Raw genomic sequence first — 132,379 nt, 5'->3', positions numbered from 1 at the left:
TTTGATGCAAACGGCACCCATTATAAGAGATCAATTCCTTTTTTTGGATGTTCATGGGACACAAAGACAGATTAGATATTTTGTTTTGAAAGCATAATTTGGCTTTCTGAAATTACATTTCTATCCTCAAGCATCATTATATTATTCACTAGTATTTTGTCTGTGTACTCGGGTGTTGCTGCGTGATTGTGTGTCGAAGGATGATCACATTTCAAAGTTTACGTGTCTTTGTCGAGTGCGATAACTGACACAGATGTGTGTGAGAAACTGATAACGGATTATATTTAATTACAGCTCAGATGGGATTTAAAGTTTCAGCGTACGAGTATACCGGGGCTCTGACGTTTGCCGTGCAATTCATTTGCAATTCATTCACTTTGTGGTCCTCTTAACTCCCTCTTTAACAACAACAATAATAATAATAATAATAAAAACGCAACACAAAACACTTTAACATAACTTTTACAGACGTTCGCCAAATGGAGAGTGACAATCAACGCGAGTGAATGACATCATCGTCCTATGACGATATAGGTTTTTAGTGCTTTACGAAAAAATCCTTATGTGAAATATTAAAGTATATTATTTATTTTGCTATAAGACTCATCTTTAAAGTGTATATTTTGCCTTGGATGTGATGCACAAGAAATATTAGCAATTCTTTTTCATGTGGGGGAAGACAGATTATACTATGTATATTTTGTATGTTACTGTCCATGTAAATACAAGCAGATACTATGTGTGGGTGTGTATAGATTTTTGCACTGTGAAACACACTGACAGCTTCTTTTTGTCTCTCTCATGTTTGTCTCCTTCTCAGCTTGGACTGGCCACATTTCAAAACAGTGTTTTTGTAAAAAAAAACAACAACAAAAAACAACAAGATACCTCACGTGTGTGTTTTTTAACCCATCTATCTCGAGAATGAACACAAATAGCGGTCAGAGGAACAATGGCAACATTCAAAGAACAACGCAATCCCATCTCAACATCAACAACAACAGCAAATTCGACATTTTAATGCCACGCTGAATGAATCATGGAGTGAAATACTGGTTCTCATCAGTACAACAGTGCATTAAAAAGACGGTTGAAAAATAAATGCTTAAAATACAGTATTAAATACTTAAAAAACAAACATTCCGACAAACTTGCAGAGTCCCTAAAGTGCTTATTTTACGTGTGTCTGTCTGGTACGTCTTTCAGGAAGGCATCATAATAAGGTAGAATCCCTCATTATATAGCACACATTTGCAAATGACGCGACGAACGAAGGGCCTCATTATTTGCGTCGGACTTGCTGGAGATGGAACGCAGCACATACCTGGTGTGGCTAATGGAGCGTTACCAGTGACATTTGATGGCATTTATTAGAATTGTGGGTGTGTCAAGAGCGTTGTCCAAAGAGTGCAGAGAAGAGGAGATCGCTGTCTTGCACAAACAGGGGAAAATGGCAAACTATTATAGCGAAGGCACTGAACGTTCCCTTGGAAAACGCTGGCTTCACAACCTGGACGAAGCAGAAAGCGGAAAGTATCAATGGCCGCAACTCCATTTCTGAGGCGACAGGTGGCCAAAAAACCTGCAGCGAGACTTGGAGACAACAGTGAAGACACATATTAAATCCTCAGACCCCGCCCCAAGATGTACACCGCTCCACGGCTGTCCCTGTGGAGCGATTAAACACATGTGGAATTATTTGGGGGGGGCCTATGGATGAGTGGTTAGTCTGGAGGAGAAAGAATGAAAAAGCAGAGCCCACCGACAGTGAAGCACGGCAGCGGCTCTGTGATGCTCTGGGGCCTGCTTTGTTAGTTCTGGCGCTGGAAACCTGCAGGGTTTTCAGGGGCAAGTTCACATCAGGAAATTCTAGGAGAAAAGATCACGTCGCCTGGACCTCGAAATCTACCGAGGCTTGATTTGTGAAAGAAATCTTCGAGGGTTTTAGAGTGACCATCATATTCTCCCCGCCTTAATCCCCAGAGAAGATTTCTGGTGGGATTTGGAGAAGGTTGTTGCAGTGCCAGCACGCTAAAGCCCAAGAATATTAGTGAGCTAGTGAGGACATTGCCTATGAGGAAGATTCCTCTGGAACACTGTCAGAAGCTGGTGTAAATGTGACTTTCAGAATTATGAGAATGTGCTTTTCATTCCGTGGTTTCTAGAATATTTAATCAAATAAATACAATGAGCGTGCTGGAAAAAAACATTTGGTTTCTTGCTCTGTGATCGCTCCATTTTCAAATCACATCAGCGGCCCCCTCATGTGTGCGACAGGGCAGAATCGACTGACACAGTTCGTCTTTATGATAGACGTCTGCTCAGACGCAAAGGTTCTTATTGCACTAACGAGGCCGAGGCACTCTGATGTATATGAATATTTTAGCCCGTCTATAGGCAAACACTGCATAATACACAATTTCAGGCTCCGCTGGGTCGTAATGGTAAGCAAAAAAAGAAAAAGAAAAAAGGAGGTGTCGTCCCAGTGCATATTCACAGCCCTACTGAGTCTGAGATAGTAATCACTCAATGATGAGGTAAATGTGTTAGGCACTGTTACCCCCGCACTGTAAATTATCAAAAGGAAGATTTAAATTAAAATATCCAGTACAAAATCTGAAGGTGTGTGCAGAACGTATCGCCTATCAAGGCAGAGATGGAGAATGCAATGTACTTTTCTGCAAGTCAGTTCAATGCAACGATAAATAAGGAAGTTAGAAAAGCACATAAACCTCCGTCTTGCGAGCGCGTTGGTAAACTAAAGGGAAAAGTTCCTGATGGCAACGATCTCAGTATGGATGGACATGGATCAACGACCAGCATCTGAATCTTCATCTGGGCATCAAAGATGCTTCAACATGTGGACAGGCAGTAACACGCTGAGCATCAATGTGTGCTGAACCGTTCGACCAGAGGCTCGGAGCACTTTGCACTAGGAAGAAGAATAAATAAATGAAAGGACAAACATTTTTAACTCTGCTAAATCTTTTCTTTTGTCTCATGGTCTGGTCTCACATTAGATAACACCTCTGTCCGTTTTATTTATTCAGGTGTGATTGCGGCTCATCTGGCGTTTTACTTGGATACAGTGAAGACAGAGCATGTCACTGCAGCCCTGCAGCCCTGCAGCTCTGCAGCTCAGTCACGGCTCATGAGCACTGAGAAAGCAAATATAACACCAATTATTGTCACAGTGTGGCAATAGATTCCTGTGTTGCCACACGAAAGCTCTTTTAGTGTCAGGAAGAGGAAACAGAATACATGTACATAATAAATAGTGCTTTATTATGACAGTATTGTGGCCAAACTGAAAAGAAAAAAAAGATTTCTTCTTTCGAGAATGAAGTCGTAATATTATGAGGAAAAAGTCATTATTAATCAAGCAAAGATGATCAGCTGCAACCTGCGCCAAGATGAGAAACTAAAATTTAATTAAATGATACAAAATCTTGTAATATGACTTTATCCTTGAAAAATATTGCGACTTTATTCTCGAAAAATCACGACTCTATTCTCGTAAAATATTGAGACTATTCACATTAAATATTACGATTTTATTCTCATATTATTATGACTTTATTTTCATAATATTACAACTTTAATCTCATAATATATTATGACTTTATTTTGGAAAGATTTGATTTTTTGATTGAGTTTCATTTGTTTAAATGATGTCAAATCATTTAAACAAATGACAAAAAATAAATAAATAAATAAATAAATAATGGAGTATAACAGCTGCATAAAAATGAATCAATCACTTCAAGGCCAAACTATAGGTTCCTAATCTATTTTTGTATCATGTATCTGCTACTGTTATATGACACAAATGAAAGATTAATGCTAAACTAAACTAACAGCAGCTTTGCAGGAACTAAGAGTCGTCGTGCGCAGATTCACTGACATATACTGTATTGCCCTCGCGTCCTTTAAGGAATCAGCTTGTCTGTTTTGATGTGTAGCAGCATAGTAAGACACAAACGACAGATAAAAGGTAGATCAAGTGAATTCAATTACACAGAAAGTCTCTAAACAAGAACGACGAAAGGAATTTGATAAATAAAAGTCAAAATAATCCCCCTGTGACTCATCAGTGAGGTTGAAATGTAATCCTTTCTGGCAGCTGAATCAAATGTGTGTGTGTGTGTGTGTTTGAGGTTGTGTATATGCATGTGCTAATGTATTCCTGCACACAGTGTGTGAGCCAGTGATATACACAGCATAATGTGAAGGAAACCCCTACTGTGTTCAATGCCACAGCCTCAAAGACAAGAAATCAAACCATCACTTCCTCTCACTCTGGGACTAATCTGCACCATCATCTGCTCATGGGAGAGAGGACTTTTCAGTCGTGATGGGATTGAGCAGGAGTGTTCCTACAGTGGTGCAGTGTGGTCGAGTGATGAATAGAACGGGGGGAGGAGGAATAAAATGATGATTATTATTCACTGGGAAAGATGAGTTTGAGGCTCATTAGTTCATGACTGGCTCAGAAGTATGAAGTCATTTCAGAGACTATCTTTCGACACGATGCAACTAACTGCACTATTTCACACTTCAAAAAGGTCGGGTCAATTTATTCACAAAGCCCAGAACAATTACGATTTATATTGGATTTCTAAATTGTACTTGATGGTGTTTGTCTCTTTGGTGCACGCCCCTCCCTCCCCAAAGTCCATGTAGACAGAGTAGAGTAAAACATTATCCAATGAAAGAGCTTCTCCTTCAGAATCACAATGCAAAAAACTCATAAATGATGAGCCTTTGAAGTATTATTGGAAGACAATGCTCGCGCCGCATGATAATGATCTAAAACCTTCTTGCTTTAAACCCGTTACTATTAAGAACATAAGTGCCAAAACAATGGCCCGCAGCTTGTCGCTGATCCACTTGTGTGTCAGTATTTATTGGCCACATTCATCTCCGCGTCATATATTGTGGCGCAGCGTGATAATGAGAGACCCGAGGCGCTGTGGAAGCCGTGATGATTTGCACAAATGAGAAAGATACAGAGGAAGAGAGAGACAGACAGAGAGGAAAAAAGTGTATTTTTCTAACTTCCAGGGATGAGAGTGCAGCACTAACACAGGATTTATCTGTCACTCATCATGCTGCTACTGACCCCACTACACAAGTAAAGCTACATCTGTAATATAGCGAGTTAGTGTGATGTGAAGACTTCATAGACATGAGCTCTGCGTACGATATGTTCAAATCATACAGCTATATACTGTGCTAACAAAGTTTAACGATTAAACTGTATTTTTTGTTATAATTATTCCTCTTTTTCATCATCTTTTTCTCTTCTTCTTACAGTTTGAGCACATTTTTTAGGATCTTGTCACAAACTTCGCATGGACATCAGGACGAGCGCTCCCTCGTGGTCAAAAGTTATGTTTGCACTAATAGCACACAGGCGTATGAAACTCGGTAGGAAGGTGGGTCTCATCAAGCATTTAGCTTCTTAATTGTGAATATATTCTTGGTTTCTTTGCTCCATATAACAAACAAATCATTCAAAGTGAATCATTTTGGTTTGTGGACAAAACAAGACATTTGAGAACATCTTCATCTCCAGGTTTGACAAACACTGATTGACGTTTTCTTACATTTGATGGACCAAGCGATTACTCGGTTATGAAAATAATGGTGAGTTGCAGCTCTAAACAAGCGGCACAAGAAAAAGGGAGCATTTGGCTACGCACAACAGGAAGTCCGCCATTTTTTCAAAATGTAAATGTATCGCACAGTTTTGAGAATTGTTCAACAAAGATATATCACACGCAAAGTGCAGTACGAGGAGGATTATTTGGGAATTATTTTTCTGAAGGTGGGAACACAAAATGTATATTATATATTATAATTCTTGCTAAATTGATTAGATCAGCCTCAAACTCTGTCGTTCAGTCCAACATGAAGCTCATGATTTGGTTAAAAACTACTGGTAAATCAAAATGTATAAATGGGATTTTTTAACTGTAATTCCTTCAAAATTCACTGGATCACCATCAGTCCAGACAACATGGGACACCTACTGGCAAAAGGAAGTACGCCTTCAGTGACAAACCTTGCTTTATTTATGTAAGGCTTGCAGGCCTATTTTTATTTTATTTATGAATTATTCTTATTCTTATATACAAAACAGCTATCATGCAAATTCCAGCATTTTTTGCATGACAACGCAAAGACTCAGCGATTCAACTTGTGGCCGTTAGCCATTAATATTTTGAGTGAACCTTACTTTTTATGACTTGGAATACGTTTAGAGTGAAAGAGGCTTCATTTCTATAAAGTAGAAAACATTTTCTTAATAAGACACACAAAGACAAGGTGAAACTAAAAGTGTTACCAGCGCTTAATGTACACACCTTATATAGTCTTTATAGTTTCCACCTGCTACTAAAAAAAAGGGGACAGCAGAGTTTCCAATATTTTATTTTTGATTTAAGTGCTTCAAAACTAAATGTAGCAGATGTGATAAGATTCCAAACTCAAACACCAGTACTGTGGATGTGGAATGAGTCACGCTGTCTAAAATAATAAAGCCCGATGAGAAGTAATGGATTTCTGTTCATTCACAGCAGCGTCACAACACAAACTGGCAGTGTAAAGTATAATTACACACACACACACACACACACACACACTATTGTCCAACACCTATGAAGGCAGAACGCATGCACTGATGCTGCTCCGTGTCCTGATATATCTGCATATCTCTGTCTTCAAATTTTTCTTAAAACGCAGGAGGCGACACTCGAGAGAAAGAAAATGTCAAGTTGGTATTTAAATGCTAGAACGGCAGTCAGTGAAAGTTTTCCATGGATTCATCCAGTGTTCCCCCCAATCCTGGTCCTCGGGGGGCCCTGCGTGTTCTAGCTGCTGCCCTGCTCCAACGCACCTGATTCAAATCAACGGGTAATTATCAGGCTTCTGCAGAGCTCGGTGATGAGCCGACGATTGGAATCAGGTGCGTCGGAGTGAGAAACACTGGATTAAGATAACGGATGTAAAATCCAACTGAAAGATGTCGTTCAGTGGATCCACACTTCCTGTTGAGTGCGTACAAAAAGTCCCCTTCCTTTAAGACACTGCTGTCGGCCAAATCATGTCAAAATTCACACACATTCTACAACCAAACACTGAATATCGTCGCAGGAAAAGAATTGAAAGAGTTTTTCAATAGCGCTCCGATAAAGTTAAACATCCAACACCCCTGAGATTTCAATTTCAACACGTACTCTGCAAATATATGAACACGCTCCAGTGTTGTCGTTCCCTGACATACAGGGGATTATGGTGACACAGCCAAAAAAAACCCCAAAGCCCTTAAAGTTAAGGGCCCACAGAGCCTTGTTAAACACCAGGTTAACAGCCAATGTTTCCTTTTGGTCCAGAGACTGCACGTACACGCTCACATTTTCCACTCTTTTCAAAAGCATTTTACGAGCGGTTACGGCGCAGCAGGCGAAGCACTAACTTATTTCTATTTTACTGTCCCTGCTGTGTGTGGATTTAAGTGAGGTTTTGAAGACGTACGGCCTTCACAGGCGTCGGGACGGGAGACTGGCGAGCTTATGGCGCAGCGCAAATACACGTGAAACGAGAAAATCCCCTCCCCAAAATTAACTTAATACACTCAATATTATCTGCTGTTTTTTCTGCATTTTCTTTTTCCTCACTAGATAAGATAACATTATAATGCTGCGCCAAGAAAGAAATTATACAGAGAAAGCCAAGACAAAGAAAGTGATTATTCAAAAGAATAAAGTCGAAACTCTAATCTGAGCAGCTGGGTTCAAGAGTATGTGTGAGGACAGTGGACAGTACCTGCTTTTCCCGTGTTCTGTCCTCTCCTCACGTCACATCACGTCCTTTCTTGTCATCTCCTCCCCTCCTTTCTCTCCTTCGTTTTTGATGAATTGAAGCAGTCTTTTGTTTATTTCCACTCTGAGTCTGAGAAGAAAGTGTCGATGGATATTGATTTTTAAATGTTGTACCTGAATATCTGTCAATATCTCATTTCATCAAACACTTTAGCCCTTTTTTTGCATAAAAAGAAAGCAAAATATTTCACCTTTTTCTTTGCTGAAAACTAAATCTCTGGAACGATAGATGTTACAAACACAGGGTTGTTGTTTGTGTGTGATGAGCTGCAGGTGTGCAAACTTGATTGAAAGACATGTGTGTGTGAGTGTTAAGGCGGATCCCAGGAGATGATTGCTCCAGCAGAGGCCAGAACCACTTGCAGCAGTCATACTGCGCGTGTCTCGTGTGTTGCTTCTCGGCCTGCATGGATGTAACAATTGAGGGGCTCACCTGTGAAGGATCTGGGATCTGTTTATGCCCCAAGCAGGCCAGGGAGGAGCTCATCCATGCTTTAGACTCTAGACTCGACTATTATAGTCTTCTGACAAAAAGAGCATGAAACAGCTGCCGCTCCCTCAGAACGCTGCAGTTTTAGAGTCTGGTTGACAAATCACTAAATGATTTAGCTCGAAAAAAACAATAATGACATATTAAAAGAATATAGACCTCATAGGGCTCTGAGATCTACTGACTCAGGTCGGATAGTCGAGCCCAGAGTGCAAACCAAATATGGTGAAGCAGCGCCTAGTTGTTATACTGCAAAACAAGAGGAACAAACTACCAGTGGAATATTTTTAAATCCTGTTTTTCTCTTAATTTAATTTAATTTAATTTAATTTAATTTAATTTAATTTAATTTAATTTAATTTAATTTAATTTAATTTAATCATGTTAGAGTAAATGATTGTTTAATTTCTTATTCACCACTTTTTAGTGCTGTATTTTTATTTTATATCTTTTGTAACAACAATGTTTTTTCACTCTGTCAACCCACAAATGAGATTCTCAGACACTTCACTCCCTCAGGTGATCTTTGTTGTGTTCCCCATGTCAAAGAAAAGAGATAATTGAGTCGAGCATAAACTCAAACGCTAAACTAATTTTATATATATATATGTATATATATATATATATATATATGTAGTCTTAATGTCAGGTTTGTAACTAACCTAAGAAGAAACTTATAGGGGAATGGTCTTTGAGCGTTGTGTTTTAGTAGGAATTTGGGGTATCAAGTTGATTATTTTGACTGACTGACTTTAACAAATTCACGTGAGATTTGGGTCCCCTTGTCCTTTTTGCACCACACAAATTAACCCCAAGTAACTAAGTAACTTTTACTCTGAGTGAATTTTAAACAAACTACTTTTTTGCTTTAACTTGAGTGCATTTTTATTCCAGTACTTTCACTCTTTCCACCTCTGTCTAAATCCATAAGGATGATGGTTTCCAATGGTTGAGTTTGTCCCGGTTCAATCCTCCATGTAGCAGCGGTCGCACATATTAGGATTCATTGTGGTGTGTGTGCACCATACAGCAAACACGATTATGTTATTTATTACTATTACAGAACACACCACACATATATGCTACATGTATTCCCCTCTCTGTGTTAAACCACTGAACACACACACACTTACACGCTGTCTATATGCATGACAAGTAGACGCGCTGGTGTAATTGCCAGTGAAAAAAGCCGCTGTCACAGTGTGAGGTTAGCTCAGGTCCTGTTAAACCTACATTTGCCATCGCCTTGACACTGGCTTCTTTCAACTCTCTGATCTATAGGCCACAGCTTTTTCCTCTGAGTGATGAGAAACAGGGGAAAGCCAAAGAAGAGCATATTGGGGCTTTATGGGATTGAAATGGAAGGTACAGTACACAGATTATCTCACTAAAAGCAATGTGAAGGAGCCTTTGACAAATTGGTGTGTGAAATATTGATCTATATGGTAATGATGGCGGTGACACATTTTTCACAGAAGACAGAGCACGCGGGCAGGTCTACTTTCCCTTGCGTGACGTATTGCTTTGATTATTTTTCACCTTTCAATTGAAATTGAAATACTGGGCTGCCTTTTTTGCTGTAAGTAAGGAAAAATCTGAACAAATGCTGTGCTACATCATCATGTGCAGTCATAATTCTGGTCGTATCTTCCACTTTCGGATCAAAAGGTACAATGTTCGTTCGAATCCAATTTGAACAATGGCGAGTCTGGCCGTCCTTAAGGTCAAACGTGTCTTTTAATCACACCGAGCAGATTGCTTGTCTGCGTCAGGATGAACAGGGTCAGGCCTGCAGAATGTTAATATTGTTAAATACTGACCCGTAACTGTGGGTCAATTCTCCTCACGACACGACCGTACGAGGTAATCCGAGGACATTTGGTCAGTGGTTAATTCAAGAGGCCTTTATCGCACTCCAAATCTAATTATGTATCTGTGTGTGTATCTTACCAAAGATACTTGCATATTGTGAGGTCGTGAATAACCTGCAAACACAACTTGATCGGTGAGATATTGTCATTTGTCTTGTGAAAGGGACGACACGCGAGAGGCCGAAACACATGAAATAACGTGGGATAATCTGTTTGTTTAACAGTATTAATATTCTGCCTCTTAGTGTTCCTCACACTCTCCTGTTATATGTATGTCTCTGCATCTGATTTACACCATGATGCGTGGCGTTGCCTATATGCGGAAAACATTAAAATCCAAATGAATAATCCGTGATGTGTTATTTTCAACAAATGCACAATGTGTGTGTACAATGTCAAAGTTATTAGAAACATAGACTTTCTGCAGGAACTCATGAATTCAAGGTTATACCTGCAGTTTTGTTTAAGCCATACTACCTCAGGGGCTCAGAGGGTTGCCAGGTCTGTGTGCCAGGACTTGAATTGCCATTTACTGTTGGCTCCAGCTCCCTCCATGTCCATCAACGAAAAATAATATGGATGGATCCTTTAAAAGTGACAAAAGGATAGACTTGATTTTGTTGAACTGCATTCATTTAAAAGGGCCAAAAAAAAAATCACCTCAAAGTAAAATTGTGCTTTATTTGAATGTGTTTTCAAAGATAAACAGCACATGCTGGTGATAAAATTAGGTGGACAAGATGTGAACAGGAATTAAAATGACACATATCACAGACAGTAATTCTCTATTCATATTTTAATTAAAACCAATTTTACTACCAACTGCACTTTGAATTTGTCGCCTTCAGCAGCCTCTAACTTGATCTCTTTGATATAAACTAAGCCTAACTAACCCTCCCGCCCCGCTCACGTTCACAACCAAACACGGCATTTGTTGCCGCCCGTAGTTAAGTCAAGCAAGAAATTAGCAGCGGCTGGTGGACCAAGATCCTCAGAGGATCATCGTGAAAGTTATGTGGAGTCTGACATTCAATTAGTGGCTTCAGCCTATAATACCTGTCAATAAAAGAGGAACCACTGGCATTAAGTGTGTTAAATACTGCAGAATCACAATGATTATTGGACAGACGTCGTATTGTTTTGGAGGCTGCCAATATTACTTGTAAAATTTCAGTTAAAAACCAGAACAAAATGGAAATGTCTGACATTTCATTAAGACGCATTACATTTCATTAAACGCACATTATTCTCACCTTTTTTTTTTTGCTTGTTTTGTGTTGGTCCGAAATCAGCAAGATGGTGAATTCACTGGGCTTTCATTATGAGAGCGACCGGCTTTGTCTGAACCGATGCACATACAAACCTTAGAACACAGAGCATTTAGGCTGCTTTTTTCCATTACAATGTTAAAATGTATAAACAGAGACTATAAGAATGTGCAATACAGTGTCTTATATCTTTTTTTCCAGCACAACCTATAGGCAATCTGATGAAATGAGATGTTTTTTTTCCATTTTTACCAACTATGTTAACACACCTGGCTTGTTTTTATGAACAAACATAAGACAAAAACTGTCAATTTTGTGACTTCTGCGCAATTACCACTCGCAATTACAATAACTTTGACTAAGAAACACACAAAAAAAATTGGTAAAGCCTGAAGATGTGATCTATAAACACACAGCCCAGGATGTCCATATAAGGAGTTGTTTTACTCCCATGGCAACTTTTGAGAGAGCTCTTGCTGCAATGATGTGTACCTCGTGAGCACTAAGGGTTAACTTAAATATTATTAGTTAATTAATTCATCCATATATTGAGCCCCTAAAATTAAGTAAAGATGAATAAGTCTGACTTGTTTTGTTTGTATATTACAAGTGATTACTGTTTTTGAAGGTCCAGTGTGTAAAATTGAGTTGAAATGATTTTCATTTAGCAGAAAATGAATTATATTTATTATTTTTTCATTAGTATACAATCGCCCGACGGTATGAATTGTTGTTTTTCATTAGCCCGGAATGAGCCTTGTATAATTATGATGATAAATGAGCCCATTTTGGACCACCGTGTTTTAGCCACACCAAACTTAGAAGAGAAGGGTGAGGTGTGGGATATTCACCTGCAACTTCATCAACACATTTTTATTTTGAGCGTAATATGCAACAGTGCCGTCTCCCATTCCCTTCAAAAACAAAGGTCAACCTGTGTGCATGTATTTAAAGGAAGCACAATAAAAAGGAGGTGCACTGAATAAGGAAATCTGAGCAAAAACAACAGCAAAGAAACAAGAAATGTTTCAGTTTGTATTAGTGTTGTTGCGCCAGATATGTCAGGGCAAGTTACAGCTGTGACCTAATGTGGATATTCAGCAAACTGTCAAGGGTCATTCTCTCTTTTTTTCCTCCAGATTAAAGCAGTAATCAACCAAAGCATCTGGAAAACCACGTTTGTCGAGACAGACAACCGAATTCCTCCTTCATAAAGCGTCCAATCAACTGTCATTGTTCAAGTTTGAATTGAAATGACCCTTGAAAAGACCCTTGATTAATAATTGAGCATCCTACACCAAACCGTCTCTGAGGTAAAGGCCTTAAAAGAGCATCCATCTACACATCTCTTCACGGAAGAGAATCGTCTCTCGTTACCACCTCCACACACCTCCTCAGTCAAACCTCCTGCTATGAATCATCATGCAAAGTACACAGTGTGAACAGTCTGTGCCAGCCATTGTTCTTAGTTAAATATGTATGAACAGGGGAGACAAGAATGAAGGCTGAGTGAATGCACATTAGCAGCGAGAGAGACAGCGTAGGTCAGTGATAGTGATTTCTGTGGACTTGGCTGATGAAATTTTGGCAGAGGATCAGACCCGCGGGAGCAGAGAGCCCCTGCACAGCCTTTTATCCGAGAGGGTCACAGGACTGCAACAGCACAGAAGATGGGGGGGTGGAGACACCTGAGCGTGTGAGAATCTGTAACATGAGACATAAAAGGATCTTTTAAAACACAATTCCATATCTAACCCACTGTAATGTCATAAGAAGTAACACTTACCAGCTTTTTACTGTCAACAAAACTTTTTGTTTTCAAAGTTATAATGAGCGCCTCACATTTCTGTGCGTTCAGTAGACTCCTCCTCCTTCACGGGGAGACCGAGGGCCTGCGACCACAGGAAGCCACATTCATTAGTTTGACAGCTTCCCACCGAGTTAGGCATCATTAGGACGGACAGCGACACTCCTGAACGCTAACACTTCACATTTGAAACAGCAAACTTGCTGCAGCGCTAAGATTCTAACTGTTTACACAAAGACATAGTGAAAGCTTCATGGTTCACTGTTAGCATGTTTATTCTGGCAGAATCATGTTTTTCCGATATTCTTCTAACACTGATTACTGATTTCCACTAGTGCACTGCATTTAGACAATGTTTAAATATTTGTAATTTGCCGATTAGATAGTGAGAGGTGATGAAAATGATCATATACATATCTAAAAGAAAGGAAAAAAGAAAGAAAGAAGTGAAACAAGAAATAATAAATACACATTGTTCACATTTACAGTATTTGTTTTGGAATAAGTTGCACACAAAATATACAGTACATGAAGCCGTATCAAAATGTTCTTTTTGTTTTTCTTCCTCCTGTGACATCGAACGTCAATCTGCGACGACTGGCAGGTGAAGACTAAGTTAAAGTCTAATCTGCTAGTTGACACCGGTCAACCACTAACTCATCATAAACCAGCGCCTGACTCTTCTAACCAGCTAAATGGCTAAAAATCACTGACATTTCAACGTGAAGCGCGAAGGCCCGAGGCTCACGTCGAGGAGAAGCACCTTCACAAAGACGGACTGACTTCAGGACAATAAAATAATACATGAAAGAGAGCAAATAAATACACACACGGCAAAAGATTTAATCTATAACTAAGGCAATTAATAATATTGTCAGGTCCATAATTATATTAGATTTATGTGATTCATTGATAACATAAAACATCCAGTCAGACATAACTAATACCCTCAATTATACAGTAAACCCCACAGGGCTGGATTCATTTAAAACTCATGAATGAAGTCAATAATAACCCAGATTTACTGTACTGTATCTTCTGCATTCAGATAGCAGAGGGGCACAATCAATAAAATATTCTCTTGAGCGACATTTAGCACAACGATTGACAACATTGCGCGACAATCTAATTTAGACACTCGTTGTTTTCATTTTTTTTTCTCGATGCAGGAGCTGTGAAAACCAAACAGAAGAAGACGGAACTCCACAAATGACCACGTGTTAATGCCTCACTTCACAATTACTACTCAGATTCTGATTTCTTTTTAAAAAAAGTGAATCTGGAAAACAAAAAGTCAGGATCTGTTGGTCTACGGTTCTAGAGAAAGATCAGAAACAACATGTTTGTTAAGTAATGAGGTGTTATGGTACATCTACGCAGAGAATAAATGCAGCATGCTTGAGTGTGAATTCAACAGGTGAACAGTATAAAGAGTTGTGACTAACATAGAACCTAAGAAATGGTCGTGTACACTACTGCACATGCTGTAGAGCTCACTGAGCGCACATCAACATCGATTAGTATGTTGTTGTTAAAAAAAAAAACTGAAGACATTCGACTCGGGGCTCCGCAGTGGGGAGTCCCTCTGTTGTTTCCGTGTGGTGTCAATGATACATTGGGATTTGCTATGCATCAGTCTATCGCTTGGGTCTGTCAATGTCATCGATGGCCGCCAGCAGTTTCTGTCGAGCTCTCTTGTTTATGTGTGAGCCCAGGCACACGTTGACCAAGTTGGCGAGCTGCTTCATGGAATACTCCTGTCAAAAACACACACGGAAACGTCAGTCAAAGCAAAGCAGAAGCTGCGTCAAGTGCATCTCGGTTGTTTATGCAGGGGATGTGTCCGGTGCTGAGCTGCTGTGGAGATTCTTTCATACACTCCAGATTAGGGATGGGAGTTGGTATCGGTCACTATTGGTATTGGTGCAATTCTTGCTTCAGCCAAAGCATTTTAGCTGACTGATGGATGGATGTTTGAGCTGTTTATTTCTTCATTTTGTTTTGGGAGAACGATATTTGTTACACAATTGGTGAATCGCGTCTTTGAAATGACTCAAGACTCGGACTAATATCGGTATTGGTAAATACTCAAGTTTGTGATATTGGTATCGGACACAAAAAAATGGTATCGTCCTATCCCTACTCCTGAGACTACATGCTGATGTGTCTGGGAGCAAGACACTGAACCCCAAGTTGCTCTTAATGTATGTGAACAATATGAAAGATAGATAATAGAATAATGCTGTGTGAATGCGTGAGTGAATAGGTGTGAACAGCTATATAGCAAAACTAGAAAAGCGCTATATAAGTATGCTGCGCTTCCACCGAGTGAAATGGTTTGGTTTGGTACAGTATGTCGTTTTTTTGCATTTCCGAAACGCAAGCCTGACTGAGGGCTTTACCGTTCCGTAACGTACCACGCTGTACCAAACTGAACTGTACCGTGATGGAAACTATAGGTTATACGGTCTATTCTCCCCTTTGCTGCGACGTGTGTGGGGAAAAATGTGCGAAATGTGCAGTCTTCATCAGTTCACATGTGAGATGAAATGAAAAGCAAGACGTTCCCCATTGCAGACACGACACACGCATGTAAGCAGTATGAACCTGGCTGTTTCACACGGGATATGTGAGTGGCGCCTTACGGCTGTTTGGCACGTCTTTCTTTTCATTTCACACGTGTTTACTAACGCGGAACCTGCCTCTGCCGTCTGGGACTTTTAGTGTAACAATCAATCTTCTAACGGCCTCTTTCACCGTCTCACCCTGTGATTCTTGATGAACTGCTCCATGTCGTTCTCCGTCAGGTAATAAGCCTTGATGTAGGTCTCCACAAACTCTTTATCGGGGATGGGCCGCAGGTCGGTCAGCTTCTCCAGCTTCATGAGGAACTGCTGGAAGTCCAGCTGCATCAGGGCCCGGCCCTCATTGCTACATTTCTTCACATTGGCGTAGCTGCAGAAGAGCACACAGCAGGGGGTTAGCATCTTTATGTGTCAGTGCACGACGACTAGGAAAGCAAGTCAGTTTTTCATTTTGATTCACGACTGTGAGGCGGGAGAATTCTCTTAAGCTCTGACCTGAGCTTTGCCGTCAAGTCACACGTCACCCTTTCTGACCCTGATTGCAAAATGAACTGAAAATGAAGCACTGAGCCGAAGATATTTCAATGTAATAATAACAATAACGTGAAAATAATGCAATAATGTCCTTGAGCAAGACATTGACTGAACAACTCCTGATGGTGCTGAGTCATCTGTGTGTGTGTGTGTGTATGTACACCTGTTTTTGTCACATCCTTATAACCTTTTCTGGTATTAACACTGACTTTTTCAGGACCAGGAGTTCTCATGGGGGCCAAAACCTGGTCCTAATAAGGCGTAATGTAAATAAGGCATCACGTAAATTACTACAGGTGAGTGTGTGTGTGACTAAAAGCCACATAAAAGCAGTCCATTTACCCATCTGTAGTTCACTCTGAATTACTGAATTCATTCAACGTCGTCTGTGTGCCGCGTTTGAGTTTGTCATACGTCAATGTTTATTAAAGTTTAGGAGGAAGTATAAATGCACGGGAGAATGCCAAACCTGTCAAAACGTTGTACTAATGGAAGCAGAAAGGGAACAGGTCACGAGTGGCTCCCATAACTAAATCTTTATTTTACAACACAGTAGAACGGACGAGATAGACTTTGCGGTTTATCTTGCTTGCCCCTGGTTCATACATTATGATAAAAATGTATTTTATTTTTCATTTGACATTTATAAAACTTGATTTGTAAATGAATATGAATATGTATGTCATATTTTTTTTGATAGCGAATTGGAAAAAAATGGTTTGAACATTTAATTTTTTTTGCACAACAGTCATTTTATATTACCGTTGTACCAATATTTCATTCATTTGTTCACTTATTGTGGACCCGATTCCAGGCTACGTGACTATTTGTGTAAAAATGCTGTGACAGATTGTCCAACAGAGCTGATTTTGATTGTGTTTATCGATCAAATATGTGTCAGAACATCAGTTTGATAAACGTAAATGCCTTTTATCCAATATTCAGTCAGGTTGTTCCACTGCTGTGTGTCTGTGTGTGTGTGTGTGTGTGTGTGTCGGTTGACTACTGGCATCTCCACTACATCACAGTCAGGTCTGCTCTCTGCACACTCTGTGTCTCACATTTCAAACTTTGTCTTTCTTCTGCTTCCATTTTGTGCCTCACTCTCGCTCTCCGTCTGTTCAGGCCTTGCCAGAGTTTGACACAGAGAGTGTCTGAGCTTTGCCTATTAATTCTCAGGCCGCCATATTGCCGTGTCTCTTAGAGGACACGAGCACTGGACACAGAAATTGCTACTGCAGCAACAGAGGTTTAATTTTGCCAAACACTGCAGTCGTTTTTAACCTTTTTTTTTCTCTCCCCATTGGAAGAGGTTAAAACTTTCTCTTATGTAGGGGAAGAAAAATACTCGTAAACAGTGCAGAGCTGTAAACTCATCCATCTTCCCCTGTGGGTGAAGACAAGCCTTCCACCTTTGCTTTATAAAGTTCAATGTCCAATGTTCTCCTTTTAACACACGGGAGAGAAATCAACCACATAAAAAAAAGCAAGTTTCTAACTGAAAGTGCTGCCAGCGTCACCTTTACAATGAGCAGCAGGAAGACTTTTGTGTCGGCATCAAGAGTTTCTTCTTCCCAATGAAGTGTGTGTAACCTCATGATAACCGTCAGCCTCTCACTATGTCACCATCCATCCAGCCTTTCTCAGTGCTGTTGTACACAGTCTGATGTCAGTCTGACAACCTACTTCACACGTTGACTTAACTGTGAGAAAGAAAACAGTGGGGGGTTTAATAGAAATGCTGAGGGGAGGGGAAAAACATGCTGTGATCTTCTGTCACCTATCCTCACCCATCTCTGTTGCTTATAAGGCAGAAAGTGGGAAGGTTGTGATACAGTGGGGCAGAAATGAACCTGGAAACCGGAGTCCTCAGGTTTCTTATGTGCTTTATGCAATTTCCATGATTCCTTCACCGTGCTTGATGCGTGCTTTGGAAAGACTTTTGCATTTTAAATTTATGGCGTGCAGATGTTCAAACTGTGGCCTAAACTGAAAAAATTAAAATGAAGGACGTAAAGAGTGAATAAAAAACCCTGTTTCTCTTTGGTCTGTGGGCTTTCTTACACATGGTAGACTTGGTCGATGGCGGGTTTTTAAATCTCTTTGATGACATAAATCACGTGTATTGTTTGGTATCTGTTCATGACACAAGCTTAGGGACTGTAACCTGAGAGTATAGTATTTGTAATCTGCCCCATGGCTCTTAAAACCACAATTTTACAGGTCTTCACTGCATTTAGGGCTCTTGTGAGCAATTCATGCATTTCTTTTGGGTACGTCCTTGTTCCCCTCAATGCAGTGTAATTGGGTATCAACTCCAATAACCTTCAGTGACTGCTGGGGTATCCTATATAAATATTTCATGCACAAAAGCTTACCCAAATGCTGACTTAAAAAAAAAAGTTCTCCATTCATGAATAAATGCATCTAAATACGTATGGCAACAGGTATAATTCCCACAGTTGAAGAATACATGGGTGGAAATAATAATTCAAACAACGTTTACAGTGCATCTGACCTTGAGGGCTTTCATTTATTAACAGCCAGCCTACATTATATGCGTGTATGTATAGATATAAAGACACACAGTGTTTCTTGTGTGTGAAAGCTTTGCAAAGAGCAGCCCACGTTTCGAGTACTCCAAGCAAGAATAACCCAGAGAAGTTAAGAGAGGTTCACCAGGTTCAGTTGCACTTACAGACCTGCAGTGAAACTTGTCTCAACCCCTGCAGCCCCATCATCTATAACTTTAACAGGTTTCTAAAGACTCTCACCGATATCAGACTATGATATACTATGTGAAAATCAGTGATCAGTGTATCACATTAATAAGGCACAGCATTGCCTTTATCACGCCTTTAATGGAAGAGTTTGAACATAAGAACAATATATAAAACATTTAGAAATGTGTAATATTATATACAGTATATATACACAAAATGACCGTCATATGTCATCGGAAACATGTTCAATTGAAATACTGGCTTCTGCTTTGGTTTGGTGTTCTGGTCTGTTGAGCCACCCCGCACTATCACGCAAGCTTGTAGCATTGGAAGTAGTATTGGAAATGCTGCTTGATACCACTCTCAAAAACTTCTCAACCAGAGGAGAATAAGAATGAGGATCATGTTTAAATATAGACTGTTGAAAGTCGAGAGAAAGTTGACAACAAACTTCAGCCAAGGTTAGCTAACACTCTACCTCCCCTTCTCTCTCTCTTTTACTTTTTCGGTGGATATTTGACGCATCTAATGTGACTACAGTTAGTTATTGTTGCTCTGCTGGTCTCAAGCTTTCACTTACGATCTCTGTTGGCTGCAGATGTGTGAAAATTAAGCAAATATTTAGGACAGTTATGTACGTGGATGTGAATAAGCACAGTGTGTACGTGTAGCATTTTAGTAGAGCTAAAGGTCACTGTTATTTTACATACACGTATATAACCTTTAAAAGGGGCAACATTTCACACACGCAGTTTTTAGCAATAATTTACACAGAAGGTGATCATTTTCTGGCCATGATTTCATAAGAGTGACGTCAGGCTGCACAGAAGCCCTTGAAGCTGAAGAGGTGTTTTATGACTCTCTTACCCCTCGACAAGCGTCCTGTTGGCCAGACGGATGCAGTGCTCCCACAAGACGTTGGACACAGGCAGCGGAATGCGCACATGTCTGGAAACATCACCCAGCCTCTTGTTGAATTGCTCAAACTCCTGAGTAGATGGAGGAGAAATCCAAAGTCAATTCACCCAAAAGAGAATTTGAACATTATGAAATGCAGGATGAAATAAACGATGCCGAAAATTTAGACAGACGGACATTTAGGGCATATTAGGTACATTTAACAAACACAAACCTGTGTGCGAGGCAGGGGATTTACTGTATGAACTACAGCCTCAGACACGGACAGAAAACAGAAAACACACAGTCATCTTCGGCTTCCCAAATGGAAGACATGACAAAATAAAAGTCTGAGCACCACAGGGTTCTTGGATAAGCCAAACTCCAGCTCTGCCAGTCTTAACTTGTAAAACCACACAGGGTTATAAATCAGCCTCATGCTGTGAAAAGCACTTTTCAGTTATTTACAGCCTGTGAAGAATAAACAGCATTAAGGGTTGCTGTTAATCTCTCTCTCTCTCTCTCTTTTTTTTTAATAAATAATAAATGGTGGCATAAGTAAATCAGATCAATGAAAGATATATTTTTCCTTCAGGATAAGAAGGCTACAGCAGTCTGGGTCAGGACTGACTGAGCTTTTTCTTTTATGATTCTGTGGTCTGGACTGAGGGAAACAAAACATCCCAAAGTGCTGAAAAGACGAAAGCAGGAAGTATGAATCTACCATGGCCTGAAACAGGCATTAACAAATTATTTGTGAGCTGGTGAATGCTTTTCTCTGGTTTGGAGACACTCCAAATGGACTCACATGTTTGAGTTTTTGACGTGAATGAAACCATTTACATATTAGTCCTGCTTTTCCACTTACCATTCCCTCCGAAAGGTTTAATTATGGATTAACGTACAATTCATGATCTGATTTGCCGCTGTATATCAGGAAGAAACTGCAGAACATAAGGACTGTAGTCGTTAATGTGATGGATGTGTCCCAGGTAGGGTGTCTGATTTTCCCGCACGCACCGACAAGCGTACACCTGATGCCTTGCGTCATATTTGATGAAAGTGAACCTGAATTTTAAGGCATATGTGCCCATTAATTTTGCATCTAGGAATGATGGGTTATTCATTCACAAACAACCATCCTGAACAGCAGACTTGATATTTTGTCAATGAAGTCTGCGGCTGCTGCATTTGCTGCCACTTTATATGCAAATCATTGCCATTGTTGAGTACCAGTGATCAACCTGAATTCATGAATAAAATATTCTCCTTTGTGCTGTACAACAAAATGTAGCACACCCTTTTCAATCAGTGTACACAGCGCCTTCCACATGTACTGTGGGTGTCTGACAAGTTGGCAGAGAAGCCTATTAGCGCTCGATGGGGAATGTACATGCTAGCCCTGACACACGGCGTGTCAGTCCATGTGCTGGATCACTTTGACACCATACAAATTTAAAGCAGCCACTGAGACAGACATTTGCTTTCAGGTAATTTTTGCTCAGAACCAAATTAGGTGAGAAAGATCCATGAGCCATTCAAAGCCATTTAGCTGGTGACTTTCAACTCTGAATATCTTAATTAATTAATTTTAAAGGGATTTTAGCAAAATCTCCGATTTCATAAAAAAAAAAGAAAAAGATTTCTAAGCCAAGCTGGTGCACATTGTAAATAAGCATTTGTTTTTCAGTTTGGTGCCAGTCTGTTAAGGATTTCACACCACAGTGAGCCCTTCAGACCTTTTTAGTCTGCGAGTGTAAGGGCCTGGGAAACCCAGGCCAAGTGTCCTTCTACACCATGCAGCATTTATGAAGGGATAAGTAGTCAGTATGCATAAAGACATTTCCAATTCTTAAAAAGAACTTCAGGGACAGGTGAGCTCAAACATCTTTAAACAATGCTAAAACTTGCGGGGAGCACTAAACTATTCACCCCATCCCAAATAATTGATATTAAAAGTCTGTGAATAAATTCCTACTTGTGAGAACCAACCAGGAACTAAAGAGTTGGAATTTAAACACTATACATAGTCGAAATTCACTGTCAATGTATGCTGAAGTAAAGCCAGTCACTTCAACAAAAACCTGGGTGCTGTGAATCCCAGTGAGAGCGGCTCCAAACAAACACAACCAGAAACACAACTAAAGTAAAGTTCCCCTGTGTAATGGGAACAGAAACAACCAAAACAAACCGGCTAGCAGCCATGCTGTGTGGTAAAATGGATGTGTCTCCGCGAGTTAGTGCTCAATTCATGGAGCATTTGCAAAACAAACACTGCAGTCATTAAATATTTGTTTTGAAAACTTAGCGAGGCCATTCTTAGCTGCCCTTCACTGTGGCTAGCACCTAGTTAACATGACAAGCATTGTATAAGAAGAAGGTGTAGCCAAGATGTCTCTTGTTTAACAGCCCTGTGGTGGGCAAGTGAAATTCCCTAGAACTTTAAAAAGTCAGCGTGTAAGATTTAGGAGGGTTTGCATAAGTGTAAAATTGCTTTTAAATGATAATACTTCGGTTTTTGGCCTTAGAATAAGTCTTTTATATGTACTTTAGAGAAGACCACCGTAGCTCTCCGATATGCTTGGAAAAGGGAGGGGTGAGTGGAGGAGTCTGCCCTTTGTTGCAATCTGTAGTCTCACTATTAGATGTCAGTAATTCCTACACACTGGACCTTTAAAAAGTGTTCTGTTCCCGTAAAAAAAAAAAAAAATCTTCTTGTGTCTATTTACTGCACCAACCCGCAGTAATATATTACATTAGCAGTCATCGGAATTTCAAATGAAAGGTTACCTTTAAAAGGACGTCCACATACACATTGTGCTGTGACATTATCTCCCTGATGTCCCATTTCACTCCAGCCATCATGAGTAACATTTGCTCGTAGTCGATGGCTTTGGCGGCCACTATCCAGTATATGGGTTTCCGCAGTTCACTGGCTGTAGAAACCGTCTGAGGGTAGAAAAACAAGGGCCGAGCCCATGTTGTCATTGTGTCTCTGAACATGATGTAAGCAGGAAACGGGGGCAGACATGAAGTCAAAAGTCCCTTCAGAGAGACGTGTTTTCCTGACACATTTCCAAGCAGAAAAATCACAAGACATGACATTCATTTGATGTTAGCGGGAAAACAGCCATCGCTGTACACTTGCACATTTCAAATGTCAAATGAACCTGAGCAACATACAACTTCTTGTTTGCTCAGAGTACAGGGGGTGTACGCCGGGCTGCAGTGCTACTGTACATATTGATTTCTGTTGAGGGAGAAATCAAGGACAACTCAAAGGCATTATCAAGTGAACGAGAGATACTATATATTATTTACTGTATGAATTGAATTAATAACTGACGGTTTTTTTTATCTTAACGTCCCATTTAGCAGTCCTACAATAACCATTTAACCATTACATTTTAGGTGGAAGTGTGCAATGTCTACAATACCTGAGAATAAAACTGTTGCAGGAAAGGCTTCTTGGCTGCAGGCATCATTGTGTCTAGGTGGGACTGGAGGGACTCAAACTGTTCTGCCAAAAACACACTGTGAAGAAAACAAAGTTGTCAGAAACAGATAAAGCTCGGCACAGCAGAGGCATCATAATGTGTTGAAGAATGTTTGTAACATAAAAGAAGACAAATGCTCTCCTGATGTTTCTTTTTTCTTTCTTTTTTTTCCAGGAGCGATACAACTCCTACGAGTTATGTCTGACAGAATCCTGGTTTGAGGAGAGTTTGTTTTCGAGGGCTGCGACTAACAGTTTCTCTCATAATCAGTTAAACTACAGAAATAATTATCTTGATTGATCGAATAGTTGTTTGTTCCATAAAATGTAATTAAATGCTGAAAATGTTGATGTTTCTCACACCTCAAATGATGAGATTCTCAAATGTCTTGTTTGAGTACTTAAGTGTTCATAAAAACACTAACAATAATAATAATAATAATAATAACAATGCAATGATCAATTATCAATTATCAAAGTAATAACAATTAATTTAGTAATGGATTCATTGTTGCAGCCCTAGACGTTCCAGTGTAGTTGTGCTGGAGCTCGATCTCACTGATGTAGGGTGTCGGGACCCGTCGTCCACAAAAATCAATTCTTTGTACGATGCAATGTGTCTGTCTAGGATGGATCTGGGATGCCTTACAACTACCTGACAAACTCTGGCATGTTTTCTTTCTTACAACTTGTTTCATCGCGTGAGTGATGTTGACCAATGAGATCACAAAAGGCTCTGCATGTGCAGAAGGAACAAACAGGCAAAATGGCGAAGAGCAGGAGGGCTGATGAAACACGAGGATTGATGAAATTACTGCCAGATAGAACTAGGATACAGGAGCTGTGGAAAAAGCATCCCGTGTCATCGAGGGAATATCGAACCCCCCCAGAATCCTTAAAACCGACAAAGCTTCATTCTGAACTATCGCAACAGCACAAATTACAGAAACCCAAGGTATTTTTTTCTGTTAAAATTCCGATACTAAATCCGGCATTCATGTTCACAAATGTCCATCTCCACTGATGCTCACTTCACTTGCCCCAAGTGTTTTCTGTAAACTGCAAATGCTGCAGTGTTCTTGAAACGTTCTTTCAGTATAATGATTTGTCCTTTTATGTCCTTTTCACACAGCTATGTTGTTCACTGCAGACACAGACGTCTATTTCCGCAAAGTACCGCGCGTGTCAAACAAATAAAGCAGTAGTAAAGCAGTAATGATATTGAGATTCCAATTATGCTTGAAAAATACTGAGACCGAGCGAAAGCAGCGAAGACACAAAATACAGGGAGAGAGAAAAAAATCAATAAGGACAGACCTAATAGCCCAGTTCCTCTGTGAGTCCAGTCCCGACTAAATAAAGACCTCCCAACTCAGGCTGAATGATGTCTCTGACAGGCTACCGTACACTTAATGAAAACTGAGGAAGCAGATTTGAGCGGGCTGAAGTTCACTGCTGAGTTTAACAAGGATGAGTGCTTCAGCAACGGCGCGCCTCACAGAGTAATCTCTTTCCTAGTCAAATGCAGCATGTATGATGGGACAGTCCAATCTGGGGGGGGAGGGGGGGGGCACCAGTTAAGATAAACAACATTTGTCAATTTATCAATATTTGAGAGTGAAAATCTAATCATGAGTTATGAGTCCAGAGTACATACCATTCATTTTTCTTGGGACCAATTAATTAGTTATTTTCCCATCTAGCAGCCATGTTCAAACCACAAATGGACATGTGCAGTACGTACACTCGTATTAAAATGAGTTGTTGTCTATTATAGTGTTATTCAGAGGGTGTTGAACAACTTGAACTAAGGTAATTTACACCCAGAACCCACCTAAGTCCAGCACAGTGTCCCTTTCTGCTGTGTTACACATTTGGACCTCATTTATTCCATCTGCTTTTACACCATGTGTTGAATTCATACGTAATGTATAGAGCCCTTAATCTGAAAAGCACTATACTGTATAAACACAGCCAGCCCCAACGACTAAGCCCTGTGCACCGCTGTTCCTTTCACGGAACAGAGAAAATCACATTAAGGTTAGCGGGCACAAATTGTGTTAACATCAGCAACACATTGCAGTTCAGAGGAAAAACGCAGGCCCTGCAGTTCACACTTATCTGATCACACACGTGTGGATACTGCACTTGAACAACAGCTGGAAGGACAACCATCAGACTGGACTAATCTTTGATTTTTGCTCTGGGCTCAGTTCTTTCTTTTCAAGTTGATGCTTGAAATGGCACCTGCTGGAGGTTCTCACAAAACACGTCAAGATTATCTGGCCCATTTTTTTTTTTAATGATACTGTTACTGACACACAAACGTTCATGCAGTTCTGCCGTCAATAAAGTCAGTGTCCTGTCTGCAAAGAGCAACGCCGTACCTGCTGGACTTAAGCTCTTTGATTTTCTGTATTTTTTTTGGTTGTTTGTTTGTTTGTTTTTTTTAAACAAACAAATAATGCTGTGTGACATGCTGCAAGCCTATTCACCATTTTTACACCTGGTTTACAGACTTACAGACTGCGGTACTACTATATACCGCAGACCTCTCAGGATCCGAGAGTTTTGTCAGCACTCATGACAGTTGAACCTAATTAATTAATCAGGGGGCTTCTGTGCACCGTGCAGTTGTGCTAGTCAAGAAAAAAAAAAGCGAGACTTATTATAAGAGATCATTCCAAATTCACATTTTTAGGAAGAACGCTATGAATTCTCTTTGAAGATGATAAAATAAGCCATTGCAGCTACCCTATTACTTCAATAACGTTTTCATTCACTCATTTTCTACCGCTTTATCCTCCATATGCTGGAGCCAATGCCAGCTGACTGAAGGTGAAAGGCAGAGTACACACCGGACAGGTTGCCAGTCCATCGCAGGGCCAACATACGGAGACAAAACAACCGTTCACTTTCACACTCTTCACGTTCAATTAACCTCTACATGGTTTTGGACTATGTGAGCCTAAAGAGAATCCACATGCACACAGGGACATGCAACACCTCACAAAGAAAGGCCACTGGTTGAACATCGGTGATCCAAACCGGTGACCTTCTTGCTGTGAGGCCTTGTTAATTCATGAAGCTTTATTGATGTGAATGATGAATGCAGTGTGACACACCCACAGCAGATATAGCATACCTTTGATGGAGAAGCTACAAGACTGACTGCTGAAATGATGATCACCTTAAAGAATCAGAATCTTAATTTGATTAGAGGAAACACTTGTAGAGTGTTGAAGAACTTGAAGAACTTCATTACACAGTATGCGTGACACAGGCCGGAAGTAAACAACGCTGACATGAAACAAGCACTGCCTTCATTCTCTTCGCAACCGCTGTTGTATTACTGAAGTGCAGAGTACTTACAGAGACTCAGTGGCCACCACTCTCTGAGCTAACCCATAAAGAGTTCCACTGTTAGTGAGGACCACCAGCTGGCTGAGATGTGGGCTGGGCACCTTCTCCTTCCTGTCCTCCGCTGGGCCGTGGACACCTGCGTTCTCCCCCAGTGCTTCCTGGGACACACACACAAGAGGTACATGGTAAAGTTAGCAAGAAAAACCATATATGTACATATTAGACCCAGTTAACATGTAGGGACATGGTGAGGTTTTGCAAATTAATGTTCACAGACGTCAACTACAACCAGGCTCATATTGGACGATACCAGTTCTCAATCACACTGGTGTCCACTGTCCATTATGTGCTCTATTTTATCATCCATTCCACTGAATAGATACCTAACTGACAACATGAGCTATTGAAGAAGACCTAAAACAAGTGACTGAGACCATTAACTCCTGTGGAAAATGTTTACTGATATTGACTACCACAGACTTCCATTTAAACGAAGTTCAAACCAGTTATTTTTGCAACTTCTGCATTGGCTTCTTGTTGAAAACCAGAGGACTACGTCCACCTACTGTATGGTCTATATTCAATACCTTGAGTGTTAATAACAGTGTGGTTGTCTTACAGTCCCCACTGCTGTTAATACAACAAAAAACCTTTCACTTGCAATACAGAGACAAAATGTAGATGCACGGTGTGCTGATGATGGACAGCGAATTCTGCTGACCAAACTGGCTGACTTCCAGAATTAATTTTCCTTTTGATATATTCAACTACGCTCCTTCATCCAGCAAAGCTTTTATCCCTTCATTACAAAAACAATTGAAAAAGAAAAAGACAGCCTTCAGCCTAAATCCCTTTCACAACCACAGGGAACTGTATCTGCATACAAAGCACATACGATTCCATACAGTAGGGTATTTCCTATGAAGCATGTGTGGATGATATGATGCATCACACTGGCACAGAAAGCTCTGCACTATGCAGCTGCAAAGGCCCCTAAATGCAGCCTCTGGCAGATCAATAGCAATGCCGCGAGGTAATGATTGGTGCTTTTTATGCTGAAGCAAATCATCCACTTACAAACCCAACTTCGCCCACATTGTTTCTTCAATGTAACCATTTTAGATGAAGTAAGCACTTAAAAACAAATGGCTACACACACACACCAAGGTCTTATTCATCCAAATGAAGTGACAGTAAGAATTCATAAATCCTCAAAGCTTTTGTCACAACAGGTTCAACAAGTCACTGCGTCATCAACACTCCAAACCAGAAAAAGTTAGTTTGTGGGACAATACAAAACAGTTGTAAGTTAGGCCGAGACGCACATACACACTTATAAGATAACATCTTACTTTCCTCCAGCAACCATCTATTCACTAAAATGAGGTATATAATCAGCCCAGAGAGCAGAACAAAAAAAAGAATCACAGTATGCAACCCTTTGGACAATTTATGGTTCAGACCTGATGGAACGACACCGTCGGCTCCATTCTGAAAAGTGCAACCTTTATCAAACCTCGAACGTATCTTGCTGCGTTCAGTCAAACCTTCAGCGCTGTTGAACCCATTAACAGTCTCAAATAAAAGCATATCCCTTTCACAAGATTAACATTTGAATGATATAACCGTGTACAGCGGTAATGGATTTTCTACAGATGGCGCAATATATCTCACCCAAGAGAAACTCTGTGTTAATTTATTACTCGACACGGCAGAAACATTTATAAAATAAGACATTTAATGTAATGAAACAGTCCCTTTTCACAGTAACATTGAACATCACAATTTTAAAATAAAATAAATGATGAACAATTAACTCAGAACATGACAAGGACATTTTTTTTTTAAAAATTCAAACACGTCTCATACCCAACCACCACGTAAAAGAAGAGGACAGAAATCATGCCCTACACTTTTTTTTTTTAATCCACTGCAGACTTTCTCTTTCTTGTTGGGAAGAGGCTACAGAGCGTTCACAGCAGATGCTGTGCTTCGGCACTGTTGCCATCACACCTTGAACTGCGTGCAGATGAACTTACTGAAAGCACAGTTATTCTTAACTCGGGCCAAAGGGGAATAGAAGTGTGGCAACAAATTGCAAATGAACTCTGTTTCGTCAGCCTGTTCAATTAATCACAGAACTTGTCTGTGATTTTTTTTAGGATTCAAATTACGCAGTCACGCACTGAGCTTCTGTGATGCAAAACCTCTTGAAAAACTGTTACGGTTGTGATTGTTAGAAAGAAACACAATGCATTCTTGTTAACTGTTAGCAGCCATGCCCCAACTGTCTTAGGGCAGAGAATGTCGCTGAATATTACATGATTTAAAACCTCGTTTTTAAACACTACTTACTAACACATTTTCCTGTGTGGTGACAAAGTCAGAAGTGATATTTTCTATCACTTTACAGGGACGTTAAAACCTAACTATTGGTTTCGCGAAGCCATAACTCATCTCTCGGAGCTGTAAAATGGCTCGCATGACTTGTTGATCTCCTCCTGCGGAGAACACTGTGTTTGCAGAGGTAATAAAACATGTGCCCAGGAGATTTTCATCTGTACACCAGCCTCTGAGCTCATCGCAACATGCACAGTTATACTGGGTGATTTCCTTGAAAGTAGGGCTGGGTATTGCTACTGATTTAATGTTGCAAATTGTAAATAATTTGAATCTCTCTCATCTGGCAATGATAAAATTTACCCCAGAGTATATACATGAATGCACTTTTTATTTAATAAACTCTAAAGTAAAGGCCTGTACATACTCCACAAAAACAAAGGGCTGCAAGAAAAGAATGATGTCATTCTCTATGAGGACTTCCCACTTAATCCAGCCCTTAAAAAAAAACATCGAGTTCAAAATATACAGCCTAGAAGTGCACCAGACAGTTTGATGTAATTAACTGTGCAGCAGAGGGTGCTGTGAGTGCAGCTCTCCCTGCCCTCTTTGCTCATGAGAAGACGACAACAGTGGTGTTAAGGTGTTTTGCAGTGATATTGTAGAACAGGAATAAACTACTGTTTGAACTCTGAACGGACAATCACAACAATAAGCATCTGCTCCACCATAAATGGCAGTAACAAAAAAAATGAAATGACATATATTAAAACAGGAGTTAAAGAGGATATTAGGAATCAATATTGTACCTTACTCATGAAGATCATAGGTAACGTTTGAAAATTTCATAATAGGAAACAACCACCAAGAAAATGCCTCATGTGGCCAACATGGTTACTCAGTATCTTTGCTTTCTAACACTATTACACTGTGTTCGTTTTACATTCGGCCGCATTACACTAAGTTCTATCATTGGGTTGCTATATGAAAGTCATCCGATCGTGGCTCTCCTCTAAATGAATCAAATCAATTCTGCTCCAGCTTCATTAGTTTGATGTTGCAGCAAAGTCTGGTTGGGTCTATTTTTATTCACTCCACAGGAGGCGTGACCTTTCATTGACTGTGCCCCTGCAGCGTCAACACTCCATGAAGAAAAAAAAAAAAAAAGGGACTTCTAAAAGACTGTTGGGAGAAACGTCATGATGAATTTTTTAGCTGAATATGTCCACAGAAATCTTTAGGTAAGAGCCGACAAATAACATCCATGACATTCAAAAATGTGTATGCCTATTTTTTATAATTCTAAGGCAAAAAAAAAACAAAAAACTTTGACCACAAAAAGCGACCTCAAATGAGTGTTTCATTTCTTTGCCTGTTTGGGGGTGACATGCACAGTAAAAATGATTCTGCATCAGCCCTGAGTGCCAACTTCATGTTTATTAGTTTATTAGATGCTTGAGCTGCCGCCATTGTATCCCAACAATGGCGAACATGATTTGATGGAATGAAATTAGCATAATTTCACAGCAGTGTTGCCCTTTGGTGCGCCTGAATATTTTAGTGATGTTTTGCTGATTAAACAGACAAATCATATTTGATTCTTTGGAAGATGCATGTTAATATAAAGGATGCAAATTCCAATAATTGTGCCTGCTTTAATCGGCAGAGACATGCAACGAGGATGAGATTAGGAATCTTATTCCTTCTTGTAGATTAATTGCAGCAAATTAGACATTAAATTTATCTGCGTCCTGGTCCTGCAGCAATGATGACTTCATCAGTGCAACACTGGGTAAAAAATTAATACAAAGTTAAAATATACATACAAAATTAAAATATATGTAGTCAATTGACTAAATTGTACTTTACTTTTCCATAGTTTACTGATTAAGAGGCTTCTGGTTTCAATCACTTAACACTTCCACCTTTGCATTTTGAGGCACAGTAAAAAGAATACATTGCAGCTGCTGAAATACTAAGATTTATCACCAGGAATTGGTAAAAATGGAACAAAAACAACAAAACCAGCTCTATATCTAAAGACACAAACTCTTCCATCATCATTAGGGAACCTGTGATCCATTGTGGTGTAAATTGTTTGCTATTTTTTTTCTTCATATTCTCAAAGCTATGACTGCAGAAGCAATTAAGATTGCGTTTATAACGACACTTCATCAAAATGACAAATGAGCGCACCGAGATAAAGGTAAACCAACACCATGCGTCGAGTGCGTCGCCAACTGCACACAAAGGAATTCAATACTAGACAAATTCAACGCCAGAGACAGATTTTTTCAATGTAGTATGAGGGGTTGAAATGCGGAGGATGAAGCAGACCTTTCCATATAGCATGACTTGTAGTGAAGAGGTCATACTTCATTTGATTTACATCCTGCAGCTGCTGAAGATATTTAGGAACTGGATTTCTCTGCTGTCTCACTGTGATAAATGATAATAATAATGATAAAAAAAAAATCTTTTCCATAACGGAGTAAATTTGTTATACAGACAATGACTGAACATTAATGATCAATGGTGACTTTTAATGGTTGCTGTAAGATGATTAATGCCAGAATTACTACTGAACCATGCTGATAAACTTCTGCCATGCTGAAGATTTCAAAATGTATGTGTGTGTGTGTGTATCCATCTGTGGCGATAATGTGTAATAAAGTCACTTTTCTCCTCTTAATGAAAACAATGCAGCCAAATCATCAAGTAATAATAATCATTTCCCCGGGCAAAGAATGTATTCAACCTTCTCAAACGAGAGCATTCAATTGTTTGTTTTTATCAGTGTAAACGTAATAAACAAAATACTTGAAGTCATAATGGGTATTTTTCCCTATACTTTTCATTTACGGTCACATTTTGGTCATTACAATGCAACAGGGTAAAGTTAATTCATTATTAATTGTTTACCGATGAAAGAAAAAATGACAAATGTACATGATTCTTGTATTATTGGTTGCAAGAATATTCATTGAGTGCATGATCGTAATTGTCCATGAATATAGAACTAACTTCCTTTGCAGAGAAGCGTTCTTTCCGATTCCTGCCACTATAGAGCAACGTGTAAGCACAGCTGGCTTTTACTGGGAGATAGAACTCATATAAAGAGTTAATTGCATAAGTAGCAAACTACGCCTACAATGTGGTCAAATGTGCTTTAGAACATGTACTCAGATAGTCAGAACGAGGGCCACCGCGTGCATCCAAGCATGAAAAAAGCAATTTTACAATTAAGCAATTCTGCCAGAATCAGACACTCAGGACAGGACATGAGAAGGTAAATATATGAAAGGGACTTGTTTCCATCCCTCATTTTGATTACAGGCGGCATAGAGTGATGCAAGAAATTAAAACAAAATGAAATAATTAAACCACAAGCAGTGTATTATTTGCCATGGCAAACAATGAGAGGGATTACTGTATGGAGAGTAAGAATAGAGGTTTGTTTAAATTCTTCTTTATTGCTCATGAATAAATAGATTTAACACAGGTATTTTTGAAATCTTTGCGTTAAAATATCATCGAACAGCTGGTGATGTTTTCTTTATTCTGTAGCCCAATTACTCTAAGTATGATTAGAACCAACAATCTAAATGCAGAGATCATACAATCATTGAAGCAATGCTTTGGCAAAATCAAACTGACTTAAATAAAAGATGACAAAGTCCATTTACAGTCTCTGTTTTCAACTTTGAAAGGCCAGTTTCTCTAGAGACCAACAGCCACATGAGCACAGGCCGCCAAAAATAAATTTCGAGCCCCTCAGGCAATAAATAAAGCCACTGCAGGGCAAGATTAATTCAATAGCGGCACAGAGGAACAGAAATAAGTCCGCTGATAAAAGATCCTGAATTACAATAGTGAATAAAAAAACCAAGAGGTCAACCGGAGCCTGCTGCAAGTAAGTAGTGCTTGACACATTTTTTTTACTTTACTAAACATGGAGGATATTCATTTAAATGGCAAATGCCACTGAATCCAAACTGTTTTCATACAAAGCCCTTCAGCATGATTTTTTTCAAACTGCAGGAGACTACTGTTACTAAACAAACCCTTGTTTTTCCATCTAACAAAGATTTTCAAAGTTCTGAGACTGAGACATCACAATACCTTGAGGTTCTGAGGTCATGATTATTGTGCTTGATCCCACATATTGAATTTCTCTACTGTGAACTGTGTGCTAATACAAACAGACATAATCTCTGTTTGCATTCAAGTCTGTGCTGATAGCTGTCCACTTGTGATTGGATGGCTTGAGGTGGACATTAACACCAGGTCCCTAGATCTCTTTATAAAAACCAATTAAATTATCTTTTCAAACTGTCCTGAAGCTTTTAGGGGGTGCCCCGCCTACTTTGAAAACCTCTCTGATTGAACAAACTGCGGTGAATCCACGCAGTTATGTAAAGTCTTTAATTAGGGCAGTGGCAGCAGGAGGTCTTCACTGATAACACAATAATTAAGATAATTCTCTCCCCCCTCACCTCATTTAAATTGTTTATTTCTGAGACAAGAGTTATATTAGTGAGCTGACAGAGATAAAGACATCAGTATTATAAAAGGAAAACATCTCAATCACTGATTTATTAAATCTAGTTGCACAAAATAAAACACAAGACTATTACAAAAATATGATAATTTCATGTCACATTCACTTTGAAAGTGATGATTGTCTGGGATAATGATGCGATTCATAAAATATGTAGATTTTTGTGGCGGTAGCCTATGTGTTATAATTAAGGACTCAATTAAAACAGTAGTTTGTCAGTTTGCTGATAAAGCTAAAATCATTTTAAAGAAGTACACCAGGCTAGTAACGGATAGAAAGAAAAACACTGGGTGGCAAAGATGTAAGCTATTTATCATTCCAGTATTCAAATGACACTAAACCTGTCTAATCAGACTTATAAGCGTATAAGTGACCAGGTGAATAAATGAAGCTATCCAGGTATCTTGAAAACATTTGCATCCTTTGCTGACGTCAAAATAGACAAGAGTTTCCAGAATCATTTCACTGGACTATGAATACTTGCTAATATAAAACACAATGTTCACCAGTGAGGTTTAGAAAGTTAAACTTGCTTCTCTCTGACAGAATTAGTCAAATAAAAATGCATGCGACGTGTGAAACCATACTCTCATCTGAATTACAGGAACACAACTGAGGCCAAGAAAAAGGCCTTGAGGGAGTAAATGATTCCTATTTTGGGAGAGCACAGTGTGTTAATTATCCGTCGGGCACTGGGGCTCAGACAAAGGTGGCTGTTGAATATAATGAATCACTTAAACACCTTTTTTTGCTAAACCATGACTACAAATGTGGCGAAGAGCAAATCTGTGAACAATAATTTTCCGACAATTTTTTAACGACAATTTCTGAAAACGCACATTTCTGAATAGATAAACCAAAATTGTACAGGAGATACAGTGTTCGTTTGATAAGGGAAGTGAAAAACTGTATTAGAGCATAACCTAGTGTCTCTGTTTTACAATCAATCTAATCTCTGATGTTCTCTTATCACTAAAAACGTCTTCCCTTCAGTAAAATAAAGGTTGAATCACTCTCTGTCAGTGTTGTTCCCTTGTCATCTTTAGGTTTGTGGTGCAGATACTGCAGCCGGTGGAAGTAATGATAAATTCAACAAAAGTGTTGATATAAGAAGATAGTTCTTGTGTTTGCAGAGAGTAACCATGCACAGTATATTTTCCGAGATAAAAACTGCATAGAAATGACAAAGAAATTGATAGAAAAGATTTGCAACTCCTGCTATATAAACTTGAATTCTAATAGGATTGAAGCATTATCAGGTGATGTGACAAACTGACAAACACCCTATATAAAGGTGTGCACAATGAATAGGCAGACAAAATAATTACCTCAGACAAAATTGGACAACAAAGAAAGACTTAACAGACTCTAAAAAGTCAAAAATCATCAATTATAGCACTGATAAAATAGGTAAGCTATTGAGGCGTGATCACTGAACAATCAACCGCAAATACACAACAGGGTCGCAAGAAATGTGTGGTTAAAGGTGAATTAAACGGGAAGCTACCAGGAACCTCCAGTGCCGTCGTATTCCAGTAATGCAATCTACCTGAAGTGTTCAGTGCTCAAAACACGACCACCAATGAACAAGACTCACAAGTTGAAATGTCAAGACTGGGCCAAGAAACATCCGAAGACAGATTTTTCAAAGGTTTTATGGACAGATGAAATGAGAGTGACTCTTGACGGACCAGATGAATGAGCCTGTGGCTGGATCACTAATGGACACAGAGCTCCACTTCGAGTCAGAAGCCAGCACAGTGTAGGTGAGGTACTGGCATGGGCTGCTATTATTAAGGAAGAACTACTTGGAAGGCCATGGTTTTTATGCAGGACAATGCTCCATCACATGCATCCAAGTACTCCATTGTGTGTCTCGCCAGCAAAAGCCTTAAAGATGACAGAATAATGAAACGGCCCCTTCCTCACCTGACCTAAACCCTATAGAGAACATGTGGGCTCCTTCTTAAGAATTGGATTTACATTGCGGGAAGACAATACTCCTCTTTGAACAACATTTGGGAGCCTGTGTTTGCTGCTGTATGAAGAGTTGATCGTCAACAGATCAAGAAACTAACAGACTCCTTGGATGGAAGGCTCATGGCTCAATTATTGAAAAGAAGGGTGGCTATATTGGTAAAAGTCAGAACTGTTTATTAGTAGATTTTGAGGTATTTATTTCTTACACTCACTCTAATAAATGAAAATAAACAGGTGAGATGGGAAAATGTTAGTTTTTCATTTAGTTGAATAATAATACTTGTGCACACATATATATTCTCCTAAGAAAACTTTTTCTTTTGTTAAATATTCAGGTTTGAGGATTATTTACATTTTGGACTGACTGAAAGCACTGTAATTGTTCAACAATAAAATGTATCGTCAGGAATACAACTTGCCTAATAATTGTGCCGACAGTGTAAAGCAATTGGACGTTTTTTTTTTTCCTTTTTTGTCAGCCGTACCATCATCCAACAGTTAAGGAAGAACAAGTTACCCAAACATCAAGCTTGAGGCCCAAAGGAATTCTCTTTCTCTCCGCAAGATATTAATGCTAAAATGGTTTCCCAATGTGGCCCAACAACACTGTTAAATATAAAGACATCAAGCATCAAAGCCAGAGAGCTTAACTGCCCGTGTGTCATGATTAGAAATTAAGCCCTGGAATTCCCAAAGACAAGAAAAAAAACAAATGTCCAGTGAGGATTTAAAAACAGACCAGAGCAAGCTTTGAATACGAAAAAATGAAAAACAGAGATACTGCAGAGGTTTGTTGTGAGTTAGTATGTATTGTTTTTCATCAAATACATTAAAAAAAAGGAATTCTTAAAGGGCATAGGTGGTTAAAATAGTTAGATGTGTATACTGGGATTTAAATACAATGAGTTTCTACTATGCCGTATAGCATCCTTCAATGCCTTTGGGAGAAGTGACTCTAAAGCTTCATAACGCTTGGGATGAGCATTTCTAGGAACAGCAATGCAGGTACACAGGGAAAATCCTACCAGCTCATCTATCATTTGTCTGCCATTTCAGATTTTGTGGAGTACATTCTGCCTCATCCAACTCAAAAACCTCCAGGACGTTTTTTTTGTTGAATGAGCTTGGTTCTAGCGGTTTCCAAATAATTCAACATACAGTGCAATATTTGATCTACGGCTTGGGAAACTAGAGCTATTGTCTTGCTCCTTTTTTGCCTAAAGCAGCCACAGTCTAGTCTAAAATATCTGTTTCACTTTAATTTTGAATGCTCAGCTCTGCTGGGGCATCTATTATTAGGATTTCCTTGCACATTCATGGTGTGATGATCTGTTTTGAACAGCTCAATTTTGAGTAACAGCTGGGGGGCAGTTATGAGGTGGATATAGGACGCCCTAACCTTCAGCAGCACAATCTGAGGAAAAACAGCAGCACACTTTTAGTATTGACTCCACTGGTCATTTGTAATTTGAACAGTGTGATGTAATGTTAGAGATTGTTTTGTATACCTGCAGGTATATAGGAGGGACAGGGAATAGTCCTCAGCATTAACAGCTGGTGTATGAAAAGAATGTTTTTGTCTAACCTATCCAATTTAAAACAGTGGTGGTCATTTTAGATTATCACTGGGGTTTTTTTTCCCCACAGGCAGGCTTTGATTAAGCTCTGCACTGAGCGAAGTACTGGAGCTTAACAAAATCAAAATAAAATAAAAAAGTTAAATTGAAACTTAAAGTTGTTGTTGGCAAAGTTGACAGGCAAAATGTAAAAAGTACGATAACTTTGAATGTAATTTCTCTCCCAAATAAATAATTCTAGGAGCGTGATAATTCTGTAATCACCCTTGTCATAAAAGAAGATTCCAGCTGGGAGTTGAAAAGTGATCTCTTACTTGAAGGGTCTCAATCTACCGTGATTGACTGCTTAGTCCTCTCCAATCCATTCCATAGAGATTTATGGACAAGTCGAGTAGATAGGCTGCCAGGCAATTACTGTCAAGTGGATCCTATTGCACCTCTTTGTCACTCTAATACTTGAAATTTGGTTCTCATTAGATGAATGTCAAATGGAATTAGGGCCTTCATTTATTTTGTGCGACACTGCACGGCCCCTCTGGGCCTATCTTTGGCACCTTCCTTTCCCACCAGTGGCTGCTGCCTGTTTTCTGGATGATAAAACAGCCAAGAGGGAAAGGGAAAATATCTTGCTTCAAAGACTTGAACCAAAACAGCTGAAGATGAATGGACCAGACCAGAAAAGAAAAGAGAAATGCACAAAACAAATGAAGGGGTTTAAGTTAAAGTTTATGTAAACTATTGCTCACTGCGGAGTCCATTACAGTGGGCGATGGGATGAGTCATTGGCAGAAGCTGCAGACAGTAAACAGTTTCTGAACTCAGGGGGATCAACTGTCATCGGATCCAACTGCTGTTCGTGACCTGCTGCTGGGCCTATCAATGAAGTGAGCGTGTGTGTTCCACAGAAACACCAACCAGATGTCAATACTTGTGATATACAGACAAACAATGGCAGTGTAAAGAGTCACACCATGGATCTAAATTCTGATCAATTATCTCTGTCAAATGGTGTTCCCCATTAGCATATTGCATCACTCAGAGAGAGCTACAGCCAGCCAGCACAAGGACACCAGCTCGGCCAGTGATGTGCCCTCATTGGAGACAAGGAACTAATGACTGGGTTCAGCATGTAGTGTGTGAGTGTGAGAAAGACAATGTGGCTTGTGTTTATGTGTGTGTTTATTTGCGCGCGTGTGTGTGTGAGAGAGACATGAGCCAGTGCCAATCATGAAGGACAGCGCACCAGCGTGTGTCTGCTGTGCCAAGCCAGTGTAGCGAACCACAGTCGGCTTAGGGATTATCACCCTACTGCTGTGACAGACAGGAAGAGGGTGAAATGTGTGTTGGACTGAGAGCGTTATATGTAGACATTTCCCATGCGTGGAGCAGGACGACAAACGTTGGAGTGCGTCAGTTTGTTTATTAATGAAAATTCTTTGTATATATGTTTTTTCCGTCCGTCGGTGTGTACGTTTGTGTGTTAATATATGCAAGCACCCTCGCCGCCAGGTAACTGGTGCCAGGACAGAAACTGCTCCTCATTCCTGCTTCATTGCCAAGCCTGAAAAAGCCTGACCCCACGCAAAAGCTAAGCACTCACAAACAGGCACACGCATGCGCAGATGCACACTAAAAAACTCATCCCTTTGGGGATTGACTTGAGCACTTTTAAGACAAAATAAAATAACAATTTCCTAGCACATGTCCGTTAACACTTATACAAACACACCATCATAAATAATGTAGCAGTTATTTGTGCTGAAAGTTGAGAGGCATCATAAAGAGAGCAAGGAAACAGAATAAACAGAAAAGATGGAGGGAGGAAAGACGAATGACAGTGTGTTAATGACAAGTGAGACAAACGGACAAACTGATTGAAAAAGTAGGCCTTTATTGGAAACGTTAGTCTGTCAGCTTCCTTCACAGCATTGCCTGGAGCAAAGACTCAACAGCTGAACTTTCTGGCAAGGACAATAATGCCACAGATGGGGGATATGGCATGGTTCTGATATGGCACTGTCACCAAAGTTGGGTCACCTAAAGTTTTTGTTTTCCATGCAAAGATCACCAGAAAACCCTTTCACATGACAGCATATTCTTTGCCAGTAAAACAATACACACCTTCACTTGGACATGGAGTATGTGGCAGTGGCATGCGATCAAACATTGAGTGAAAAGTGTACAACCTTGAGTATCTGAACAAGTTTATCTGAACAAAACTCCCAACGCTCTAAATGAAAACAACATCAGAAGTGAGTGAACTCAATCCCATGCAGGTGATATGGTTTCAAACGGTAATCAATGATATGGGAGGTGGAGAAATGAAACAAAAAAAGGGGGTGGGGGGATAATCTTTTACTTTTTCCCAGTGGAGCTCCCAGTATACGCTGAAGGGACTGTGAATCTGAGATGCGGTGGAATCTCGCTGCAGCTCATATGGGAGTATGACTCATTACCACCACACTGGTTTTGGAATCAAGAAGTTGTGACGGCAAATCAGGGGAACAAAACCGCAAGGGTTTCGGCAGCTCAATTGAAATGCAGTGTGCAATTAACTTTATAATCTGTTTACAAATGAGGTCTAGCCTGCCGCAATCTCTGGAGCGTGTGGGTGTTTGTATTTGTATGCAGGAGGAGTGCATTTGTGTATTCTATGTGAATATATTCAAATTTCCACTTCTAAGCCGCATATTAAAACAGAGAGAGGAAATTATAATCCATGCCTCACATCCAAAAAAACCATGGAAACAGTGAAAGGACTGATATATGACTTATGGTAAATGTGCAAAATGGGCAAAATGATAATGCCTGGTTGAAAAGTTAATGGCTTATGTAATACATTAGCATAAGCATGATGTATTTATGTAAACATTCAGTCTTTTATCTTTTTGCTTCTCCCCTTCACTCTGTGCTCACATAGACACAGATTTTAATTCCCAATAAAGCTACTCTCATTTACATGTTTGTTTTTTTTATTTCAGTAATCAGACTTAACATGTAAAAAATAGTGAATCATATTAAGAAGACATGTTAATCACCGGAGACTTTGAAGCCATTTACAAGCTGTGGCTATGCTGAAATCCAGATTCTATTATCGTGATGTTATCTGAAAGGATGCCCATACACATAAGACAACGGCTGTTTACAGCTACTATGATCCCTCAAAGAGAAAATTAAAAGCTCAAGAACATCTTTATCGGCAGCTGGTAGGGTCAGTTGACTGGGGTGTCGAGAGACGCGCCTGCTGAGAAATACACAACAATCATGTGCTTGGATGAGTGGAGAATCTCCTCCACAAGCAAAAAGTCACTGCATGGGTCTGAAAAGTGCGTTTACATACATGTTAACGCAATAATTCATAGTTTTCTTAATGTCATGTAAACACGTTAGTCCGACTAAAGTTGAGCTGGATTAGTCTAACATACCTAGATAACACGACTCATAGTCAGACTACTGCACGTATACGCTTCGTTGGGGGTGGGGTGGCTCAGTGGTTAAGACCCTACCTTGTGTACCAAAGACATCATGGTCGCAAGTTCGATTCCACCCCTGGCTAATTGTACTTGATTCCATTGTAAGTCGCTTTGGATAAAAGCGTCTGCTAAATGACATGTAATGTAATGTAATGTAATGTTGGACTGGAGTCAGACTGACCCGGAAGGAGAAGGAGAAGTAAAACCGCAGTAATGTTCAGTCCCATGCTCCATCTAATTGTATCATGATTAACATGTACAGCAGGTACGAAACATGCAGAACCACAGCACGATCCATCTCACCGTCAATCTCACCGTTTGTTTTTCTGTCACGTAAAAGGTCAACAGGAAACGACACTAGCTTATTTAGCAAGTTGCCCGATTGCCTATCTTAGTCAGACTATGGCCTTAGCTTGATTAAACTGTGCATGTAAACAAATCGAGTGATTCTATTGCCAAAGGGAACCAATTAATGCTGCCTCTGTTCACATAACAGAAATCAAGTGATTTTGTAACAGAAGGAGGCTCAAACAGCTGGTTGACCAATGCTATGTTATCGGCCAGACATGCAGTCACAGACATTTGCATTTAAAGGGCTGCCCACACTGAAAAGGTTCAGTCAATAATAAATATATTGGCTCTGGATAGAAGAGTGAACTTTGCAGATATATGTAATTGCTGTGTATTCATTATTTTAATGGATGTGTGTGTGTAGTTCATGATGTGAAATGCAGAAGAGCAGAAGGAGAGTAAGAAAAAAATAAATAAATAAGGAGTGCCATGTTAGTTTGGAAAATAAAAAGGGAAACTGAATGATTCATTTAGATGGGCAAAATAGTTTTGCATATGGTGGGACAGACGGACTAAAAGCATTTGCAAATAATGAACAAAGAGGATGAGTGTAGTTTAGAAACCCAACGCCGTGGCTTATCTCTGTGGTGGTTTTAAATAGCTTTTAATCAGCCAACCTACGGTGGCCACACTGGGATATGATAATACTCATCTGTGTGTGTGTGCCTATATGCAGTTTAAGTACAGCAAAGTCGAAATGAAGCATCAGCACAGTGCATCACACACTTCTCTCCTACTGTACCACAGTCTTTCCATTCACCTGTCATCATCATTATCCGTCTCATCAGTTGAACACTTGATAAACATATTCCAGTTGGCTCACTTGCCATCTGTCCAATTACCAGAGTTTTATCTGAGCAATGTTCTCCTCCAGCATAATCCCACTGGTTACACACCAACAGTAATAACCTGTTAACAACAAAGGCTGCTGCCACGGATGAAAACGAAACAATGAGGCGATGTGTGTGTCAGAGGAAAAGCAGCAGATATTGTCAAAAGTCACAGTCATCTATGGTGAAGTTGTAAAAACATCACAAATCTTAACTCAACAAACTTAAGTCAGGTAAACTAGAGATGATTACAAACAATGTCGTGGTTGAGCTGTATTGAATTATACAGTGAGGTATTTCTGTAATTTTTTACCAATGATGTAAATAGGACCCCAAGGTGTTCGGAGACTTGATGTCGCTACAAAATTCATACTCTTTTCTCCTCAGCTGATCACCAAGCTTGTCACCCACAGTCTCTCTGATATTTGAAAATGGCTGTTATAGTGCACCCAGAGGGGAAAGAGTATGTTGCTGCATTACACTGCTAAACACAATTCAGCAGTGTAACTTCTGATAATTTATTATTGTTTTATGGGTGTTCTGACTCTGATCCATTGTCTTCCCTCCGCATTCCTGCTCCATTTTGCCTCTTGCTTTATCTTGTCCTCGGGCCAACTCTGAACTGATGTGATAAGATGAAAACCAACTAATGTCCCCATAGGGAAATCTGCTCAAGACTCTGTCCTGCAATTCCACAGAATATAAAATTGCACATCATACTCATCAAAACAGATAAGAGATAACTATAACAGCCATTACACTGCAAAGTCAAATGAACGCTTTACTTTCAATGGGTACTTTGGATCCTGGACTACCTTGTTTTATATTTAAATGTGAAATAAATTAGGGATGAGATTGTCAGTGACGGTTGCTATGACGGCTTGTTATTAGGTTGCCATTGGGAGTAACAGCAAACAACTCATCATAATGAATGCATACCAAAAACTTAGACCTCAGCACTGCCCGGTGATCGAGTTATTAAAGTTGCAAAATTGAATCAAAAGCCAAAGAAGAGACAACAAAATTAGAGGTTTCAACAAGGTGTTCCTGGTGTGATGTGAATGTACATCTTAAATTAAACAGTGGGGAGAGTAGATAAAAAAATGAAATAACCTTCAAGATCTAACAATATAAAAAAAAAAAAATACAATTGCTTTTTCATTTTTCAGAGCAGGTGGAGTATTGCAAGTCACAGACGCGTGATACAAATCTAATTTAATAATGCAAAAGCAATACTGTTCTCTTTATTTTTCCAATGCGACTGTTCTGGCCTTTCTATTGGTATGAAATAAGTCATCTGATCTTACAACTTCAGAGCTGGACACTTCTAAAAGTGATAGAACAGACACGTGTAAATAACTGATTACAATTTCAATCAATGCAAGAATTGGATGATTATCATTTTCATTAGAATTCAAGGCACAATGACTAAAACAGCGACATGAGAGCAGTGAGCCAGTCACACTTCTGCCTTAATTCCTCACTTAAAACAATACTTAAAAAAAAAAAGAAAAAGAAAAACTCTTTTATATCCACAACCAGAGGCGTAAAACTTCAGTGACATTGCAGATGAATATCAGATTACAGTTTGGTTCTGTGGCTTATCTGAACACCGCCAAAGATGGCTGCGGGATATGGTGATGAATGAGCGATGGCACTGGCAACCATCGTATCACAAAGAGGTGACAGGTAAAAAAAAAAAAGAAGATACATTATCAGACTAAAAAATGTGCAGAGAGCGTGGACTGCACCAGACTAATTGTCACAATGCTGTACTGCAGTGCAGAGTGGTGATTGAAAGCCCTAATGGAATAACACTTACATCTGGCGGGGACGGGTGTGTGAGAATGTGTCAGTGACCACAGGCCAGATAATGACGACCCATAATGCATTTTGCGGTGACATGTGCTGTGAGCTCTCTCAACACTAAGACCACACATGAGGTCGGGATGGATGGAGCGGACGGACAGGAAAAATAAGAGGAGTGGCATAAAGAGGAGAAAGGTACATAAGGACGGGGGTGAGCGTAATGGTGGTATGGAGGGATGGAGGGATGGAAGGCGGTGAGGTGAGGTGAGGTGAGGTGAGGTGAGGTGGGGTGGGAGGCAGACCGCAGAGAGCAGGTTTATGCCCGAAAAATGAGAAGGCCAACGAGATAACGAGTGGTGAAAAAGAAAGACAGAGAAGTGAGTGAGACAGGAAGATAGCGTTTCAGTCTTACCACGTCTATGAGGCTCTCCTGGATCCGGTTCAGTGTGGTTCTTAATCGGCTGCTGATAAGGCCTAGACCCGATGACTCGTACTGTAGAATACACACAAACAACACACACATTATTTACTATCTGCACATTGAAGAAACACCGCAGCGAGAACACACACTGTGTTCATACACACACATACTGTACACACAGCAACATCTGCTTTCCTCTCCCTCAGTGGGTCATAAGAGAATGTTTTTAGTTTCTGCTTCTGGCTGACTCTATCAAGGAGAGGGAGGAAGAGACAGGGAGGAAGAGACATCAGTATCAGACAGTCACACTGGCTACAATAGATGACAGATGAGCATTAAGGGAGTGGGAGAGGGTAACAGCACAGCAAGCTAACATCTAAATGCCTCTGATACACTCATCTATCTGGTGTCACTCAAGGAAGGAAAGCACACACAGTTAAAGAACTTCAAATCAACCAGTGGTGATTAGTAGTTCAAACTCTCAAGGCAGTTACGACCCTGTGTACTAGTCACATTCGAGGAGGGGAGGGGAGTCAGCTCTTACCAAGCAAGCAGGGCCCACCACCCTGGCAGTGCCCGCCTCTCTGCCACCGTGAGTTGGCAAAGAAGGGCTTGGGACAGGCTATGGATGATGAACGGGCAGCAGCCAGGCAAAACGAGAAAGCAGGAAGAAAGAATTGCATTACAGAAAGTAATGGGTGGGATTCCTCCAGTAGACATTTGCATTCTTCTTCCCTCACATTTCTATTCGAAATGACCTGTCACACATTCTGCTTTCTAAATGTGATCCGTAACCTTCAGGGAGACATCATAGAGCAAGCAGAACGTCAAACCAACGGTTTATTCCAACGATTATCACACAACTCAAGAAGCAAAGAGAACTTTATTTTTGTACGTTGCACTGTGGTAACGGTCCATTTTTACAGTGTTTTAGGTTTTACATTTTGATGTCCTTTGTGTTTTTAGGGTATATGCAATACTCATTTTTGTATCCTGTTATATAAAACCTATGAATTTATGCCCTTCCTGCGTATTGTATTCTGCAGCTGTTGCAGCACTTTTTGCCCAAGAGAAATGTCCCTGTGAGAACAAAAAAACATATATATAGTCACAGCAGTAATGCTCTGTTGTGTTGATCAGCCAGGTGTGGTAACTCACCAGCTCCCTTATCAAATCTCTGTATATCATGGAAGAGATCTCACAGAAGGAAAACAGCAGGAGAAACGCCAGATATTCTACAGCAAGCGACTAGTGTTTTGAATCCTGCACGTTCAAGCCGGGCAGATCCCCCATCTGGATAATCGCTCACTGTGATCATCATATGTAAACAGGAAAACTCTGGATAATACCCCAATCGAATCAACATATTCTGGGGGTCATGTCTGGAAATGCCTTTGTTTTACTATACTGAACATGTGTAGATCAAACTAGGGAAAATTAACATCTAACCTGCTAAAATACATGCATTTTGCGACTTCATTTGATTTATTTTTGTTTGGTTTGGTTTCTATACATCTGATTCTTCAACTCTGCAATCCAGTACGAGGACCTGTCTGTGGTAAGTCTGGAGTCGAGAATTTATTGCATTATTTTTCATTTTTCAGAGAAGCCATCAAGTCAAGTGCCAGATCCTCTCCCGATCTGTTCTGTTTCTTCCCTCTCTGTCTCAGCACCTGTTTTGCTTTTTCATTGTTTTTATAGCCAGCCTCTTTCCTCCCCTCTTCCTGGCATTGTATTTTCAAACAGACTCACATGCTCCTCCATCTTTATCTTGTCAGTATCCTTTCATTCATATCTCTATCTCTATCATGTCTTGCCCTCTTTTCTCTCAACTATACCCTTTATCTGTCAATTCCTTAAACAGACGCCCGAGTGATATATTCACAGTTTTTCCACAGCGAGGAGCTTTCCATCACTTTAAAACATTAATCAGAGTGTGTTTTCTCCCAGTCCCAGCACTTCAAAGCCTGATTACCAGTGGTGATGGAAAATCTGTGAGTACATAATGCATCTTTAGCATATGTTTGACAGAGTCAATAGTGCAGCTTGACTTAACAGGGCTAATATACACAGATAATGGGCATATTTACCCTCTTGAATATTAATGACGGCCATTACTCTGCAAATGAAGAGGTCAAACAGTCTATCTTGATTCCAGTGGTGTATAGACAGTGAAGCCTAGGTCAGAATACCAGTGTACGTGTGGTTTAAAGATTCATGGGGACATTAGCATTTTACTGTAGGTGCCTCTTTGAGTGAGACCATTAATGAAATGGGTGGGTTCATGAAATGACACTTAATGAGGGCCAGAGGTACAGAGGGAAAAACGAGAAAATGAGAAATGTAGACGGAACGAGAAAGAGCAAGAGAGATTGAGCGAGAGAGTGCGTGAGAAAGACAGAGCTCGAGCGGAAGAGAGACAGAGAGAGTGGAACAGACCATGGCACAAAATGAAAAAGAAGTGAAGGAGCAGGTATATGGTGTGGAGCCCCCAAAAACACGACAAAATAAGACTATTTGTTCAGGTCCTTAACAACGCTATTAATGACACACCAGGTAAGAGGAAAATAAGGTGCAATTTGCAGCATTAGTTCTGTGAAAATCTCTTTCGTAACCAAGCAAAATTGGAATGGAAAAGTAAATCTCTGAACCGCATCAGTTCACATACTTTTAAGAGAGTGCCAGTGGTCAGAGTGAGGCTCAATGGGAAAAGAAACATCCTGACAAGATATCAGCTCACACAGCTACTGTGTTCCCTGTCCTGCATTTCTACATGAGACACATACAAACCCACACACACTTCACCAATAATCTGTATTGGAGCAGCCCCTGCAGAGCATTCATCCTCTTTATCTCTTCCACCTCGATGGGACGGAAGTCATTTTGTTGCTATCATTACCACTTCCCCAAGGGCGACAAGTGACAAAGGCGCTGTTTTCTTTCTTTGTGAGGCACAGTGTAAATTACAGTACATGAGAGTCTTCAGACGGAGTAGAGGAAACTGGGCTCCCCAAGTGTAACCTATTGTTTCAACTGGGTATTACACTGTGAGGCAGACAGTGATAGGAGAGGATGGAAGATGTGGTTATCCCCCATCACACCAAATATCACCAAATGTTCAAAAGAAAAAAAAAAAAAGAAGCAGCAGAAGTCTTGTAAGCAGCTTCTGCAATAGTCTCATCAAAAAAAACTCACTCACACTGTGACACAGCTGATAGATATGTCACAATAGAAATTTAAAAAATAGGAGAATGTGGATATCCAATCTAATATTGGGCATACATAATCAATAAAGTGGGTGCGATCAAACAATTGTATTAGTTCAGAGATTCTATACCATGTCATTGCGTCCAAAGAAGGTGTATACAGCGTATAGGTAGTAGTCAAAGAGCTGAGACACACAGTGGATGACATCGAAGGCGATCGGCTTCAGAATGCTCATCATCTGCATGTACTTTCCTGCACACAGAGAGAAAACACACACACACACACACATCGTCACAAGACATAACGGGGTGTTCCAGATTGTGAACCACAACGTGACACATAGAGTGGGGCTTTTTTTACTTCTCACACTCCACTCACTTTACATCGAAAGTAATGTCCTTAAGTAAATATGGTAGGAGATTAAAAGTGTAAGTAAAACTACTGTAAATTAATCACAGTGGAACCACATTCTTCAGTAGGAGAATGACTGCATTTGCATACACTTGAGGGCAAGGATTTAAATTTAACAGGAGGGTAATAAAAGCAATAAGTGTAGAGAAACAGGGGTGTAACAAGGTTACCATTGACTGTGAACTGATGAATGGAGGGGAAAAAGAAGAAATAAACTCAATCTTGTTGGCACTGCCACTGAGGCAGCACTATTTCTTTAACAGTCTCATTTTTCACACTCTTATATTTTGCACAGAGAACTCAGACAGCAATCTAACAAATTTCCATCACAGAGCTGCACAGACTGAATTAGAAATGATTGCCTGAAATCAAACTTTGGCTGTTTCTTATTTTAAGTTTTCCACACGACTCCAGTTGAGTGAAAAAAAATATATATTTTTCTTTCTCCTCTTTTCAAAGTGGGAATAAAAAAAGAAGGAAACATTTTTTACTGAAAACCTCTTCGTAATTGGGAATCGTGTGATTTGTAAGCTGGCATCGCCCATTCTAATCATTTAATGCAGTTTTAGTCAGCCGTAGGAGCACACAGGTAAGATAAGTGCCAACTCTTATTCATTTTCACACATGGAAATGACAGGGTCACCTCACAAAAGAGCACACTTTCCCAAGGATGAGAACTGCTGTCTCCACAGCCACATCACAAAGCCGTGAAAGCGCCTCAAATGTCAGAACTCAGGGCGAAGGCTAATCATTATTAGTGCAGCTCAGTCACACCTAAGCAAGTGGGCAGCGGTGAGCTCATGGCTTAATTGGCAAATAAATGGACATCTTAGCAGCCTGGTGAGGACACTCACTGCAACCGAGTCTGGGCTGCTCTCGAGGAGAAGTAAGTGGTAGTGTGAGTTTCTGTGTGTGTGTGTGTGTGTGTGTGTGTGTACATGTATGTTACCTCTTAAGGAACTTTTCTGGCACTAACACTAGCCTTTTCAAGACCAGTAGTCCCTCAGACCATAACCTGGTCCTAATGAGGAAGAAACTCACTTCTGAGGAAGTTTGAATTGGACATTTTGAATTGTGGTTAGGTTAAGGTTAGGCATTAACTGGTTCTGGTTAACCCCTTATTTATTTAGATTTTATGGCTGTAGAATTGTCCAAAAAAACCTTCAATGAGTGAGTGGTTCTGCCCCTTTTGTCCAAGATAACTTTCACTTCCGATAGCAGCGAGAAGCTGACGTCACAAACGTGTGGCGCGCTGGTGAATCTTGTCTGCAATTGGACGGTCGTTACCCGGACGTTCTGAGGGCTACCGTAATGACAAGTACATGGGCACATAAATCTATTTCTCTGCTTTTTGGTATCCATCCATCCATCCATCTTCTACTGCTTTATCCTCCACATGAGGGTCGCACGGGGGGTGCTGAGCCAATCTCAGCTGACATAGGGCGAAAAGCAGGGTCACACCCTGGACACATCGCCAGTCCATAGTTTTGGAATTTTCTAGATATCACAAATGATGTAGGAGTTACGGTAATGAGAAGTAGGCGTGCCAAATCCTGTCAGTGACGACAGGACGGTAACAGGAGGGTTAAGGGACAAGGCTTCTAAGGCTATCCACATGAATGGAAGTGAGTGCAGTGTCCTAAGAAGGACAGCAGTGCAAACGTGCATGTGTGTATAAGTGTAAGACTCACCAACAAGCCGGATGACGTTGAGAGTGGTGTTGGTGAGGATCGGTGCGTTGATTTTATTTAGGTTGTAGTCAGACTTTTTCTTGCTTCTTATGGTCTCTCGGGAAACGCTGATGAGACAGAGAGTAGAGCGAAGCCATGAGAATAGAAAAAGACGTAAATACACGTTAAAGTCATTAATCTGCTGAAATGATTAGAAAGGTTCAAAACATTAGTGTAGGTCAAACTCCTATAATTGATCAATCAGAACCCATTACACAATGCAGAAGACACTGAAGGACCCTGGGTAGTAAAGTCTTTGAACTGCTGATCCTGGAGTAGCAGACCTGTGACACTCGTCATGGAGTCATATTAGCCAGCGATAATTACATGGGCTGTGTCATTTCTGGATGTGATCGCGCGACCCGTGCAATAATTAACAAGAAGCGATGTCTGCTGATAAATATAGGAAATTAGCATTTCAGTGGTTTTAGGCTAACGACAGGTCAATGTGCCTGGGAAAGGTGAGCAGTTTAAGCAGTTCAGACATGCGAAAGAATAAAGGCACTGACAAATGTCTCCAGCAATAACATCTAAGTGTCAGAGTAAATGAAATAACATAGGATTGTCATTATTACATTGCATCGGTAAAAAAAAGAAAAAAAAGGAGCTGTGGAATGCAAGTCATGGCATTGTGTTACTAAAACAGTGACAAAAATCTATTCTTCCTTAGTCTGTCCACAACGCAACATAAAGCACAGTAGATTTATTAAACCTAGAGTTGCTGTGAAGTGTATTATTACTATTATAAATAAAATGCCACAACTCCTCATGCGTCATCAAAAGCATTCAAACGTGTGCGGTTGTTAATGTCGAAAATACAGGTCCATAAAAATTAAACACTGGAATTAAAACAGACCAATTACTTAAGTTTTATTACATCCAATATCTCATTCAAATGAAAATGAGTCCTTTTACAAGTAGAGCAGAGGAGCACATAATTGTCCTCCACTGTTATTAAACAGCTACTAATCATTCAATAGCCACCAATCACACATGAGAAGAGGTGGGGAAAAGGGTGCACTTTTTTATGGGTAGACAAAAAGCTTTTCACAAGCTTTCTGCTTATTTAGGAGGGTTAAGCAGGAGTGAGCCAAATTTATTATAAAGCAGGGTGACGCATGACTCACGATGCTTTTAGAACCTTCTTATAAAGATCCAAGGAAACATCTTTTTAGTTTGAGTGCGTGAATAATGTGTTATTTTCACTCTCTTTTATCCATTTGAGAGGGAGTGGAAGTGATGGACACCCGACTGCAATATGTAACTTCAGTTGTCTTCCTGGGAGCTGAGTCTTTTCAGTGCGGTGTAAAATTGGAACCTGACCTCTTGAGAGGGGCGTCGCCCGTCTGCTCATCCACGTAGTCCTGCTTGAGCTCCTCGGGGACATCACTGTCGCTGTCGTATTCCTGATACACGCTCTTCTCCAGCTCGTCTGACTCATACTGGAGAAATAGAGGAAAAGATCAGACTTGAGGTTCTGAAAAAAATGTCACAAGTGCCAGTGAAAAGCGGAGAGGCGGGTCAGATAAAACTGTCACACTATTTTTCAGCTAACTGAAGACCCACAAAGAATTTAGAAACAACGCAAAATAGCCCAGATAGTTTGCTGACTATGAAACACCGAATTGCAGAAAATTAATTTACCTCTTCAAGAAAAAAAAAAAAAGAGTTAAGGTAAAGCTCTCAAATAAGAAAATGTTTTCCTTGTCCTTAAAGGCGAGCTCAGCCAACACAACAGTCATATAGAAAGGATTAAAAGCTTAAGATTAAGCCAAGATGAGGCCTTAGAAAGCCTCATAAGTTGGCCGGTGCAATATTGGTTTTGATGTTGAGAGTGAGAGGAAATAAGTACATAAAGAAAAAAAGGGTGCAAGTCTAAAGGTGTTGGTGCATCATTCTGGGTGCAGACTTTCCTCGAGGATGACTGACTTACAACTGTAATCCCGACACTATGCAACGTTCCAGTCCTGCGCACTGAAGCCAACGTCAAGCAGAGCTGGACTTCGATGATGCAGCTACGCAGAGCAAACCACTCTTCTCTGTCATTTAGGTCTCGTGCCAAAGGGGAATGTTTGAAACCTTTCTTTTTTTTTCTCTCAATGCAAAGTGCTGCCTATCTTAAATTTAACACAATGCGCAGACTGTCAAATGTGCTACTAAAAACATTAAAAAGATTTCCAGTAGCGGAGTGCTCAATGCTAATAAACTGCCTGTTACGCACTGAAATACCAATCCAGAGAGTATTGGTTTGCTGCATTGCATTGGCCTTGAGATGCTTTACTGTTAACTGCTTCACGACCAAATGTGATTACACGTTCCTGTAAAACTACACGCAAACTGTTGATTTCTAACCGATTACACAAGCGCCAACTAGAAGCCACTGTCTTTTCTTCGCCACATACTCCATTAGACGCCAGCACGTCCTCTGTCTCCTCCTCTTTCTGCTCAATGTGCATCTCAAACGGGTTTCCCTCCTGAAGGAACTGATGGAACAGACACAGCTCCTCCTGGGCCGGGGAGTTCGACGACATGGCCTGTCTGTTCGGGGACACGGACGGAGAGCGACACTGGCCCATGAACTTGAACTCCTGGATTGGAGAAGATGGGACAGAGAGACACTTTGAAGGACAAGAGATGTAGGTTTGTGTTTGGTGACGATGAGATAGACAAGACAGGAGACAGAGAAAGGATTTGCATTTAATTGTTTAAAAGTAAATTATTAACAAAAATGTAATCAGTTTGAGACTCAACCATAACTTTTGTATGGCAGGTTGTACTCAATTCCCTTGCAAGTCGCTTTGGATAAAAGCGTCTGCTAAATGACATGTAATGAAATGTATGGTATATGTCAAATTTAAAACAAAATGTTCTGTCCCTCAGATGTTGTGTTCACAAGACCAAAATAGCCAAAAATGCACATGGTATACAGTATGCAGTACACCGGTTCCCATAATATAATGCAGACAAGCAACATTTCCATTCCATTTATTCTAATATTCATTTGCATGTGTATTTGTTGCAGTGTAACCATGCAAGGCAGATATGAAGGGGGGAAAACAAGGGGTTGGAAAATGAGGAAATTGTTTGAAGAAACTCTATTCATCTTCCTGACACTTCTGTATATAAAAGCAGCTGAAAATGTTGGTTGTGTTACAAATATGTCACACACCTATGTCATCTTTGGTCATAGTTCTACATAATTCCTCTTTGGACTTCGAGGTGTGTGATTTTTTTTTTGTTTTTTAATGTTGTGCAACACACATTATATGTTTTATCTTTATAGCTTGTTATATAATGCATTGCTCTCATTTGGACAGCTTAAACAATCACTTATCGCTAATATTAACCACAACCAGCTGATGCCGAACCCTAACACCTTAACCTAACCACAATTCACAGCTGAGCCTTAAACTTAAACAGAGCCTCAGAAATGAGGTTCTGCCTCATTAGGACCGGGTTTTGCTCCCCATAAGGATTACTGGTCCGGATGAGGTCAAGGTTCACACACACACACACACACACACTCACACACACACAGATTAAGCAGAACCCTGTGGTGTGGGTGTGAGGTGGCAGACAATGTGGAATAAATGAGTACAAGCATGCTTCACTTTGCCGCTTCAGTGATATGATTCTTACTCACATGGAGCTGGGCGATGTTAAAATTAGACTTGACAGGACAAAGTTCCCACGTCTCATTTTCCAGAAACATCCTCAGTTCTTCCAGACGTGCCCTGAGGAGTGGAGGAAATTCACAGGGAAAAACACAAATATTCAACAAAAAGTATTCACCTTGTGCCATTTCATAAACGCTTGCAAACCTCCCATTCAGACCAAGCTTTCAGACATAAACACAGCCAGCAAAGGTCACTGATGCCCAGTAAAAAGGCCGATACACTGCATGTGCGGTTGTGTTTGTGTGGTAGGTCACTCTCGGGTATTTCTGAGTGAAATGTCAGAGCTGTGTTGACTTCAAACACCGCAGCGCCACTTGTCACCTTTCCTCAACTTGTGTGAAGTGTGCCCCCGTAAAAGAATGTGGAGCAGGACAAGGAGATTGCAAAAACATACTGCGCAATATTAAACGAACTTTATTCAAGCAAGCTCATTCTTTACTCAGCGGCCGTACTTCCCTACAGCTATGTTCCTCCAATAGTACCGTATTGATAATTAAAGGACATCAAAACAAAACATCACTCAGAGAAAATGAGTTAGGCAAACACAAGAAATTACCAGTGGGCAAAGCTGTTTATCATGTCTCAGCCCCGACAAGCCCTGTCATTCTGTACTTTGCACCCGCAGACAAACAACACAACTGGCCTGATGACTGAGAGTGCTTCTGCCAGCAGCTGACAGACAAACGCAGGCATCAGCGAGTCAAAGTTCACTGATGGGTAATCTCTCTGAAAATGACACCCTGCTGGAAAATGAATCAAACCTAATGTGAAAATGATGCACACAGGGAGCCTCCTGGCCAGCATTGCAGATGCGTGTGAGTGTGAGTGGAGGGTGTGCCACCTTCACTCCTTGCCCTTTTTTCCCCGAGCTCTGTTTACAATGTCACAGTGACATCACCTCCATCTCATGCCTCTCGTGTCTTGCTCCTTTTGCCATTTTTGTATCATATTAATGACGCATATTAGCTTCCGGATATTCAAGCACCTAATCAATGATTCCGGACAGGTATTCACAATCAATGATCAATGCAAATCACCTCTGATGATGCGGCTCTGTCTTGTGTGAAAGCATACATATTCATGCGGTTGGCAGGTAGGGGGTAAGTAATCAAGATGTAAATGTGATTCCAGCCCAGTAAGTGTTATCATGTAATTACACATCTTTTCCAAAGAGGGCTACGCTCAGAATAGCACACATTGGAGACAGGCAGTGGTCGTGATTATGTGTAAAAGTTTCTGTCAGGCAATGACAGCCTGCTGTTCAAAAATCTGTTCCACTCTCAATCACCTAGCAACTTTCTGTCAGGGAGGCTGCACATGTCAGATCAATGCCCTATGTGTGTCTAATTTTCCCACACATAATTTATACGATCAGCTCAGTGAACACAAAGAAATGCCTTTCTGTTGTCACGCGAACGACGAGACGCAGCGGAAACGTCTCACCTGTGATAGTTTTTAAAGTAGTTGACACTCTGGCGTTTGATCGACTCCTGCAGGACCTCAGACTTGCTGCCACAGAACTCCTCGCCCACCTGCATCAACCTGAAAGAGAAGGTGCGAGGGAAAAAAGGTTGACAGCGACAATGCTAACAAAAAGAAGATACAAAGGTATATATAAACAACTAATACACTATAAAAACAAACACCCAGGTGTAAGATTCAGCTGTCATGTATTGGGGTTTTTTTCCACAGCTATTTTTATTTTTTATATGCGAGACATTTCTTATTTGTAACATGAGCAGCCTTGAAACTAAGAGTCTTAAATACAATACAATACATTTTCTTACACCCCCTACTGGTAGGTTTGTCCACTGTCCAACTTACATCAGACAAATTATTGCTGCAACAGTCTGGTGGCTAGACCTTCATTAGGGAAATCTTTAAATAATAATAACAAAACAAATAAAAAATTCTGCAAGATCTTTTTGTTTGTTGCTTTGAGTCCTGTAGCTGTGGGAGCATCTAATTAATTCCGTCTGTTTTCAAAGTACTTGAGGCCGGGTCATACTTTCCGCATCTGTGTGCCCGCAGAGGTCCGTGTGATGTAAATTAAGTCATTTAGCCATTTCAGTGTTGGTCCACACGGACCCTTCAGACGAATCCATGCACCACCTCCAGTGCTACTGTACATGATGGCGTGCTTTTGGTCAAAAGAGACAACGGGGCCTTGAAGAAGACGGTAACCATGGAAACATGCCTGAGTTTACGTGAGGAACTGAACCAAAGTGGCTCTCCACGGATGCAGAACAAGGTAGGTATGACTCAGCCCTTAGATGCAGTCGTCGAACAGTGACAATTTAATCCTTAACAACTTTATTTGGGTTCTACATTTTACTCAGATATTTAATATATCGCACACTTGACATGTGTCACTGCCGAGTTATAGTTTGAACCAGAGTGAATGTCCACATGGAGCACCACTGAGGTGAGTAACGCACAGCTTTAACACCAGTCTACACAAGAGTTTAGAGTAGGACATTGCTATGACCAGTTAATATAGCAGCAGTGCAAGCAAAGAGTGGGAATACATGCGATTGTGTGCAACTGTTTGAATAAAATGAGTCAGTTCATGAGCAAGTGGCTGAGGAAAAAACTAGTATTGTACGCAGAGAGAAAGCAAAAGAGAAAGAAGGCATGTGTATACCTGCTGATGACATCCAGCACCACTATAAAATCATCATATTTGAAGTTGGACATGTCCGTCCCCAAGATGTAGGCCTTCACTTTCAACTGGACATCCTGAAGAGAGAAATGAGGTAAACAGGGTAAATTATGGAAGAAAATAAAGACGGCAAACATACATTCAGATCATGAAAACGGTTAAGAGAGACAGACGGAGAGCTGACTCTTCCATACACACCTGCCAGATCCGCGTCAGTCCATGCTCCAATTTCTTCTTTACATAACTGCGGTCCACAACCAACTCATCAGAATCTGCTGCTGCTGCTGCATCATCTAAAAAAGATTCACACAACAGACAGATTTAGAGGACACCGACTGCTTAACACTGTCATTTATGCATCGTTATGTAGCACTTTAGTGGACAAAAGAATGGACGCAAATGTAGAGTGGACCTACAGTCTACAAAAGTCAGCACTTGACATAAGAGTGAGTAATATAAACAGGGAAATAAGTCAAAATCAATGTTCAGATTGCAATCGGAAGACTGACCAAGAACCAAGAAATTGCTGTTCAAAGCAGTTTTGGGGTCCTGACAGAGAATGAAATCAACATCTTTAGTGAACACGGTTCCTCCTCTATCACCCGCTCAAAATCCTTTTATTTGTGTGTGTGTGTGTGTGTGTGTCCCCTTTTTGATTGAGTTGCATGAGGTGCACATATTGCAGAGGCTATAGTGTCATAGCAGCTGCAATACTTTCCTTTAGTTGAAAATTGCTTCAATCAATCTCAAACACCTAGCCCGGCTTAAAATGGATTTCTAGGAAAGCCAGAAACGTCAAAGCCTGCAAGTCAACAAACAGGTGATTGTCAACCCCACATTTAATGTGTTTAATGTGCTGGGAATACAAATAAATTCAAGTTTGTATGGTTTGTGTGTCTTCTTTACTACTCTTTACATATAGTCACAGACAATGCCAAAATGTTTTTGTTTGTTTGTGTTCAAGATCCTGTTGAAATTTACTGGACTGAAAATGTCAGGGGGAAAAAAAACAGGTGCAGCAAAATAAGGTCTGCCCATTCAATTTTGTGTCCTTTTAAAAAAATTATAGGTATGTTTGTTTCACAAAATGGCCACTCTCCTGTCTCAGACATGATTTATTGAAAACCTGCTTCCAGACATTCGGACCTCAATCATGGGTTCCTTGCGCACAAAACTGCAGCTTCCTGATAACCAACTCGGTGGTTAATGGATAACACTAAGGACACTCTAATGGCAAACAAGCCACAAATAAATAATCAGTAGATGTCTCTAAGGAAGATTTTAATAAGGCCACGTCTTTACAGGAAAACCAAATGACATGTTAAATCCATCTCCATAAACTGCAGTTGCTGGAGGGGCTACAGAGTATTGATGAGAAAGACATTCAAGATACAGGGACTTCCAAGACTTCAGATGTAAATCATCAGTGTAAGAGGGAAAACCAACAGAAGACGTGTATGTGTGTTCAAGATTACCCTGCCCTTTGTTAACTATACACTAACTATATACTTCTGTAGCTGTGAAATGGCCATTCAACCTAAAGCTGTCACAATGCAAACATATTATTAGTAACTCTGCTGGACTTTAAAACGTTTCCAGGCTTTCTTCAAAACAGACCCGCTGCACACCCCCCGACCTGCTGCGAGAGGCATTTGTCAGCGCGGGATAAATATGTCGTGCCATTCTGTGGCAGTGGGGGAGTTTTCATAATGACACACTGGGACAAAAAGTATATCATTAAAAAAAAAAGTACACACATGAATATTACACCCACACAGTGTCTCTCTAATCATATCAATATGATCACAGGATGTCAGCAAGAAAAGCAGAGCAGAAACTGCTAAGGAGAGGCTTCAAATGTTAGATGTTGTGAGGGCAGAGTGTTAAACACGGGAACAAAAAAAAAAGAAAAACACCATCAAAACAAGCACCACAGGAAGATACAACTAAAGTTACAAGAAATACTGAGAACATTTTAAACATCCGACTTTAAGTCTGTCCGTGGGTCTTGGGGAGTACTACAGGAAGTGTGATATAAAACCATTCATGGCTCTAGAGGGCGCTGTGCAGAGCAATGTCACCCGAGGCAGAAGTGGGTTTGAAGACTATCTGTTTAAACATTTAAGATCCTGGTGTGAAGTAATAAAGGAGTCAGCCTTACAGACCTCTGTATCCCAGTCTGTGCTGTTTGACACTAGCAGGCTGCGGCTAAATTAGCTGCTACAAGCACAACAACATCCAAATCTGAACCAAACTGTCTACCTCCTGGTTATATGTGGGTACTGTGGGGATCAAGGTGAGGCGTAGAATTAAACAGATCATTTCCATTAACGGTTGAAGTCCAATTCTAAACTAGTGGCATACTATTTTCATCCCTCAGCAACTAATCATCAACATCTCGGTAAGGGATTACCTCTAAAAGGAAAAAATAGGAAAAGGTCTTGCAAGGTTTACACAGGACGGAATAGCCCTGTGTAAACCTTGCAAGGCTTACCTACTCCATTACCCCTTTTTATCAGTCTACAAGCATACTAGCACTTTACCCACTGGACATTTGTTGAAGCATACAATTAACTGCACAAAGGATCTACTCAGCCTTACTATAGATTCTTACAAAAGGCCCAATACACCAAAGGAGAGAACAATCCTCAAAAGGAATTGATGTCAAGTTGCAGTAGACTGGACCAATGGGTTTTCCTTGAACAATATTAATGGGTCTTGTCATGCCGTAGATTGTTTCACAAAGACGCCTGATGAATGCTAATTGAAGCGTTTAACTCCAAACACACATTTTATGAAAGCAATTGAAGAAAGAAAAAAATACAGCCGTTAGAGCATCCGCCCGACTGTTTGCATCCCTCTGTTTATGATTTTTTATGAAGTTAGGATAAAGATCGTATGATTAAAAATACATTTGCAAACAGTGAAACATTTCATTGATCTGAGGTAAAGCGTTAAAAAAAAAAAGATGTGTTGCATCTCTAAATGTGTTGGTTAAGTAAATATATATATGTATATATATATATATATATATATACATATATACTGTATATATATTACTTTTCAAGAAAATCACATTACAATACGTATTGTTTTTGGGTTCTTGCGCAGCTCTACTCACTATATCCAACAGTAAACCAATTATACTAAAAAACCTTGTTGCATCAAGCCACAAAAGAAACTAAATTAGCTTCACACACTTGAGATCTTGAGATGAAAAATGCAGTCTTTTTGGAGCACTCGTTGTGTAAAATCATTGGGTGAGCAGATGTCATAACATTCAGTAGAGAAAATTTAAACTTAGCAAACGCCACAACTAATCCTGATTTGAATGACAACACTGCTGGGTCACTGTTTGATCAAAACATGTGTGGGGAATTTTAATGATCATTTTCAACCGTTACTTGCTATCATGGCGGGTGTAATTTGAGTCATTAATAGGCAAAAAGTGTCAGTCACTAAAAGACAAACGTAGAGATGGTTTAGTAGAGATCAAGACGTCACGACATAACATTATTTGATGAGCACAGGTGCAGAGGTTGTGAAATTAAAGCCCTGACATTGGTGAGGGACCAGAAACTGATTATTTTAACTTAAAAAGTTAAATGAACTCTTCCCAAATCTATTGGGATTTTATTTGCAGTGGACAGTGGCGATAAGAACATCGTTGGAAAGTGTGCATTAACTTCTGTCGCAGCTAAAACTTTTCATATCTTTGCTCCACAGTCAGATTTAAATACATTTAAATAATATAAAAATGCATTCATGATTTGAATTTCCCAACACGTTCATGACTAGCCTGTGCTCCAGTGATTTAAAAATCATCCCTCGAAACAAAGAGAGTGTATGCCGTCCGTCACCACCGACATGGTGAGAGTGTAAACACCACCCCAGCTTAGCTTCTTAAAAGGCTTTAATAACAGTGATTAAAAAAGTGTCACTAGAGGGAGGGAGACAAACGAAAGGAAAAGCCAACCTTTGCGAGCCTGTAGGTGGTAACCAGTGTTCGACCTTAGGTTGCATTGTGGGTAACAGAGTTCCCGATGACTCACACGACTAACACCTACAGGGGCCTTAGCTCCCCACTGATTTTAGACGATGACTCATAACCCAGCAGCCTGTGCATGACTTAGCATAAATCTGTAAAAGTTAACAAGACCAAAGTCGGAACGAAACATGTGGTTTATGAATATTGTAACGACCTGATCTAAATGGAAGCAGCGGGACTGCTCTCACACTGTATTAGCCTGGCATTACATTCATCACTGTAAATGAGACAAAGTATGTTCTGCTCTTCCCACAAAATTTACGAGAAAATCAAAGGATGACACCGACTGGTTATACATTGCCGTAAAGTTAGGTGCCGCCGGCCTGTGGCACTGCACCACTTGAGGGTCTAGTGTGTAGGATTTGAGGGGATCTATGGAAAGAAGCTGAATACAATATGTATCATTATGTTGTCATTCACTTTTTATCACTTAAGAACGGTCGTGATTCTCGCTGCCTTACAATGAGCTCTTTTTATTACTTAGAAAGCAGCTGCTCATCCACAGGGTCTGCCAAGTTACAACACCGTATTTGTACAGTATCTCAGAATGGAGGGACTTTTCATGTTTTTATACTACGTGTAAGTCGCCATAGTTTCTCATGTATATACTTAGATAAGGTGTAGGAGTATGAGGTGACGGCTAATTGGCTGGTTAAAACATGCAACTTCACCTCAGATGCCACTAAATCTTTAACACAGGACTATGTGCCATTACACTTGACATGTTATATGAGTGCTAAGATTCAGAGAAGATAAAGTGTTATCCAAGCATGTGAATTTAGTTGGGTTTTTTTCATTCATATACATGGTGCAAAAGCCTTTGGCCACCATTAGATTTGTCGTTTTAGTAATGCTATAATGACAATGCAATATAATTAAAGGGCTGTTTCGCCCATTTGTTTTCCCAGTTGGTCAAATGAAGGATAAACTTATAATCATTATGATGCTGCTGTGTTTGTTTGTTTCATTTGAACAGTTTTGTTTTATTATTTATACTATATAAATCATTTTATTATATTTACTATTTATTTATTGAATATCTTTTTACTTGTAAAAGTCGACAGAATATCAACAGTATAGAGCAGTGCAGGGCTTTTATTTTCATTGAAAGAAGTGACTGATGAATAAAATTGACTTTTTGTCAATTTTATACAGTCACTTCTGTATATTCAATTCCAACGTCCTCTGTTGTTGTGGGAATGAGAGATTTATCTCAGATCCACTGTCTGATTTTTCTCTGGAAATTAGTCAAAAAAAACTGTATAATTTCTGGGTGAAGTGGCCCTTTGATTCTCAACCCCTTCATTAGAACTGAAGTGAAACCCTAATTAAAATTAGTGGTAAAACCTGTATTTGTCCTACTACTTCATGTCGAAAAATGCTATGAAAAAGGTCTATTAAGCCTGGTTTGAGACCAACTTTCAGTCACATCATTCCAATCCAAATGTAAATGATTACAGAATATGACACACATTAAAGCTGGTGATGCCCTGAAGCTCTGTATATGTATATAACGCATGATTTTGGTCAAATGTTTGGTCACTATACAGGACAGTACATCTTCGTTTTCACCTTGGAAATGGATCTATCTTAAATTTAAAAAAAAGTACTCTGGAAATTAACAAAAAAAAGAAAAGAAAAGGTAATTTCACATAACATAGCCCTAGTTTAGTTTATTGTATGGAACATTAATGAAGAGTGAAGGCCAATTCTCAACCCGAGTGCTTTTCTTTATCATAGTGGAGCAGACAGCCTCCATACATTCCAATATAATTCCGCCTGGTTCATGCCTCTTACTCTGTATGAACATGTTACTGATACACAAACTGGTCACGGTTATTTACGCTCACAAAGTGTTCCCCCACTCTCTCTCTCTCTCTGTCACACACACACACGGAGCGACCCCTGCACCTGACAGCCATCAGTGTTGATTCAACATGACAGGGCATGTGCTTCAGGGGCAAATCCACTTTGGCAGGCAGGGATGCAACCCTGGCCCGTTTTACCTCCTGAAACTGCGTTTTCCTTTTCATCAAGTGGCCCGATTAATTACCGAGACGTTACACAAGACACAAGACTGACCAGTTCAATACATCATGTGGTCACAGGCCTAAATTCAACAAGGTGTTCTCTTTGCTCTGCACAAACCTGTGTGCGTGTGTCACAGATAGAAGTGATCTCAAGTGGGTGTGACCGTGAGGACAGTGTGAGATGGAGGTCACAGTCATTGCAAAATACTCATCGACAAATGGGACAAAGCTCATCACTAATGTGATTAGAACCCCCAAACACACACACCACAGGTTTGTTCAGCTATTCTTCTTAGGACACTGCATTGATTTCCATTCATTTGGACAGATGATCTCTGTGATCTGTGAAAGCCACCGTGATCACAGAGGACCCATCTCACCCCCTCCATCGCTCCTTTCAGTTACTTCAGTTATCAGACAGATGATATAAAGTGCCACTGGCCCGTTAAAACATTTACAAAGAGTCTTTTAATCCCTCTGCAATATCTACCCTGAACAAAATCAAACAGCAATCACACAGCACATGATTTTGACCGTGTTTCCTATTTTACATCCATCCTATCTATCTATCCATCTATCCATCCATCCATCTATCCTAACCTTAACCTGTTCCTCAGAAATGTGTTTCTGCCTCATTAGGACCAGGTTTTGGTCTCCATGAGGACTACTAGTCCTGACAAGGTCAGTGTTTATACCAGAAATGGTCGTAAAGAGCTGACAAATGCAAGTACACAAACACACACACAGGCACATTAGAATGAAGAGAGAAAGGTGAAAGCCAGGGTCGGGGACACCTTTACACAGAGGTGACAGCCAATCAAATAGTGAGATAATAGATGGACCTCATGAAGGGAAATGCGGTGTGTGTCCTTTCCCTTGCAAGGAGGATACAGTTGCCAAACATTCAGTGGACCTCCTTGAAGCCTCATCCATTCACCTAATGAATTCAGTACGGTGCGGGACATGAAAATTAGCCATCTGTCAAAATGCTGTAGGACGGCAAAGGCTAATATGACAGTCCTCCATTTGTGGGCAAACATATAACTGGCAATGGCAACATGACAAATGATCAAAGCAGTGATGAGGTCAAAACTCCAGTGTGGCTTGTTTTTCCTCGCACGGGTAAGGAACACGACTACTTATGGAACTTGCCGCTAAACCACACTATATGTATTGTCCTGACAGCAGAGATTCCTGAGGGTGAGGTTTTAACATGTGGTGGAAGGAGAATTAGAAGCAGCAACACACACACATACACACACACACGCGAATTTGCTTGTTGATCTAATGGACTGTAACTAGAGAGCAGTCGGACTCCTTTGGGAGAGTTTATACACTAGATAATAATTTCTTGACCTGTATCAGCTTAATGTTGACTCCATCTGTGGTGCAATTTTTTCACTTAATATTTGTTACAATTTAGTGCCATTTACTTGCAGTTAAAGTTTGTAAAGACAACTGTTTTTTACACAAGGATAAAACCTGCTCTAGATGACATTGGAAGGGCAGTCTATTTGCTTTTTTATATATATATAAATGAAAAGAGCCCTAATTTTACTTCAATCTTATTGTTGTCTATTTCTGTCAATCTAGTCATTATTAACTGGCACAGCCGGAGTGGAAAGCCCTGTTTCTATTATCATGAAAAAAAGAGCTCAAACTCAAAGTCACACATGAAAAAAATGCATCATTCATGCTTGATTGTCTCTGCATACATTTATCCCCCAAACCGTACGACCGGGTCATACTAATCCCACAATGTCAACTCAATATTGTGTACATATCATTTATATGCATGTAATTAAAATTGACTCTAAACCCCATTTAAATATAAACATTTAAAACATACAGAGGCTTTGTATGCTTTAAACACATTATCAGTGTTAAGTCCTTGGTGATGCAACTGTAAACACAGCAACACACATGCAACTGTGCGGCAACACAGAGCGATATTTTAAACAGTTAAATCAAAAGGGATTATCATGATGCTACCGACACGATCATTGACCTGTACGTTGACAGACAGTAAATGGTGTAAAGTGTGTGCCACTTCAGCATTCGTATCATTACACCGTCCGCTGCACTGACGCAATATACTCTCAACTCTTTTCGGGAACCAAGGTGAGCTTTACAGCTGATAATCCGACTGCGTATTGAAAACAAATTGCCAGGGAAGAGTGGCACTGGAAACTGACCCCATTTTCACCACCTGAGACTGTGAATTACTTTTTTCAGCTTGGAACACGGGGAGCAGAGCTGGGGTTTTATTAGCAAGTCCAAATGAAAACCAGAGAGGGAAAAAAGAGAGAGAAGGAAGGTGTGTTCACGGCAAGAAAGATGAACAGAACCAATTTGCACCAAACCTGGTGAAGGAAAGGCATGTGGGCCAAGGAAGTAAACCATTCAATTCTGGCGTCTTTCCATTTAAAGGGGTAGATCTTCATTTCTTTGAAGGAAGTCATATTTATGATTGTTTGGCCTTGTCGGAACAGCGTCTCTCCGAAGAGCCGTTTAAGTTTATTTCGGAATCTGTAATTGCTCTCAAAAAGATGCTTTTAGTGTACATTGCTGCCAAATACAAAGATCTTTCAGACAAAATAGGCACAGTCTTACCTGGGGAATTCTTTTGTTTGTCGTGCTCTTCGTGCCACTGCATGGTGCGATAGTAGCTTAGCATCACCTCCCACAATGCCTTGCACAGATCTGTCAGACAGGGGATGTAGCTGTCCAAGGTAATATGCTGCCAACAAAGAAGAAATAAAAGGTCACTGCTGGTGTTCTTTGCAAAAGCTTGAGATAGTCTGCCTGACTGAATCTGTATCAACAGTATTCTATTCCCTAATGGTACAAAAATGATAATTTCTGAGTTATGTTCATTTTCTGTGTGATTAAAAAAAGCTAATAAGCTGTAAGAATGGATTACAATAGGGATGATGTTAAATGGGTCCCATAATAATTTGCAGATAATAGATTTTAATTAGTTTATGGTTTTGGATTTAATGACATAAGATATTGTTTTAGCTGTTTTTCTGTCTCAACTCAAACTTTATTTCTAGAGCACATTTAAAACAATCGGGGTTTACCAAAGTTCTGCACAGATTAAAAGCAATACAGATGATAAAAATGGCCCATACAATGCCACAGTTACAGTAAATAGAATAAATAAATAATAAAATACAAAAACACGGTGCAATATAAGGAAGTTAAAATTAGGTTTAAAATTTTGCCTGAAGTCCACTTGAACTTGGTTAAAAGCCAGGGAGAAGAGGTATGTCTTTAATGAGGATTTAAAAACCTCAATCGACCCATTAAAGCCATTAAGAGCTTTAAAAACAAGCCATAAAGTTAAAATCTATTCTAAAAGCAACCCGGGAGCCAGTGCAGCAAGAATTACAGTCTTGAGATCTCTGTATGGCAGGTACCCTTTTACTTTTGATAAAATCCTTAATAAATATAAATAAAATCCTTAAGTGGAAAAAGAATAGTTGGCCAAAAACACATTGATGAGTGTCTCACAGTGTCACTTGTGCTCCCAATACCCAACACATAGCACAAACTGCTATAAGACTGCGTACATGTACCAGATGAACATGGGATTCTGACCTCATAAGCTAAAAATGAAAAGTTTAACTCTGACCCACCAAGAAAAAATAAGAGAGACGTTTCAAGGCTAATAGAACAACTCACCAATAGATCACAGCATGTTCAGACACAAATTACTCACAGCAACAGCCTTTATTTGGTTTCAACCTTCAAAATGAGTAAGTGTTTGATGAATATCCACACCACAAGCCTCATACACTGGTGGCTGGTGAAAGGCAAAGTTGTGCATTGCAATAATGGCCCCAACTGTGCAAAGATCTAATCGAAAACCTCAGTGAAAAACCACAGATGAAGGAGAAATTGTTGTTAACGACAGATCCAGAATTTTAAGAGCAATGGCAAGGGGCTGTAAGAATGAAATTGTATTCATTCCATTAGTCATCAATCACCACCTTGGTGTTTAATGATTAAAAAAAAAGTCAAATATTAAGATTTTATGCATATTTCACACATCAGACTGTTTACCATCCATTCTCAATAACACAACACACAATTCTCTGGCAAAAAAAACTCCAATAATGACAGTCAGTCACCGGGATCTTGCTGTGAAAGACATTACGCATAAGGACGATTCTGTGATCACAAAAAATGGCAACTCATCTCTAAATCACAGCAAACTGTTCACAGTGGCAAGTGGTGCAATTAGTCAATTATACAAATGGAAGATGCCCTTTAATTGAGGGTAAAAAGCAGCTGGTGACACTAGTGACAACTGTGCAGTAAAATATAATGTGAAGGACCCCCCCTATAAATACTGTTTATTGGATGTGAGCTGCACTGATAACAAGGAGATCGCATGGCCCAACGGTGGTAAAAGCACCACTTGAGCCATGAACCCTACAAACCACAGAGCAAAGTCTCAACAAGGAGATGAAATCAACCCCCCCGACTCAACTAAGACAAGGAGCTACTCAAAACACATTTACTAAATCACGTTTATTTTGCGTTCAATTGTTTAAATTAACAACAAGGTGTCCAAGCTAAGCAAGACCTAAGCAGACAATTTAAAACGTAGCATGTACTAGCTGCAGAACATGAAGGTGTTTCCATAGAGAAATCCATGCTGTTTTTACCTCAAGAACCGAGAAACAATAGAATGAATACAGTAAATAAACAAGCTGCATGTAAGAAAACTGATATTTATTCATTTATACCACTTTATCCTCCACATGAGGGTCAAAGGGGCCAATGGAGCCAAACCCAGCTGACACAGGGCAAAAGGTGGGGCGCACTCTAGACCGGTCGCCAGTCACACAGAGACAAAAAAACACTCACACCTACGGTCAGTTTAGAGTGTCCAATTAACCTCTGACCACTGTGGGAGGAAACTGGAGAACACATAGAAAACCCACATACACACGGGGAGAACATGCAAAGTCCATGCAGAAAAACCCTTGTTCGGACCAGGTCTTCTTTGGTGCAAGGCAACAATACTGGCCACTACACCGCCTTGTGGCCAGAAACTGATATTCTATTACGGTTTTCTAAATTTAAGCAACAATTGTACACCCAGTATATTCACAATTTAATTAGTCCTATGGTGCGTGTAGGATTAGATCCTTAACTATCTGGCAACCTCAAGTCTCTAGGGAGGAGGGTGGGGGGGAGGCAATGCTCTCCAAATATTTTAATTTTGATCAGTGCAGCTATAGCACAGAGACATAATATGTATAAATAGTCACCTTTGTCAGGTAAACATTGTGTTTTAGTTGTGATTCATACTGCATATGAGAAAAATACCCATTATCATTACTTTGATACACAGCCAAAGAAAATAAATGAACACCAGAGTATATGAGTTACAGACTGGTAAGCTACTAAACGGATTCTGGCAACGTTAGGCTTATATTTGACAATCTCTACCACCAAACCATATCAAAGCAGCAATGTTGCCAAGCAACTGGGGTGAGAAGAAATGATGTGGGGTAAGAGTGAAAGGTAACATGAGGTCTTATCATCTCGTGGTACTCGTCAAGTTTAGGGCTAAGGTTTCCAAAAGGATAAAACAGACCTTAACCGGTTATGGTCATGGTCAAATGTAGTGGCCTAAGAAAAAAAAGCTGCATAAACGTGTGTGTGTGTGTGTGTGTGTGTGTGTGCATATGTTTGATTCAATGTTGTTTCAAGGTCACAGATGAGTTTTTTTTATTAGTACAGACCATCATCCTGGAACCACCTTCATGCTTAGTACATTGATGATGAAAGCTTGATGAGTTGAACTATTGTGTGACTGCCATTTTTGGTTTTCTGAATACGGTCACATGCTCATAATGCACACACTGCATTACAAGATTTGTCAGGGTGTGTGGGCATGAGGAGGAGATTATAATGATGAGACGCATGACATAGAATCTATTAGCAAGACAGGGCAGCTCCTCTTGATTGAGCCTTTTCATTTTTTTTCAGAAAACGGTGTTAATCTATGTTTCCCCAAACCTCGAAATGAGGATATTCTCAAATATAATATTTGTCCACCACACAAAACTAATCATTTTTAATGATTTCTCAGTTACAAGGACCAAAAAAATAAATCCTCTAATAATCAATTGACAGGTTGCAGCCCAACAGCATGCACACAGTACATGAAAAGCATTGACCAATGACCATGTTCCTACTGGGATTCCAAACTATTTTCTGTCACCTTTCCAGCCCCAGATTCACCACAAACAAACATCAATAATCCAAGACAAATAGAGGATCTTATGAATGACGCAGCCGTCCTGGCCAGATGATCAAAAATCAAACATAGTATTCCTCTGTAGAGGATGGGGTGGAAAAAAACACTCTTCATAATAAACAAGTGTTTCAGTAGCAGCAACAGTAGATAACAAAGAGAGTGAAGCCATGACACTGCTTAGCATAAAAACACAACAATCCACTCCACAGCTGCACAAAATGTGCCATCCTTCGGATTTAACACAACACTAAGTATCGGGCTATATGAAAATAATGGAACACTGAACAATGAGTGGTTGGATCTCCATGGGTAACTGATGAACAGTGGTTTGATATCATCATCAGGCTGATAAATGTTTCTATCAACACTAGAGTTAATGGCTGCAGTCTCACCAACATTTTCTAAAGACAATAAATCCAATGAAATGAATCGCTGAAGTGCTGGCATGATCCAGCCTTTACAGTCACCTCCTGTCCCCTGATTCTGGGGGTTGACTCTCCTATTTCCAAGGTCAGACAGGCCAGGGCACTGGTATGGAATGAGGCCCACCAATAATAATGAGATGTTGATGTAAAATTAATAAGACCTTTTCACAATCACACTTTTCTTCTGTTTAAGTCCTATGGCATTTTTTTTGAGTGTCTCTCGAAAGAGCATAACCTTTATTTATCAGGAAACAACAACTAAATAAGTAACAGTTCCACAACATAAGCACATCATCTTCCCCGAGCACCTCCACTGGAGCAGGTGAGGGTCCAAACCAAGCTCCGAGTGAGAGTATTTCTTTAGAGAGCAGAGAGCATTTCTTAGTTGATTTCCCCTGCTGGCCTACTGATTTAAAACAGATGGTGTCATAGGTGCACTTATTTTATTTTTTTTTATTTAGAAAAGCCAGAGAGACCTTGGAATTAAATGAGTATCTATGCTGTTTGCTGCAAAATCCCAAGTCACTGCTGAGAGGAGGGGAAGAGGTCGGCTTTTCAGGTACACCGCAAATCTAAGAACTTAGAATCAACATAGTTTTTATATCGTCTTCAAATCCACCTCAGTCCAGTGTATATGTAAATACAGTAGACGTTTATCTCACATGGATCTCAAAATTAAATAGTCGAATAAAGTCAGTATATTGAGTTTTGAAATTCGAATTTTCAAATCTGATAAAAGATTATGCTGTGCGCTGTAGAATCTCTTCAGGAGAGTTGGATTTTAGTTAATGTAATAAATGATATGACTAGAAGCACCAGAGCGACTAACACATTTAGTATGTCCCCCCCCAAAAAAAAAATTAACATCATTGTGCAATTCAGTGTCACATTTTTAAAACAACTGATGATGTGAGTGGTGTGCAACTTGGAAAAAAGTTGGAATGTCTGCAACTTTAGATGAAAGTCTGCGAGGATGAAATCAATTCGTCGCTGACTTGACGTGAAATAAGACTGAGGGTGAAGTTCTGCTGAGGGACAGTGAGAGGGTACCCTCGGGGAGTAGAGCACAGTCTGTTTTAATAACATGACTTACAAGTGAACTGCACACTGTGTACAAGACAGTACCATGTTATATAACAGATATCCCCATTCAGCCAAAAATATATACCAAGTACGTCTATATATATCGCCCAGCCCAACTACTACACTTGATCTTCCTGTAAAAGTTACCGCAGACTGAACTGTGTGTGGGTGTTCATCTTTATAAAGTGTGTGTGTGTGTGTCTTTGTGAGGACATTTTGGGAAAGTGAGGACATTTTGGCTGGTCCTCATAATCTTTAAAGGGCTTTTTGGGGGTTGAGACCTGATTTTATGCTTAGGGTTAGAATTGGGTTTAGGTTAGGAACCTGTGATTTATTTATTTATTTATTTATTTATTTATTCTGTGGTTGTTATTTTTGTGTCTATCTTGTTTTTGTGATTCAGTTTGCATTATGACAGGGAAAGAAAAAAGCCTGATTCGTTAATCACATTGTGTTTGAATCTGAAAGGAAAAAAAAAACATACATTGTATTTGCTGTTTTTAAAAATGTTTACAACAGGATCACACGTTAGTTAAATAATACATACAGTTAAATATACTTAACAACAACATGGACGCTCACAACAGCAAACTCACTATAAACGCAATAATATCTCCCTGGATTTGAGGGAACTAAATTGTATTTATCAGTCCCTCCTCCCTCCTCTGTTGTGATTCACCATATCTTGGAAGAAGATTCCATCCAACAACAGTGAGACCAACACTCCACCACGACTGGGAAACAATTAACATTGCTAGTCTAGACAAGTATCACATTGCCATCGAAACTGAACTGCATATTTTATCCACTCCGAAACTCCTGAAAACAGCCAGCTTGGACTGATCCCCAGGGACCACTAAAACAACTTGTGTAAGAAAACATGCATAACAAGGAAAAAGAAGTGCAGGGGAAAATATAGAGATGAAGAGTAAAACACTGGCACAAAGGTGAAAGGTAAAGATGGGCAGATGAGAGCACAGCTGGTGATGTCCCTGTCAAAAGCTGTGCAGTCAAAACAGCAAAGCCAAACATGGAGTTAAAGGCATGGGTGACCTTTACCTGTACATCTATTGTATATAATGTTGCACACTATAGGTCAGACTGTAACACAGTCATCTGTAGGAGAATCCACTCATAGTAATGTAATGATGAATTGATCAAGTAATGGATCACTGCGCATAATGCAAAGGCAAATTCTATTATATCTTTGTGAGGGGCTGGATAATAGCATGAGTCTCACTTGAGCAGGTACTTTCAATTGCCTTTGTCACAGTCCCACTCCGCTCTCCCTACTCATTAACCAGGCACCGCCCGACACACCCCAGTTCACTCGCCGCCCCCAGTTCTACGCAAATCACAGCAACCGCACGTGTGACGTAGCCAGCCGTGCTCTCATTAGCTGCTCGTCTGTCAGTCATCACATCAAACTTGCCACTTTATTGAGCCGGGGTCGAGCGGTCATTAAACTGGGTGGTCATCGATTTTATCAAAATGACGGCTGAAAAATGAAGGCTGCTCATTCATTTCACCCCTTTTGTGAAAATCTGAAGACTGCCCTGTCTTTAAATGGGTCTTGTTTCTCTTGAATACAAAGCAATAAGACAGACAGCAAAGGCCAGGATGTGTGGCCAGCAGCACATGGCACGGCATTTCGATGCAGCGCTATGCCGATGTTGCATTTTATTGAGGTTTTTCACTTAACTGACTAAAGGAGGGGTTTGTCTTCACACTAGAATCTATCCAAGTGTGAAGTGAATCTTTGCCGGGAAGAGCGCTTTTAAATTACAACAGAATAGTTTCATGTGGGAAGAAAATGACCTAAACCCACACGCAACAATCGTCTCCTTACCGTGCACAGGTCCTTATATTGCATCTTCTGGAACTTGGTGTCAGCATTGCCGGCACACAGCTCCACATATCCCAGCACTACTTGGAACACAGTGTTATGGATGGCCTGGGTGAAGTGCATGTGTAGTTGGTCCATAGCAGTCTGCGGAGAAAAGCCAAACACGCTGTTAGAAAAAACCCATTGCACCAAGATGTGACCGTCATCAGCCGGTGAGGAGCTGTGAAAAGGCAAACGGCAGAGCAATTGTGAGTCAAATGTCTTCGAGACACATACTGTGCACTCGAAATCATAAATTATTTGCAGAAATATTGTGTTGATGCGGCAAAACAAATGAATTGTTCAGGTATACAACATCTATCCATCGCGTGTTTGTCGTATTATAACTCTCAGATTCAGTCAGAGAGCGAAGAAAGGCAAAGCAAAGATGAAAATAAAAACAGTTTCTTGGGGGCAACGGTTCGCTCTCAAGTCTAAAAGTGCTCATTACCACAGAAATAACAAAAACAATATTCATCCTCGACAGCTTGATGAGTCTCCGGCTCAAGGATGGCTGTTAATGTCAAGAGGCATGCAGCACATTTATTACCAGCAACACTGCCTCTCAAGTTATGAATAATGGGGAAGCACTATGTTCATTGTTGTGTGACTGACAGGATGTGAACAAGGCAGCGAGTTAAAAAGGTCAAGTTAACGAGTGCCGTTTGATTTCCAGCGTTCACTTTTTCACGAACACTTTAAGAATCGACACTAAACATTGCACAAGTATGACACACGCTCATCAGGTTGATATTGCACCTTTACAAGTGCATTGTTGAGGTTCCCAAACTAAAAAAAAAAGAACACGTATATCATGTTGATACCTGTCAAAGATTAGAGCTTTTGAATGTAATCTGGAAAAGGCTACAACGTGATTTTGTAAGAAATAACACTGGCTATAATATAACTTAATAAAGCAGCACAAAAGAAAATTTAATTAAGTGTCACGTTTGCACAACATAATGTACGCAGTGCTTGCCAATTTTCATGAGCACTAGAGGACAATGGTGGTGATTATGCAGTGAATCCTCATAAAATACGCTCTCATGGGCAACCGAGCAACAAACGCACTGCAGTCTATGGCTAATGCCAAGCCAACGAGTTTGTAAGAGAGAGAGTGCGAGAGTGGACTCTCTTACCGTTCGGTCACTGCACAGAAAACACACAACACAGAGACACATAAGTGTAATTAGAAGTGTACAAATTAGTGGGGGGGCCACCACAGTCTAAATAATTAATGTGAACCTCATTATGATTATTATTACCATACATAGCTAAGATCAGCGCTACGTAGAAATGTACATTACCGTACATGTAGAAAGTGTTGCTCCTGTAGTTGAGAGCATCCGGACGTATGGGATCTATGGCTGTGTGCAGTGTGCAGCTGAAAGCACGGATTACTCGCCTCATACAGAGGGCTTTAAAGATCACAGGGGTTAGGAAATACCCAGCCCTCCAGGCTGTCTTTGAAGAGACAATCGTAAGACGTGGCCCAGAAAAATCGCCTCGGATCCTGACCACGTCCTTCACTCTGAGTATCAGCTCCTCACCTCAGGCAGACTTTTCAGAGGCCCCCCCAGTGCAAGATAAACCACTTTAAGGACTCCTTCGTACCTAAAAGCCCATCCTTAGTAACACTGTTCTTTGTTAATGTAATTGTAACCTTTTTTATGACGACCATACTATGGGCAATGTGCAATTTGTAGTTGTAGTTTTTGGTGCCCATGTACTGTATGTGTGTCAACTATGCACTATGACATTTGTATTGTCTTTTAATGTTTTTTTTTTCTACTGAAGATTCTGTATGTGTCCAAGACTTAATTTCTTTCAGGACAATAAAGTCTACGTTACCTTGCATCAAGTCACAAGAAAAGAGATCAGGGCCCACTGAGATCCTTGAGATGATAATGATGATGTGCATGGATTGTGGCTAGCGATCGAACGATATTGGTTTATATCAATATCAATCTAATTGTTTCTTGAGTAACAATAAAATCTGAATCTGATTAGCATGCAGATGTAACCAGTGGTGCCGTGCAGTGGACCGTTACAGCCATTTCCTCCTCCGCAATAGAGAAGATTCCTTCATAGGAATAGACTCAGTTTCTTCCACATTCTTTCTAAATCCGGACACTGATGATGATGATAATGTGTGCTGATGTGCCAAAAGAGTAACTATTTCCTTATTTGTGAAGCCCAAACTAAAGTATAACATAACAAAATGATCCACGTTCCTCATCTTGACCCAAGCTGCAGCTGAAAATTACTTTATTCTTGTAATTTAATGTCATTTTTTTCTTCAGTATGGCCCTAATACTGAGGAGACAGGATAAATACACCGATGAGGAAGGGTTTTTTTCACCCCCATAACGATCAATAATTACAAGAAAACAATGTCAAACAACAGGATATAAGCAGTAAGTGAAAACAGCCAGCAGACCATATTATCCACTCATGTCAAGTCACTGAAGACAAGTAAAGCCACTGACCTGTGTCTTGCCCAGGAGTGTGTAGGCCAGCTGGACTTTGGTGTAGTGCGAAACATCAAAGTGCTTACAGGTCTTGGACAGGGCGACGTCAAGCTGCTCCTGGAGCCAAAAATACACAGATGACAAAGTGAGAAGGAGGCAGAGTGGGAGCGGAGAGGGGGGGGAAAATAAAGTCAGGGATTATAAACTTTAAGACCAAGGATTAATGCGCACATGTATAGCTAGCACACAAGGTTAAGGGATGGTAATTGGTCATGGGTGTGTATTCATGTGAGTGAGTGTGTGTGTGTGTGTGTGTGTGTTTTAAGTCTTCAGCAAAGGTTAGAAAGAGGTAAGAGAGACAGATGTTAGGAGGACGTTAGGGACTACAGAGATGTGTAACACCACTGACATACTAAGCTGAGCGAGGAGTACAATGCTGACATAGGCCAAGTGATCACAACTTGCCTCACCACAGATTTTCTCACGCCTGCACTGAACTTAGTGCCAGCGTGAAAAACTACACAAGAGGATGAGATAATTAGTAAGCCGAGAGGTAATTAATAGCCGTCAGTAGTTTGAGGAGACAACCTTGCCGATGACACATACACGCGTGCGTGTGTGTGTGCGTGCATGCTCGTGAGAATAAGGTACTTGGGCTCTTTTCTGTAGAACAGAGAACTACTCGGGCTGTTACTCGCAGGAGAGCGAGTGTTGCCATCTTCACCACTCTGGGAGCCTTTAAAAAAACGCAGATATTTGCAATTTTCCATCGTCCGCTGGTGCGAGTCTGCTGCATGTGCACGTGCATGTGCACGTGCATGTGCATGTGTGAGTGTGTGTTTGTGTGCGCGCATCAGAAATGAAATGCCGTCGTGTAAATAAGATAAATAAAATGTGGCTATTTAGTTCCTAAGAGTTTCTTTAATATCCTGACTAATTTGTTCCTAGAGGCAGAAAATGTCACCTTCCCAAAAACCGCTGTAAAAATAATACATATATATATATATATATATATACACATATACACATATATACATATGTATATATATATACATAAACACATTTTTCCAAAAATATATATCATCTGGCAAATTTGAGCTATACTCTTTCAACACAGACAAAATGGCTTGATAATAATTAAAAACGTTGTGATCTGAACCCCATTTCTGAGGAACTGGTTAGGTTCAGGGCTAAGAAGAGGATTGTGGTGTCTGTCTGTGTGTGTGTATGTGTGTGCGTGCATGTGCGTGCGCGTGTGTGCGTGCATGTGTGTGCGTGCGCTAACAGATGATAGGCAGCAGTGGAGTATAAAGGAATGTCACACACACACAAAGCTGAACAACAACACAGAGCGTATTACTTTGCTTATTCAAACTCGTGCTGAGAGGTAAACAAACAAGCACCTTGGTGCACGGCCATGCACGTGTGCACACATGCACGCCTGTTTCTAAATACAGACAGAAGTGTTAGTAATTAATCTACACAAGCACAGGAGCAGCCGTGTCGAGAAAATTGCTTTGCATACCATTTATCACACACACAAGTATCACAGCACAGCCAGAGATGAACCAGATATAATTTACTGTGCTTGCACACTAACAATAATAATTCTCTGAATGTGTCAATATTTGCCTGACTTACAATGAGAAAGTCAAACTATCAAAATGTCAAAATGAAGCATAAATTGCTTCTTTCAGATGAGGGCTTCTGGAAAATAACATTGTTAGCGCAAAATATTATTTACCGCTAAAAGCCGCTTTACTAATATTGCTCTCAAATAATGGAATTGGAGATAAAGCAGAGAACCTACCTCAATTTGCTCCAAAGTGTCTTGCAGTTTGGAATTCAATTCACTGTGGGGACAAAAGGGAGATTAGAGGCTCAGTTGCTCAGTTCACAAGCAGAATGTTTAATCAACTAAAAAAAAAAGTTTTATTATTAAATTTTCCTCACTTACTATGGTATTGAAATTAAAAGGTTTTATAAATGAGCTCATGCCATCGAAAGACCGAAAGGTTGCTGGGGTTTAAAAAAAGATATCTGAATCTCATTAGATTTGTGTCATAATACTACATTTCTACAGTACAATACTGTGTATGAAGCAAAGATTTAAATGTATCACAGTAAAAAGAAAGAATTCAACGTAAACATTGCAAACGTTTATTTTAGCAATTGACATAGGTGTGAGTGTGAGAGTGGATGGCTGGTTGTCTCTCTGTGGCCCTGCGATGGACTGGCAATCTGTCCAGGGTGTGACCCCGCCTATCGCCCTACGTCAGCTGAGATTGGCACAGCACCCCCCGTGACCCTCATGTGAAGGATAAAGCAGTAGAAGCTGGATGGATGTTTGTTTTACATACATTTCTACTGTAGAATCCATTTCACAAATGGTGTTAACCAGAGTGCGTTTCTGCTTATACCAAAATATTCAGGACACAAAACACCCACGCATGCTTAAGGCGTCCTCAGATTTTGCCTCATCCTGGGAAATGCTTTCAACTCGATAGCTGAGAAGTGGCATCAGAAATCTCGACTACTGTGCTCATCCCAAGACACCAATTCAATTCCCCCGTTACTCCCCCCTGCACCGCACCCATTCGTTACCATCCTCTGTGTCCCTGCTGTGCTCGGGGTCTTTTTCAGGTCAACGCGCTCTTTTGTTGTGCCTCATGAGACTGCAGTTGCCCAAGGGAGAGAATGTCCTTAACAAATTGCTAATTAAGCATCTTCACTTCAGTTGGGAACAGGCAGTGAGAAGCAGGAGGGAGAAGCCGAGAGGAGACTGCAGATTGAGTCCCACAGGTCGCTCACATAACAGGTAACAAAATGAGCACGGCATTTTCAAAACTCAATCAACTGTGACTCTTTTTCCACATGTCTGTCTGTGTAGGTCACAGTATGGGTCTATAATGCCTTTAAAATAAGAAATTAGTTCGGTTTTCGTCGGCATACCTTGGCATTTATATTGTTACATTACATGTCATTTAGCAGACGCTTTTATCCAAAGCGACTTACAAAAGTGCATTTAAACATTTGGGTACAAATAAGAGCTAGAAGTAAGTAAGAGCTTCAAGTAGAACAAACGTATGTACTTGTATGTACTTTAGGCGAGAGCCTTGTGCTACAGCATTTCGAAGCAGAAGTATACAACATTTGCAGAAACACAATTACGAAATAAGAAGAAGGAGGGGAGCAGAGAGGGACATGGAGGTAGGAGTGAGCCCGGGGGGAGTCTTCAGTTAGTAGCACACTGCAGACTCACCATTAGATGTTACAAATGATTACACACTGGACTGGACTTTTAATGCGTATGAGACGTGAGATGAGATGTCACGTGAAGCACAAAAATCCAAACGCAGGCATTGAGAGCCTGTTCTCACAAACCAGAGACTGAGGGAATATTAAGGAAACGTCATGACACGAACAAAGAATTGTTTAAGGTGACAAACATGAAATGAGTCAAACACCAGCGCCACACTGCTGTGATGGTTGAGACGAAACTATTTAAGGACGATCATAACACTCATTGCAATGATAACATAAGGAAATTCTCAGCTACAGCATCAGTAATGCAGGTCTTAGCCAGCCAGCCACCTCAGTAGAAATTACAGCTCAAAGCCAAGATAAAGAAAAACCCAGAGCAGTGCGAGTCAGCTGGCTCGACTACCTAGACTTGAAATTATCAATGTCAGGTCCCGGCTTTTTAGGAAATATATCACAATGTTCATATGCAAGGCTCAAGAGAGCGATAAACAAAGGCTGAGCAGTTGTTGCAGCCAGACTGAAGATATACGGCTGAGGAGCACAGACCAACAGGATAAATACCCTGTTCTTCACAGAATGTCTTGTGAACTCCCACAATGCAGTGGAACCACAAAACGGAATGGCTTTGGAAAATATCAGCAGCCCACAAGACCAGGGCTTGGAGACAAAAACACACCTGAGATCAAAGTAGACCGCCACTGTTTCCCAGAAGCGAAACCAATCACCACTGCTGCCTGGCAGACGCCCAACAATGGCTGACAGACATTAAGAACTGGGAAGCAACATGGAATAACTAATTTGCTTATCTGCTTTCCGCTCCACAAGTTTCCAATACTGTCTAGAAGTCAAGCTTTAGCCGACAATCAGCTCACAACACAGTTTAAACACTAAACATACAGAAAAGAGATTCTCTAAATTCAAAATGATAAGCATAAATAGCTCTATGGTCCATGATCTTGGGATGTTAACTCAATGAATGGATGACGGAATGAATACATTACTGGATGACACTCTCCAAACTCCAGCGTGTGTGTAAAGATGCGGCGCCTTCCTACACAGCCTCCCATGATCAGATAGAATACATAAATACCAGATGAGGAGGAAAAACTTAATTAACAATCTGTTCCCTGTAGGAAACAAGAGGATTGAAATAGAATTACATGGAAATCAGGAAGGTTTTTTTTTTACATACCGCATTCAATTATCACTAGCAAAAGGTGCCCACAGGGGCCTGGAGGGAAGTCTGTCAACTACGACTTGCTGACTCACCAAATAACCAATGTGTACTTTCCGTCAAGGGTCAGCCGCATGCTTGGATTTTGCAGGAATAAAGTTTTTTTTTGTTTGTTTGCCTGTTTTGTTTGTTTTGCAGTTCTGTTATAAGGCGAAGAATGAAACGCAGGGAGAAGAGTCAAGAGAAAGCACAATTTGGAGGTGAGTGGGAAGTGTATTGTGGAAAAAGGCTTGCAACAGATGAAGGGGATATGCTTTTGTTTTTCCCCTTTTTCTCAGCTGCAGAATTTCAATTTAGCAAAAAAAAAACATTTGGCTCCAACATAGATCTTTCTCAGTGGATCTCGATTCACAACCGTCTACTTGCACTTAGAGATCATTTTTGCTCATTTGTTTTTCACTTAAATACACCATCATAATCATTAGCAAAAATTTGCATGCCCACTGCACCCCATGATAATTGCTAATAACCTAAATAAATGCTAATAAATGAAAAGAACTGCAATGAGGAAAATGTAAAAGATTGGATATAGTTAAGTGTTGCCTGCACATATTTTGATGGTGTAAAATTAAAGCGGAGCAATAATTCAATGATAATATAGATCGTTATGATACGTAAACACAAAGACAGGTGAGTATAAAATCTCTGCTCCTGCAGCTGAACCATTTCAGTCTTCAAACAGATTACAAGCGCTGGATGAACCACCTCCCTCAATACTAAAACAGCAATTAGCCTGAAGTGGTAATCAAGGAGGGAGTCTCCGAGAATAATGGGTTCTGAGTTAATTCTATTCTCGTGTTTGTTTTGTTATAAAAGCGAAGGGTTTCAGTCTGTGTTGAATTCTGGATTCCTTATGGCACACATTTGAGAGCACTGTTTTCATTAGCGATACTAGTTTTGTAAGAAGCAAGTGTATTAAATAAGCAAAAAAATAAAATGATTATAAAACCCTTATTTGCAGAGACAAGCTACATTCATCAGCATCATAATATCAACAACAAAAATGTCATCAATAATATATTGTAGGTCAGAATAAATCAGAGGAGCTCTTGGTTGGATTGTACCTTTGATATTCACAGTTCAACAAAGCCATGATAACATGTTGGGGTCTTAACGCTGCCCAACAAGCTGCCCATGTTCGCTGCCTGATGAAATAAGTCTGAGATATGGAGGATACGGCTGTGTTAGTGCTTTGAGAAAACATTGACTTTTAAAAGGTCGGGGGGGGTGAGGGACAAAGGAAAGGCAGGCATGAAATAAAGCTTCCATGTTGGGCGTTTAACCGCACGTGGAAAAGAACGGCTACAAAAAGGTTAAATCAAAGTGCAGAAGAGAGGCACGAGGCTCCTTATGGAAGCCAGTGCTGCGGTCAGGGTTATAGAAAGCCTAGGAAATGTGCTCTGGCTTTCTGTGCTGCAATCCTGAGCACAGTGTATATGCTAATCAAAAGGAAGATGTGTGATCGATACCCCGAAAGACATGTCTATCCAGCTATCACAGACACGTTTTGGTTTCACATGCAAACTGCAGGTGAACAGTAACTTTGGAAAAGTGAAAGTTAATGGTTTCTTTTCATGACAGGCTGGTTCACCTTTACCACAGCACAGAGTGACTGTGAAAACAAAAGCGATATCCACTCGATTAAAGAGCAGCTGTAACAGGGAACAGTCACACAAGCACCTGTGCATAAAATTGCCTTATTGATAACAATTTCCCACCTCTCACTCAAATGGATTTATCACAGCTAAAACCATCAGTTGCGCCGTTAATGCACTGGGTTAAGTGAATGCTGCTGGTGCTGCTGTTACACCACACGCCCTCGCAGTCGGTTATTGAGACGGTAGAGGAGGAAATGAAGAAAGATGGAGATGTTAAGGCGCAGAAGTTGAATGGCTTTTTAAAAGGACATGCATTAGTTGCGCTCAGATTAGGGCACAGGAAGTGATATTCCACAGCATGTGATCACATGGAGCAGTTGCTCCACAAATAGACACAGCGTGCTCCCCGTACGAAAAACAGTTTAGCCCAGTTTGTCTCTCTGTTACAAGGGCATGTGTGTTGGGAGCTGGGAGTTTGTTAGTTCCACTCACACCTCCTCATATGACATCTAGGTCAATAATCAATGAGTAAAAAAAGAGCAGTAAGGCTGTGGAAGCTACCTCCTGTCACAAATTCTACAAAAAACAAACTGGTTTTCTGGTATTCAACATCATTCTCTGTGTGCACAGAGAGTCTAGCACATACACAGACTTATAACACACACTTTTTTGTAGCACCCTTTCACATCTGGCTGTCCTCGATCTGCCGCTGACCCCCTCTCTCTCTCACTACCTTATAAGCTGATACCGTTCAATACGACAACTATTAAAGCTGAGGCCATTCAACACAAGAAATGAGCAATATGCCTAAATCTGGCAGCTGCATTCAAAATACAGTTGAAAAATAAATGATTTTAAAGATACAGCAGTGACAGCAAGTTCACATTTACATAGAATCTTTAGAAACTGTTCTATGAACGGAAAGCCCGTAAATAAGACTTTAATCAAAAAAAAAAAAAAGCAAAAACACATAAAGGGAAACCAATTTGCCACCTTTCCAACACCTGTCATTGAACTCGGGACAGATATTTACATAATATTTGCATCTATAAAGATCAGAGTTGCATTAGATTAGAAACGTTTCATCCAGACATCGTTGTACACAGCTAAACATGGCTGCTCATACTTTACCTGATGCAGCTGTAGTGTTTAAAGGTGCTGGCAGCTTTCTGACATTCCAAACAGAGCTGGATTGCACCGGGATAATCTTCCTCCTATAGAAACAGAGAAGTGAGGTCATTGTTTTAATGTTAAAACAAAACCTTTTAATGTAGAGTACAGTATACACCCATCTTGTGAGCACAGCAACGAAAGTTTGCTCTCTCGACGATGATGACAGTGAAAGTTCCTCCTGTGCATGCATCCTGCTTTTCTCTTATAACACAACAATCTTCTTAAAAACGGTTGTTACAGCAGTTACTCTGCAGATCCATGTGCTACAGCTGACTTTTCCAATCAACAGGCATCTTGTGTGTTTTTGTGTGTTTCAGTGTAGAATCACGACTGATTGTTGACCTTTCCTTTTTGCTATAATTTTGCAATTTTCAAAGGAAAAAACCTTTTAAGTCAATTACAAACATGTACCTCCTAGTCTGGAGGTAGTGTGTGCGTGTATAAAGAGTATCACCATACCTCAAGCATCTCGCTGAGTCTTACATCGGTTCTTTGCTGTGAAGGAAATAAAGAAAGAATTAATAACGACTTTAGTAACATGCCCACAACCTTTATAAAAGTAATACAGCAACAGTTCAGGGTATTTGCACATTTGATGTGGTCAATAATAAACATGCATTACTTGTTAACAGTGTAAAATAAATGTAAAACCTAGGACAGGGAGTAAAGTAGCTAAGGTTTACACAGTTAAATCAAGAAACGGCATGTAAGATGCATCACACAGGATGCTGGAACAGTCTCTGCAGTGTGTGGCAGCCACATTGGTGTCCCAATTTAATTTTCTAGCTAATCCAAGACCAAAATAAAAAATAAAATCCATGCAGAGCTGTAGAATCAAACAGCTCACAGTTAACTGGGACAGCTTTAGGAAAACTCTAGCAGGCAGGTGGTTGTCTGGTCTTCAGGGGCCAAACCCCAGTCTCCCTTTACACTAAATCAACATACTGTAATACATTTCTAAAAAAAATATAAGTCACATTACATGGGATTACTTCTTAAGTATATTTTACCAGTGTCTTAATGGTCCTCAGAGACTTGAGCAAGCCGGTCAGCAGTTGTCGCCTTCTCTGATTGGCCAGTAAACCCAGGCTGGCCTCTGTGAATCCCTCTTTCGCCACACTAAGTTGTCTGCATGACACAGTTCAGCAGGCATGAAACATTAATACAGGTAGTAATGGCCCTTAACTGATAAAACTATGATTTATATGTATCTTTCAATAAAAAAATTTGCAAAACTTTGAGACAAATTCACAAACACAATAACACTGAGGGAAATACTACACTGTGTGCTGTTTTGCGATCAACTACTACTACCAAAAAGGGAACCCGAAGAAAAGACACACAATAGAACAGAAAGTGTCGTGAATGTGGGCGTGTTGTTGACAGCTACTTCATTTCCAAAGAAAAGCAAGATCATTTGTGACCGTATTAAATGAATGACAATAAAAAGAAGAAAAACAACGTCATTTACGATAAGTGAAAACAATTCATACGCAGACGCGACTTGACTGTGTGTAGATGGTATAATAGAGTGCCATTACCTCCTCGCGTTAGTGCAAATGACAGCTGCCAGCTGTAGGTTCGTCTGTAAGGCTGTCACTCTTTCCAGTTCCTGTGAACAAGAACTGAGTTAGTGGTAAAAAAATAAAATAAAAATAAAAAAGCTTCCTGCTGTAAAACATTTCTAAAGTTAGATTTTACAGACAGTAAAGCATAAATCACTGGTGGGAAAAGTGTCGTCCCAGGAACAACTTTCACAACAGATAATCGAACAGAACCTTCCTTTATTGCAGAGATTTGGTCATGAGAAAAGGCTTTTTGGCCACTGTGCTCTCAGAGCTCGGTTATTATACAGCTTCAGTGACTCCAGTACAGAACAAACACACCCACAGTAGGTTTTATTTGCGGCTTTTCTTGTCCTCGTGATTTACCACATGTCAATCCTGAGGTGGTAGATGTTTGCTCTGCTCTGATCTTGCTCTTCACATGCTGTAGCGCTCCTTTCAGTGTTAATGGGAAAAATGTATCCATAACACTGTCGAGACATGAAACTGCTTTGTATCAACCGAATACTGTCGGGTGGGGGGGTGGGGGATTCATTATCACCAGTCATGATCAACAACATCAGCGTGGCACTTCTGTTGCACCAGGTACAAGACGATCCCATTCAAACCCGTCTGCCCTTGTGATCCCGAGTCCTCAGAGCAATTCTCTGTGGGTACATGCGTTGTCAGAGTTTTACCTTCACTTGGGTGCCATGGAATTAAAGCTGTTAGCACAACATTACAATGCTTACAAACACTTGATTCCAAATACTGACTCTCTTTTAAGAAAGGTTTGTTCATGGCCAAGCCAACAATATATAATCAGGAGGCGGCTTAATTCACACCTTTGACAAACACCTTGAACACTTTTGTTTTTCACTGACTATAATCAATCTCTGACTTAATTAATTAATGTTAACAGTCTGACATTTTAGGAAACGCTAATTTGCAAGTGTGATGAAAAGATTAATGTCAATGTCTGTACACTGAATGTAGAATGGATACCTCAGCTTAGCAGGAAAACTAAACACATGAAGAACGTTAGAAAACTGTTGTTCTTACGTAACAGAATATTTCTCGACACATAACACCCCATAAAATGACAAAGCTTCCTTTTTAAATCTAAATTTAACAGATACAGAGCTAGCTCTTTCCTCCTCATTCCCAGTGGGGTTTTTTTTTTACCTTTATCATTAATTAGATTAGGGATGGGACGATACCACTTTTTTGTGTCTGATGCCGATATCACAAAGTCAAGTATCTACTTATACTGACTGATATTTAGTCCGATACAGTCATTTTATACCATTTATGAACATATGAAGCTTATGAGTCATTTCAAAGACACAATTCTCCAGCTGTGTAACAAATATTGTTCTCCCAAAAAGATGAAATAAACAGCCCAAACATGACTGATTTTTATTTACATTTATACAGCCTGTGCATAGTGAAGCATATGACACATGGGAGTTTTTGAATTGTACCGCTACCAATCTGATTCCAATCCCTAATTTAGGTTACACTTAGATTTGGATTCATTTAATCGATTATTAATCGATTACGAAATTAATCGACAACTATTTTGATAATCGATTAATCGGTTTGAAGCTTTTTTCATGATTAAAACAATATTTCCGATTGTTTAAGCTTTTTAAATGTGATTATATTTTCTTAATATCTTTGCTCTGTATAACAAAGAAATCATTAAAAGTTAATCATTTTGATTTGTGGACATTTGAGAACATCATCATTTCCAGGTTTGCCGAACACCGATCAACATTTTTTTTTAAGGTTTTCTGATATTTTATGGACCAAGCGATTAATTGAGAAAATAATGAACAGATTAATTGATTATGAAAATAATGAACAGATTAATTGATTATGAAAATAATCGTTAGTTGCAGCTCTAGTGTATAGTACACTCAATGAAAAACATGAATGTAATGTAAAATGTAAAACCACAGGGTGCCTTTGCTGGTCGAATACTTTAAAAACAATTGTCACAGTCACTACATGCCAGCCATATTACTGTTTCTTCTTAGGACCCAGCAAAGGAATAATTCAGAGACAGGATACTGATTCGCATTCTCGGAAAGGCGCAGCCACGTCCAGAATAATACCTTTTACAAATGTGAGCCTCTGTGATGGTCACCCCTAACCTTACAAACATCTTGGGATTGATGCACACCATGTCTAAGACATTCATCATTTACTTCACCACACAAACGCACTCAGTCTCCAACCCTTGTTTTGAGCCCAATTATTAACAGGCAATGCACTACATGTGGCACACAACCCGTGTCACAAGGTATGAATCTTTCAATGCAATTATAGGCAAAAATCCTCACAGCAAAAGAAGTAAAACAAAAAAAAAAAAACTGGCAACAACACACAAAGAGCTTCTAACATGAAACATACTGACACGCGCTCAACATGCTGAGTGCTCACATGTAGCCTGAGGCGCCAATTTGTTGTTACACGTACGGTATCCATCCTGGCTTTAAGCTACATCTAACCTGACAGGTTCAATCAGTTTGGCCTGGGTAAGAAGAGGATACATTATCTGTGCACACTGGTGCACATGGACAGTTAGATTTTAGCGGATAAAAAAGGTTAAACATCAGGTTTGTATGAGGGGGATGAACTTAAAAAAAAATATATAGCACAGGAAAGGCTGAGTTCTCCTACCCAACAACACACAAATAAATGTCCGGTAGGTTGTTGTATTATTTATTATTATTACTTATATTACTGTACACATATAGAAAAGTTGAGTTTACGTGAGTGCAGAGTAGTGATACAACCTGACTCTGGCGTGGGAAGTGAAGGTCAAGGAGGAGATGTTCAGTCCCTAAGGAAAATAATCTTTCTGAGCTTCTATATTCAAATTTTCACACGAGGTGCTTGCCGTGACCCTCCAGCACATTGATTATGCATCGGCTCCCTGTCAACCATCCTGCCTACACATTCTAACAATAAGCTACAGTTCCCTTTTCAATAGTAAAGTGAATGGAAACAAAGATGAATGGCTTTAAGGACATCCATGTGCAGGGACTCACAGCTGGGCTTGTTGTTGTTTTTACATACAGTGTATTTATTTAAACACATTTACCTAAAGGTTATGTGAGGATAAATCTGTACACAAACTAACAACCTAGCCAGATCCATTATCTGTGAATTATACACTCCCCCAATGACACGGCCTTTTGACCGGCATGTAATTGGCAGGTACAGTATGGCCATCAAGGTTGAACCAATTACTAACCTCTCTTCTAGATCAGTGCGAGGTGAATGGAAACAAAGGTGCCAGCCTTAACTGTGATGAATAAGTGTTTCCATTGGGAAATAATGGAATACAAGTCCAAACCTATTCTTTTGAGTCACCCGGCCATGGCTACCCGGTGCTACTTCATTACAGCTTGTTCTCCCACATGAAAATCTCAATTTCCTGACATCTAAAAGGTCCTGCAGTTTGGGCACTCAGGTCTAAACTTCCGAAGACTCATCTCTTCTTGCTACATGGCCTTCAGCTCTGGTTGAGCAAAGATGACCTTGCTTTTATTGCGCACACATCCCTTATTGTTAAGTGACTTCTTTGCATGTTCTTCGAGTTTTTCTTCGTGCTTATTTATTTCTGATTTTATTTGTTGTTCAGATTTGCAACACCATGGTGGCAAAAGAACGAGGGACCTAAAACATGTACACTGTTGATAAATAATCAGATGTCCATAAATGAGTGATACTAACGATCTCTGTAACCTTCAAATCCACAGAGGTCCAGTAACATAGAGTTACCCAGCAGACACGGATGATAACAGAAGAGGGATAGTCACTCCACAGCCATGAATCACATCAGATTTATGGCGCAGCCTCACTTTCAAACCTTAAGGCACTAGTGTATGTGTCAGCACGATTCACCGATGTGTTGCACATAGCCAAGCACTGGGGAGATGTGGCATTGTGCCCCGTGCCTCTGTGTCTCTAACTATGCATTTGATGAAATGTCACACCGAGGAGATACAAAACACTTTGGAGAAAAAGATGGTGGAGAAAACAGTAGACAGAAAACAGAAGAAACACCTCAGAAAGAAGCAGATGTGCAACCAAAAACACAGAACCTCAAGAGAAGCCTCGGGCTCCCTCCACACCAACACTCACGTTGAAGTTTTCAGCACATTACTTCTGCTACCTTTACACTTCGGAGATTGTGAACATCTGAAAGTAAGACTTGTATCAAAGTGTATAATATATCTAAAAGACTGGCTTTTTTTAGATGTGTAATGGTCCTTTTTCCAGCACCAGAAAGAATAAAATTTGATCTTTATTATATATATATATTTATAGTGTATGTTCCTTTCAAGTTAGCCTATTTGACCTTATTGTTTGATACTTCATTCTTGACATCTGCCCATTGTGTTTTGTTATGGTTGTGCTGTCATTATCAGGTTAAGTGTAAAGTCTCCTCTCCTCTGGTGCATGCAGGGGAATCACAGGACTAAATGTGGGATGAGAAGAGTCAATTTAAAACACCCCTGAAATCCAATAAGTCCTGCTGTCATTCGTAAACTGCACAGTTACAGCGAGGGTTATAGGAAACAATAATCAATTTGCTATTCGGAGACTAACCTTCAGATGTCTTAACAGCTAACAGTACGAGCCCTTCAATTCCATGCATTCATTTTGTCATGTGTCTGACGAGACAGATGAGGGTTGTCAATTCGAATGAATCCCCAAAAAGCTAAACCCTTTAATCAAATCCAACACGCAAAGACTCGAAAATACAGATGCAAAAACACTTTATGGATTGAGGATCTAACGATAGAGCGACAAATAATACAATTTAAGACAAACAGGCGTGATCTGGAGAAATAGTATGCAGTCACACACATGTGACAATAAATTCTGAACTGTGTTGTTTGATATGGTGTTGTCATTCAATATTATTAAACTTCCAAAAAGGAAGCATCTTTGAGGTTTGAATGGTCGAGTATGTCGCACCGAATGTGTAATGGCTTACTGAATATGAAGTTCATTATTAAAACGATGGTTCATTTCAGTTTGTCGCATCATCACGCCCATCGAAAAGGGGATTTAATCAAATGCGTTTAAGTTCAGAAGTGAACCATGTTATGAATAAAAACTATTGTGTATTTCAGCTACTTTCATAACACGTCCTTTACATACATTTTTTAAAGTCATTTCAGTAGTTTTTTAAACAATTACAGCTGTAGGGAGTAGCTCTTGAATACAAACAAATGTCTGTTACATTCAAACCACTGTCAAATTAGTTTACAGAGTACTGATTAAGCCTATCATTACTCATAACATTCCCCTCCCTCAACCCCCCATACCGCTGCTCTCCTTGTTCACAGCCTTGTCACTTCTCGCCTGGACTACCATTTCTCTACTCTCCTCTTTCATCTCACTCTCAAATCCCTCCGTAAGCTTCAAAGGGCTCAGAATCCTGCTGCCCGCGTCATCACCAGAAACTCCCTCCATCCAGCACATCACTCCTGTCCCCTCCAGCATCTCCATTGGCTCCTGGTTACGTTCCATATTGAATTCAAAATCCTCCTGTTAACATTCAAGGCCGCTGACAAACTTGTCCCTCCATATATGTCTGAACTCCTGCATGTTGCCACTCTCTCGTCACCTCCGCCTGTCTCACTACCATGCTCCCCGGCTCTGGAACTCACTACCACCCAAACTAAGAAATATCGATTCACCTCCACTCTCCACACTCAAAACCCATTTACTTAAGACAGCATTTTCGCTATGATTCTCTATTGCACTGTAACCTGTTTCTTTGTATCTTGTGTATTTCTTATGGTTTTGTTTGACTTTTATTCATTCTGTGGTGTCCTTAAGGGCAGAAAGACGCCTATAAATAAAATGGATCATAATATCATCATCATTATCATTATTATTATTAGCTCCACACAACTCTGTATAGCAGTGTCTGTTTCTGTGTCTCCCTCGACATAACCATGCTGCACAGAGTGACTAAAACTGACTAAAGGTAGGGCAGAAGCACAACAGCTACATAGTGCTGGTGAAGTAAAGCAAGATGGGTGTTCAGAAGTGGATTCTACTGCTAAAAATAAACCTGGACAATCAGCAGGGCCGCACAATCAATAACAAGCACGATCTTGGTTCCTCATGATTAAATGAACATGATCATCCCATATTGAAAATGCCTGTTCTAACTTTAGAGTGCAAAGCAAATCAAGCACTCTCCTTAACAACTGCCTGACCAAGTGGCTGCTGCCACTGCTGCTGTTCCTGCACCATGCAGCTCCAAGTTTCCAGGATGTAGTCTGAATGAGAACTGCTTCGATAACAACACAGATAAACAACACATATGTAACTTAGTGAAGTGACATTCAAATTGTGTATGCGTGTGGGAAAAGGGCAAAGAGAGTGCTGAAGCTTTTAGGGGCCTGAGAAAACTCTTTAATCTGGTCATGGATTCACCCTGAGAGCTTACCTTGACATAAGCAGTCTGTTTCTCCAGAATAAGATCTGCAACCTTTTTAGAAACCTATAGAGAGAGAGAAAGAGAACAACAGTTCATATGACAAAAAAGAACATTAAATAAAACTAAAATTTTCACCTTGTGCTTGCATTACCCATGAACTTTTAAGTTCAGGTCATCCCAACCTTAACCTCTGACCACCAAATTCTAATTAATTCATCCTTAAGTCCAAATTGACTTATGTGCCCAATGTAATGAATTTTCTTCAGGGCACCCCTGCTATGTGTGAGGTCACCATGACCTTTGACCACAAAAATCCTAGGGGAGGGAAATTCCTGAGAGATCACATTCAGAAAAATGGGACAGAAAGACAGGCAACTGAGAGACATAATGCATCTGGCCGTGGCTGCTGCCAGCACACAGGCATAAAAAGAGAGAAAAAACATTTTGATGTTGTTCCAAAATGTCAACGTGAAAACTGTTGCGGCAGTTTAATCTTGCTATTGAGAACAGAGTAAGAATAACAATCACTGGCCTGTACTTTAAGTGCAATATCACAATAGACTTTTCTGAGAGAGTCCCTCTGTCTCAGGTTCATCTCATTTGATGTCTTTCTCAATAGCATGACTCTTGTTTCTTGCAGAAAAGTCTCTGCTTTCCACTGGGTTTTCGAAGGTTCTTTCCTCTCCTTTGTGTTTTTTTTTTTTTTTAACCAGGCTGACTCACAGCTGAGGTGAAACTGTAATTATTTAAAGAGCATGTTCACAAGACACAGTATTAACACTACTAATAACACTCTAGTACAGTCACTAGATCAGTGTGACCGCAAGGTAAGAGTGTCCCTGCTTTTGTTTGAGAAGAAAAAAACATGTGAATAGCAATTGATCTGAATCATGGCATGACCTACACCTAAAAGCCCCTTACACAGGGTCATATACAAGGTCGACACCTTGTCGACCTCGTCGCCTGAATGTGTGAATTGTTACTTTGTTTTTTTTACCAATGAAACCTGTGTATATATATATATGTACATATATATACGCACATATATGTATATATACATATATACATATGTATATACATATATATACATAAATATATATATATACATACATTTTTTCTTCTTTTTTTTAAAGGTTTCACTGACACATTACCTTGTTTCCTTCAAATCTTAAACATATTGAATACTCAACTATAACAGAATTATTATTATTATTTTAGCAGCATCACATGAATGCAGATTTAACGAGTATGAAATCGGTATTGAAAACCACTGCATATTGAAGTGACTTTACTTAGTTGTGAGTAAATAAAGAATGTCATTTTAGAGTGTGTTGTTCCTGCGACTGACCAGCACCTGTATGTTTTTTGGCTGTGCTGTGTTGTCATTTGTGACGAGGCAGACAAATGTGATGTATTACTTCCTATCCCGTGTAAAGTCTAGAAAGCAATGCATCCTCCATTTCCCCACAATGAAAGGCAATAAACTGATAAAACTGTCACTGTATCTCTGACGTGCTAGAGCCCCAAGCTTGTAACAAGGCCTTTCTCTTACCCTTGTTTTGACTCAAAAACACAAGCTGAATCAACCCTGATAATAACTAGGTTTTCTCAGTTCAAGATGTTACACAAAAGTTTTCACAGGCTGAGTCACACCCTTAACCACACTTAAATTGGGTTTCTAGTGTTGCACACAAATCTAGTTAACATTACAAATAGTCATTTTAAATAAATGCTAATTTATGCTGAGTGAGGGCTAATTTCATGTGCTCAGTCTGTATCATTTATTTTTTTTGGGGGGGGTGATTTCACTGTGAAATTAAAGAATTAACTTTAAGTTCAAACATTTCAATCTTCCTACACATAAACGAGGACAGTAACACTCTTCAGTAAATTTGACTAACAAACTTTTTTCTGACAACACAGGGAGCAATATCGTCTACAGTGCAGTGCAGGTGTACAACGGTACACGGTGTGTGTGTGTGTGTGTGTGTGTGTGTGTGTGAGAGATGCTTCCACTGGTAAACATGTGGAATATGTGTGGAAGAAGTAGCTTCCACAAGCGAATGATTGACCCACAATGATTCACAGAGCTTTTTGCACAAAAACAACACAACACAACCTGAAAAAAATCCACTGACTTTAACAAAAGAAATTAACTTTTGAAGGAGTGTAAGAGTTTAAACATGATAGCAACCCAGCTATGGGGTAAAAGATACAATTCTGATTTTGTCGGGCATACATTGAGATTGTGATTTGATATGCACTCTAACCTTTTAAGTCAGTTCAACATTTACCAAGTGAAAGTGATTCTAACATGCATGTACTACAACATAGAACAAACAAAGATAGGACAATTTAATTGCAGCATTTGTGGTGTGCTAAATTGTGCCATTTCAATTTAAAAAGGATTACTTGTTCAGCTATTGCATCATTTCAACAAATGCATCATTTCCTATAGGGCAGGGGTGTCAAACTCATTTTTGTTCAGGGGCCACATACAGCACAATTTGATCTCAAAGGGGAGTAAAAATAGTAAAATAATAACATAATAAACTATGAACCCCTTTGTTTTTTCTCCTTTGTTTTACATTTACTGAAGGATAATTTTACAAAACATGAAATTTCTTGAGAAATATAAGTGCAATTTCAACAATATCATGCCTAAATTTACTATTTACACAGCACACTGGATCTATAAAAGGCACAAACATTTAGTCCCGGGTATCTGGAGCATTTGACATTACATTTAGATTAGTGGGAAATTTTAACAAATTCATCCTGTGGGGCGATTGGACCCTCTGGCGGGCCGGTTCTGGCCCGGCGGGCCGTATGTTTGACACCCCTGCTATAGGGACTCAAGAAACTATAATGCGCCCTCAGGGAGGGAAAAATTAGGAAACATGAGGCGAGTCAAAGGAGAAGACAGACTGCCTTCTGCAGCTCATACACACACACGGCAGGAAAAAAGATAACAAATACAACCTTAGGTGGTGACTGTGACTGAATATGTTTAGCGAGCGAATGCTTATTAGTAAGTTGATTGTACATATAGAAAAACAGTGGCTTTATAATTAATGTGTCTGAACAAGAACAATTTTGCCATTTCTTTCAGGTGTTAGCAGAGATGCACAAGGCAATTAGAGCTAAATGATCTCGTACTCATTACCACCTGGTGGCAGCGAGCAGTGAGTATCAAGCAGCTAAGAAATGGAGATGGTCATTCTTTCTGATTAAGGATCCTCAGGACCAAGCGTGCATTTAACAGCGAGTTACCAGGGTTTCCACTGTTACAGCAGAGTGATTTAAATAGCAGCGCCTCGCCTTGTGACAAGGAATAAGTTGTTTGTGATGCAGGTGTGTAACTAAGTGCATTCAGACTCCACTAAATGGGAAGTTGGTCTGCTTCACCGCCTTTCTAAATACCACTGTGCAAGTCCATTTTTCACACCTTACATTACCTTAAAATTCCACTACACAGTGGGACGTCTCGTCAGTCTGATTTAAAGGTTGCATTATCGTTGCTAACGTTTAAAAAAATTACAGAGTGGAGGGAGATTATTCATTACTGCTGGAGAACAGACAGTCATCACTTGCTTTCAAGTTTCATAAAAAATGTAATATGTTCGTCCAAGTTATTCACATAACACATCTCTCCATCCAACACTCATACATACAAATTCACTCAAAGACGCGGTACACAAAAAGGTACCAAGTGTGATGTAGGTACTTTATTGTGCTCATGTAAGTAAATTGTTAGGGATATAAAATGTTACAGTCTGTTCAGCCTTTGCCTTTGAAAGAGATATCAGCCAATAAAACCATGTGTGTTCACATTAATTAAGGCTCCCTAGGATTTGTATGTTGAGATGGGAATTATGGCAACCACACAACAAAACTGTCTCTGAACCCTGACATTTTTCTTGTGGGCCCAAGTCTCACAGCGCGAAAAGGCAATTAGCCCTGAGACTAGCCTCTGCCAAGTGTGTCTGACATGTCAATTATGCTTGGACACTGTGGCAGAGAATAAGAAGAGAGGAAAAGGGTAGTTGTTCTCTTTCCCCATACTAAATGGTGCAGAGCAGCAGTGAAATTTAAAACCAGTGTGAGTGACATAAATTTACAAAAATAATAAATGTTAAAAAAAGAAATGGTGCAGTAGTGCATCATTTTTGTTTTCCATCAAAAGTACCCATGTCCTCACTAGGACACACAGGCGCACACACACCCCACACATATACACACACTGAGTTCCATTCGTTTGGACAGCCTAACCAAAGCCTTATTCCTAACCTTAACCATAACCTGCTAATGCCTTACCCAATTGAAACCAAGGACCAGGTTTTGGTCTCCATGAGAACTACTGGCCTTTCTGTATGGAGATTGCATGTTCTCCCCCGTGTGAGCGTGGTTTTTCTCCAGGTATTCCAGTTTCCTCCCACAGTGGAAAAACATGCAGAGAAAATTGTACCCTCTAGATTGACTGTAGATGTGATTGTGAGTGTGAATGGTTAGCGACATGTCCAGGCTTTTCACCCTGTGGCAGCTGGGATTGGCTCTAGTGGCCCCGTGACCCTCATGTGGAGGATAAAGCGGTGGACAATGAATGAATGAGGACTACTGGTTCTGACAAGGTCACTGTTTATGCCAACAAAAGGTCCTACAGTGCTAACAAATACCCACTAACCTCTTTAGTACTTTAACGGTGTCACAGATCAAGTGTGGGAAGACCCTCCACAACATCTGCCAGGAGACAACCTCATGATGAGGAACTGAATGCACTATTATTACCTCTTCAAAGAGTTACTTTCTATTTCACAGACAGACGACTACATTTGTATGATCTGTGTGGGTGTGGGGACTCAGTATGCAATCTGCCTAACTAGAGGAAAGACAGGCCTTCAATAAGAGGCAACAGGAGATCTGCACTATTGTCATGAACTGCAACATGCTCACAATCATCCACATATTATAGCTTGACAATATGAGTATATCAGGTCAGATGTATGACTCCATCTTTACCAGTATCAAATACTGTGACTTTGAAGAGCAAGAAGACCTGGGTTTGCGACCCTGTTGGAGTTTGCATGTTCTCCCCATGTGCATGGGTTTTCTGGGGTTCCTCCCATAGTCAAAAACATGCAGATTTTGGGGATTAGGCAAATTTGACACTCTAAATTAGCAGTGAGAGTGAATGGTTGTTTGTCTCCATGTGGCCCTGTGATGGACTGGTAACCTGTCCAGGGTGTACACCACCTTATGCCCTATGTCAGCTGGGACTGGCACCAGCATGTAGAGGATAAAGCAGTAGATGGTGAGTGAGTGAATGAGTGAAGAAAAAACAAGAAAGCTTCAACTCACAAATGGCCACAGGAGTAATCTCCGTGTCCTAGTGCTTATGTTTGAATTTTTCTAGTGGATGGACGAGAATAGGATGAAGAGAAAACATAATTCCTCTGGCGACAGCTGTCATTAGCACATTAGCTTGAAAACAAAACAAATCAAAAGAGGAATAAGTTGAAGATATTTTACAAAAGCCTCAGGGAAATGAGGTAAACTGGTGAGAGTGTTTGCTTATATAGACTGAGGATGGCAGGTTTGCACTGATAAGCATGCTGAGAAACATAACAGTGGATTTTCTGCTTGACAGCTCACTGGACCAATTACCATGGCTATTCCCACTAGGTGCCTGCAGGCTCACGGCCAGAGAGAGAGGAACAGAGAGGCAGACGGGGTATGTGCGAAAGAGTGTTTGTGTACTTTCATATTTCACTTGCTTTTAGGCCTCAAAGACCTTCTCAACTCAGCAGACAGCCCTGTGAGAAACTGACAAGCATATAAAAAGAAGAGGATGTATAGGAAACCAGGCATTTGTGATAAAAGAAGAAAGTTATAAGAGGAGGTGCATCGGAAATAGATGTGGTAAATTCCAAAAAACTACAGCTACGGGAAACGGGGAAACAAGCAGGTTCAAAAGTACAGAAGCCTGTTTGGAAGAAGCACGAGGGACTGTTGGGATTAAGGGTGCAGAGGTAGGAAAGAGCAGCTTTCTTGCCCATGTGTCTCTATAAATAGACGTCGTTGACAGGCTGGCTCTCCAGTTTGAAGCAGTGAGTACCTGACTGACCTCAGAGTGATGGCCACAGTGGAAATGGCCCTGCTGCGGCCACAGGAGGAAAACTATCGGCACATAGTCATGAACAGGAGGATGTTGACAACACTCCTCTTGATCATGGAAAACATTTCCCAGCCCAGTGTTTTGGTTAGCCAGAGGAATACTTTCAGCCTCACAAATCCTCCATTCAACACACCACAGGTGGTACCTTCCTCCCTGAGGCCATCCAGCTTAAATTCTACCCCTCCATCAGTCATCAGTGTTGACACACATTTCTATTTCCATTACTTTTTCTGAACCTTTTCCTTTCTTCCCTAACCCTAAACCATATTGTGGTTTCTAACTTAGAATCATGTCAAACTTATGTTTGCACTTTTATTTTACTTATATAATATTATTTGTTTACTTGTTTGCTCTATCCATCCTTCCTGAGTGTCTATCAAGGTAATTTATGTATTTATGCAAGTCATTAGCATGTTTGTGGACAAAGCAAAAACTCTAGCTACTGTGTGGTCAGTCTCTGTCTCCAAACTATAATAATACATTTCATGGTATTTCAGTCCATTATGCTTATGTTGGGCCTCATGTACACTCTCCATGGTGTAATGAAGAATGTTGTCAAAGCGATTTGTAGTGTAATTTAATAATTACTAATTTAATTTAATTTATGGAGGTGTTCAAGGTCAAGAACAAACTTTGGATCTCCACATTTGATCTAATTTCAGTCAGCTGGGATTTGCTCCAGTTCCCCCCTTGACTCACAGTGTATAAAGGGTATAGATGATGAATGAGGGAAAAATTACAATTATTCCTGTTATTATCATTTTTGGAGTGGAATTCACACCATCAGCAAAAACAAAGAATAACTGAGGCATCAACAACACCGGCCAAAGCCAATCTAAACTCTCCATTGACAAGCCTTTTCCGGGACTCATGGCGGCATTATAGGTACTTCATCAGCAGATAGTGTTATGTTCCATAACAACATTAAGGACTGTACTTCCATGCTGGCACCAATTCCTTAAACTGTTGTTGATGAAATTACAACAGCTGAATTTCAGCAGATTAATCCCCATGACAACCGGGCTTTAATACCGTCAAGATGAATACTGTATGATGCAGTGGAAAGCTTTGGAAAAAGCTGCTGAGTGGACCTAATGGTGCTTTTCCATTACACAGTTCTCGGTTCTACTCGACTCGACTCGGTTTGGTATCAGAGACGTCATTTCCCATTACTTCATAGTAATCGTTTTATACGTGACAGGTTAAGTTTAGGTCAACGATGTGACACTTTGTTTACATTGTTCAAATGAATGAAGAATAGCTGTGCAAACCTGTGTGTGTGGAGAGACAAAGAGATAAAAGAGTGATACATACTGCTGCCTGTTGTCTCTTCAGCTTGTCTCTATGCTCCTCCAGCTCCAGCAGATTCAGCTCAAGTGGAAGCTTCTATAAACACAAACACAGGCACACAACTTTGTTGACAACACCTCCTGCAACACAGGTGAAAGCATGAGAGACATTTGCTGTCACATGCATAAAACACAGTCCGTCAGACACGTACGTGCCTGTCTACCACTCAGTGTAGTCGTCAAACCAGAAAACTGTTCAAAGTAGAACTATGGCAGCATCGATTTTATGCTGCTCGGAGCCATAGCAGGGTTTTCCCTTATTTTAAGAGAGCAAGTCTTTAACTCTGGAGCATCAAAATGTTTCTCATTCCCCATTCAAAAACAAAAAAGATCTTGCTCAATAAATACAATGCAGATCATGAGCTATATTATTTGAGAAGGCAGAGGATATTATTTAGTAAACAGCAAACAAACTCAGCTAGGAAAAGAAGATATTATAAATCCAGGGCCCAAAGGATGATAGGTAATTACTTTCCCCTTGACTGAGAGTCTCATTTCAGATGGTGTAGCAAAACCAAGATAAATCTAATGAGATTTCACTCCCTTCTCCTGTTGAGCAGATGCAATCCATCAATCTGGACGTCAACGGTGTGCATGCAGCTCAGGAGAAGAGGAAGAGACAGCAACTCAGGTGAGAAAGGACTTTAACTTTGCCAATCAGTTGAGCTCCATAGGACAGGAAACCATATTTAGAAATGCAATACTGTTGTTATCAGAATTACTTAAATGGGGGAGGTTTGCCTGGGGGTTTTTCCCCCCCCAGAGTGGGTGTGGTAACCTCCGTGGTGAATATGTTGTCATCATTTTAGAGTTGTGCTTATTCAGCCAGAAACAAGTGCTCAGTCATTCATACGGCGAGTTTCTGACCTCCAGTTCGTGCTGCACCATGTCGAAAGAGTCGTTGGAGAAGTAGACCTCCTCGATGCTGTTGATGATCTCCTGCTCTGCCTGGGGGTCAATGGATTGCTCCCTCAGTTCCCGCAACTCCTCCTGAAAGATGGTGAGTCAGACCAAGAAAGATCATCTTAAAATTCATATTCCAGCAATTCCAGACACAAACAAAATGTCCAAAAAGGATAATGACATCATTTCCTGACTGATGACTCAACAAATGAAAAAGTGAAAACAAAAAAAAAGTAAAGGAATATAAAAAATGAAAAGGACAACTGATGTCAGGGAAAGGAACATTAACGGACGATGATAGAGGATGGAGAAGTACAGAGGAGTTTAAAGCAAGGGTGAAGGTGAGGAGAGGAGAGACCAGAATAAATGAGCAGGAGAACAAAGGGCAAGAGAAAGAAGATGTGCGTAGTGGGAAAGAAGTTGGGGAGAAAACATTAATCACATTAATCATGGGATTTAGGAGGAGATTGCAGCGCATTTCGTTGGGCAGCTATCACAGGGATAACAGACAGCCTTCAGAGGAAAAAGAAAAAGAATGACCAAATAAATTCAACCACACTTCCCCTTCAAAGCTTTCGCTAAGAGACGGAGCTTCATTGATTAACATTCGGTGCATCTATCAGGGCTCATTGCTGTAGTCAGTCTTTAAGATGAAGGGCTTTAAAACCACATCCCTCCTGGCTGCTTTAATTAGCCACGATACACTCACAGGTGAATAATAAAGTGGTCGCTCTGTTAGCAGCATACAACAAGGGAAAGTTGAACACCATGGTAACTAGAACACAGGTAAAACTCAATATAGTGCACTGTGTTATTTTGTATTTGTGTGGTAAAGTTGTGCTCCAGTCCCATTACACCAAACAAAGTGGCTGTACAGCGGATGCACCCATTGCTCATGATCTCACAAAGCAGTGCATAATATTTTATCCTCTAAAAAAAACAACAACGCTATGCCTTCAGCTCGCAAAACCAATCTAGGCCCAGTCAAGCAACTCTCTCAAGACACACTTGTACTAAACACTAACTTCAGCCGTTTAACGTGTGTAAATATGGGGTCACTGAATTCCCACAGCACTTCAAAAAGTCACCACACTGCCGTTTTGACACCTTCTTCGCCTTTATCAAATGATTGCAGTGGCTTTCCATTGGGATACTGCACTTAGTCGTATTGCAATTCCAAAACATTACCGTTAATAGTGCAGCTTTACTGCAAGGTCGCATGGAAATCGCTGACCCCACACAAGGACAAATTCAAGATTTAAAAAATTATAACGATACAGGGAAAATGAGTAATACTGTAAATATGTTTGATTGTTTTCATAAAGGTCAAAAAATGAAATTTCCCCCCCCTCCCCATCATAATTTTATCATCTTTTCACATTCAGGAGGAGCGTTTCAGCAGGTTTTGCATAATCGTGCAAATAAACACATAACCCCACATACTACATTTCCTATACAAAGAAAACGGCTTTGTACGTATGTCCAGTGCTCTGACTGAGAACGCTCTACATATGTAAGCTTATGCCGAGTCTAAATTGTTGCTATTTTCAGGGATTCAGCACATTATGACACTATACAATAGACTGCAGGGCTTTGGGAGGACATGAACCAAAATAGATGTGGAATTATGGGATAAAAAACAATCCGCATGCCCCTATATGTATCCATTAAATATAGGAAAAAAAATCACAGTATCTCACATATACCTCGTGCGATTGCAGACACTGATGAAAACGCGTTGTTACACACCTGCCTGGGCACAAATATTCTCCATGCAACTATCAGGAAGAGGCATGCAGCGCGGTGATCGAGTGAACCACCCATGTAACTGAATCAACTTCTGTATGGTGAAAGCGTATCGTGCTGGGGGACACTTCTACAGTGGCAACACTTTGATGTCTGCAGAAAAACTACACTTCATTTTAAGTCAATTACACAAAGAGATTTATTATACTCCATTTAAAATGCGTTCTCTGTGATTAAGAAGGTGTAAATGAAGCACTAAAATCGGTTTTAACGCATGTGTTTGCACGAGTGCGTCTGCAAGGCACACATCTCCAGGCAAGTGTGTATGTCGCTGTTTAAAATGAAGAAAAGGAGTGTGGGTGGGTGGGGGGGACTCTGCGAGGGGAAATGTGTGGGTGAGTGCGTGACATTGGCAAGGCGGGGTAGAGGCAGGAGGTGGGAGATCACGCTCTGAAAGGGGTGGGTGGGAAATCAGCTCAAATGAGAGGCAAAACCAAGATGGGAGGAGGAGGTGGGGAGTTTGGCGGATGACTCATCGTTAGCAGAAGTTGAAGCAGAAAGAAAAAGGACTGAGGGATGAGGGATGAGGGATGATGAAACGAAAGACAATGAGTCTCTCCGTGTGAAGACAATACAGTACAGAGTAATTCACCTCTCCTGTGTCCCTGTCCTTCTCTTTTCTTTCTCTCTCTAACTCTTCATATGCCCTCCTCCAATGTGCAAAGGTCCAAATATCTTTATGTGAATGACTCAGTGAGAGTCCACCTTGAGAGAATGATTCCCTTCTCTGCATGCGTCTGTGTAGGCAGCAAAAAAACAACAAAAAAACAACAAAAAAACAGATGTCCCTGTGCCCCGCGTATGAAACCCAACATCAGCCGCTGTGAAGCTTTGATCAATTTTCCGCTTTGAAGGATGAGGGACAAACAAAAACCACCTTAACCCCCGTTCCTGTATGCAAATGAACTAAATTCTCACCTGGTTTTGAAAAGCTAGACGTCTATTTGAATCCCCCAAAAAAAGGAAGGGTGGGGGGGGTGTTAAACAAGCCTCGTCAAATAATAATCAAAGCAGATATTTCATGGAACGTGGGAAATTAAGTGCAGGGACGACGACAACAACAACGGTGCAGGACAACGCGGCACGCTGATAAAATAAAGAGAGTGAATACACATTTAGGAGGTTCACGGAAAATCCTGCGAGAGACACGACAACAACCATTAGGGCCATTTATTTCCACGATGAAATCATTCATTACATGAGCAAATCAAAACCTCTTCCTGTAATCAGGGCTGAATATGTATGCACGTATGCAAGGCTAACCGGGTGTATACCCTCATCTGCTATTTATTAAGGCTTTAACACCGTCGTCTTGTGGGACATTAGGACAAAATGACAGACGTGTATACTCCTTTATGAGCGATGTTTGTTTCATAAATCTAAAGGGGTTTAAAGCTGTGTATTCAACGTAACATGACTTTTGTCATGTTGCTCTTGAAGGAAAATTACGCTGCATAAATAATTACTGTGATTGAATTATTGCCCTACAGCTGACAGTCTAATGTCTAGGCTTTCAGGCAAACCGTCAGCTGCCAGTTTGACAGATATCATTACCATTGTATTGTCACTTGCAAGATTACGTTTCAGTTAGATGTTTTTCTTCATGCCCAACACAAGTGTACTCTGCATTTGTGGTCTTGTGCATTTACGTTAGGAAATTAAAGCATAATCTGGCCGTTGGAAGCAAATTTGAACACTAGCTTTTCTGTGAGATAAACTCAATCCTCATTGTCCCAAAATTTATGGCAAATAGTGCACTGTAGATCAGGCCATGCACTCAACCTGAGTGAATCAATGTTGTAACAAGAGGACTTCACACTTAAGACTCAAATGAAGAATAAGTAAACTAATGGTGACCCCTGCTGGTGAGAAATGGTGCCTGCATGAACCTGCAGCAGGAATTAAATCCTAAGGTATTTTTCCCAACATTTCCCCTTTGAAGTTTAAAAAAATCTTAAATGTTTCACAGCATCATACAGATTATGTATTTAACTGTGTGTAGGATTTAGCTGAAAGTCTCATCTCACCCCTTCCCTTCCAAACATATAGGAGGACCTACGGAATTCTTCATTTATTATCATTAAAATCAAAAATGATGTTTAGTTTGTCCAATAAAAACATGTTGGTGCAACTTGATGGATAATGAAAATGGCAATTCATACATTCGGGTGAAAGTACGCTCAGTATACTGGTTTTATATTCCATTTCTCCAAACAGCTGACAGGTGAGAAACAAACCAATGTTGTCATCCAATGATATCAGCTCTACTTTTGGCTACATTCCCGCATCAATAGGAAACCCCAAATATCTAGTGCAGCAATTAATATAGAGAGAGTTAGTCAGTATGAAGGGTTTGTGCTAATGATTAAAAGGCTTGTTGATTTGAACGCTGCATTTCCACACAATAATGGTGACGCTAATGAGGGAGAACAGAAATCACGTACCAGGATCTAAAAGTGACTTGCATGGGGAGTTGAAGGGAACTGGATTGGAAAGTCGTGAAAGAGGGATTGTTGGTTTGTTTTTAGTGTGAACCACAAAGCAGCGTCGACAATATCAAAGTGGTTGAATGTTTGGCATTATTTAACGCGTTTATTTTTTCTTTCGACGTCTCCCTCTGCAAATCAATATATTCCAAGGTTGTGATTGTAATTAGTTTTCTAGAACAAATTAAACATGTATAACATTATTTCCCCCTCCCACAAGACCTTTTCTGTGAACCTTTGAAATATTCACACTCTTGGGCAAACTTTTTTCTTTTCTTTTTTTTAAAGTCAACTGTGATTAAACTCAACTCCCTGCCTAGATTAGCATGTGTTCATGCAGAGGACATAAGAGGACACTGCAGCAGGTGAACAGGGGGGATCAGATGTTTTTTTAAGAGATTGGTACCCCCTGAGGTAAACTGTTGCTAAAGGCAATCAAATCAAATGTTCCACTTCAACAACCCATTATTTTATTCATTTATTTATTTATTTTAAAAAATGGCCTGTGGCAATTTACACAGACTTCTGAAGTTCATCAAACTGTCCCCCCCGCGCACGGCTAAACAAATCAGACTCTTCTGTTGAAGAACATAATACTACAACCTGTTCTGGGCTTAAATACGGTAGGTTTTTCATTTAAGGTCAAACAAGTAACAACAACAATTATTCAACAATTATGCATTTGAGTTGATGCAGCTTTGAAACGAAAAGCCAGAAATTAATTGAATGTGCAATTCTAAATGTGAATATCTTCTACGGCTCTTTAACATCACCGTTTAGTTTCAAGTTTTGGAGAATTTGTTATGTTAGCTTATGTTCATGTGGTTAATCCTTTAACACCGAGTGTATCACCGATGACGGCATTACCATAATTATGCGGCGGTTTGCATCAGAAAATTTCCAACCGTTTCTGAAAGCTGAGAATTTGTACGTCAAAGCCAATGTGTGGTTATTACGGTAATTTCACTCGCGCTGTTCAAGGAAGCTGGAGAATCAGCGTCTTTGTTTTTGGCCTGATTTTGCACATTGAGAGACAAAGACTCAAAAAATATATTGTAAATATGTTTGATACTGTTCAAATTTAACATGTAAAAGTTTTTCCTAAATACATTTTTTTGTTTTTCTTCATTTTTAAATTGTTAATACACCATTTTAACAGGCAGTAAATTGTAAATAACTGCCAGATACTGAAAGTTATTTTGGAAAAATGGGCAAAAGCCCTTAGTTACAGGACATTTTCTGGCCCTTTTAGACAGACATTCTGAGGCTTAGGTTTTAAAGGGTTAATTTCTGAAGCCGTTTTCAAAACAAGCTTTTGTCTCGGGGAGTATATGGAAATGATTGATTTCTAACATAACAGATTATTCCTTTATTAGTCAGACATCCTCAAACACTCAAGTGATGCGACTCCCAAATAATGACTTGACAGCATCATCCGTCACTCATTCCCTGCATCCTCTGCCCACCCCTGCAGTCAGCCAGATGTCGCTGTCATGATTATAAATGATGTGAATCACAGCTCAAATGGTGGGAAGCACACGAATGGCTCCAAGCGTTATGCATCATATCAAGTATCATAATAATACTTACACAAAGTCAAGCACCCTACAACACAGACCGGGGCGTTAAGTACTGCAGTGTTGCCCGCAGTAGCAGCAGTGGTGGTCACGGCTTTGTAATGAAAGGACTATTTTACTAAGGCTGGGACAATATGCTTTAGTCACTATAATATCACTGTATCAGTGAACTTCAGTGCCACTTAGATGTGTACTGCAAGTCTGATTTATTGCAATTCTGCAAGAACTGCAATTCATTCAATTCAATAATAGCATCATTAATAATAAAATAAATGGTATAGATTAAAGTGTTATAGCCTCCTATATAGCCTACCAAGTGTTTACTGAGCTGTTCAATTAAATTAAATTAAATTAAATTAAATTAAATTAAATTAAATTAAATGCTGAGGCCAAAATGAATCGAGCATCTGAAAACAGAACCCAGCACAAATGTGAGTCTTCAAATCTAAATGGAAACCCTGGACTGCAAATAACACTGATAAAGAAAATGTCCAATACCTAGGAAATTAGTAGGGCCGAATGATTTTAAATAAATACTGAATTACGATTATTTTGAAATTGCAATTGCCATCTCAATTAGTTTCCAGATTGATTTTATTATTTATTTATTATTATTTTAATTGTTTTTAAATGTCACTGCTCCAAAATGGTGGAATGAATTACTTTGGCACATCAGGCACATCGACTGACTTCCTGTCTTTAAGCCCTCTCTAAAAAAAAAATTTGAGGTTTGAGATGTTCGCTTTTACTATTTTTTTAGTGTTTAAAAAAAAAAATATATATATATACATATATAATTTTTTATATATATACACATATATACACACATATTGATTGAAACTGATTGAAGTTGTCCCTTCCATTTACCTTTAATCAAAAAGAGACCCTGAGTTTTAGTTTGCTTAAGCTAAAAAGACAAACAATGGCATGTGTGTTCATTGAACACACTGGTGAAATATGTGAAACCTTTGTAGTAAATAAGGTAAACCCTTCTTTGGCAGCAATAACCTATAACTTCTTCAGTTCAGTAGCTTTCAGACTGTATTTTGGACCTTTCTTAGTGTTGAACAGCTTTGTGAAATTACCCTGACATTAATTATCCCACAAGAAACCACAATAAACATGGGATTCAACCTCCCATCCTGGAGAGCAGCTTCCTCCATGGTGTGTTGCCATGGACACCGCAGAGATGTTAACCAGCTCAAGTGACTCATATAGAACAAAGTTTGTTGGATTCCTATATTTGCAGAGCTAAATCTTTACCATTACCGACAGTTTGTCTAACTGAGGACTGATGCACAAGTCTTAACTCTCCAGAGTTCTTGACTGTAACAGATGCTTGAAAACCATCTCAAACAGATGCTTGTTGAAAAGCAGAAAACCAGAAATGTTTTTTTATGAATCACAGTAGCTCTAACAGCTCCAATCTGGTTTCATCGCATGAACTCGCGACTCAAATTAGCTTCTGTCGATATCATCAGCCAAGGGTAACACATTTACTTCTTACACCACCCGTACTGCGATTGTCTGATATACATATTTAATATGAAGATAAACAGCACGGCAGTTGTTAATGTCATCTGACCACATTAAAAGGACAAATAACTGCAGCTAATTACGGGACTCACATCAGTATATTAACATGGGTGCTAGCTCATTTCCTGGAAGGAAATCCTAGTTTTATTTTGGATGCTTCCATTATTATATACAAAAATATATATTATTTGCACACAGAAATTAAATTATTCCACAAAAACCAAACACTACCAGGGTCCAAATATATTAGCCCCCTTGAGAACTGATTTTTTTATTGAGGCATAGCACAAACCACTATTCTCAAAACTTTTAAAAATCAAGTTAAAAGTGAGGGTTACATCCCTATTTACACACAGTATAAAATCTTTCATAAGGGTTTGAGCTGTCACCTGAGAAAGCATCGTGCCAAAAACAAAACAAATCAGTGTAGACTAGAGAAAGAGGATTGTTGATGCTCGCAACGCAGGAGGACGTACAAAGTCATCACAGCGTTGTCGATAACTGGAGAGAGAATTCAAAGAGAGCCACACAATACAGAACAAGCCTGGCAGAGGTGGGAAGCAAAAGATTTCAAACACTCTGGAAAGAAAACTGGTGAGAGACGCGTCTCAAATTCTGGTCCAATTCTTATCTCTTTTAACACCACACATCCTCATATTACATTAACCAAAGAAATCGCTCATGATAAGACACACAGCGATTCTTGTCGGCCGTGAAATTCAAAGGGGAACATTTCTCCCCTACAACGGCAAAAGGGTGTTAAATTACTGCAAATCCAGTTTGTCCACATCAAATTATGTCAAACCCAAAGCCAGAGGGAGGCGTGCGACATGCGTCCCGTGAAAAGGATCACATCTTTCCCGAGGCACTCCCATCTGGTAAAGTGAAGGCTTATCTTATCGGAGCTTCATCTGTGTCACGAGAGGTTTTCTACAACAAGTCCAGCAACAACACTGCACTATTGTCTAGTATAGAATCCTATCATTCAATAACCGATAGATTAACCGAGTACAATGCCATATGTTGTCGTCCATGAGCCTGTATTTGCTGTTCATTATGAGAATAATAACACGCTTCAGCCTTTCAAAAGACGCAGTTTGTGTTAATTACACACACACACAGGTGTCTTTTTACATGGTGGCAACAGCACTAAAAAAATGATGAAGATTTCAAGGCCAAGCAAAAAAAAAGAGCTCCCTGAAAAGTGAGGAATTACATGTCGGGTTGAATCAACCGACACTGTGAATAAACCAACCTTTCAAATGTTGCAACATTAACAGAAGGTCAGCATTTTCAAGCAAAGTCAAAGCCCAGCAAGCAACAAGCAGTGCACTGAGGTGACGGGAAGTGAGTGACTTTACATCACTGTAGACACAGTGTGCCACTTGGCTCCGTCTCCCCATGACAAATTGACTATGTACAAGTGTATAATGACTAATGCTTCCTGTGAGTAAGCATGACTGATTACGTTTTCCAAAACGCCACCATGCAAAGAAATGTTACAATATTGTACCAGCAGACCGTGTTTCACACCATCGGTGCTGGGACTGATGTGAAATGTGTCCTTAAGTGATATAAATGGGGGGCCTTCACTCTTTGCACACTTCTGTTTGGGGGAAAACCTGTGGGAGTGATGTGACTGCTGAGTTGTACAGAGAGGACTTTCATATGTATTAAGTAACACAAAGCAGCGTGGACAATTCAGCAATTTAACAACAATGTTGAATGGAAGACAGTAGCTATCAACTATTTAGAATGTGGATACATTATGAGCTGCAATTAATAGTTTTAAATAATAGTTTGATATGGTACACTTAAGATTTGTGGATTCAATATCACAAAATCTGCCACAGTCTACGTTTATTCTGTTGCCTCATGGCAAGAAAGTCGCCGGTTTGAATCCTTTCTGAGTTTTCTCCGGGTAATTCGGTTTCTTTCCACAATCCAAAACATATGTAGAGGTTAATTGTTCCCACTAAATTGACCGTAGGTGTGAATGTGAAATTGAACGGTTGTCTGTCGGCCCTGCGATGGACTGGCAACCTGTCCAGGGTGTACCCCACCTTTTTGTCCTATGTCAACATTGTAAATAATTCATATTCTCATCCTAGCATTAAATTACAGAGTAATTCATATTTTTATGGCGCAATATGATAATGCTCTATCATTTGGTCACTCTATTACACAGTGAATGTCGAAAAGAAACTAATAAATATCTGTGAGAAAATTGATATTCACAATATAACAATATATAATTCAGAGGTCTGCATTCGATATCAAACGCTATTATAACGTCTACGTTTACACATTATGTGTGCAACCTCACTCATCCATGAGTATTTCTGTTGTTGCATACCTTGAATGTCTTTAGATATTTAGTTATTATGTCCATATACAATAGTGGGTCTAGGTCAGAGGTCTCAAATTCCCCCACTCGATTGCATGCGGGCTGCCACTTACTGTAATATCAAGTTATAATGAGAACTGGCTCACAACCTCCTCCTCCTCCTGTAGCTACATTAGACAGAATATAACACTAAATATGATTGTTAGCTATTGACATGAACAGTGAGCAATATGTTCAATAATAATAATAATACCTAAGGTTACATGAATCACACTTTTAAATGTATTTAGTAAAATGATATGTATATGAGCATGTTTACTGTTTTTATTAGGTTATTCATTTTTGATTTCACTGTGTATCGTTCCATAACATAACACTTTTATTTTGAAATCCTGTGAAATATCATCACAAATATCGTTATTGCATTATTGTGATATGATAACAACATGCAGATTTGGGGATTAGACAAATTAGACACTCTAAATTGACCGTAGAGTGTGGATGTGGCCCTGTGATGGACTGGCGATCTGTCCAGGGTGTACCCTGCCTTTCGCCCTATGTCAGCTGGGATTGGCACCAGCAACCACCACAACCCTCATGTGGAGTATTAAGCAGTAGTGAGTGAGCACTATGCCAATATCATATTTTTGCCGCACCAGACCTCTGTGCCATATTTCCAGAGTTTTTATGCATGTAAACCCCCTCAAAAATGACCGCAAAGCCAGTGACCCATTCAGGGTGTACCCCGCCTTTCGCCCTGTCAGCTGGTTGGCACCAGCGACCCTCATGTGGAGGATAAAGCGGTGGAGGATGGATGGATGAATGAATGAATGAATGAATGAATGAATGAATCATTAAAAGGAAATGAGTGCAACATAAACATTACCTTGCTCGGGATCCTCAGGTTCTCTACAGGACTAAGATCTGCCATGCTCTCCTGAGGACTTTTCAGACCCTGTCAAAAAAAAAACACACACACAGAATCACTGTTACAGCCACATCACAAAACTTGTCTTGTCTCCAATTATAACATGTCCTACGGTCTCACATAGCTTGTTCATCAGTTTCCAACTATTTACAGTAAAACAATGGAACAGACGGGCATGTGTCTGTAGTGTCGAGTGTAACGTTGCTGCTGTGTAAACTGAGAACTTCCCTGTCGCCCCGTGTCCACTGTTGTCGTGCTTCTACAGGTAAACTCTCACAGCTACAGCACGTATATGGCTGCTCGTTAACGTGCGTTGTCTTTACGCGAGACAAACGGCTGTTCTAGTCATTATAGGCGGCTGTTTTTGACCAAGAACCAAACGACGAGCTGTCAAATTAGCCTCGTAGCTTAGCTAGCCGCAGCTGTCAGAGGCAAACGGCCAGCAGCAGCCGGGCCTGTGCGCCTTGTGTGTGGCGCTGCTCCGCTCACCTGCCGGGCCATGAGAGACTTGATTTTCTGCATCGTAGCTCCAGTGAGTGTCCGCGAGTGTCAGTGGACGGATACGTGAACAAAGCCACAGCTGAGTTTTGTTGTTAGCGATGCGCCTCCATCACTATGAACAGGAAGTCATGGTTGACAGTCACGTGACCGGCGAAGAGGGTAAGAAGAGGTGGCAAAGCATACTGGGAAATGTCGTTTTTAGTTGATACTATTGAGCCCTTCGCGTGACATCAATTGGCAGAATCTCCCAGGTGAAAGTACTGCAATATTTTGCATTGAATTAAAAAATGTATGTTGTTCAGTATAAAAACTATAATTAAACGTGTATACTTAAAAAGATGACTGTGATCCATGTAGTGCTTTGATTCACCACTTGATGGTGGCAATTTCACATCATAGAGTAGAAATAAATGGGAGTTAATATTAAAGAGCTGTTATATGATATTATTATTACTATTACAATCATTACTTTTATTATGATCCCTGGTCTAATGAGGCTTCGTGAACTAGCTCATGACAACAGGAAAAGCACAGGTGTCAAGGGCAATTATTCAATTACTAAACTACTCAACTATTTTGATCCTCATTAATGGTTTGAGTGTTTTTTCAATAATTAAAAGACATTTTTTAGATTTTTCAGCATCTTAAATGTGAATATTTTCTGGATGTTGTGTGGACAAAACAGGATATTAGAGAACATAATTTTTCAACAATTTCTGACATCTTATGGATCAAATGAGTGCTCGATCGTCCGAGAAAATAATCGACAGATTAATCAGTTATGAAAATAATCGTTAGTCCTGTAAATACATACATTTCAAAGAACATTTTTTTCCTCATAATATTGCTTTAACTTTTCAGATTTTGGTTGAATGACTTTCCACAGAACTTAGTTCTGTTTTGTTGCGAAGCTTCAGTCCTGTCATGAGCAAAAGTGATTGTGTCATGTCCTGCCACCTCCTCCAACTTGATGCATTGCGAGTTAATAGAACTGCCCCTGATGTAAGCGGTTCCAAATAATTAATTATTGATGCAGATCCATCAGCCTGCTCCCATTGAGTGTTATTTTGAGCAGTGTTTGGTTAAAAGTCTGGCAGGAGCTGTGAGAGCTAGTTCCTGGTTAATGATGCCCCGGGCTATTTCCAAGTCAAATGAAGGTGAGGTCACACTGTTAGGTGAACTTACTCCACTGTTGTTTGCTGCGCAGTCATCTACAGTGTCGAGCCTCTCCCTCAAAGCATACACTGAGACGGAACAGATGGCAGCCACTACCCGGAGATGCCTCCACAGAGACACGGAGGACTCAGTTGGTCAGTTCATAAACTATAATTAGAGGCAGATTCAATAAACTGCATGCTGCTATGATGGAGAGAATCATCATGATATGCATTGTACTCTGCAAAGAGTAAACAAAATACACAATATTTTAACTAGGATTTGAATTTTGACAAGTGTGCCAACATGTGCCAAAGTAACCTGCTCCAGTCTCACATACATTTCTTACTTATTTTCTTAAAGGACACATCCCTGTATCTGGTTCTCCGTGCTTGTTTTCAGTCCTCCCTTTGCCCCTTCTTTTTCTTCCACACACACACAAACTTGTTGGTCTTGTTTGTCCGTGTGTGTTTGTGTACACATTTTTATCTGCCTGTGACAAGATGTCGGCGGGAGCAGGTGGAGGACACTCGGCCACATGCTGAACCATCCATCTGTTGTGCTGCCTGTCTCCCTGTCTCTAGCCAGGTACGCGGGCTGAGAGAGAGAGAGACAAAACGCTCGGCAGCAAAGTCCAGACAACACGTACGGGCTGCACACTTGTAACAGTTTGGAGGGTTCACAGCCAGAGCATCGAACAAAAAAGCCGACTGTGAAGTCGCAGAACAACTGACAGTTTTTCCTCCAGGATCTGTGACGGAGCCAGTGTTCATTTGAAGCCCCGAAGCAGAGATTCACAAATAAAACAATAGCATGAAACAAAATGCATTGTCTTCATCTAAAAACCAGTATCTTTAATAAAGTACAAAACAAACGTGTGAATGCAAACTGTACAATAATTTAAGAATTTAAGTCTGTTTCAGCATTTCACTGTGTCACGGTTGAGCAGAACAAAATGCTACATTTGATGAGACTGAGTTCCTGTCGGAATAAATAGATGTCAGCAAAAATAACATACAGTAGAATAATACGTATAAAGAATCTGCGGTGTCATCCATGTACAATATATACAGTACATTCAACCTAAATTTATTTAATACAAGAAAATCCATTCATCATAACACTCTCTTTGAAAGGAAATGTTAAACGCAATTAATTTAGAATTCAACTTTTATGTTACATAATAATTTAAATGTAAGGGTGTAACTAAAATAAAGACGGCTACCGCTAATCTGTTTAGTAGGATTATTTTTGAATCGAAAAAGCCTAGCCATTTGAACATCAGTTATCCTCTCACATAAAAAAACAAGCCATTCATACAAACATTGTCAAGTTATTCAAAATCTGTCCAAACTCTGGACAATAGCAGTGCACGATCAGGTTGTGTAGTCGCCTTTGTTTCCTTCCTCCCTTTTGCAAACAAGTGGGCCACAAAAAAAAACAGTGTTTCAGTCTTTGAAAACAGAGACTAAGTGGAATAAAGCTACACAAGAGTCTTCAAGTGAAATGACCATACGGCAACATTTCCGCTCCACAGCGGCGAAATCACTTCAGCAAACTGTGACTGGGGCTTTCGGGAACATGTCGGATCACATCGTAAATGGTGGTGTGCATATCCTGAACGGACTCAAGGCGGGCCAGAGATCTGCATGATACCTAGAGGACAGTTGCATAGGAAAATTGACAAGTGTATTTAGTCAAAACAAGGAATTTCTGCTTCACTGGTGAAGCTAAGTTATGTCCATGCATGTCGTGTTTTATACCTGTGCAGAGTCCATTTTCCCTGGTATGGAGACAAACTCGTAGATGCCAAAGTCTTCTGTTGCATCCTCGTGACCTGTTGACACACATATGGGTTTTAATACCAGTGAATACTCACTGTCAAATTGTCAAACTGACATAATGCAATGTAACCAAGACTTATTTTTCAGCTTTAATAAATATGCTTCTAATTAGGGTTCAACTCCAGCTTAAAGAGTGAGTTTAAGGATCGGTCACACTAAATATTTTACACTTCAACCTAGGAGCAGCTGTTATTTTTTACTGAACAATGTCTTATTTTAAACAGATTGAGAAATAATAATAATAATACTAGTGTATGCTCATTGTAGCATTATTAAAACAACAAAGTACTACACTATGTTATATCGCTGTAAATATGAAGCTAGACATCTAAAGACATCTGTAGCTTACCTGAACGATGAGGTCTTTTCTGCTCGGTCAGCGGTCTGCCAAAAAACATCCAAATATGCATTTAATAAAGCAAATACAGAATGTAAATTACAGAAACAGTGAATAGTGTCTGCATTGATTCCTCTTACCTGTTGTAAATGCTCATAAGTACTGTGAGAACGGAGAGAAAGAAGGAAATAATTATTCACAAATAAAGACCACATTTTTATGTACGGCTGCTCTCACTGTGTCTCTCTTCTATTTGACTAAATAATAGATAAAGACAATTCTGTAGCAGAGGGTTTTAAAATGGGTTTTGAAGGATGATAGTTTGGTACAGTCATAGATGTGCGGCCACAAACGTCCTCTGACCTCAGGCAGTCCGGTGAGGAGCAGACATCAGAGGGCTTCACTTATTTTTAATTTCCCTCAAATCGTGTCAAAAAGGTGACATGTAACCGAGTTTTTCAGCTGTAAATATTGGATCGGAGCTGCTTGAAATAAGAAGTGTGAACATATGACAGTACAGTGCTTAACAAATGTGTTAGACCACCTGTCATAAAAATGAGAAAGCATGAATATTTAATTCATCTTTCAAAAACTAATTTAAAACAAAACAAAAAAAGGTAGGAAGTGGGTGTGACATAGTTGTGTCTCCTTAAGCTGGAGAAGAATGTTAATGTAAGTGTGGCAAAATGAGGATTTTACACCTAAAAGGATGAAACAACAGCAGCAGCGAAAGACATTGTCTTACCTCTTTTGGGATGGCAGTTTCTCCTGAGGAAGAACAGCAGCATGCAGCCAATGATGAACAACGAGCAGACAATTATTACCGCCAGTGGAGACACACCGTCGCCGCCCTGGGTGTGTTTCTCTTTGCCTGTAAACAGAAAACAAACAATAATAATGATTAATTCAAGAAAATATTGATACAGTGAAAGTGTTCATTATGTCATGGCGTGGTTTGTGGCTGTATCAATAAATCACAAATGTGTTGTGTTGTAGTAAAGACTCTGTCCACTAGTTGGCAGACATTTTTTTCATCAGAGCTTTCTTTAAAATAGACTTATTTGAAGGGAAAACGTGGCAATACCTTGCTAATATTATCCCAGCATATCAATACAGCAACCACACAATGAGATACATCATCACTGTTTTGAATAATGACCCTGTCCTACACAGACTGAACTGCAACAGCTGCTCTGTTAAGTGAGTGTGAGTGAAGAAAAAGACATGTTTCAGATACTGCATCATGTCAGGTGACCTTCGTTCTTCTTTTTCAGCACGACCCATAGGCAAATACATTTCATTTTCACCAACTTTATAAACACACCTGAGCAAAAACGACTCACAATGTTGAAAATCGCATCCAATTGGTGAAATTTGGAAAACACGTCACGGCTCGTTTTTATGAACGAAAATGAAGTAAAAGCGGGTTTAATTTTGTGACTTCTGCACAATTATCGCAACATTATATCACTACTAAAGAAAAAAATCCTAACTAAATCAACAGCACAACAACACCCCCAGGACGTCCATATAAGGAGTTGTATATCCATTTTTTTTAGCATAGCTGTATAAATCACAATATAACATATCATAACCCCTACATTCTGCCAATATAAAGCAACAGTGCTATAGATCAAGAGGAACTTATAAATGTAAATATTACATTTATAAAGATAAGCATGAACATTTTCATTGCTTAAAGTGAGTGATTGCCGACTCAAAGTCATAAAGTTGGTCGTCCGGGAGCTCTTTCACGAGTGATTCTAATAAAAAAAAAGAAAATGAATCCCATAGAAAGATGAATGCAGTCACGACTTCCGTTTACTCAATAAACTAAACAATATTTTTTTCCGACCATAGCCGGTATCAGCGCGAGCCCTTCTCGGTATCACCACGACGACATATCAACGGCGCATTCAGCACACAGAAACTCTACATGCAATAAAACTTGGTCAACAAACACAACAGCTGTCATCCTCTGTTTACTTTCCCAGCCTCTGAACTTTAATACAGGCTGCAGGGCCCTGGAGCTTAGCAACAGGAATAAAACCTGTCATATACATAACCTGTTTTTGCTTCTCACCTGTTAACACGCACACCGACTATTTATATCCAGCTGTCTAAAAGCCGATCGGTTGTTGCTGCTGAAGTGCACTTCACCTTTCTTAAATTGAAGTTAGTGACTATTTTTCACACGCATATTGCTCATTTGCATATGGAGTGAAACATTAGCATTATTTCAGCAATAATTCACATGTCCATGAACATTTTGTCAAACACCGTGCAGTGATGTGGAATAATTGGTGTCATTAATGTTCTGTACAATACAGACCAAGAAACTATTAAATTCCTTCATAATTCTATTGTATATGTTTTAAAACTTGTGTGATTTTTTTTTGTATTTACTGATTTACCCACCATTCACCCTGTTAGGCGGGGCTGGCTCTATCTAGCTCCTCCCACACAGATAAATTGGCTAAAAAAGAACAAATAAATGAACAATCGTGTTTCTACCTGAGTGCTAATGTACAGTATGTAGTGTTTAGTCTCGACCTCTTCTGCTTTTGGCATGACACACGTGTTTATCTGTGAGGATTCCCATTTTCCTGCCCACGCTCTGCTCCCTCTCCGCATGCTCCGCCCTCAACCCACCTGTTCCTAAGCCGGCGACCACCAGAGTGAACTGGGCCTCGTTCTGCTTCTGCGTCACGTTGTTGAAGGCACGACACAGGTACTCCTCAGGCTGCGCCAGTCTGTAGGACAGCACCTCTAGCCGCGGGCCCTCTGTGATGACCTGGGTTGAATTGTGGCTCTTGGAGATCCAGACATAGCTGTTGGGCGGGTTGGAATCTGCCTGGCATTCAAAGAAGGCCAGCTCTCCGGGGTTGATGGTGAACACCTCTCCTGTCCGCAGGCCCTGGCCTGAGTTCACCTCCAGATTGTACGGCCCATCTACAGGGGATTTGGGGAAGACAGTGGATTCAGAGACACAGCTATATTGTGCAATTATGTGCTGAACATCAGATATGTGAACTTTTAGAAGAACCAGGTTCCAGATCAGCACATACACCCTGGAATGGGCTCTTTGCACAGCAGCAGCCATTTTAGCATAATCATGCACTCTGAAACTGAGGAAGCGAAATGGAACTCAGCCATCACTGACATGATAATTTACACCTGAGATTTTGTGATCGTAGGTGAGACATCACAACCACTCCACCGACGCATGGCACGACAAAGACGCTCTTTTGACAATGCTAATGTTCATATTTTGGACAGAGAAGACAGGTGGTTTGAAAGAGGGTTAAAGGAAGCCTTCTATGTCCATTCAGAGTGACCTTTCTGGAACAGAAGAGGTGGTTTAAGATATCAATTGTCAGCCGCCTACAATGCTGTCTTGAGGGCCCTCCCCCAAGTTCACACCTTGACCCATGTGACTTTAACGGCACGCATGGTACTCAGGGGGAACAATGTCCCTGATGGATCACACCTTGGCTCATGTGACCTCAACAACTCACATGATGTTTATGGTAATGACCTCAGGGTGCCACCAAGGGTTTATAAACCTGGGGATTCCAGCACAGTACCCTTACTTGGTAGGCGTGGCGTTGTACCGGTGCAGTGACAACAAACAAAGACAGAATGCGACAGATCAGACAACAACAGAGGACATCGAAGAAGACGTCAAGCTTTGTATGAGAATAGACTGTGGGCGTTGAAGAAATACCAGTTGACAAAAGCTGACCGTCATGGGTCATAGCTCCACCCGTACAATACGATTATTCTGGTACTAAAAAATATGTACCGAACCAAACCAACGTGCCTTAACAGAAGTCCAGTTGCCTTTGTTTTTAGCACTTGAAGGACTACCATGAACCTTCACAGACATTTCACAACACATGTTTTAACATGTTTTCACAGGAAATGCACAGGGTTTTATAGATAACACAAACAATGGCTCCGTTCACTCCAAGTAGCCGGGCCACTGTGACACCATTAATGTAATTATTCACACACGTGCTTTTCTCACTGAGGCCTGTCGAGTTATACGAGTTCAAATAAGTCTGTGTTCTTCAATCTTTAGACATACAGCCTCGGCAGTGCAGCCTATAGTCAATCAATGAGCAAAGACGCCACCTTTAAGAATGTTTTTCTCTGCACAACCCCCAGCAGCTAACAGTGTTTTAGCAACAGAAGTTACACACTGGGGCTTTAAGGTGTTCTGTTGGTCAACATAAGGTTCAAAACATGATATAAGTATCATAAATCTGCCCATATTTGGGCTTCAAAAAATAATTTAAAAGGGTGCCTACGTGATGTCATAAAGTTTTGTTTACAATCCAGTAAAAGAATTTAAAATGGATTTTGTGGAGGGAACAAGGCTAATGCTAACTTACAGGATTGTATATGTCTGTGCACTCTAATGATAAAAGAAAAATGTAATGAAACTGCCTCCTCAGTTCAAACACACGCATTTAGGGAATGAAAAACACGCTGTCAGTTGTGCACGAACATAAAGATAAATAAAGAGTGACTGGGACAGAAACTTAGCATGATCAAACACAAAGGAGGTATTTTAACAGTTTGCAGTGGCTCCTTGCTGCAGGACTCTCCTCAACGTTGACACAAACACGCTTTTGTCTACGCAAACAGAAATGATGACAGTGATGGCAGTGCACTACTCAGTGCCAAGTTACTAGATGACACACCCACAGTTTAAATATACCAGCGAAGGAGATTGGACAAATCAACAAAGTTACCTGGCATAAATGTACGTAAAACGTGTCTTTTGTGTTGCGTCAGTACAGAAACACAATTCACGTACCCGTACTTTACATTGTTATTTATATTTCTAGCAACTTTTACTTTTACTCTACTACATTTCCTCTAACTATCTTTGTTACTCATTACTAGCAAATAAAATCAGAAGAAGAAGAGTTTTTAATGGTCTGTATTTATATAGAGCTTTTCTAGTCTTGATGAGCTGCTTTACACTATAGTTTTGCCATTCACACACTTCAACATGGGGTTAAGTGTCTTGCTCAAGGACACATAGACTAACAGAGCCAGGAATTGAACCCACAGCCTTCCAGTTGAAAGACAACTCGCCCTACCACTAAGTTTCAATGGCTCAATCCTAACGCCTCACCTTTATACTACTTTTACTTATAAAATTTAAGTACATTCTATACCAGAAAATTACTTTTGATACTTAAGGACAGGAAATGCCATATACTTTAAGACTTTTACTTTAGTAATATTATAAAAAAAAAACTCACTTCAGTCATTTTCTTGTACTTTTACTCAAGTATCGCTTAAAGGTACTTTATACAAGACTGACAACAACAAGATTACTGTAAAAAATAGAGTCTCTGAGGTTCAACCTCACACAGGAGTTTACCTGTGTATCTACGACAGTGGAGCTCTGTGAGATTATTCTACTCCCATGCAAATATTTTTCCTTATCAGCCACATGTTTTTAGTTGTCAGTTTGTGACTGACAGACATTTACATGCAACCTAGTTCTTCAAGGAGACCGGCGCACAAGAGAGCACACTTTGTACTCGCTGCAAATGTTTTTAAATCAGCAGTGAAGTTAAAAGAGAGGATTACCAATGAAGATGGACCCGCACTCGCAGTGCAGTCGCACCAACAGTTGACTACCTTTGTCTACATGGCAGGTTCACACAGGTTAATCCTATCTAATCACAAGTTAGCGAGTGATGGTAAGAGGGTCACATGCTAGACAACAAGGGAAGTAAAACAAAACCCAGAGGCTAGAGGTGCTGTAAGCTCAGCAGTGTGAATTAGATTTTTTTTGCTATTATGGATAACAACTGGTGTTCACAGCACTAATATTCACATTTAATGAATAAATATATCATTATGTATCATTGTTGTCTATAGAAACTCATATTTATCTATTTATTTTGAATGTGTAGTCGAGGTATATTGCCTTTTATAGAGTTCAGAGATTCATTTTTACATATATATATATATTTTTGCGTATTTTATTGTGCACAATAAATCAAATAAAAAATCAAAAGCAGCTGACAGTTATGGCAAATAAAAGCTTCAAATCAAGTGTATCAAGAAGTCTGAGATCCTGTATTTTTGTTCAGCTTTGAACAGGAATCCTTCTCCTCGCGCTTGACCAAATAATCAGGAATAAAATAAGTTATGCTGAAGTCATACACTGTATCAGCACACAATCTGTAGAGCCAGACTCTGTGTGATCATTCTTAAAAAAACAATCACGTTTCAGCGGCGTGAATTGGATTAAACTTGCAAAAGGAGTCACTTTCACTTTCTTATTGTCACTGATGAATTCAAAACACCAACACTGAAAGAAATGTCACTGTGCACTGATGATGACAGTCTAAAATAGTGGTCCATGTTTAATGTATATTGCTCAGTCTGGTATAAAGTATCTTTAAAGGGATACCTGAGTAAAAGTACAAGAAAATGACTTTGGTAGAAGCTGAAGTCACTTTTTATAATATTACTAAAGTAAAAGTCTTAAAGTATACGACATTTACTGTACTGAAGTATCAAAAGTAATGTTCTGATATAAAATGTACTTAAGTTGTCGAAGTAAAAGTAAAAGTGAGGAGTTAGGATGGTAGCTCAGTGGTAGGGCGAGTGGGTTGTGCGTTCAATTCCCGGCTCTGCTCCTGACCATTACCAACTCATCTACTTCTGATTTTATTTGGTAGTAACAAAGATTGTTAAAGGAAATGTAGTGGAGTAAAAGTAAAAGTTGCTAGAAATATAAATAACAAAGTAAAGTACAGACACATGAATTTTGTACTTAAATACAGGAATACAGGAAGTATTTGTACTTTACGACGCTGATATTGCTATGTGTCTAACACTATAATCTGTAATTTACCACTGGTCTGTATCTTTATATAATATGTTTCTTGTAAGCTTTGAGCTTGAGATATTTTTTATACATGACACAATACTAAAAACATCCTTCTACTTACTCTATATCATAAAAGACAACTCTTGGTGTGGAGAAAAAAGGAAGAATAAAGGTAGATACACGCATCTACTCACAGTAAACATTGAGTTCCAGGCCTCTGCTGTGTCGGCCCGGGCTGACCGGGTTGCCGGCCACACAGCGGTAACTTCCTTTGTCTTCTTTCCTCACGGGGCTAATTAACAATGTAGCGTTGCCTTTTGAGAAGTGATATCTGGTACTGGTGCCCAGCAGGACATTGTCCCTCATCCACTGGAATGCAACGCGTGTTCCTCTCTCCACAGAGCAAGTCATGGTCACATTGGCCTTGTCCTCAACAACTGCATAGGTTGGGCTCTTTGCAATGACTGGACTGGACACAGGGACTGAGAAGAGACGAAACAGTTTGACACAGTGTCCACTGAATATCAACAAGATGGTCATCATGACAGAGGATGCTAGAACCAACTCACCGTCCACTGTCACCCGCACATTTCTCTCCTCCTTGATCACCCGGCCTGTGTTGTTGTGAAACTCTATGTTGAGACTCAGATGATAATCCCCTTCATCGTCACGGTGTAATTTATGGATTGCCAAAGAAATATTTGGCACTTTAAAGAAGAGGTTGTTGCGGTACATCATGTTAGTGATCGCGTCCCTTTTGGTAAATGTCACCAATGTGGTCCTGGTGCCGCTCGACCTGGTGTGGGACCAAGTTCCCTGGATGTCAGCTTTGTCCAGTGGAAAGCGAGTCTCCACAGCCAGAAGCAGGGACTTCCCTTCAACGCCGTGATGGACCAATGAAGGTATGTAGATGAAATCAGCGCTGACCTCTGTGGTGGTGGAGATGATGTAGGAAAAGAGAAGAGGGAGGGAAAGAGTCAGTATTAATAATTCATGACTTTCTGTTTTTTTAATTTAAGATATATTTTTTACTTAAAACCCAATATTGGTTGTCATTTTATTAACCTGATCAAGTTACCACATTTAAACAATGTTGAAAAATAAGACACTGTCACCTTTTCACACCACAACACATCCACACAAGAAATATCCATGAGCTGTAAAGTACAAGACACTTATGCCCTTAGGGTCGGGTCTAATATTAGTCACACTCGTACCACTAAGCACAAAAATGTGCTTTTTTACAAAGCAAGTTATAAAAACGATTATACATTATTATAGAAAGGCGGAAGACACACACCAAAACTGGTTAACAAGGTAAAGGAACACTTACTGTTGTCTCAAACACGAACTATATTCTACTTTCATTGAGTGGATTTATTTTCACCTACAGTACATCTGACCTAAGTAGTTACATAAGAAATACTAATTCATACTTAAGATTTTACGGTTTTTGTGACGATGCCAGGATGTTTTCAGATTAAGAAAAACAGAAAATAGGAATTATTTTCAACATACTACATGCAAACACTTGCGTCGGTGCCCTCTAGTGGAAATAGTATGTTTTTCTCCATATGCCGAATATGCCAAAATGAGGCAAAGACAAAAGTTGACACCCAGATATAATAAAATGCATGAATTACACTTTTAGGGAAGATTTTGAATGGGTTTCAATGGCACAATTTTTGCGCGTAACGGTATGAGTGTAACACTTGTTTGTACACAGTCTATTTGAGCCTGACTGTATAGAAGCTGAGCTGGACATAACAAGATCTCATAAAAAATACACAAACAATATGTTTATTAACGTATGTGAAGAGTGAAAAAGTTTTTAAATTTTTAAAGATGAAGCAAGAGCCGTGTTGACTGTGAGGTCTTCTTGCAAACTAGGATATATCCTAGTCGTCAAAATGTCCAGGTCCTGAAACTGTAGTGAGTTAATATTGACCCAGATCATTACTGTGTTACTGCTGTCAGGCAAGACGGGGCCTGTCTCTTTCATCCCAAATCGCCACAAAACAAACAGCTGAGCTCTGAAGTTACTACATGACTGCTATTGCATCTCGCTGGTTACCAGGCACTTTGTTCCGCTGGTAACAGACTGAAAACAATGCTCACCTGCATGTTGACCTTGTCTGTCATTGTGAACACATTGTGAACACATATATATCTACGTCTAAATCAGGGGTGGGCAACATTTCTTTTGCCAGAGGGCCACACTGACATAAAGTAAAGGACCACAAGTAAAAGGTTTAAAGGAGACAATAGAACACAAGAAACAATGTTTTTTTTACACCCTCTATTTAAAAGTAAAAGACTATTTCAAAATAAAAGTCTGGTTGTGTTTCACTAGTTAAATGCTGTTAATGTGAAGGTGCAAAAACTGAAATGTTTGGTCTGTACTTGCAGTAGCTTTTTTATAACTCTCCACAGAGCTATCGTCTCTTCATATGTCTCACCATGTCAGACTTTGAATATATACATATATATATTTATATGTGTATATATATATGTATATATATATACATATAAGTTTTAGTACGAGGTGAATTCATTGATTGTTTGGACGCCAAGTGGAGTTAAGCAGCAGCAGCAGCAGCAGCAGCATGTGAGTAGGAAGTGCTACTGTGAAACAACAACCTTACTAAAGCCTCACACTTTTGTGTCCACAGTTATCTTTTAAAGTTAACTTCTCTTTTCTCTTATGTCACTTTGTTCAACCGCTCTGACTGTGTTGCTTCTCTTTCTCGGTTTCATCACAGAGGTGACGGAGGACATAGTAACGAAAGACTGTTCAGTGTGCTGGAACTAAAACTTTACTGAGAGCGGCAACAAGCAATTGTTTTTTACCATCATTTAATCTTTTTATTTCTTTTTTCATGAAGCGATTAGTTGACATGTTGGGAAACTGTGAACAATGTGTCCACAAACCAAAGATATCTCAACTTTGGTGCAATTAAACGATTTAAAAATCATTTTAACTGTGCAATGTGACATGAAATGTAAATTTTTGTAAGCGTACGATACACGCAAACATGTTTATCTATCTGTTAGTGATTCTCTTTTTTTAATCTTTGTAGATAAGAAAAAAAGTGTAGTCGGATAGTTACATTGCTCTCTTTGACAATAAAGATTCTGATTTTCCAGAAAATATCCACATTTAAGAATCTTAAAAGTCAGAGAATGTGTTTCTATGTATTTATTTTTCAGGAACCATTCAAACCAATGATTTGATTTGAAAATGTTGTTGTTGAGCGCAGACGCCCCCATGGCATGAGCCACTGTAACAAGGCTGCGGGCCCATTTGTTTGTGTGTGTGTGTGTGTGTGTGTGTGTGTGTGTGTATGCAGAAGTGTGCCTCTGTTTACAACAGCTGAGCTGCCATGAAAAGGAAGAATGAGGAGAAGTGTGCCGAGCCCGCTCCTCCACTGTTGTTCCCCAAACAATTAGGATTACACTGACAATGGTCTTTGAGGTGAAAGGGCACATGTGGAGACCCACAAGCACCTGCCTCTTATCGCCCTCACACACATCCAAGTTGTTTGGACACTAAATAAAGTCACGCAGCGCGTATCCGAACACCACCATCATGCGACCTCTTTCAGATAAGACAAATAAGTGCTCCTCATGGAAGGTTGATAATACAAACATCAAAGCGATGGGGAGTGTCCATGTTTGTGGGACTTTCCTGTTGGATGTATCTGGTCTTCAACTTTAGTCACTGAGTCACCAAAATGTGGCCCAGGTCACTTCTTCTTTCCATGGACTCTTAAAGCTTCACAAAACAGGCAACGGTAGAAGACGGGCTAAATTTATAAAGTCATACAGACATTTCATTTGCATTAGTAGCTTAGTTTGACCCCAATCTTGGTTCTTAGTACTTTTTAATTACACAACCCAGTTTCATTACTGCTTCTCTGACCTCGGAGTGTTTTAAAGACTATAAGACGATTTCACAACGTTTTAAGAGAACAGTTTGTTACGGTGCGCCACAAAAAAACCCAAAAAAACATAGAAAACTTCCTCAACTCACCTCTGACTTTTGCAATGCCAACCAAGCACATACAGCGACTACAGTGACTGCACCACAACAATACTCACTACTCAAGCAACAACATACCAGCGAGACACCTTAACACACATATACACACACAAACAACACCCTCCTCACCTGTGAGGATGAACAGGACAGAGCACACGCATAGAGCTGTTCTTCCTAAGGCCTCCATGGCATCTTATCCTCCTGGGATACGTGGGACTTCTGACACACAGACAGGGAGTGAGTGAGGGATGGAGGACAGAGGCGAGGAGTGGAAGAGAAATGGGAGGAGGAGGAGGAGGAGGAGGAGAGAAAATTGACTGGTTGTGGTGACAACATTTGCCAGGGAAATTAGAGGAGCTCGCTTTGGCCTGCGTGCACCTAGGCCCCGCCCACTTGACACCAGGAGGAAGAAGAGATCCACCTGTGCAAAAGATAGCACTGTAAGGTCCTCACACTCACACTCACACACACACAGAGAGAGAGAGAGAGCGGTGCCCTAAGGCTGCAGGTTTCACTTCGTCAAAGAGAAACTGTGACACAAATATAAAAGTGTAAAAGGATAGTCGAGAGCCGTCTCTTCGCACCAGCTGTCTGCTGCCTCGTCCCCTAAGGCGGTGAAACAAAGACTAAGCACAAGGACAAAGAGCTTTTAATCTGCTAACGGAATGCACTTCTGGATGACAAAATGAAAGGATAGTCGCGATCAGTTATTCTGTCACAAGTTATTTTGTGAGCACGAAATGAGACGACAGCCCGACAGAGACAAGAAGTCTCCTTTGAAAAATGCTGGAACTGTGACTTGTGGACATATGTGGTTAGGAGCACATATTATGTAATAAAGTTGGATTTATTCATCATTTAGGCATTAGATATTAAGTTGAATTAGTCCTGTGACAAATACCAAAAGCTTAGACACTATATAGTGTAAAATGTTGAGTATTTTCAGTCTGATACTGATACTGACACACGCGGCCCTTTCAGATACAGCCACTTATGCGTCATTTTAATATAGATTTTCAGCCCTCGGGGTGACGCTGCGAATGAAAAATAGAGGAAAAATGCTTGCTTAATTCCTCACAAAGATCTGTTTATGTAAATACCAGTGTTTGGTTTATTCTTAGACAAAAGTCTGTGTGTTTTTGACTCCAGGGCTTTTTTTCGCTATAAACTCTTCAAAGAAGACCAAGAATCCATGAAACGACAGTTCCAGGGCAGCGTCAGCTCTGATCCCATGCTAAACAGTCACATGCTCAATACTTAAACTATGTTTCCTCAGTGCAAATTTTTTTTTTTTTCCCCCTACATGGTCATCGTCTAAGAGGATGTGAATGTGCACGGCAGAGTGAATGAATTAGGCCATTGTGGGCTGCGTAAAATGAGTGCTGAGTTTGGTGATGGCACCATTTATCGAAGCCTTTCTTTTCTCGGCTGTCGAGTGCTCGTTGTGTCGTCGGAGGGGGAAACACAACAGTGATTACTTTGTTTTTGTATCCTATCAAAACTTCATTTCTTGGTCGGACACAAGACATGACATGGAACTATTATTAGTAGTATTATTGTTGTATTCGCATTCCAAAATGTAATTTAATTTAATTTAATTTAATACATAAACGGCAATGCTTTCATTAGCTGCTCCAGTATTAGTGGTTTTAATCTTGTACATATATGCACATTTAGCTCCTCCCTCCTTCTCCCTTGGACCTGCACTTCTCCCCTCCACCTGTAGATGGTGTCAGTGCATCATCCACTTCATCTACAAGACTGCTGGGACTTTGAGGAAGCACAGCTGCCAACCTTCTTTAACTTGTGGCCTTTCAGTTTGAAACTTGCAACACCTTGACACAAGTGGCATGTGTCTGATTAAATAGTCATACTAAAAATCAGTCACACATGGGACATATTTGTTTTGTAGAAACTTTCCTACACTGTTTTGAGTATGAAGGTAAACTTGAAAGATTGAGAGGATTGTATTGAGAAAAGTGTCTTTCAAATTGAGCAAAATAACGCACAGGATGACTAATAATAAGAGGATGCTTTGATGCCATTGATCATTTAGGCACTTTTTTTCTTTTTTAAAAGAACTGAAACTAAGAGCTGACACACAAGATAATGTGAAATGTTGAGTGTTTTCATTCAAAACAGAACAACATACTCTCTCATAAGACTTATGGAGAAACAAACAACTTACCTATTTACTGAGGGAGGATGTTTTGGTTTGCACCCTGACCTTTTGACTGGACACACACACACACACACACACACACACTCTTTGAACAAGGGTCAGTCAGAATTTCACAGCAGTGTGGATGTTCAGCTGTGACAGAACGCTTCGCATGAAATTGAGATGAAAAGTATTACGATCTGGGCCTGGCCTATGGTTCAAGCAGAGTCAGTTCCGGTACAGTAATGGTATGTTCCGGTTTTGAACCACCCCTTCCAAAAAACAGAATACGGCATTGACATTCTCACACACTCCCACACTGGAACTGGGGCCCTCTGTGCTGTGCTATAGCTGTGCTAAAACATGTCACATTTTCCATTTTGTTAGCACATTTTTTTTTCGTCTCCACTCAAACACCTGTGGAATCTTTTGCCTCCTTCTCCTCCTCATCACTGTCATCACATGTTATCACATCTTCCTCATTCTTGTGGTACTAAATCATAAAGTCAGGTTGGATGAATTACACCTACCTTAACTCCTCCTCCTTGTTTTTGGTTCCATTCCGCCTTAGTCCAACTCCTTTTTGAATTATTTACCTTTCTATCCCCGACCTTTTTATATTATTATTATTATTATTATGATGATGTTTTCCACTTCCCTCCATGTCTTCCTCTTTCCCTTCCCCTTTTCTCTTTCTTCCTCTCTTCTTGCAGCCTTGGCCTCCAGCTGCAGACGCTCAGAGCAGACACAGCACACCAGCCCACATCAAGGCCACAGTATTGGCACACGTGTGTGCATGTGTCTGGAGCAGTCGTTACAGTGGGGCCACATAGGGTGTGAGTGGCCTACTGTGATATACTGTAGGCTTTACCATGTACATTCTTGAATGTGGTTCAAATAAGAGACACCCGGTTTAGACGGTGAGGACGCCGCAGTTCAGGATGAACTCGTGTTTTTGAGATGTCCGCTCACAAAGAGGAATAATGCACAGCACTCGCGGCCTACACGCGCACAAAGTCAATCACCGCGCAGACAGAAAAGGAGAAGTGGGCATGTGCCTTTGTAGTTGGTGATAAGAGGATGTCATGCCTCGGATGACAACTTTAATTTTTTTTATTGCTGCTTCATTGTAGAAATGTAAGTCTATAACCAAGAGAGAGAGAGAGTGTGGGGTGAAGTGGAACAGTGAGGGAGTGGGAGTGGGAGTGGGTGGGGATCTCTCTCTGTGTGATTTGATTGGGTGAAAAATGTTCATTCACACACACAAGATTTATAACAGTGGGAAACACAGAATGTCAAACACACACATGCTGCACTGTGTGTGTGTGTTTGTGTGGGTGTATCTCTCATGCTTGCATATGTGCAACAGCCACACTGTTGAAATGTCTCTATATCTATGCACCGGACTGTCTGTCGCTGCCAAAGTGTAGCACCTTGACTTCATAAACTGTGTGTCTGACCCAGAGTGTGAAGGCTGAGTCAGTGCCTTTAGTGTTCTCCACCCTGAACTGTCACCATCAGTCCAAACAGTGTGAGAGTTTGAGAATGTGTGGGTGGATGTGTGTGTGTGTGTGTGTTTCCTGCTGTGACCCCTGTCTTTCTGCATCCCAGAATAAACATGTAAACATGCTCTTAGGCGCTCCGTACATTTGTGTGTCTTCCTTATGTATCCAGCTGCACGTACAGCTGTGTGTGTGTGTGTGTGTGTGTGCGTGTGTGATTGTGGCAAGAGCCTCACCCCTTTAACGCATTCCACTATCTCGTGCCCACGCATTTGCCATGTGACCTGCAGTCAATGACAGGAAATAAGCCGATGTCAAATCCTGCTGCCTGCAAAAACCCTGGTCCTCTGCTGCTTCCAGTCAAAGACTCTGCTTTGTGTGCTCAAACCCAAACACACCCACAGCACAGAGCTTAGTGTCAGTCTTAAGGAACACAAGACGCCACATTTTTAAAACCCTGTGCGCACCTTTTTCCCCCTTCACTGTCACCGCTCTTGCCTCACTTGATGAATTGCTCCCTTAATTCAAAAGATACGCACGTGGATATGACCGAGCACATGCTCACTTAAACGCAGCGGAGAGCACAGTCGCCGCCGTTGGTCTATGTGTTTATGAATGGCAGGTGTAGCGCTGATAACAAAAACCTGTCCTCAAGTGTACATAGCTGACACCCATATTCACACACAAAGATACATTATCTTGCTTCCTGTTTCGCCAGCATAGATTTCCCGAGAGAGATTAAAAATCTGAAATTTTCACTCGGCGCAGACGAGGGGGACACAAAGGGAACCTTGACTTGACTGACTCCAGACATGACGAAGTCAAATGTGTCTGCAGAGCGCAAGTGTGAAGCGGAGACATGAAAGTGCACAGTTCTGACGAGCACATGCACGTCTTTCTATAATGCCTTTCAGACACATATAGACACACCGCTTGCCCTATAGTCAGCCTATACTGTATGCCCTTAAATCACCTATACCCTATACCCTGCTGCTAACCCTAAACCTCATTTGATGTCATGGAGATTGGCCAACGTGTCCTCACAAAGACGACTTTCACCTCATTGTCCTTGCATCCACAGAGAGACACACACACACACACACACCTATGAAAAATATGTTTGCATCATACACGCCACAGACAGAATTGGCCTGTGTGTGTGTGAGTGTTTGTGTGGTTGGGTGCACGTGCATGCATACAGAGTTGAATGGACACAGCCACCTCTATGTTCTTTCCAGCAGTGAACTGTTGGCTGTGAAGAAACACCACGGTTCCAGGCTGAAAGTCGGTACTCCCAGTGCTCAGGTCTGTGCTTGTCCTCTGTGCTTCACACGGCCGTAAAAGCACGGGATAGGGGGGCGGGGGACATTTCGCTTACACCGAACTGAGGAAAAATGGGCCCGTATTAAAGCTGCAGTCTGTAACTTTTGCTGATTTTTGTTGGTCTTGACGTTATTACGATGCATCATCTGAAAACAGACAGCGCTAGTAGATCCTACCGAGGGAGCGTTTGCCTGTATACAGCGGCAGCACAGGAGCAGCTGGAGGTGGTTTATCAGTCAACTTGCTGAATGACGTTCGCGCGAGAACACTTTGCATTACCATAATTACGCAACGGTTTGTGCCATCGGAAAAAATTCCAAATGTTTCTGAAAGCTGGGAAGTTACACGTCAAAGCCAACGTGTGTGTCAAATCAGCGTCTTTGTCACCAGAGAGGAGAGAGATGGAACAATGCCTGTACATCGTTTCCATTTTTTGGCCTGTTTTTGGACATTGAGCCAAAAACTCAAACAAAGTATTAGTTATTTTTAAAATAATTTACTGTTATACCCAACATCTGGTGTTTGTGGACAACTACAGTGTTTTCCCCTTCATTTTAAATAGTTAATTCACTATTTTAACATGCAGTAAATTGTAAATATCCACCAGATATTGAAAGTTATTCTGTAAAAATGGGCAAAGGCAGTAAACTCACAGGACATTTTCTGGCCCTTTCATGGTTAAAATAAGTCCAGACAGACATTTTGAGACTTAAGAGGTTAAAGAAGAATGAGCACATCTTTATGTTTTCAGTCAGGTTCCCTTTACTTGTGGAAAGTTGCTGTCCCCTCCATCCGTCACTTCCTGTGTGCAGTGTGGACATGTCACCATGCGAAACAAAAGCTCAAACACTGACAAGAGCTCTAACGTAACTACAGTTTGAATCTATATTTGAGCAGCGTGACTGACCAGTCCAGTAACTTGAGAAGAAAAAAAAGACACAGGGCAAGCATCACAATATACTTTTCATTTCCTGGAAACACAGTTGTGTGTTTTGGAGTCAGAACATCAACCCTCCCAACTGACACACACATCCTTGTACAGTATTCTTAATGCTAACCTTAACCATCACAAATAAGTTCCTAAACATACCTAAACATACCTAACATACATGACCTCACAAGGTCAAAATGTCCTCACAGAGATAGGCTTTTCCTGACACACACACCTTTGACCCCCATTATCTTCGTTCTATGCGAAATTCAGGCCTGTGTATTTTCTTTTTAGAATGACAAGGAGACCAATATTCTCTATGTATTTATTCTTTATTCATTTATTCTCTAACTGTTAGAAGAATTGGATATTTTTAAGTTAAGGGATGGTACAAAGATTCTGAATGATGTTTGATATTCTATCAACTAGCAGCATGCTAAACCAGCCACCACCCAATACTAACAAGCTGAAAGTGGGCATTGCGCCCCTAGTGGAGTGGAGGTGGTAGACACACTCCATTCAATGAATCGATTCACTAGGGCTTATGGCTCGACTCGCCTCGGCACGGTTCAGTTGCGTTTCCACTATTATAGTTCCAAGCAAGCTGAGTAGGCACTATGTGTGACGTCGCCAGACTGCCCGCCACTGGAAGAGACGTCCGACACAAAAATCAAGCCCAAACAATGCCGAACTGTAGATCAGTTAAAAAATCTTAAAAATGTGGGTTAATCTCCAACAATTACCAGGGAAATGTCTAAAATCTCAATATTTCACAGAGGGGTCTGGTGTATTTAACATCAGCGCTGCTGATCGCCGGTCATGGAGGAAAAACTGAACAAATAGTTTTTATGAACTGATTCTAATGATTCAGTTACACCGAAAACAACTGCTTCACGAGTCACTCGTTTGTGTGTCGTGTGGAAACGAAGTCACCGCAGTTTTCATGCATGTCGTGTAAAACCAACCGTGCCGTGCCACGCCGTGCCGTGCCGTACACAAGGGCAGTCATCTTGTTGAACGGTGAATTCAAGCTACAACCAACATTTGTGCGACTCCTGTGGTGCTCAGCATCTGGTGGCCTCTTCCTAACGCCCTGAAAGCATCACAATGACATGTTACCTAACACCACACGGTAGAGGTGTGAGGTTACATAGTACTTGCCAAAATTAAAAAAAGAAAGAAAAAGAAAGACGTATGGAATGGGGTTAGTCGAACAGCTGGATGAGGCCTATCACACTCAAAGGATCTTGTAATAGATGCGTTCCTTTGGTTGAAGGTATTTATGATGTTATTTATGATGTTATATAAGCCATGTTGACATATGTTGTTCTGAATCGTAGTGTGGCCTCCTGTATTCAGAAGGCTCCCACTGTGTGTGTGTGTGTGTTTACAAACTCCTGTGCACAAATGTCCTCTCCTCTGCATACAAATAAAGTTCAGTTTTTCGATGCGGAGTTAATGCTGTCAGAGACATCAACGTTTTCTTACCGCGAGGGTTAACAGCAGAGTTGTTCTGAGAAACCACAGCCCCAGGGTCAGCGTTATCAGTGACCAGAGTTTTCAATTCTTTTATCTGTGAAAAAAAGTGAATGTCTTAATGTTAAACGAGAGAGAGTACGCAGAAAACAGAAAACTCTGCATGCTCGCAAGCTCAGGTTCCCACAGTGTCACAGGGGACTGATCAATTTCTTCCCAAAATATAATCATTTCTTCCTTGGGGCATAATCTGCATTCCCTGAAAATTAAATCAAAATACACGTTGTGATAAATTAAGTGCCAATCGTGTGAAGACGGTAATGTTCAGCATGTGTAAGAATGAGTTAAAGGGAGTTGAAGGAGGTTCATGTTAACCTATTAAGTGTCGACTTTTCTGGTGTTGCTTTGCAAACTGCTCACTCCCTGCACTAAAGTCCACAGAGAAGGCCTTTAAATCGAGTGTTATTTGGTGACTTGAGTGTTTGAAATCCTTTGGATCCACTGCAGTGACACAAACACCCGGGTCTCCTGTGTCCACAGACTTTGGTGCAGAAGAGTGAGCAGTTTACAAACTTCATTTTCAAGCTGGAGAAGAACATGTATGTTGCTGTCTCTCAGGCTGGTTCGTGGTTTTGGTGTCAGTACCTTATTCCACCACAAACGAAGTTTCAAATGAGTCACATCATGCCAACCAGAGAGCAGCGTCTGTGTGCCAGTGTAAACAGTGTGTGTGGCGTCATGTTTCTAATGAGCATGAAACTCTTTGGAAGTGTGTAACGTCGATTGTCTGCTAACAGGTTGAACAAAAACTAACTCCAGCACAGGCCTGACCAGACTAGAAACTGCAGTGCTATTGTTCTGCTGTTAAAAGTGTTTTGGACGCTTTTACTTTGCAGAGCGCACATGCAAGAAAACACAAGCCGGAATGTAAAGTATATGTTTACTCGTGCGTTAAACACAAAGAGAGAATCAGGTTTTCAAGACCCTTTAATCGAAGGCGATGTGGGGAAAAACAAAAACAACCATCATGTTACCAGTAATTAGATCCCACCTGTCTCCAAGGCCCCCTGGTACAAATACAAGGAAACAGGACAGTGAGGCTGTATGTGTTCCCTTAGTAACACAACCCTACACTCCCACAGCAGATACATTCAGTATCTGTGTGCCCACTCATATGATTACAGTCCAATCAAGATAGAGCAATTGTTCCCAGGTGAAACAATAACAACACTTTACAGTATGAGAGCCGCAGATGCCAAAGAAACACCAGCGGTGCCCTTCAAGGTCCAATTAACGCCCGGAAAAGATAAAACAGCTTTGATTACGGCGTTACAGCCGTAGTAAAACAATACAGCTTTAACTCTAAAGGCTCACACACGCCTGGGGTTGTTGCTGTGTCGCACAGTGCTGCAAAGACGGAGATAACTGCTGCGTGAGACTGTGCCGCGTTGCATCACAGATACTTTGCATTTGTTGCATTCTGTCCGCAAAGGCGACAAAAGCCTCCCGTGCGTGTACAGAAGCCAGGACTGGAAGTTATACTGCATAATATAACAGCGACTGAGAAATGTGAATACATTCTTCTTCTTTTTTTTGACACCCGTGGTGCCTTCGACAGGCCCAGTCAAAGTCCTTGCGAGCTTCTTTTCTTGATTATTTTTAGATACAGT

General features: G+C 40.2%; 2 protein-coding genes across 8 annotated transcripts; both read right to left on the bottom strand.

Moving 5' to 3' along the window:
• Window positions 1-13,579: 13,579 nt before the first annotated feature.
• Window positions 13,580-109,229, bottom strand: vps50 (VPS50 EARP/GARPII complex subunit). Of its 3 annotated transcripts, XM_044052606.1 has the most exons (29): window positions 109,059-109,225; window positions 108,528-108,596; window positions 97,854-97,976; window positions 96,952-97,023; window positions 89,472-89,525; window positions 82,982-83,052; window positions 82,451-82,568; window positions 81,900-81,935; window positions 81,399-81,481; window positions 75,982-76,024; window positions 74,190-74,288; window positions 71,665-71,805; window positions 64,641-64,767; window positions 56,148-56,242; window positions 55,932-56,026; window positions 54,731-54,829; window positions 53,254-53,344; window positions 52,013-52,198; window positions 50,934-51,052; window positions 49,572-49,678; window positions 47,600-47,721; window positions 44,807-44,884; window positions 44,254-44,334; window positions 26,930-27,078; window positions 23,499-23,595; window positions 22,852-23,010; window positions 20,032-20,153; window positions 16,088-16,277; window positions 13,580-15,079 (listed from the first exon to the last, which is right to left on the bottom strand). In XM_044052606.1, the coding sequence occupies exons 1-29, from the start codon at window positions 109,089-109,091 to the stop codon at window positions 14,960-14,962; spliced, it is 2,979 nt and encodes a 992-aa protein (XP_043908541.1). In that variant the 5' UTR covers window positions 109,092-109,225; the 3' UTR covers window positions 13,580-14,959. The 3 variants fall into 3 exon arrangements, with proteins under 3 accessions (XP_043908541.1, XP_043908542.1, XP_043908543.1); XM_044052607.1 differs by lacking the exon at window positions 44,807-44,884; XM_044052608.1 differs by lacking the exons at window positions 13,580-15,079; window positions 16,088-16,277; window positions 20,032-20,153; ... (1 more) ...; window positions 23,499-23,595; window positions 26,930-27,078 and adding an exon at window positions 27,085-31,048 and having other exon boundaries at window positions 109,059-109,229.
• Window positions 109,230-111,053: 1,824 nt separating this feature from the next.
• hepacam2 (HEPACAM family member 2) lies at window positions 111,054-126,620 on the bottom strand. Of its 5 annotated transcripts, none has more exons than XM_044051963.1 (10): window positions 125,505-126,620; window positions 123,446-123,737; window positions 119,844-120,203; window positions 119,469-119,756; window positions 115,059-115,358; window positions 113,152-113,277; window positions 112,547-112,568; window positions 112,419-112,453; window positions 111,989-112,062; window positions 111,054-111,881 (listed from the first exon to the last, which is right to left on the bottom strand). In XM_044051963.1, exons 2-10 carry the CDS (start codon window positions 123,501-123,503, stop codon window positions 111,771-111,773), a joined length of 1,374 nt encoding a protein of 457 aa, XP_043907898.1. In that variant the 5' UTR covers window positions 123,504-123,737; window positions 125,505-126,620; the 3' UTR covers window positions 111,054-111,770. The 5 variants fall into 5 exon arrangements, with proteins under 5 accessions (XP_043907898.1, XP_043907899.1, XP_043907900.1 ...); XM_044051964.1 differs by having other exon boundaries at window positions 126,008-126,620; XM_044051965.1 differs by having other exon boundaries at window positions 123,446-123,535; window positions 126,008-126,620.
• Between the last annotated feature and the right edge of the window lie 5,759 nt (window positions 126,621-132,379).

The sequence above is a fragment of the Solea senegalensis genome, linkage group LG20 (genome assembly GCF_019176455.1).
Source record: "Solea senegalensis isolate Sse05_10M linkage group LG20, IFAPA_SoseM_1, whole genome shotgun sequence".
Classification (NCBI taxonomy): domain Eukaryota; kingdom Metazoa; phylum Chordata; class Actinopteri; order Pleuronectiformes; family Soleidae; genus Solea; species Solea senegalensis.
This window is presented reverse-complemented; position numbering and strand designations above follow the sequence as displayed.

Bases quoted from the DNA above. Each gene is read 5' to 3' on its own strand.
- vps50 (XM_044052606.1), bottom strand. From the start codon at position 109,091: ATGCAGAAAATCAAGTCTCTCATGGCCCGGCAG. The intron at 83,053-89,471 runs GTAAGCTCTCAG...TCTTGTTCACAG, and splicing joins AACAGACTGCTTATGTCAAG to GAACTGGAAAGAGTGACAGC. The intron at 54,830-55,931 runs GTATACACATGC...CTTCTCTTTCAG, and splicing joins GTGCTGGATGTCATCAGCAG to GTTGATGCAGGTGGGCGAGG.
- hepacam2 (XM_044051963.1), bottom strand. From the start codon at position 123,503: ATGGAGGCCTTAGGAAGAACAGCTCTATGCGTGTGCTCTGTCCTGTTC. The intron at 112,569-113,151 runs GTAAGACAATGT...CCGTTCTCACAG, and splicing joins AAACTGCCATCCCAAAAGAG to TACTTATGAGCATTTACAAC. The intron at 111,882-111,988 runs GTATAAAACACG...ACTGTCCTCTAG, and splicing joins GGAAAATGGACTCTGCACAG to GTATCATGCAGATCTCTGGC.